The sequence below is a fragment of the Crinia signifera genome, chromosome 6 (genome assembly GCF_055691185.1).
Source record: "Crinia signifera chromosome 6, ASM5569118v1, whole genome shotgun sequence".
NCBI lineage: Eukaryota > Metazoa > Chordata > Amphibia > Anura > Myobatrachidae > Crinia > Crinia signifera.
The window spans coordinates 275969066-276103286 of NC_139222.1; the positions used below are offsets into that span (position 1 = coordinate 275969066).

A 134221-nucleotide genomic window follows, 5' to 3' on the forward strand; every position below is an offset into this window, starting at 1 on the left:
CAGTAATAGCATAGCAGTCCCACCAAGTTACAAGTCTAGGAGGGAAGCTAGATAATACATAAGTGCCTCAGTGGGTTATGCGTGTGGTACTTAAATATGATAGGCTGCCTGAAGAGGTGAGTTTTCAGGGAACACTTGAAAGTTTGGAGGCTAGTGGAGAGTCTTATTGTGCGTGGAAGGGCATTCCATAGGATGGGAGCAGCCCGATGAAAGTCCTGTAATAGTGAATGGGAGCTGGTGATCCGTGCAGAAGAGAGAAACAGATCTTGTGCAGAGCGGAGTGGTCGAGATGGGAGATATTTTGTGATAAGTGCAGAGATATATGCTGGTGCAGTATGGTTAATAGCTTTATATGCGAGTAGAAGTGTTTTATATTGAATACGGTAAGATACAGGCAACCAATGAAGGGACTGGCAGAGCGGATCAGCAGACGATGAGCATTTTGCAAGGAAGATCAGCCTAGCAGCAGCATTTAGAATGGATTGCAGTGGCGAGAGTCTGTTCTTGGGAAGACCAGTTAGGAGACTATTGCAATAATCAATGCGGGATATAATGAGTGCATGGATAAGAGATTTAGTTGTGTCTTGTGTGAGATACGGCCGTATTTTGGATATGTTTTTTAGATGCATATGACATGATTTGGAGACAGATTGAATGTGGGGAAGAAAGGACAGTTCAGAGTCGAGGATGACCCCTAAGCAATGAGCTGGGGTAGTGTGGATTGTCGAGTTGTCAACAGTTATGGAGATATCAGGATGGTAACTGTTCTTAGTTGGCAGAAATATAAGTAATTCTGTTTTGGAAATATTGAGTTTGAGTTGGCGAGTAGACATCCAAGATGAGATGGCAGAGAGACATTCAGAGACTCGGCCCAAAACCACTGGTGACAACTCTGGGGTTGATAGATAGATTTGAGTATCATCCGCATACAAGTGATACTGAAATCCGAAAGAACTGATTAGTTTGCCAAGAGAGGAGGTATAGATTGAGAAAAGCAGAGGACCTAAGACTGAGCCTTGCGGAACTCCGACTGACAGAGGTAATGAAGAGGAAGTAGAGTCAGAGAAGCGAACAGTGAAAGAGCGATCAGATAGGTAAGATGTGAACCAGGAAAGGGCTGTATCATTATCCACAGTGTCAAACGCAGCAGAAAGATCTAGAAGAATAAGTATGGAAAACACCCAGCCCACCACCTGCTGTGCAGTGGCCACTCACAGACATTCTGTTAGCACAAGGGCTGTTTAGCATCTCATTTCCTCCTCACAAAGACTGCTAAATTCGTTCCTCCAGAAATGTACAAAGTGCATTTTAAGTTTAGAAGTCCCAGCTCATTGCTAAACATATATTTCATAAATACACATACTTTGTGCCTTGTGCCCAGCAGCAGGCCTTAACTCACAGCAGCACTGCAGAAGGGGTCCTGGCCCAGCTCAGTGCTGCTCATACAGTTTAAAACATGTCAAGTGCCCTTGTCCAGAATGACGGCGCAGCGCAGAGGGTTAACCCCTTCAGTGCTGTGGCCGCCATAGGTGCCGATTTATCGTTTTGCTGATGGGTGCTCAAGCCAAAACTATAGGGGAGTGGCTTCATGGGGAAGGGGCGTGGCCACAAAATAATACCAATTTATATTACGCAGCACATTTGTAGAAGGAAACAAAAACGTGGAGAGCTAGATATTGGATCAATATGGTTTGATGTAAAAACAATGTATCATTTTATTTGCTTAATGCGTATTGTCTATTGGATTTATGACAGGGGTTTGACGCCCCCTAGTAGGAGCTGCTTGACAAACCACCCTATTAGGCGCCTGTCTACTTTTAGCCATAAGGCTACCAGTTCCCCCTTTGCACATACACAGCACAGTTGTCTCCAATATTCAAATTACGGCAGCAGAGTTCCCCTTTTTACACATTGCAGCAGCAAAGTATTACCCAGTATTAGTGATTCTACCACCAAGCAGTGTGCTTCTTGCCAATACTTTCAACAGGGACTCTCCTGTTCTTGTAGATATAGGGTGAGGGGGTAGCAGAGGGATTAGTCATAGTCTTTTTCCTAACTCTCTCTCTCTCCTACTTCCTTTGTATAGGTTATCAGTGGGAAGGGAATGGGTTAATCACGGCCCTCATGTGGTCACTTTCATTTTCCCTTTAGGGATTCGCTAAAGTCCCACTGCATAGCCCATAAGTCTGCAGGTTTGTAGGAAAGGGTGGGCCACAAAGCCAACTTGGGTTATGTACTGTGTCTTCTTTACTGTGGGGTGGCTAAAAAGATAGAGCACCTCTCGGCCGGCGCCAGCATGATCCCCTCTCCGCCAAAGAGAGGGGATCATGCTGCCGCTGGCGGTGTGTGAGAAGAGCTGACTAGGCTTGCAGGGGACGCCGTTGGGCTATGCTATTAGCGTAGCTTCAAACGTAGCATAAGCTGCCGCCATGAAACTACACAAGTACCATTCTTTCTTTCTAAGTTGTGTATAGGGTCGGGTACAATGTTCCCTCTAATTTTACAAAGGCTGTGTGCGGCAAAAGATTTTGGCTGCGCAACTTTGGAAGGAATTTAAAATTTTTGTGCGTCACTTATATATATAAACGGAAAATGACGTTCAGCATTTGTGTTAACTTTACTTTAAAATGATATTAAACATTTAAACATTCGGTACTTGTGTACTAGCACGGCGCCCATCGCATTGCAGACCATAAGGTATACCATGGTAGGCGATGCGACGCGATTGGCACCCAATGGTATACAATTTAAAATTGTATACCATTGTATATGCCATACAATGCCATAAAATTTGATGCGATGCGAATTTAAATTGTATAAGCACCCTAATGGGGGCTTACAATGTTAAATGCACCCCCACGCCACCCCCACTATGAATGTGAACCCGAAGCTTGGCGAGCACAGCGAGCCCGCGAGGGGCGGCGGCACGCGTCCTCCGACCTTTTCCTACCCCCACTATCCACGTCGGCGTGGAGTTGATTTTATATAGTGTGGCGAGCGCAGCGAGCCATCGAGCCCGAAGCGTGGCAAGCGCAATGAGCCCCGCGAGGGGACGCGTAATACATGTAAAGTAATATGCGTCCCCTCGCGGGGCTCGCTGCGCTCACCACGCTTCGGGCTTGGTGGCTCGCTGCGCTCGCCATGCTTTGGGCTTGGTGGCTCGCTGCGCTCGCCACACTATATAAAATCAACTCCACACCAACGTGGATAGTGGGGGTATGAAAAGGTCGGAGGACGCGTACCACCGCCCCTCGCGGGCTCGCTGCGCTTGCCATGCTTCAGGTTCACGTTCATAGTGGGGGTGCATTTAACATTGTAAGCCCCCATTAGGGTACTTATACAATTTAACATCGTATAGGGGGCTTATACAATTTTAAATTTCATCACATGCATCGGGTGTATGGCATGCGATGCGATTATTTGTTGTGTGACCAAATATCGTGGGCGCCGTGCTAGTACACAAGTACCAAACATTCAACACAGCACACAATGTAGTTAATGGGTGAAACACACATTAATTGAGTCCACAACTGCAAAAAGGGACCATTGCTGCTTTGTGCGCTCTGTTGTAATGTCTGTGCGCATGCTCGTGGAGTTGTGTGCGCGCGCATGCGCACAGCTTAGAGGGAACACTGGTCGGGTATCCCCGTTAATACATAAACCAGCTGCAGTCTATAGACGCAGTGTCCATTTCTCATTTGTTTTATTTGTTGTACTAGCAAATAATTAATGATAACAGCGGTGCCAGAAGAGAACGATATAGCGCATACACACTGACCTATATTTTTATGATTTCTGTCAACAAGGTCACCTGCGCCCCCCTGCTCTATATATACAGTCACTGACAATATTGTCAGATTGATCTGCATGTACAGATAACAGGGAGAGTCATTAATGATCCGTGGCCACATGCATCGTTACATATGGACCATATGCACAATATCGTTAAAGATATTAATATTGTTCATATCATTAATCATATATCGCCCAGTGTGTACCCAGCTTTAGAATGACCTATATACACAATTTGCAAATTTCCTAGGGATGCCGTGAAAAAGTTTCTGATACTTTAGGGTGCCGTGATTCAAAAAACTTTGGGAACCACTGCCCTAACCCAATCCACCAAACAAACTTTAATAACCTAACCTAATGCTAAATGATCAGGCTATGGAACTTATTATATTCCGTGTTTGCACTTTTCACCTGAGGGGCTCTGTATTTTGGAAGGGGGGGTTTTGGACTGACAATCTGCCTAGTTGCAGAGAAACCGTGCACGGGCCCTGATGGCTTTCAGTAACTATTACCTGCCCAAGTCCCTAACTGCCCAGCTGATCAGTACCTACCACCGTCACTATGACTCAGCTTCTCTAACACATGAGTAGCTTCCTCAGCTCATTGCTGCATATCTGACATAGCAGACTACAGAGAGAACTAGCCAAACAGAAACTGCAACTCCCATGACACAATACAGCCTTTACTGCCTATCATTACATGTCTGAACTAGCATACTGCAGGGAGAAGTGGCACAGACCAGAGGAGACCAAGTCATTTCTTCACTGACCAGCCGGAGCAGCCTGCCTTCAAAGAGCATAGATGTCCACAGCTTTCTGCCGCTAACCTGGCACAGCTCCCCTGATATAAGAGCAGCTTCCACAGGTGAGACACAGCAGTGAACGGAGAGAGTGTCCTGGGATTACTGCTTTAGAGATGTAAGTATAGTGGGCATCTGTATTCCTGTAGCCAGTGCCTGCTGACAATAATACTAGATAAAGCTGGCCATACATCAGAAAGATCGATCTTAAGATCAATTGCGCTCATGATTGTGTACAATTTCCCTTGAAATTCCAGACAGTCCTTGGTGGTTTTTGGACACACAATCTACTCACAATCCATCATACAATCAGTCATACAATCCATCTACTGTATGATTGTGTACACAAGATGTGCACACAATCTGCATACAATCCATATGCTGATTGATTGTATGATTGTGTACACAAGATGTGCACACAATCTGCATACAATCCATCTTACAATCATTTGAGATTGTATGATTGGGTACAATATCTTTTTGATGTATGGCCACCTTTAGTCTCTAAATTGACTGTATAATCTATGTGCAAGGAGTAGAAATGTCATCTACATAATTTTCACTATACTGTAAAGGTCTCTGTTGGACCCAATAAAAAAGCAGCTTGGCCATCTGTTCTGTGCCCCCTGCCCCTTGGCCATCTCCTCTGCGGCCACTGGCCGTCTTCTCTCTGTAAACCCTGTCCACCGCCACTTGGCTGTATGGTGTCCGCCCTGGTCTCTGCCAGATTGGGACAAATAATTAGGTGAGAATTGCCCAAATCGTATGTGCCTAACCTCCGATTTACAGTCCCGATATGTCCTTGGCAATAGGTTTATTTGTGTTGCCCAGGGAGTCTAATACAGACAGCCACCAGGCACACTGAGATAGACATGCGGCAGTGAAAAGCCGCGAACACGCTCTCTGTGTCCCGGATCCGCTCATCAAGGTCCTCCCACTCCTGACTGGCCGGCGGAGGATGGCTCCGTTTCACTAGCGGTACCTGTTTGAGGAGCTCTCCTGGAGTCAGCAGCTGTGAGAACTAGTGTCCGCACCAGGGACTATCTTCTCCCCATCCTCTGCCTGGAACCTTACAGGCAGCTCTGTACCCCAGGCTCCTGCAGTGATCTGCAGTGATTAAATAATGCCAGCACAATGGGGGTTATTCTAGTTCACTCTTTCTGACAAAATCCTTCTTAGATGGATAAAACCATATGCACTGCAGGTGGGGAAGATGTACCTTGTGCAGAGATAATTAGATTTGGGTGGGGTTTTACTTGAAACTGATATCTATATTGCAGTGTAAACATAAAGCAGCCAGTATTTACCCTGCACAGAAACAAAATAACTCACCCAAATCTAATTATCTCTGCACATTTTACATCTGCCCCCCTGCAGTGCACATGGTTTTGTCCATCTAAGAAGAATGAACTAGAATAAAACCCTATGGGTCCTGAGCTCCCATTATAATCCTCTGCACCAGGGTAATAGTAACTATCCCTGCAGTATGTATTATATTAACCTTAATAGTCACTAAGACCCTATTATATCCCCCTGTGGCATGTGTAGTCACTATCACCAAAGTGCATTTTTTTGCCTCCCCCCCCCACATAATAGTACCCCTAAATATCCATTCATAAGGTGCCCATCCACTACTCTGAGGTATCGCATGCAGTACCTTGCATACGATACCCCGCCAACTCACCTGGCAGTTCCCGGGCAGCTGGACCGCATACAATGCATTGTATGCAGTCATTTTGCATACGATGTATTGTAGGTGATCCCAGTCCTGGCTGCAGGACCCGATGGATTCTTGGTGCAGCAGGTCTGATATCCGGTTCCAATTTGATGCACATGGGACCGCTCATCTGATCGGAATTGGAGACAAGACACATCCAATTTGACACTTTTCATCCAATTTCTCGGCCTGATCCCTTGAAAGCAGATGAAAAGGGCCTAAATCGGGCAAGTGAATAATTTGGGGGGGGGGGGGGGTCTTCCAGGGACAACCTGTCCGGCTTTATAAGTAAAACATATTGATAAACTAAAAATGTTAGTTGTCAGTGCTCAATCACCTGTATTGTAATTGCTGAGATGTGGCACAGAAACCTATCATATAAGCCTTGTAGCTAAATGCTTAGTTATTTCCATGTTCTGTAGTTTAATTATATATATGTACTCTTTCAAACCCAGGCTTCTCTCATCCTGACGTTTTGTTCCATGCTGACTGTCTACACATCTATCTCACCCCTGTCTGCACCTTCTCTTAGAATGTAAGCTCTCATGAGCAGGTCCCTCTTCCCTCATATGCTTTTCCTTCTCTTACTTAGGCTATCATCTACTCCATATTCCATGTAACGGTACCTAACCCTCTGTTTTGGCCACCCAGGTGCTTGTTTCACGGTAATGATCGTTGATGCAGCAATGTTTATATACCATGTACAGTACTTTCCTGCATTGTCTTGTACTCTGTGGCTCCACCCACATTATCCACAGCCCTGCCTCCAGGGGGCCCCTTCCTATTTTGTGTGTCCCGGGCCCCACAATTTCTGATGGCAGCCCTGCATATGTACGAGTGGTCTGGACCACCCTTACATGTGTGTGCGCCTTTGCCATCATTCGAATGCAAATGGATGTTCATGTAAAACATTCATTCACGAGCCTTGCGAATGCATACCGCGTGTGAATGGGTGGCGCCAGCTAACCATTTGCAAGGCGGGTTAGAGTGACTCACAAGGGTGCAAATTCGCGCCCGATCGAGTCAATCTGAATAAGGGCCAATATTCGTACAAGAAAACAGGTGATATTTGCCTATGTAATTCACCGGTAAGTATGAATGGATTTTTCCCCGTTTCTTCTCTTTAGAATCGTTCTTTTTGGTCAGGTATTCCACAATTGGTTAGGGTAAAGGTTAGCAAAGTTTAATAAATGACAACAATATGTAGCAATATGACAATATCTGAATTTTACACTTCAACAGCTGCTTTTACACCACCACTCTGACAACACCAAACAACACACTGGGCGAGATTTATTGTGTTGACCGTTTTTCCTAAAATGCGATTTAAACTCAAATCGCCATATAATCGCCATTTTTTTAATTCGCATTTTTTTCAAGAAATCGCGTATTGAATGGCTGGCTCAAAGCCGCCTGAAAAGTGCGATAGATGGCGAAAGACGGCGATAAGGTACGAATTGAGTCGATGTAATACGCCATAAAAGTGTGATTTCCGGGTTAGGTCATGTGCGTATTAGCGGCCAACCGGAATGCGATTTACACCAATACACCTGAACAGCCCATACAACATGCTAACCTATTGGCCCACCTTAGTCCCTTGCAATACGCATCACACCCCCTATATAAAGGGGCGCAGACGCCATTTTACCCTTTGAAAGGGAGTAAGGCGTTTGAGATGGAGAGGAGAGGAGGTTTTGTAAGGTGCAGAGGAGGCAGAGGGACAGCCAGCTTGGGCCCAAATACCCCAACCACTGGGAGAGGTAGGGGAGTGAGAGGCAGCACTGCCAGAGGCAGGACAGGGAGAGCCAGCATGCTTCCAGCAAGAGCTGCGCCAGGGAGAGGCCACATGGTGGAAGCTGAGCAGGTGGCTATGGAGGATGAGGAGGAAGCAGGCACCCGCCAGGTGTCCTCACAGGAGGAGCAGAGTGCCAGGCACACAGAGGAGGAGCTGCAAGTGGGGGATTTCTCAGAGGTGCACTGGCCTGTGCAGGAGGCAGATGAAGCTGACTTGGAGGTGCTGGGGGAAGAACCAGGACAGGAGGAGGAGGAGGAGGAAGAGGGTGAGGCTGAAAATGTGGAGGAGGATGATGCAGCTCGTACAGCTAGTGGGAGGAAAGTCAGGTTCTCTTATGAGGAGAATATGGCCCTGGTGCGTGCACTCTTGCCCCTGTATGACCGCCTACTTGGTCCTCACCATCACCGCACAAGTGTGGCAAGGAAGAAGGGGATGTGGGACAGTATCACCTCCGCGGTAAATGTAGTTAGCACACACAAGAGGAGTGTGCGCAACGTAAAAAAGCGATACAATGACATCAAGCGCCTCCTCAAAGCCAAGCTTGCCCTGGAGAAGAAGGAGGCCTGTCGCACAGGAGGTGGCCCAAGGCAGGAGGTCCGCTTTAAGGCCTATGAGAGGCTGCTATGCCGAATCATCCCACCGGAGGTGCTTCCCGGCATCCACATTGCCAACACAGACAGGCCCCCCACTCCACCGCCAACTGGTAAGTGTCCACACATGTCAATGTAACATTTTGCTATGTCATGTGCGCATGCTATTATGGTGCTATGCTTTATGTGTCCAAAAGATTGCTGTGTGTGGAACTACATATCCCAGCAAAATCACATTTTGCTACGTTGCATTGCTAAATAATGGACTGTGCATTTTGCTGGGTTATGTAGTTCCACAGATCCTATGAATGTGGGCTGTCCTAATCACTGTAGGCCTGCAGTGTACTTGATTGTTAATCCATATCATTCCTCTGGGTAGTTGGAAAAGCACTTTACAGTCACTGTTACATGTGTAATCTGCTGGTCTTTCCTGTTATTTGCAAGTGGATTCAAAATATCATTCTCAGTCATAATACTGAAATAACCACTTCAGTTCAAACTCTTCACATTCCTTATGTAATCATATCAGAGTAAAAAAGTTTGATTTAGATAAAGTTTTTATCTGCATGTTTGAAAAAGTGACAGTTAGGTGCAAATGATCATAATGGAAAATGTCTTCTTCTTTCAAACAGCTCCAGCTCTGGAGTCCCAGCCTGCTGTTGACCAACATCAGCCACATCCGATTGGTGACACTGTCCAGTCTGCAGGTGAGAAATCATAGTGTTACACAAACACATTGCACATTTCACACATGCCTGTCCCCACCACAGTAGCCTGTGCCAATGCATAATGCATGAGCAACACCTAACCATTCCAACTAAGGTAACATGACCCGCCATACACCAATCTGCATAGAATACTTACCACTCTTTTCTCATGTGTAGGTCCTTCACAACCGATGCCTGAACCTACGGATCCCATGCAAAATATGGACGACATGAGTGAAATCATCCTGGAGACGGTGCCATCGTTGGAACCTGCACAAAACCAAGCACACACAGTCAATGAGGCCCCCTATACGCAGTCACATAGGCAGCAGCCCCCAATCATTGCAGCCACCAACTCCCCCACTAGTGCGGAGGAGTTGGCGCAATCCATCCATCTTTTTAAGGGCAAACAACTAGCTTTTGTGGAGGTGCAGACCACCCAACTAGAAACCGTGAAGGGGTATGTGCGTAACATAGCTCTGCAAATGAGACGAATTTCTCAAAGTGTGCGGGCTAATGTAGGGACACACATTCGTCTTGTCTCCACATTAGACACACGCTTAGCAGAAATTGGCCAAGCCATTCTGGGTCAAACTACTAATTTTAGAGGTCTAAATGCCAATATGGTTGAACAGACCCAAGCTATTAATGCCCAAACAACTGCATTGATGTCCCTACAAACGCAAATCAGCCTCAGTGCAACTACTTTGTTAGGTCAGCACCAAACCACATCTACCCAAAGCAGTAGTGTATCCTCCACACCCATGAGTGGGTCCCCCACTACTCCCCCACGGCGTAGTGTCCGTACTAGGGGTGGTGGTGCCACTAGTGGTAAGGGTGCTAATACCCGGGCTGTATTTAAACATGAATAATGTTCTTTGCATTTACATGTGTATGATGTTCGTTCTTTTTTACCTTCACTCATGCAGTGATTGTTCCTGGAAATTTTTTATATGTTATGGCCTATGGCTAAATTTATTTGCATCCAGCAAACTTGTTGTCATTCTTTACAAATGATTACCCACACTGTTCTATTATGTATTGTCAACTAGTCACATTTTAGCAGACACGGGACTTTGGGTTGTGTGTGCTTATTTGTTATGGAATTTTAAGGAAATAGTCACATTTGAAGGGGATAAGCATTGGGAATTGCATACTGTATGTAGGCGCCACTTGTTTTGCAACATTTCAACCACCTGAGAGCAATGATCCATGTCACCTCCATCCATTAAGCCTATATTAATTTGTCTTTGCCAACATTTGTACACACAGAAAACTACAGTACTTACTTGACATTGGTATAGGTGGTATCATGTTGCCAGGCATAAAGTATGCTGTGGTGGGGTAGCTTGCAGGTGTTGCCCATTATTGTTGGTCTGCTTCTGGGCAATTAACATGGACAGGGAAAAATGTAATGTTACCAATGTATGTGTGTTACAGGTTCCCCTTTACTATTCATTGTACACACACAAATTACCTGTGAAATGCTGCAGGATCATCTGTGTACGAACCACATCCCCCCTCCGTGTACTTCGCACTACAACATCAGTAGTTTGAGCTTCCTGCACGACTGCTGCAGGGGCCACATCTACATAATTTGGTTGACCCAAAGCTATGTTATGCAGCAAGCCTGGACAACCAAAACCACTTTGGCAGGGTGGTATAGCAGTGTACCTGCTGACCTGTCCAAACACCGAAATCGGCTTTTCAGCACCCCAAAGGTGCGTTCCACTACATTGCGGGTAGCAATATGTGCAGCATTGTAGCGGTGCTGTGCAGGGCTTTGTGGGTTCCGCAGAGGTGTCATGAGCCACGAATGACACCCATATCCTGAGCCACCTAACGTGTAAAGGGATTTGTGTGGTCACATATCATGTGGGTAATTGGTACATAATAGTAGCAGCCTATACTATATTGTTTGGGCTGGTATAAAGAATTACAACAGAAATGACTCTTGATTAGAAGGTTACACACATGGATGTTAAAGGTAAAGACATAGGTAAGCAAACAGCATGTAAACAGTGGTAAGTGACTTACCAAGTAGCCAGCCCTCTGGCATGGTGTGGTTGTGGAAACGGTCCCAGAGAGCTGAGTGCCGCAGGATATAGGCATCATGGCAGTTCCCGGGGTAGCCTGCAACCACACTGAGAATTCTGAGGTTGGCATCGCAGACCACCTGCACATTGAGGGAATGTCTGCCCCTGCGATTCACATAGACATGCTCCCTCACGTGCGGGGCCCGAATCCCAATGTGGGTGCAGTCTATGGCTCCCAGCACATTTGGAAATGCTGAGAGCCGTTAGAATGCCACCTTCAGGTCCTGCCACTCGGACTCACAACGTGGGAATGTGATATATGTGCGCCACAGCTTCTTTAATGCATTTAACACTTGAGAAAAATGTTTAGAGAAAGTGGCTTGTGACACCCCCAAGGCCCATGAGCTCACAGGCTGAGTGGAGCCTGTGGCAAACTAGTGGAGGGCGCACATTAATTTCTGCAGCCCAGACACTGCATAGTTGGCCCCCCCACAAGGGTCCAAATCATCTCTCACCTGCTCATATAAGTTCAACAGGTTCTGTCGGTTCAACCTAAACATGTCCACCACCTGTTGATCAGAGAGGGAGTCCAGGTACACCCTAGCACGGTACCGACGAGAAGCACGGAGTGGTCGGGGTACCTGGATCTGGTGGGCAGCAGCAGCATCCCTCCTGCGTAGCACCTCCAAACGCCCCAGCTCACACACTAGCACCTCCAGTCCACTCTGCAAAATGTCCATCTCAAACAGCCTCACAGGTGTCCATAATCATGTGGGAGTATATGTGTAGGGGAGTTAGTAAGTGCTATGTGGGTCACCTGTGAGAGATTTAACCGTTTCTACGCTCAAACGGTGGCGATTTTTTGCAAATCGCCACCCTGTACTTGGTCTATTTTTGGGGGGGGCAAAAATCGCATTTTGCTGCCGATTTCCAAATGCGGCAGACATTAAATTAGCGATTTGTATCTTTTTCAATGGGAAAACATCTGGATGCAATGTTGTAAATCGCCACTTCAGAAAGGGCGAATTAGCGGCAAAAAGTGCGATTTATGCCGCAAATCGGCACCCATTAAGTAGTCGATTTGTGGAAAAAAAAAACGGCTGTTTTTGCGATATAAATCGCCAAAAACCCAACATCGATCTCTAATAAATGTCACCCAGTATTTCAATGCAGTAAACCAGTTTGTTGTGGGAGCGTCCTCACTTTTGTCTACAGCAAGTTGGTCGACATGCTGCTAGGTCAACATGGGTCTAGGTCGACATGGGTCTAGGGCAACAGGACAATATGTCGACACAAGCATTAGGTCGACACAGGCAATGTCCACAGTCAAAAGGTCGACATGGGGTTTTTCACAGTTTTTTTACCCGAATGTCAACATGGACACAGTTTCAAGTGCACCGATTCACTCGCGATGCTTCGGGCTCGGCACACTATTTTATTCTCCCACCATCATACCTCCCAACTTTTCATCTGAAGAAATAGGGACCCGCGCGAGCTCCCGAAAAGGGTCTCCCAACTGCCACCCCCCGCAGCGGGACAATGCCTGCCGCGGGTGGGACAGCGGGACAGGACCCGAAAATCGGGACTGTCCCTCTAAAATCGTGACAGTTGGGAGGTATGCACCATGCCCTAGTGGATGGTAGAGCATGAAATACCGCCTGTCGGTACATGTCAGCTCAAAAAAAAAACCATGTCGAGCTTTTGACTGTCAACCTTGCCCATGTGGACCTAATTCTTGTATGGACCTAATGACCTGTTGACCTAAACCCATGTCGACCTTGCAGCATGTTGACCTAATGGTGTTGCCCCAATGCTTGTCGAACAACTTGCTGTAGACAAAACGACCGTATCCCCCTCACTTTGGCTGCAAACAAGTGGTTAATTAATCATACAAAGCATATACATTTGCACAAAACACAACTTATCAATTATTCAAATTACTAAAATATCAGTACCACTATAACATTAAAGTTCAAGTTCTTTTCTAAATTGCGCAATTTAGCTTATAAAGGGAAGTTGCTATTATGTACACATTGAGTCTTTGCTTATGTCTTTACATTTGTAAATCCTGTATCTGTTTTAAATACTTTCAGCACTGTCACCTTCTATTTAATAATATTTCCTAAGCACTGTTGTACTGAGTAACTTGCAAAAGTGTATAACTGAAATTAAGAATCCTTCCAACTGTATCAAGCAAAGACACTTTGTAACATTTCCTCCCTGTCATTTGCAGAAGTAAAGCTGGCTGACTTCTCCAGTTGAATGTTTTCTCTGACAGGTAAGCTGTTCTCAATGCAGGATAATAAATCGAAACAGTGGTGGCTCCTACCTTCTTGGGGTAGGGGGGCTACCTCTGGCCGCAGCTGCAGCATGGGTACTATGATGCAGGCACCCCCTCCCACTGTCGCCACCACAGCTGCAGCCGCCGCCTCTTCTCCCGGTCCCCGGCGCTTGTGCTATGATGACAGCTTGAATGGGCTGCTTTGGCGACAGCCCATAGAAGGAATCTTGGTCCCGGTACCTGTACAATACAAATGACATGCACCGGGTCCAGCATGTGTGCAGTACCGATATACTGTAGGTACATTCGCCAATTTTGCATGGCAACCCGCAGAAATGCGTACCGGAGGGAGGGAACACCTCCCAATGGGACTGCCTTGGTGACTGGCAGGTCAGATTTCCAATAGGAATCACTACTAGTCACAGTGAAGCCAGTGCAGTCTCACAGACTGCATCTGGCTTCACTACAGTGGCAGATATTACCTGGGGGGCTGCAGCCCATATGTAAAACCTGCCACTGAATCTAAAGTACAATGTTTTCTTTTGTCCAAGATGCCACCCTGATTTACTGTATGCTCTGGGGCAGGGGTGGCCAACCGGTCAGAGGTAAAGAGGCGAAAAATATCTGTAGTCAAGCTAAAAGAGCCGACATCATGCGCGCGCCGAAGGCGCATACGCCAAAAAAAGGGGTGTAGTCTATTTTGACCCCTTGGGTGGGTGTGATACAAATATGCCTCCAATAGTGCAGTGCCATATATACATATGTCCCCAATAGTGCCAGATACACATATGCCCCCCACGGTGCCCGGTATGCCCCCCCCCCCACAGTGCCAAAAAGCTGGTATGCCCCCCCACAGTGCCAAAAAGCTGCTATGCCCCCCCCCACAGTGCCAAAAAGCTGCTATGCCCCCCCCCCCCACAGTGCCAAAAAGCTGCTATGCCCCCCTACAGTGCCAAAAAGCTGCTATGCCCCCCACAGTGCCACAAACTGCTATGCCCCCCACAGTGCCACAAACTGCTATGCCCCCCACAGTGCAAATTTCCCAGCAGCAGCACTTACCGTTGTTGCTGCTGCTGCCGGGCGGGGAGAGGACAGTCTGGTGTCCTCCTGCAGTCCTCCTGTCATGTCACTGATGGGAGGAGAGCACAGCACACCGCGCGTCTCCTTCCCCCTCACTACCCTGTGACTGGGCCGTCCACCAATCAAAGCTCGCTGACCGGCTCCTGATTGGCTGCTGGCCCGCGAGCTCTGATTGGCGGACGGCCCAGTCACATGAAGCACAGTAAGGGGTAGAAGAGATGTGCGATGCGCGCTCTCCTTCCCTCAGAAGGAGAAGGTATTCAGGGAACCGGCAGCAGGGGGGACTGGGACGGGCGGCGGGCAGCAGTGCGAGCAGGAGCCGCACTTTACAAGGAGTAGAGCCGCATGAGGCTCAAGAGCCACGGGTTGGCCACCACTGCTCTGGGGCATATTCTCAGGTCCTTCACTAATGCTTTGTAAGATATGTCAGCAGCCGTCTGAGGCAGGAGGGGCCTACAGTATGTGATGTTTTACATCCTTGCTGGCAGGTCGCCAGAACGTACGCGCTGGCGACCCGCCAGCAGCCTCGCCAGCGAGGAGACTGAGACGCGCGTGCGTCTCACGCGCACGCGCGTCTCAGTCTCCGTCGCTAGCGCGACGGAAACCCTGTCCGTCTCCGCCTCAGGGAGACGGACAGGGTTAGGGGGGTTAGGGGGGGTGCGGGCAGGCAGCGGGGACCCCGGGTTACCGCCGGCAAGCCGGCGGGGACCCGGGGGAACGGATGGAAGCGCCGTCGGAAGGGGACGCGCGCGCCGCTCGTGCGCGCGCGTCCCCTTCTCACCATCGCCATGGCGCTGGCGGGGGATGGCGGCTGGCGACGCCAGCGCCATCCCCTGCAAAGATGGGACCTGACCCATCTGTATGTCACAGCCGCTATCTGTCTTTATAATGACAGGCCGCTCCTCCTTTGCTGCCCGCTGACAGCCTCCGTAAGTTGGGCTGAGCCTCTTTCACCACCAGCCTCTGCTGATTAGACTGTGCCTCCGAAACTTCCCCACAGTCCTTTCTACTTAGCTACAGATGGCAGCGCCGAAATTTAGGTAGAGTTACTGTGCTCAGCTATGTAGCTCCATCCTCACACACTGACCTCTCAGCGACGACTCAATTCACTAGCTCCCCAACTGTCATTGTTTAAAACGTATTTTCAACTGCTCTCATCCTGGGCTTGCAGGCTCCTGTTCTGCTTAATTAACTGTCACTAACACTTTCCCCTTCTTCTAGAGAAAATTGGTACAATCCACAGCCTGAGAGCTACAAAGTTCAATGTTCAAGTCTCTTTGAGATGAGTCCACTTCCCTTTAATGAAGGGTCAAAACATACATACAAATATTTCCCTCCATGAGGGAGTTTCATTAAATAACATCTCTTTTAACACTATATTTTACATACAATCAATTTAGCTAATATATTTTATGTTACAGTAGCAGTGCCACTTACACACATAAAGCCTGCAATAGCAGTGCCACTTACACTCATACTTCCCACAGTAGCAGTGCCACTAACATACATAATGCCCATAGTAGCAGTGCCACTAACACTCATAATGCCCATAGTAGCAGTGCCACTAACACTCATACTTCCCACAGTAGCAGTGCCACTAACATACATAATGCCCATTGTAGCAGTGCCACTTACACTCATTAATTAAAGAAGAGGAGGAAAGACTGTTATATGCGTGGCGCATCAATAGATCAAGAATAATTCATAAAATTTAACCTTTATTAGTTTTGTTTAAGAATGCAACATATCAATACAATTGCCATAGAGGCAAAGAAAGAAACAGAATGTTTTTAAAAGAGGGGATATATATCCTCTCAAGATAGACCCCAATGTCCCATTCCCTATATTGGTGTTAGATTAGGTGCGTGTTACTGTGTATCTTACAGTGTGTATCCACTCAGTGTGAACAGATCTGTTACAGTTTTCACTTTACTTTGTTACTTTTAATTGGTCAGTATTCATTTGTAACATAGATCGTTCAAACCGATAACCTTAGGCAGTAGAACTCATATGTAAGATTAGGTCCTTTTATATATAGAATGCTGTCTGATATCTGCACCAATGTTGTGCAGTGTGTAGCACAGTTTCACATCTGACAGATAACGGGATTGGTTAATTGCGCTTCAAACATGCGCTCCTCCCAAGATCTGCGTCTCTCATCCGCACTCTTTACTCGCTCCCATTCCCGACTGCAGGACTTTTTTTCGGGCTGCACCCACTCTGTGGAATGCCCTCCCAAACACAATAAGACTCTCCTCCAGTCTCCAAACCTATAAGCGTTCCCTAAAAACTCATCTCTTCAGGCAAGCTTATCAAATTCCAGAACCAGTCATAGAACCTTGCGTTCTGGTGGAATCGATGCAATAAAGAATACAGTATCTATCCTTATGTATCAATGCCTATTTCCCTTTAGATTGTAAGCTTGCGAGCAGGGCCCTCCTACATTTTGACTGTCTGTAAATACCCTGTTTTGTTGTATCACTGTCCCCTTTGTAAAGCGCAACGGAATATGCTGCGCTATATAAGAAACTGTTAATAAATAATATATCCCACATTGGGGTGTATCTGTCAAATCTGTTTGTAGGAACACAAATCGGCTGTCAGTGATATCGCCGTTTGAGGGGTTCCTATCTGCAGGGAACGTGGCTTGTACGTGTGCTGCCATTCCCGGCTGTGCTGGCAGCGCATCGGTGCCTGTGGGGAGATCACAGACAGTAGCAAGACTGTGATTCTCACTCTCGCAGACCCGTATCGCGCTCCGTTACACACACTGCGCTTACAGAGAGGGACGCACTGGCCGGGTGCTGTCTGTGCACTAGCGTGCTGTGATCACATCTGAGTCTTGGGAGAACTTGGTCAGGGTCTGACCCCATGACTCCTATCAGATGCGCCCTCTGTGAGTGGATACTGTAACGCCCTATACATTAATCAAAATACATTTCAGGGGGGAAGGGGACATGGGGATATTTCACACACTAAGTGTGTCTGGTCAACGCGCGTGTCGACACCAGCTTCATCAGGACCACTGACGCACTGCCAGCACAGCCGGGAACAGAGGCACACGTACAAGCCACGTTCCCTGCAGATAGGAACCCCTCAAACGGTGATATCACTGACAGCCGATTTGTGTTCCTACAAACAGATTTGACAGATACACCCCAATGTGGGATATAGCACATGTTTGAAGCACAATTAACCAATCCCGTTATCTGTCAGATGTGAAACTGCTACACACTGCGCAACATTGGTGTAGATATCAGACAGCATTCTATATATAAAAGGACCTAATCTTACATTCTCAACGCTGCTGCTAGGCTCATCTTCCTCTCCCGCCGCTCTACCTCCGCCTCCCCCCTCTGTCTATCTCTTCACTGGCTCCCCATTCCATTCCGAGTTCTCTTTAAACTCCTCACCACCACCTACAAGGCTCTCTCCTCCTCCACCGCTCCTTACCTCTCTTCACTGATCTCTATCCACACTCTATCCCGTCCTCTTCGCTCCATCACTGACCGCCGACTGACCTCTCACCTAATCACCTCCTCCCACTCCCGTGTCCAAGACTTCTCTCGTGCTGCCCCCCTGCACTGGAACAACCTCCCGCCACCCATCAGGCTTTCTGATTCCCTTACCTCCTTCAAGCGCTCCCTCAAAACCCACTTTTTTCGACTAGCCTATCCCTCCTCCTAACCTCTTTTGATCCTCTTATCCTGCCACCGTTCCCCTCCGTTCCTACTTATCCTATTGTTTTTCGTTCGTCCACCCACCTATTTTTAGTATGTTAACTCTTATGAGTAGGGCCCTCCTTCCTCACGTACTCACCCTACCTCTTTACCTCACCTGTGCTCCTGTCCTGTTCTTCCCTTCCTCTACTTCATCTTCAGTCTCCTCGACAATTTTGACACCTACTTCTGAACTGATGCTGATTTTAGTTCTACCAGCTATACCCCTATTTATACTGTATTTTTCAACACACCCTGTACGTTACCTCGTAATTTTTTTTTTGCTATGTACGGCGCTGCGGACACTTTGCGGCGCCTTATAAATAAACGTACTACTACTACTACATACGAATTCTACTGCCTAAGGTTATCTGCCCATCGGCTTGAACGATCTATGTTACAAATGAATACTGACCAAATAAAAGTAACAAAGTAAAGTGAAAACTGTAACAGATCTGTTCACACTGAGTGGATACACACTGTAAGATACACAGTAACACGCACCTAATCTATCACCAATATAGGGAACGGGACATTGGGGTCTACAGTATCTTGAGAGGATATATATCCCCTCTTTTAAAAACATTATGTTTCTTTCTTTGCCTCTATGGCAATTGTTTTTATATGTCACATTCTTAAACAAAACTAATAAAGGTTACATTTTATGAATTATTCTTGATATATTGGTGCGCAACGCATATAACAGTCTTTCCTCTTCTTCTTTAATTACTGTTCAAATTACTGTTGAAGTGGCAGCACACCCCAACACCATCAAGTGATTAAATTGAATCAAATAAGGGGTTAACTTGTAATATTACCAGTGCGATTGGTCACCCCCCTCTCTTTTGCTCCACTTACACTCATACTTCCCACAGTAGCTGTCCCACATTGCAGACTGTTTAATAAACTTGAAAGCTTGGGATTGGATTCTAATTAGTGTAGTTGAATGGATAAGAGCGTGGTTGCAGGACAGAAAACAGAGAGTTGTAGTAAATGTACAGTCAAAGGAGGGAAAGGTTACAAGTGGGGTAACCCAGAGATCTGTACTTGGACCAGTGCTTTTTAATATCTTTATTGGTGATATTGCAAATGGAATTGAGGGTAAAATGTGCCTTTTTGCAGATGACACAAAGGTATACAACAGGGTAGACACACCAGGAGGGGTAAAACAAATGATTGATGATCTAGGTAGATTAGAGGAATGGTCAAGAGCATGGCAACTACAGTTTAATGCCAAAAAATCTAAAATCATGCACTTGGGTTGCAAAAATCCAAAGACTAAATATAGTATAAATGGCACTATAATGGAAACTACCAAGGAAGAGAGGGATCTAGGTGTCACTATTTCAGGGGACTCAAAGGCAGGTAGGCAATGTAACAAAGCAATGAAGAAGGCGACTCAAAGGCAGGTAGGCAATGTAACAAAGCAATGAAGAAGGCAAGTCAGATGCTTGGTTGCATAGGGAGAGGTATCAGCAGTAGAAAGAAAGAAGTAATAATGCCACTGTATAGGTCATTGATACAACCTCATCTAGAGTACTGTGTTCAGTTCTGGAGGCCATATCTCCAGAAGGATATAAATACATTAGAGACTGAACAAAGAAGGGCAATGGTGCATGGCCTACATCACAAAACAGACCAGGAAAGACTAAAATATCTTAATATGTATACTTTAGAGCAAAGAAGGGAAATGGGGACATGATAGAAACTTTCAAATATATCAAGGGTTTTAACAAGGTACAGGTGGGAGACATTCTTCACAGGAAGAGGAGCAGCAGAACACGAGGACATGCACTGACACTAGAGGGAGGAAGATTCAGGGGAAATTTGAGGAAGAATTACTTCACAGAAAGAGTAGTAGCTAAGTGGAATAGCCTCCCATCAGAGGTGGTAGAGGCAAATACAGTAGTATGCTTGGGATAAGCATATTGATATCCTTACAAAAAAAATAAGGATCAAATATGGTTTGAGGTACCATGTTTGAAAAAGGGGCAGACTAGATGGGTCAAGTGGTTCTTATCTGCCGTCAAATTCTATGTTTCTATGTAGCAGTGCCACTAACATACATATTGCCCATTGTAGAAGTGCCACTTACACTCATACTTATCACAGTAGCAGTGCCACGAACACACATAATGCCTGCAATAGTAGTGCCACTTACACTCATACTTCCCACAGTAGAAGTGCCACTAACATACATAATGCCCAGAGTAGCAGTGGCATTTACACTCATACTTCCCACAGTAGCAGTGCCACTAACATACATAATGCCCATAGCAGCAGTGCCACTTACACTCATACTTCCCACTGTTGCAGTTCCGCTAACACAAATAATGCCTGCAGTTTTTTTAGAGGTTGCCCTCAAAGACCGGCGCTAATTAAATTGTTTAATTAATAATTAATGTTTATATTTAAAATCAATTTGTTTTGATTTTATTTTACCTCTAGCAGCAGACTTATGGTGTGACTGTGCACTCACACCTAATTAGTGGCAGGTCCAATCACGTGGGTCTCCACCTTCAAACTGAATTTTTTTTTTAATACCAAAGCTGCGCTTATTTATTCAGGTGCATGAAGGTCTGAATTAATACAGGAAGCAATTATAATAATAAACAGTTTTTAATAATAAAAAAAATATTTTATATTTGTCTCACAATAAGTATAAGAATACTATACAGTACATTCAATATTTAATGGCCACTGTATTAAAAATAGATAATTATGCATATACCATATACCGGTACATTAAACATAAAAAATTATAAAAAAAGAAGAAAAAGGGACTAGACCATGAATCAATTGATTTGCCTTATTTAAGATAATTTCTAGGTCTTGATTTGTAAATATTTTTATGACCCAAAGATTAGATAAATATCTTCCACTCTGTGTTTTAAGAGTGTCCTGAACAAGATAGACAGGTAGCCCAAAGTTCCGTTAATAGTTGTAACAAATGGTAAATTGGTTATCTCCACTGATAAAGTCGGTACTTGTGAGTTATCCGGACGCCCGATTTCAAAATCGGGTCGGATCGGGCACATCGCATCGCATCGCATGCGACCATCGGATGCGATGCGATGCGATGCGATGACCCGATTTTTCCATAGGAATCAATGTTAAAATGGACTGAGTCCATTTTAACATGGAATTCAATGGGAAAAAGGGGTCCTTTTCATACCCCTACTATCCAAGTGGGCATGGAGTTGGATATAAACCTGTGGCGAGCGTAGCGAGCCACCGAGCCCGAAGCGTGGCGAGCGTAGCGAGCCCCGCGAGGGGACACGGAATACCGTCCCCTCGCGGGGCTCGCTTCGCTCGCCACGCTTCGGGCTCGGTGGCTCGCTACGCTCGCCACAGGTTTATATCCAACTCCATGCCCACTTGGATAGTAGGGGTATGAAAAGGACCCCTTTTTCCATAGGAATCATTTTAACATTGATTCCTATGGAAAAATCGGGTCATCGCATCCGATGGTCGCATGCGATGCGATGCGATGCGATATCGCATCGCATCGTATCTGATTGTATGCCTTAACTTAAGGCATACAATCAAAAAATCGGGCGTCCAGATAACTCACAAGTACCATAAAGTCTGTTACTTACATGTTCCAATATTCGATACAAGTTGATACAAGTTGATGCAGTGATAATTGAGCAGGGAGGTGGGAGGGCTAGCGTTGTGACATATTGCTTTTTTGTCCAGTGCCCTCCTTTCTACAACCCGCTTGTGGACGCCAGATTGTGAGAACTGACCTGATGCTGGCAGTTGTAGTCAGTCCAGGCTGCCGCGTCTCTCATCTGCGGCTTATGGTCGTCAGACGGGACCTCCGTGCTGCAGAGCTGTGTCTCTCACGCGCTCTGACGTCAGCAGCACCTGAGGTCTAGAGATAGGCAAAACGGATCCTTAAGCTGAGCCGGGAACCGACGGATCGTTCAGTGAAAAGATACGTATCTTTTAGACAGGCCCTCGGCTCACTTTAAAAAAAAAAGGGGAATATACATGACCGAGTGAAAACACTGATCGATGGCTGGGTGCAGAATCACCATCGATGGCAAACATTGATGGCGTCTGTACCGATGGCCATCCCTGGCAGCAGCAGCTAATCTTTCTATCACTTGTAGTCACAGCACTGTACTCAGTCTACAGAGGTAGTACATCTCAGCTGCCACAGGTGGCAGCACTGAGATCAGGAAAATGCATTGTAAACTGAAACGGATCACCTTTTTGGGATCGGCGGCTCATTCGTTCTTGAATGGGAGCCGCTCAAAAGATCCGGTTTGTTCGCGAATGACCCATCTCTACTGAGGTCTCGTTTTCAGGATAAGTGAGTGTTCTTTTGCGTCTCCTGCTGAAGTGGTGTCACAGGGCGCTTGAGTGGATTTCCTATGGGGCTGGTACCGTGTTTCCTTAGGTTCAGAGGTACTGGAATCTCTCGCCCGGGTTGGAGATTTTCCAAGGAGTTTCCATATGGTGGGCTGACTGCCCTGATATACCCGGTACTTAATTATAATTGCATTCCTATTAGGTCACTTCAAATACCTCAGCTGTCTTTAATTACGTCATTTATGACTCACCATTACATTCACACTTCTAAGAATAATGAAGACATATTTTGCTTTACATAAACCAAGAAGAAAGCATCTTCTCCAAAAAAAAAAAACATATCAAGATTTATATTATATTTGTTTAGTCATAATGCATTTATTTAAATGATAAAAAAGGAGAAAAACAACAAATTCAAAAATAAATATAAATGTAAATGGTCCTAGACCCTAGACCAGTGATAGCCAACCTGTGGCTCTTGAACCTCATGCGGCTTTCCCCCTTGTAAAGTGCGGCTCCTGCTCCCACTGCTGCCCGCCGCCCACCGTCTGTCCTAGTCACACCTGCTGCCGGTTCCCTGAATCCCTTCTCCTTCTGAGGGGAGGAGAGCGCGCATTGGGCATCTCTCCTACCCCTTACTGTGCATTCTTGTGACTGGGCCGTCCGCCAATCAGAGCTCGTGGGCCAGCAGCCAATCAGGAGCAGGCCAGTGAGCTTTGATTGGTGGGTGGCCCAGTCACAGGGATGTGAGGGGGAAGGAGATGCGCGGTGTGCTGTGCTCTCCTCCCATCTGTGACATGACAGGACTGCAGGAGGACACCAGACTGTCCTCTCCCCACCTGGCAGCAGCAACAGTGAGTGCTGCTGATGGGAAATTTGCACTGTGGGGGCATAGCAGTTTGTGGCACTGTGGGGGCATAGCAGTTTGTGGCACTGTGGGGGCATAGCAGTTTGTGGCACTGTGGGGGCATAGCAATTTGTGGCACTGTGGGGGTATACCAGCTTTTTGGCACTGTGGGGGCATACCCAGCACCGTGTGGTGCATACCTGGCACCGTGGGGGGCATATGTGTATCTGGCACTATTGGGGGCATATGTATATATGGCACTGCACTATTGGAGGCATATTTTTTTGGCGCATGCGCCTTTGGCGCACGCATGATGTTGGCTCTTTAGCTTGACTACCGATATTTTTCGGCTCTTTACCTCTGACCGGTTGGCCACCCCTGCCCTAGACCATTTATATTTATTTATGAATTTGTTGTCTTTCTCCTTTTTTATCAATTTATAAATGCATTATGACTAAACAAATATAATATAAATCTTGATATGTTTTTTTGTGATTACCGGCCCTGATTACTGGCTGCACAAGCCAGGAACAGGGCGCCATGTTTTGGGTTGCAGTAGCTGCGTGTCACATACCACAGTCATTCTGGACATACAGATGGGGCAGGTCCCATCTTTGCAGGGGATGGCGATGGCGATGCCAGCCGCTATCCCCCGCCAGCGCCATATCTATAATGAGAAGGGGACGCGTGCGCACGAGAGGCGTGCGCGCGCCCCCTTCCGACGGCGCTTCCAGCCGCTCCCCCTGGATGTTTATCTCTCCTTATCACCCTTGCATTTATCTCTTGTTAAAGCTTAATACATCTGCTCCATTATGTCTTATTTTTTTTTTAATGCATTGTTTAGATCGTTTGTCATGAGAACAGTCTGAGTTTTCTGACATGGCACGCCGGTACACGTGGTCTGGGAAAAGGGATATACAGCATGGTAAGTGCACTGTTTCTGTTTATTCATCCCGATGAAGATGGATGAAACTATTGAAATGTTGATTCTTTAAGCTTAGACTGTTTGGGTTATTCTGGTTGATTCGCAAGGCTGCGAATTTGCAGCCTTGCGAGTCCACCAAACCCCGCCCGGCGAACGACGCCCCCCCCCCCCCTGAAGTGCGGGTTCGCCCGCACAGGCTGCGAATGGATGTTTTGCATAAACATCCATTCGTATGCCTCAGATAACCCCCCATATCTTTCGATGGTCGCTGACCATCGAATGATGTGGTGCGTGCACGCATATAAAAGTGACTTTTAAGTCACTTACATATGCGTGCACGCTGGCACGGATATGGGCGGGCAGCTGACATCCGGTGATGTCAGCTGCCCACCCCCCGCACCAGCTTCACTGTCTCATTACCATGGGAACGCCCAGGGAACACTGGGCGTTCACATATGGTAATATGGCTGCCCGCTGTCCCCGCCCAGCTGTATGTGTGATGTGTGTGTATATATATATATATATATATATATATATATATATATATATATATACACAGTGCTATTTTTCAGCAGGCTCCAGCAGGAACTGAGGCCCTTATTCTAGTTCACTAGGGGGGCAGATGTAAAATGTGCAGAGAGAGTTACATTTGGGTGAGTTATTTTGTTTCTGTGCAGGGTAAATACTGGCTGCTTTATTTTTACACTGCAATATAGATCTCACTTTGAAGTAAAACCCCACCCAAATCTAATTCTCTCTACACAAGTTACATCTGCCCCACCTGCAGTGCACATGGTTTTGTCCATCTAAGAAGGATTTTGTCAGAAAGAGGGAACTAGAATAAGGGCCTCAGTTCCTGCTGGAGCCTGCTGAAAAATAGCACTGTATATATGTGTATATATATATATATATATATATATATATATATATATATATATATGACTATATCTGTACTGTCACACACAGGTATACCTGGCCAATAAAGCCGATTCTGATTCTGACACACATATAAACTGTATACATTATAAAGGCACAGTCATGCTCTTATAAGGCTGAATAGATGAATAGAATAAATGGAATTCTCCCATAGAAAATTCCTGAGATGGGGGCATGGTGTTTGAGGGGATACATCGCAAAAGTGACTGGACATGCAAAATGCAGACCTCCTTGCCCCCCGAGAGAGACATCGGCCTTTTAAGCGTTACATGGCCGCCACCTCCCCTGGCATGATGTCCGTCTTCACCTTGTGGTGGAGGCTTTTCAGTTCATTTGCAAGCCACCGCCCATCCGAGGCTTCCCGGCGTCTTCCCCCGGAGGGCGGCAGCCTTTCAGCTCTTTTACATGTTTGACGCACTACCGGGACTTCCTCAGTGGCTTCTATCTCTGAGAACAACTGCTTGCACCTTCTCCAATGTCAGACTGGTGGCCCGTCCTCGTTCTGGCTAATATTAGCCAATGCAAAGGTGCAGATTGATGGCGCAGCGATTGATTGGGTTGATTGGTTCGCTGCAGCAATCTTAGATATTTTAAAATGCCATTCATTATGTCTGGTTTTTTTTTTAATGCATTGTTTAGGTGAGCTGCCAAGGGAACAGTCTGAGTCACCTGACCTCGATGATGGGAAACCAGAAAACATTTCATGGCCAAGCCGGAGCACGTCATTTGGGAAAAGGGAAATACGGTATGGTAAGTGCACTGTTTCTGTTTATTGATCCTGTTCTTCTAAAATGTGTCAGTGAATAATGAGTGCACCTGTGCACCTGCCACGTGATCTTCAAAATATTGATGCTTTAACCTGAGACTCTGTGTCACGTTCATTACCCGAGAGAAAACCACCCCTCCCCTTTAACCAGTTATCTCATTTAACCGGCTATATCTTCAGAACCAACTGACCCATTTATATGAGACAAGTATCGTATTGAAGAACTTTTGAGTGGGCTTTGAATGATTTTGTTCTGCCCTCAAAGAACATGAACAGCTATGAAATTACATTTAAAAAAAAAAAAATACCTCTGGAACCGATTGACCGATATCGACCAGCCTGATAGGCCCAGGAATTAAATGAGATCAACCACAAGCTTCTGTGATGCCAGGGAGGGAACTGGCAGCCGTCGGAATCGGGTGGGGGTCAAAATTAACGGGTCCCATATTATCCTATGGGGAAAAAAAGTTACAGCTTTGCCAGGCGATATCTCCGGTTCCCGGGGGGGGCTAGAGACACGGGGCTTGGCTCGTTGGAAAGCCCTGGTCCTCGGCTACAAAAAGAAGATGGCAGGGGGGCACGTGCCTGAGTGCCCCCCCCCCCCCCCCTGAATCCACCACTGAGCGCTACTACTCTCCACAACTGGTGTGGACATTAAGTATAAACAGCTTTAGGACTGTCGGCAACTGGTGTGGACGTTAGGTATAAGAAGCACTACTATTGTTGGCAGCTGATCTTAGCATTACATATAGGCAACACTACTGTCGGCAACTGATGTGGGCATTGCACTACTACTCTCGGCAACTGGTACTAAGGGACACTACTGTTGGCATTATCTGTAATAGGCACTACTGGGGGTATTTTGTAAGAGGCACTGTGTAAGGGGTACTATTGGTGGCATTATGTGTATAAGAGAACTTGGAACATTACACATAGCATGATGTATGGCATAATGTCATATGGGCATTAAAGTGTGCAGCATATTGTGTAGCTTGAATTATGGTGTGTGACATAATGTATAATGGGCATTGCGGTGTGTTGCATATTGTGTAAGGCGCATCACGATGTGTGGCATAATGTGTAATAGGCATTACTGTGAGGCATAATATGAACTGGTCATTACCGCATGTGTAATGGGCATTACAGTTTTATTGGTACTATTATGTGGCCACACCCCTTCCCAATGAAGCAACTTTTTTGCGCGGTGGTGGGGCAGTCACCAATTCCAGTTCTGGGACAGGGGCACCAAAATGGGTAGTGATGGCACAAGTGCTACTGTGTGGTGTAATTTGGAGTGGGAGTACTATTTTGTGTCCATGCCCATTCCACACGTCTTTTTTCTGTTTGCGCTGTACCTTTGTAAAGTATTAGAGGGCATTTTAAGTTTTTCAGGAGGGCCCCGGACACCCTAGCACCGGCCCTGGGTCCACTTCTTCAGTAGAATCCAAGGTGGTACCTGTGAAAGGAAATCATACTCACCAGCTCCTCTGGCATAGATCGGTCAGCTTCGTTCCCTGTAGGCATCCACTGGTTTATATAAACAAACAGACCGAGGAGCCGCAAGTTTGTTTAAACTTGCCGCTCCTCCTTATATCTTTATTTCTGCGGGCAAGCTGCCCTTTACCCTAAGTTCTTATTATTATTGTCCAGGTCCAGCTCTCCATGTTTCGGAGAGGACCACGACTGTGGGTTCACGCCTGTTTTGGGGTACCGGTATTATTAGTGTACCATTTTGTGTTGATGTGTTGTTTATTTGGTGGCACCCTGTTATTTCTGGTTCTTGTGTCTGTGACTCGGTCACACTCCCCGTCCTTGGCCCGGTGCCGTTAGCCAGGGTGTCCTGTCCAGATAGGCCCTGTTAGTTAGATTGTCCTCTTTGTCTTGTCCCTGATGGTCACCATAGGTTTGTCCCATCCTAAAAACCTGGTTGCATCGGGGTCGGAGCGGGCTTAACTCGCTCCTTTGGACGCGGTGACTAAAGGAGAAGCCTAGCACCTAGCAGCCTACAGTCACCAGCCCGGGACGGCCAATAGAGTGAGAGTAGGAAAGGAATTTACAGGATAAATCACTGCGCTTGGGAGCAGGCTTAAAACTATCCGTGAATGTGTCACCCAACACACAGCAAATGTAAAAATGTAGAAAAGAATACCGACAAAATTTTCAAGCGCTCCCTCTATTCATACATCCAGACGCAATTCCGTCTTAAATGCCTCTGATGATGGCTCATATGACATGAAAAAGGAAAGAAACCACATATAGTGCGATAACTTCAAATGCAGTTTCTACCACTCATAGATTTTATATGGTGAAAACCGTACCCTGTGCTGTGGTCCACTAAATGAATGGTGGACTATTCACACTTTGGTTTGAGGGAGTGACTCCAAAGGATACTCCAATCCTCTCCAAGTTATTCCACATAGAAGAAGCAGAGAGATAGGTGTCCAAAATGGTGAAATATGTTTTTAATGTGTTAAAAAAGCAATACAATAGAAAATTGGGTGTAAACAATGGACTCTCACCAGATGAAATGGTCTACTATGCAAAAGCAGAAAAACAGAGCATGAGATGGCAAAACCACAGGCGTCCCTGGTTACTTTCTGTAGGTGTTCCAGTCCTGGTGTATTGTCCAGTGTTCACAGGTCCCCCCTGCCAACGCAATTCAGACTATGTGTCCTTTATCAAGCATAGAGACTTATCCCAAGACCTGGGTATTTATACCCACATGTACAATTAAAAAACCAGACCTATTGCCAGACATGGATTTCTAACTTCTAAGACATTTCCCTTTCCTGCTAGATCCTATATCCATCTTTTACAATGAGCACTCCCTCTCAGGTGTGCGCTATGATAATATGCGCGCTTCTGCCCTTCTTCTTTGTCCGGCGCCATCCGCCGGAACTTCCTTGCGTTCCATTGACGTTGGCGCCGGAAGTCCTCTGTGTTCCACTGCAGTATATGCTCCTCAGCGGGCTCTCTCTTTGACACAGGTTCCGCCTTGCGCCGCCGCTGGAACTTCCTTGCATTCCACTGACGTCAGCGCCGGAAACCCTCTGCATTCCACTGCGGACTCTCTTTCACATAGAGTCCGCCTTGCGCAGCATCATTATGCGTTCCATGGCTTTCTAAGTGGGATGTTCATGGGGTTCACTGATATTTTATCTAAAGGTCCCGATATATATAGGAAACCTTTGAGGGAAGTGCTTTAGTGAATATTGCAGTACCCCGGAAATTAAAACAAAGAAAAAATAGACATATTATTATTCATTCGCAAATAAACATTTAAAACTCATTAAAGGAAGTAATTTAAAATACATTGGACATGGATAAAAGATGGATAAAAAACCCTATAAGAACCACTTCAATTAAAAGTCCTTATTAAGGCCACCAGGTATCAATGTTTTATATTGATAAATCATATTCATTTCACTCCTGGCTAATTTTGTTGCCAAATTTCCACCTATATCTCCGACACTGATTTTTTTAATGGCTGCAAAGTTTTTTATATATTTAGGATCACATTAGTGCTCTTCTTTAAAGTGCAATGATAGTGCATGTAGCTCCAACCCCTTTTTTATATTTCGGAGGTGTTCTCCTATTCTGATCTTGAGGGACCTACTGGTCCGCCCAATATAAAACTGTCCACATGTACATTCTATAACGTATATAATGTTTACAGAATGACATGTTAGAAAATCTTTAATATTGCACTTTTGCCTGTTAATTAATATTTCAGTGAGTTTGGCACCGAAAGGATTAGTCACACATTTGCACCCCAGACACGATCCACACCTAAAAAAACCTTTGGTGAGTATTATGTCCTTTTTCGGTGAACTGGGGCACAAACTTTTAGTGAGTTTGGACTTTAAATTTGGTGCCCTTCTAAAGATACACTTTGGTACTGTATATCCGGTAATAGATGACCAATCACTGGGTCTCTCTTTACAATCGACCAGTGTTTCTTAAAGATGGTTTTAACCTTATTATGTTGAGTGGTAAAGTCTGATATGAATGACCATTTAAACATATCTGTTTATGATATGCCTGATGGTTGTTTTTTCTTTAATAGGTCTTTCCTGTCAATATTTTGTACAACTGACATGGATTTCTCCAAGTCCTGTTGTTCATATCCACTCGATAAAAAAATATTTTTCATCTCCTCAGCCTGTACTGTGTACACATCAAGTTCAGAGCAATTTCTCTTTAATCTCTTGAATTGCCCAAATGGGTATAGAGTTGAGCCAGGTTTCTTTATGACAACTGTCTCTATTAATGTATGATCTGGAATCTGTCTCTTTGATGAAGTTTTTGATTTTCACCTTCCCCTCCTCGACATAAATTTCCAGATCTAAAAAGCTCACACTCTGTGCGCTAATTTCGTAAGTCAGTGCAATATTGCGGTTATTGATATTAAGATAACTACAAAATTCTTTTAAAACTTTCTCATCCCCCCTCCAGATAAATAAAATATCATCGATGTACCGATGCCATGACACCAGGCCCACCCCAAACGGATTATTATTGTACACAAATTCTTCTTCCCATGCTCCCATGAAAAGATTTGCGTAACTTGGGGCGAACCTGGTGCCCATGGCCGTACCTCGTTTCTGCATAAAAAACTCCCCCTTAAAAACAAAATAATTATTGTTTAAAATGAATGAGATACCCTCAGTTAAAAACTCTTGTAAATGGATGTCTAAGCCTGAAGTTGAATGTCCTTTTTTTGTGGCCTCTATACCATGACTGTGTTTAATGATGGTATAGAGTGAACTGACATCTGCTGTCACTAAATACAAGTCATCACTCCAACTGAATTCCTTCAGAAATTGTAACACCTCTGTGGTGTCTTTTAAATGCGAAAGATTTTTAGTGACCAAAGGTTGGAGGAAGGAATCTATGAATAACGACAAATTGGCTGTTAAGGATTCAACCCCCGAAATGATCAGTCTCCCTGGTGGTTTCGTGGTATTCTGGTGCACCTTAGGTAAAATATAAATGGTGGGGATAATGGGATCCTCTACATTTAAAAACTTATATTCAGGATCCGATAAGGTGCCTTTTTTATGGAATTTTTCCAAGATGTTTTTCATTGCCAGGGACATTTTTTTTGTTAGGTCTCCTCTCAGTTTTTATAAGTATTTTGTTCAGCCAATTGTTTGTAGATTTCAGCCTCATAGTCAATTTTGTTAAAAATCACTACTCCCCCCCCCCCCCCCCCCCTGTCTGCTGGATTTATTATTAAATTGTCCTTCTCAGTCAGTTTTTTAATCGCTAATCTTTCTTTATGGGACAAATTAAATTTTTTCTTTTCCGGTTTTTCTCCTAATTTCTGGAGGTCTTCTACTACCAAACTGCCAAAAGTGTCTATAAAACACCCTTTCAGGTGGGCAGGATAAAATGTAGATTTTGGTCTGAACGGTGTTTGCACTTCTTCCAATGCGTTAGCGTCATCCTTTTTTTGTTCAAATTTTTTTTTTAAAGTTAGCTTTCTCAGGCATTTTTGTACATCCACATATATGTTAAATTGATTAATTCCTGTAGCTGGGCCAAAATTAAGACCTTTCATTAAAAGTGTTCTTTCCTCCTCGAGTAAGATATGATCACTCAAGTTGAAGATTTTTACCTTTTCAGTTGTTCTATCTTCTATCATATTTAAATCTTGAGTGACCCGCTTTCTACTCTGGCGTTTTTCTTTCCTTTTTTGCATAATTTTTTCTTTCTGTTTGATTAGACCTCCCCTTTTCCCCCTTCGATTTTTCGGAGTTGGTGGTCAAAGTTCCCCCTTCTTTTTGCTAAAAAATCTATTTCTTGTTGGTACTGGCGAGTTGTTGTACTCGATAGGGATAGGTCTCCTTCTTACCGAAGTACGGGGTTTATATTCTCGTGGGGTTAGGTACTCCCTCCTATAATGCCCTCTATAATTTCTAGATCTTTGGACTGGGGTTCTATTTAGATTATTACCCTGAATGTGTTCCAGGGAGTGCTCTCTTCTATCCCCTCTCCACTCCTGCCTGTCTCTTCTTCTATTATTATAATTATCATAATTTCTTAGTGTTTCTTTTCTGTGATTTTTGTCTTTCTCTTTGAGGGTCTCCTTTTGAACTCTTTTTTTGTATTTGATCATTAATTGTCCCTTCTGAACTTAAGGTGGTCTGGCTTTCTCTAGTATCCCTTTGATTTTTTTTTACTTTCCTATTTATTAGGATTTTTCTGCTTTATTGATCCTATTGCTTATGATCTCTTCCTGTTCTTTATAATATTTCTGGTCGGAGAACGGTTGGACCATATTTCTATATTCTTTTATTTCTCAGTCTAAGCTGTTGAGGTTTTCCTTTCTCTCTATAATTATAAGTTGCATTAATTCAATTGAGCAATTCTGAAGGATGCTATCCCATTTCTTTTAAAAGAGATCTGTGGGGGTGGTATGACTGATTTTCTTCTCAATTTTGAGACACCTAGGTATCAAATTAGCTGAGATATATTTCTCTAGGGTGGCCACCTCCCACCAGATTCTGCTCTCCTTCAGAAGAGCTTTTTCCAATTTTGCTAGTACATCATCTAGATTCTCATCTAGAGCCTCTAAATCTCCGCTGGAGGAATCAAATACTGTTTTGTAAGCATTGATTCTTTCTTCCCGGAGATTGAAAATAGCTGCAGATTATCTATTTACAGGATAAATCACTGCGCTTGGGAGCAGGCTTAAAACTATCCTGTGAATATGTCACCCAACACACAGCAAATGTAGAAAAGAATACCGACAGTATTTTAAAGTGCTCCCTCTATTCATACATCCAGACGCAATTCCGTCTTAAATGCCTCTGATGATGGCTCATATGTTATGAAAAAGGAAAGAAACCACATATGGTGCGATAACTTCAAATGCAGTTTCTACCACTCATAGATTTTATATGGTGAAAATCGTACCCTGTGCTGTGGTCCACTAAATGAATGGTGGACTATTCACACTTTGGTTTGAGGGAGTGACTCCAAAGGATACTCCAATCCTCTCCAAGTTATTCCACATAGAAGAAGCAGAGAGATAGGTGTCCAAAATGGTGAAATACGTTTTTAATGTGTTAAAAAATCAATACAATTCTATTGTATTGCTTTTTTAACACATTAAAAACGTATTTCACCATTTTGGACACCTATCTCTCTGGTTCTTCTATGTGGAATAATTTGGAGAGGATTGGAGTATCCTTTGGAGTCACTCCCTCAAACCAAAGTGTATAACCAAAGATAATATCGATAACTGTTTAACAAACAAACATTCACTAATTAGCTATACCAGTATCTGACTAATTAATCTTATAAAATCGCAGGGATCTTGGAGATTCTTTCTACACAGCAATAACTATTTTATAGGTTTTTGTAAAGTTTCATGTTTAAGAATTAATTTGTGCACAGAAGAAAAAATCCATAAAAAATACAAATAATGAGAAAATGAATAAATAAATATATCGTAATAGAATCAGAATCAGAATAAGAATCAACTTTATTGGCCATGTGTGCTTGCGCACACTAGGAATTTTTTGTGGATTACAGTGCAGCATCAAGCAGGGATGAAATGGGGTGGGGAGACATTACATACATCCCATTGAGACAATTATACACGTTACATTGAGAGCATTTAGACATTACTTGCGGGGATTCACATGCCCGCCGAGCTGCACAGCCACTAGGCAGCCATCAGCGGGGCCACTGGTCATTGCAGCAGCCAGGTAGGTAACAATATAAGCAGGGACAGTACAGTTATCGCACAGGGAACACATACCCCCCGAGCTGCACAGCGACTAGGCAGCCATCAGCGGCGCCACTGGTCATTGCAGCAGCCAGGTAGGTAACAATATAAGCAGGGACAGTACAGTATCACACAGGGAACACATACCCGCCGAGCTGCACAGCACCTAGGCAGACATCAGCGGCCCCACTGGTCATTGCAGCAGCCAGGTAGGTAACAATATAAGCAGGGACAGTACAGTATCACACAGGGAACACATACCCCCCGAGCTGCACAGCGACTAGGCAGCCATCAGCGGCACCACTGGTCATTGCAGCAGCCAGGTAGGTAACAATATAAGCAGGGACAGTACAGTTATCGCACAGGGAACACATACCCGCCGAGCTGCACAGCGCCTAGGCAGCCATCAGCGGCGTCACTGGTCATTGCAGCAGCCGGGTAGGTAATAATAGAAGCAGAGACAGTACAATTATCACACAGGGATCACATACCTGCCGAGCTGCACAGCGCTTAGGCAGCCATCAGCGGCGCCACTGGTCATTGCAGCAGCCGGGTAGGTAATAATAGAAGCAGAGACAGTACAGTTATCACACAGGGAACACACACCCGCCAATCTGCACAGCGCCTAGGCAGCCATTCGCGGTGCCACTGGTCATTGCGGCAGCCGGGCAGGTGACCGTATGAGCAGAGACAGTACAGTTGTAGCAGGGACAGTACAGTTATCATACATGAGACACGGGATACATATTGCTGAGCACAGATCCTAGGCAGCCATTTGCGGCGCCATCTTGAAGGCCTCACCAGGCCATCCTCCTGTAGGGAGAGTCAGTGCAGGCAGCTGCCGGGGGAGGGGGAGAGAGAGAGAGTCCATGAGGCTGGGGGGGCTGGGGCTGGGGGGAAGAGTCAGTGAGGCCAGGAGCCTGGGGCCTAGGATAGACAGTGAGGCCTGTGGCCAAGGCTAGGCCCTCTCTCTGGCGCCATACCTTCTCCCAGGCAGCCAAGTTCATCCAGAGATCCATGGGGCTGGATGGGCTTCCCAGTGCATCCCAGGGGTCGCAGCCAGGGTCTGCCTGGAGTCTCAGCCGCAGTGCCGGGATCATCCACTGCAGGCTAGGGTCCTCTTCTGTAGGCCCGGATCCTCCACTGGGGCCGGGACTCCATCTCTGCTGCGGCGGCTGGGGGTCCCGCTGGCACGAGGGACCGGCAGCAGGGCCTCATGCCGGTGGCATAGCATAGTCATCTGGGCACCGTGACTGTGGGCGCCATCCGTCTCCCCCTCCTTGCTCTCCAGCCGGGGAACGCCGCGACCAGCGCCGGGGGATCACATCGCCGAGGGAACTCAGCGATCAGTACTCTCTCCGTCTCCCCCGACCCCCGCCGTGACGCACCTTCTCCATGGGCCAGGGATGGGAGCTCATAATAACTTCATTTAGGGGACCTAGAGTGCACCCTACCCGAGTTTCTTCTCTTCTCCCCCTTTTTTTGGAGAAGGGATTGTGTGCAGCAAAGCTCGTTCTCACTGACAATTGCCAGCATCGTGTTACAAACGGTATCTCTTCGGTTATGGGTGATGGGGTTGACCACTAAAGGTCGTCATGCCTTAGGTCAACCCATGAAATTGGTCAACATGGCTTAGGTCAACAGGGTTGGAAGGGTGACACAGGCATTAGGTCAACAATGACAAGGTTGACGTTCAAAGGATCGACATGATGTCTTCACGTTTATTTATTTTTTTGTCCTGAATGTCGACATGGACACCATAAGTGTAACGCGCCCCCCCCCCCCCCCCCCCCCTCACATGGCTCTCTGCACTCGGCACAATATTATATTTTCCCTCCATGCCCCAGTGCTATGATGGCTAACCTTGACACTCCAGCTGTTGTTGAACTACACATCCCAGCATGCTCTGCTACAGTTTTGCTATTTGGCCATGCTAATAATGATGCAGGGCATGCTGGGATGTGTAGTTTAACAACATCTGGCGTGTCAAGGTTAGCCATCACTGCCCTAGTGCCCTAGTGGATGGTAGAGCATGAAATACTACCTGTCGGCTCACTTATGACCTTTTGACTATCGACTTTGCGTTTGCCGACCTAATGCTTGTGTTGACCTTCCCACCCTGTCAAATTTAGCCAAGTTGATCTATTTCATGTCTTGACCTGAGCCATGTCAACCTTCAGTGGTCAGCCCAATGCATGTCGACCTAATATGGGTGGACTTAGTGACCTTGTCACGTCTCTCCTCTGGCTCTCTGTCAGCCAGTCTGTGGGTGAGTTACTCAGTCACTGTGCACGGATACATACACTAGTGATCCACACACTGCTGTAGGGGAGTCAGAGTCCTGCTGGGACTAATCCCTGGTGCCGGGAACTTCCTCAGGCGTCATATATGGTCTGTTGGGCCATCAGGGGTTACTGTGGTTTCCCCACTGGATTATTTTCAAGTTTAATTATTTATTTTACACTAATGGCTTCTTACTGTCTGATTGTAGCTATTAATAGTTTTGGTCACCCCACTGGCGTAAGTTCATCCAATTTGCCCACAGGCAAGATAAGTATTGATGCCCCCCCAAATAGCTCAATCAATAAGGTGTCTGTCTCCAGTATGGTCATGGGATCTAATACAGGGTGTGATTCTTGCAAAAATTATGTTAGAAGGGGGAGTCAGCCACATTAGCAATATCAACTGCTTTCAATTAACTGATTCAAACCTGAAGGGGAAGAGAGGTGCCCCCTTTTGAGCAGGAGCCCAGCGGCAGATTACTCCATTGCCTCCCAGAGTTCTGCCTATGGGTAACCCCTATTAGATGGGAAGGGTGCGATTTGCCGCATCGTTTTAGCGCTGGCAATGGCACCGATCTCACACACAGATTTGGTTGGAGCCCTATGGGGCAGCAAGTCCTTCCTGACAGATCATAGCGGCCAATAGGAGCGACCCCTTTATGTTGTCTCTGATTTCTCCATGTGTAAATCACGTTTCACCTTTTACCTTTTTTTTATATCTATTTCTCTTTCAATGGTCCTGGTGACACAGCTTCACATTGGGATGTAGGAGGGTCCGCAGGAGCCAGGCACCTATACCAAACTTTTAGAGAGGTAGGCTCCTCCCACTGCATCCCAGAATCCTCAGTTCATTTTAGGTGCTCCCCGGAGTGGGTGCTATACTGAAGAGGCTGCTGCGCAGCTGAAGATTAGAGATAGATAGGTGTTTTTTATTTTCTTAATTTTACACTTATTAGGTAGGACGCAGTGCTGAGGATTCTCACAGAATCCTCACACTGCCAGCTCAGAAGGAGCTGACAAAAGCGCGTCCTGTCAGCTCCCTGCGCACAGAGGAGACACTGGGCCAAATGTAATAGGGTGAGAGTTTCAGAAAGTGAGAGATTTTGGGAGAGTTTTCCCCTTTTTTTAAAGCAGCAATCAATTACACTGCAAAACCAGGTTGATTTTGCCATGTAATTGATTGCTGCTTTAAAAAAACATGGGAAAACTCTCCCAAAATCTCCCACTTTCTGAATCTCTCACCCTATTACATTTGGCCCACTGTCTGGACTCTCTGTGTGGTGCTGACAGCTTCTATTAAGAAGCTGCCTGGGCTCCGGAGCATCCCTGAACCGGCTTCACGCAGGTGAGGGTCATGGGGGATGGGCGCTCCGTTATCGCTGCGGACATTTTATGCGGAGCTTGCAAGCTGAGCTCCTTATTGAAAAGGACAGTAGCTTGTCACAGGACGATTTCAAGTGGAGGGGAGACCCTAGGAAGGAGGAAATCCAACAATGGGAGTGGCTACTGGGGGTAGTTGGCGCCAAAACTCCACAGACGCCGCAGCAGCACAGTTGGTCTCTTCCCTCACTCTGCTTGGCGCCGCTTTGGGAAACGCTGACTGCGGAGCTGAAGTGCTGTTTTCTGGCTGAGTGGTGGATTTCCTGGGCATCGCTACCCCCTTCATCTGGAGGAGAATTCCGGAGCTTCAGACAGATAAGTGGCTGTGATATACATTGACTCTGTATATAACGCCTGTTAGTTTGCACTGTGTGAATTTTGCTTTATCATGTCAGCAACAGTCTGTAGCTTTGGGGGAGGGAGCCCCATTTACATTGAGCGCTTGCAGTGTTTGTGCACTTCATATTTCCCCTGAACAGATGACCAAAGGGGGATTGTGCCCTGCTTGCGTAGTTGTGAGACCCATGGGAAGTGAACCCCAGAGGGTAGAGCAAACAGAGCCTGCGTGGGCCAGTGCCCTGGGCAGGTCAGTGAATGCCTTAGTGCAGTTGTTGGACAAACAGAGAGATGTTGTGGTATCTTCCCCTAAACCTATGTCATCTTCAACAGTCCTCAGGCTCCTTGCCTCTCACTCAAGCACAGATCCTGGTCTATTGCAGGTTATGCAGGACACTGCTAAGGGTATCTGCTTGATAGATTTGACAATGATTCCGAGGGGACTCCTAGACAGTCTTATTCGGTCCCTCTGCTGGCACTTGATTCAGGGGAGGAAGGAGAGTGCATCCGATATTCCCTGGGAGCAGGGTGATGATTCTGAGGATACTTCGACCCCTGGGGTGGAGGATTTGATTGCTGCTGTTAAGCAGGCCTTGAATTTGTCTGAAGAAGACGTAGAGAAGCTGTTACCTTCCCGGCAGATGAAGGTTTACAGGATCTTTTAGAAGGGGCTTGAAAAACGCCCGATAAGAGGCTCCAGATGCCTAAACGGTTTTTGAGTCTTTACCCTATGCCTAAGGTGCATACAGACCTCTGGGAGAAAGTGCCTGTGGTGGATGCTTCAGAAGCCAGGCTTTCAAAAGCTACTGTGCTCCCGGTCCAAGGGGGTGCTGCTTTTAAGGACCCCATGGACAAGAAGCTGGAAGGAAACCTCAAGACTATATTAGAGGGGATGGGGTTTATGCTCAGGCCCCTCATAGCGTCAGCTTGGGTTCCAAAAGCCATGATTGTATGCAGTGGCGGGCTGGGCCGGGGGGCAGGGTGCCACATGCCCCCCGGGCCGGTATGTCATTCACTGTCCTGGGCCTGGCTTTGTGTACTTAGCGGCCGGGAGACAAAGGATACTACCCGGCCGCGCTAAATCTTCTTCTGCTGCGAGTGCTAACAGAAGTGATCCCCGTACAAAGCTGCTGCAGCAGCTAGTCTGGGGATGCAGATTACCGATTTTTATTTTGTTTATTTTAAATGCAGCCTGTGTTGGGCTGCGTGCGCGTGGCTCGCTTCCCGCAGCTGTCTTCTGCTGAGACTGAGAGCTAGGCTGCCTGTGCATGCTGCTGCTGTTCTGGGCCTGGCTGACAGCAGGGGGAGCTAGCTACAGAGGCAGCGTACAGCTAGCTCCTCCCATGCTGTGTGCTCCATGTGCCGGGTGATGCAGGCAGGGATGTTCAGAAGCCGAGGAGGTAGGTGTTATATGCCTCAGGCTTTAGTTATTATTTGGCAGGGTGAGGCACTTGTTCAGTAGTGATGTTTTCTATGCTATGTGTATGGGGAAGGTATGTTTATGCTAAGTGTGTAAATGATGTGTGTATGTATGTATGTATACATGCTATATGCTACAGTATGTATGTGTGTGTGTGTGTATGCTATTTGTGTCAGTGTTGTTGTCAGTATGTTGTGCCAGTCTATGAATGCCATGTGTGTGCAGTATATGCTAGGTGTGTTTTTATGTACTGTATGCTATGTGTGTGTGTGTGTGTGTTTTGGATGTACAGTATATGCTGCTTTCTGTTTTGCATGCTAGTGTGTGTGTGTGTTTGTTTGTGTGTGTGTTTGTGTGTACAGTATGTATGCTCTGTGTATAAAGTTTGTGTTTGTGTCTGCAATGTGTATGTATATGTTTTTACAAATACACCATGTATATACAATGTGTATGGACCTACGTCTATGGTGTCATATTATTAAATAGAGCATTCACCTGGGTGCCCTTGCCAAGTTCATACAGCATATGGGTTTCTTGATGCCCCGTGGGGCCTAGAAGACTCCAGGATTTAGTAATAGCAAATTTTTTTTAGGACATTTCGAGACTAAGCACTTCCCACCTTATAGAAAAATAGGGACAAACAAGGTAGGATTTTCTACATCATTGGTTTGCCACTACATTTTCTGAACACAGAACATGCGGAGTCCCAAAACATCCATAAAGATTTGCTGTTACTAAATCCTGGAATGCTGCGCCGTATCCTCTAGTCCCCATAGGGCAACAAGACGCCCATTTACTAAATATATATACTTACTATAGAGATCAGTATCCTACAATATATATTATATTGGGGATGGGGTGTTAGAATGGTGGTGGTGGTGGGCCGTTTGCTTGCGTTGCCCCCCGGGCTGGAAGTTGCCAGCCAGCCCCTGATTGTATGGGCTAGCAGTTTGTGCACTATGGTGCACACAGACCCGGGTGTTTTGCTGCTTGCTGAAAAATTAAAGGCAGCGGCTGAGTATAACCTAGAGGCGGAGGAAGAAGCTCTCAAGATGGCTTCAAGTGTCCACCGTCTCGGTTAATGCCCGGAGAGTCCTGTGGCTTAAAGCCTGGGAAGCGGATAATGAGTCCAAAAAGGCCTTAGAGGCGTTGGCTTTTAAGGGAAAGCTGCTGTTGGGTTCCGAGCTGGAGGAAATGATAAAACAGGCCACAGGGGGTAAAAGTACCTTTTTCCCTGCTTTTTTCTGCCTTTTGGTTGTCTTTTTGGCCCTCCCCTAGAGGAGGTGCGTCCTTTCGAGGACAGTCTTTCAAGGGAAAATTCCAGTCCAGTAAAGGACAAGCTCCAAAATCTCGATTTGGCTCTTTCCATAAGAAACCGGGCACCAAAGGTGATGAAAAGCCCTCGGCATGACTGCCTGGGGAAGCCCCCTTCTGTTTTCAGAGTGGGGGGTCGTCTGTTAAGGTTTCGGGAAACTTGGGCCTTGTTGGATCAGGATCCCTGGGTGTTAGACATTGTCTCACAGGGATACAAAATCCCTTTCAGGGGTCTTCCTCCGAGAAGATTCTTACCCACACCACTCCCAAAGGAGTCATGACTCTGAACTGCTCTTTTGGGGGCGGCTCAGTCACTTCTAGAAAAAGGAGTGGTGATTCTGGTGCCACGGGAGGAATGGAAAAAAGGCTTTTATTCCATTCTGTTTTTAGTGCCCAAACCAGATGGTACCTTCAGACCAATCCTAAATCTGAAATCATTAAATCTCCACCTGTGGGTGGACCACTTCAAGATGGAGTCTCTGCGGTCTGTGCTTCTCAGCCTAGACCAGGGAGAATTTTTGGCGTCCATGGACATCCAGGACGCATATTTACATGTCCCAATTCACCCGGAGCATCAGTCTCTTCTGAGGTTTGCAATCGGGGACCGGCATTTCCAATTCCAGGCGCTGTCCTTTTAACTGGCTACGGCGCCAAGAGTATTCACAAAGATCATGTCGGTAATGGCGGCTGATCTCCGGTTGAGGGTACCTTATTTGGAAGATCTGCTGTTCAAAGCAGATTCAGCAGAGACTTTACAGAAACATCTGGCAGAAGCTATTCAGTTTTTGCAAGTTCACGGGTGGCTGTTTAAATTTACAGAAGTCACAACTGGTCCCTGCTCAGAGGATCCAATTCCTGGGAGCAGGGCCGGCGCCACCACTAGGCAGCTCTAGGCATTTGGAGGGCGGCAGTTCGCCCCTCGCCCCCAGCATGGAGGGTTAGCGTAGGTGCTGGAGCAGGCAGGGGTGTCCGTGCCACGGGGGTACCTCCGGCGCTGTGTATAAAACTGGCAGCATCAGCGTCCCTGCAGTGATTAAGGTGCTGGAGTGGGCAAGGGTGTCCATGCCGCGGGGTACCTGTGTACAAAGCTGGCGGCGGCGGTGGCATGGTCCCTGCAGTGAATAGAAAATAACTAGCGCTATGCGGTGGCACGGGAAGCGCTGCTGGGTTTGAAAACACTTGCCGCACGCTGATTGGCTGAGATTCAGCCAATCAACGTGTGGCCAGTGTTTTCAAAATCAGAAACGCTTCCCACGCCGCCGCATAGCATTGGTTATTTTCTATTCACTGCAGGGACCCCGCCGCCGCCAGCTTTATACACATCGCTGCAGGTACCCCGTGGCACGGACACCCATGCCCGCTCCAGTACCTTAATCACTGCAGGGATGCCGACGCGACAGCTTTATACACAGTGCTGCAGGTACCCCCTGCGTGCTCCTGCCCGTTCCCCAGACGGCGCAGTAGGTACCCCCCCTGAGCACCGGGGCGCCCCCACCCGACTCGTCTGGGGCACTCAGGTGCCTTGCACCGGCCCTGCCTGGCAGTCATTCTGCATAATCACTTACATCGAGTATTCATGCCAGAGGCGAAAGCCAAGGACATTTCACTCCTGGTAAGGTTGGTCCTGGAATCGCCGGACCCGTCGGTTTGGATATGTCTCAAGTTGCTGGGCAAAATGGTGGCGACTTTCGAGACGCTGCAGTACGCGAGATTCCATTCTCGGGCTTTTCAATGGAACATCCTATCATCTTCGTCCATGAAGTCAGAAAGGGTGACACTGACTTTGGAAACCAGGTCCTCCCTAAAATGGTGAACGGATGTGAATTCCCTTCAGTGGGGTCGGTGTCTTCAGTCTTGGGACTGGCTGGTAGTCACTACCAACGCCAGTCTCAGGGGCTGGGGGGCAGTGGTCCTGGATCTGAGGCTTCAGGGCCTGTGGACTGCAGTGGAGTCAGGGTGGGACACGCAGCAAGCTGGCTATGCGGGAGGTGTCGCGGATTCTCTTGTGGGCGAAGCAGAATGTTCCAGCCTTATTGGCAATATTCATACCAGGTGTGAAGAATGTGGAGGCCGATTTCTTGAGCAGGGAAGAGCTGCTAGAAGGGGAATGGATGTTGAATCCACAGATCTTCCAACAGATTGCATCTCAGTGGGGGCTCCCGGAGGTGGATTTAATGGCGTCCAGGTTCAACCATCAGGTTCCGAAATTCTTCTCCAGGACAAGGGATCCTGGGGCATCAGCTGTGGATGCAATGACCGTACCCTGGACGGGGAATCTGGCATAAATTTTTCCACCGTTCCCGATGATTGCCAGGGTTCTGAAGAGGATCAGATCCCAAGGGATTCCAATAATACTGATAGCTCCAGATTGGCCAAGGAGGTCTTGGTATGCGAGTGTTCGGAGACTATCAGTAGAGTCGTGGTGTCTACCTCTAAGGCCAGACCAGTCAAGGGCCATTTCTTCATCAGGATTTAGCTCGGCTAACTTTGATGGCTTGGCTATTGAAACCGCCATTTTAAAGAACAAAGGATTCTCTGAAGCCATTGTGAATACCATGATCAAGGCTAGAAAATCTGTGTCTTCGGCTAACTGCTATAGGGTCTGGAGCACATATATTAGGTGGTGTGAGCGCCAGAAGTCTTATATGTCCAGATTTTGGCTAAATTGCTTGAATTCCTTCAGGATGGATTGCTTGAATTCCTTCAGGATGGATTTTCTTCGGGACTGAGTCTCCAGTCTCCTAAAGTTCAGATATCGGCTCTGTCAATTTTCTTTCAGAAAAGGGTGGCTGTGCTTACGGAGGTGCAAACCTTCCTTCAGGGAGTTTCTAGATTAAAACCACCATACAAACAACTGGTGGCACCCTGGGATTTTTCTCTGGTATTGGAAATTCTTCAAAAGCCTCCTTTTGAAACATTAAGGTCGGCTGACCTTAAGTTTCTCACTTGGAAGTTAGTGTTTTTGTTGGCTGTTTCCTCTGCAAAGAGGGTTTCGGAGTTGGGAGCATTGTCTTGTAAGCCTCTCTTCTTAATCTTTCATGAGGATAGGGCTGTTCTGAGAATAGTACCCCAGTTTTTGCCGAAAGTGGTTTCTGTTTTCCATTTAAATAAGGATATTGTTCTTCCTGTGTTTCAACCCCCAGAGGGTTCTAAGAAAAGGGACAAATTGAATAATTTGGATGTGGTGTGCGCCTTGCGCATTTATGTGGACAGAGTTAAAGTTTTTCAGAAGATGGATACTTTACTGGTCTTGTATGATGTACACAAGATAGGCTGTCCCGCTTCAAAACAGACCATTGCTAGGTGGTTGAGATCAGTGATTGCTTTTGCATATACTAAGGTTGGTAGGTCTGAATAAACGCACATACCACCAGGTCTGTTGCCACCTCTTGGGCAGTGCTCCATGGGGCTATGGCTGAGCAAGTATGCAGGGCTGCCACTTGGTCATCTGTTCACACTTTTGCCAAATTCTACAGGTTTCATGATTTCACGTTGGAGGACGCATCATTCGGGCAAGCAGTGATGAGAGCTGCAGACCTGAGCGTACCCTCCCAAATGACCGGCTCTTGAACGTCCCAATGTGAAGCTATGTCACCAGGACCATTGAAAGAGAAAAAGGAATTTTTGTAAGAACTTACCATTCGAATCCCCTTCTCTGATATGATCCTGGTGACACAGTGATCCCTCCCTTACGCTCAGTAAGTATTGGCAGTGTTCATGATATATCATGTTATGATGGTAAAATTGAAGTTTGTGCATGTTCAGGAGTTTGTACTGAGTTAATGTATTCCAGTGGCTTTGAAAGTTGAACTGAGGATTCTGGGATGCGATGGGAGGAGCCTACCTCTCTAAAAGCTTTGGTATAGGTGCCTGGCTCCTACGGACCCTCCTACATCCCAATGTGAAGCTGTGTCACCAGGAACACATCAGAGAAAGGGATTCGAACGGTAAGTTCTTACAAAAATACCTTTTTTAGAATTATTGAAATATGTGCATCTGAGCCTTGCCCTTGTGCTGATAGCCATTACATTAACTGTAATGATCACTATTATTATTATTATTATTATTATTATTATTATTATTATTTTATGTATAAGGTGCCACAATAATAATAATTTGCAGCGCTGTACAAAGGAACTAAAAAAAAATACAGTACAAATAAAGAGCGCCACAGATCAATACACATTACAGCTTAAATGTAAGTAGTGAGGACTCAATCAACATACAACTTGGGGACAATGGTGGAGATGGGTATGCACACGAAGATGGTCACTGAGTGTTTGAGTATAGGAGAGCTGTGAGTGAAATGTGAAGAGAAGTGGGCTTTGACAACAGGAGGGAAGAGGGCCCTGCTCAGAGGAGCTTACAATCTAGTACAGTGGTTCCCAACCCTGGTCCTCAAGTACCCCCAACAGTGCACGTTTTCCAGGTCTCCACACAGAATCATGTTAGAAAGCATGTCTCCATGTCCCTGGTAGTGAGCAGCCTACAGACTGCTTTGTCCCAATGCAGCCACTGTAGCTAGACGTCACCCTGAGTGACAGCTTGCATAGCAAATTGCAGGGCAGAATCCCCTGACCCTGCTGTTAGAGTTTCCTCTCCTTGTCAGGAAGTGATATAGTGCTATAGCGTATGTGTCCCGACCTCCATGCCTGTTTCAGCTCCACGTGCACCGGAGTGTGTAATAGCAAGTCCTGCTGTATTCCCCGCTGCCAGCGCGTCTCTTACACCGAGAGATACATAAATCACCACTAAAGCGTTACAGGGAGATATTCCGGCTGAGACCATTACAAGCGTAAACCAGTCATTGCCATTTACCCTGCATAAGCTGAACGGATCAGATAAGTAACAACCTGTGACTGTGATTCCTGCATCAGTTATATTGCCTCTGAAGTTAAACTCTGAAGTACCGTTGTACACTGTGTGCTTATCGCTTAAATAAACCTTAAGCTGGTTACATCTTCCAAGTGTGTCGTCTAAAAACCACACAGCACAATCATATAAGATACTCTGCCAATAGGTTATGGGCCCAGGGCGCCACGTGCTGCGAAGATTAACCCCCTAAAGACCAAGTGGTAGCACATTACATAAAAGAACACAAAGGAATTATTTCTGAATTGACATTTGTGAAAGAGTTAACGAAAATGCACAGCACAGGGCATAGCATGAACTTTCCTAAACTCAAAGGCTCAGAGAATTACACTACATGGAAGTTCGCTATGGAAATGCAGCTTAAAAGGGAGAAACTATGGAAGGTCACAATAGCCCCAGGAGATAGTCCAAACCCAGAAGAGGTAGACAGGGCCATCGGCATGATAGGCCTGGCTGTGGAGCAGCATGTTTATTCTACAATCTGTGGGAAAGAGTCCGCTAAGGACATGTGGACAACCCTGCAAGGTGCTTATGAGAATAAAGGCCTGATGAGAAGGATAAGCCTGAGACGCACATTATATGGAACAAAGTTGAATGCATGCAAGGACATGAACGATTACATCGATAAAATACTATCGATAGCTCAGCAATTGGCATGTGTAGGAACAAAAGTGGATGAGGAAGAAGTGGCGATGGTAATGCTGCAGAACTTAACAGAAGAATTTGACTTCCTAGTTGTCGCACTAGAGTCGAATAAAACCAAGCTTACAACAGAAGTTGTGAGGGCTAAGCTACTTCAGTTCCAAGAAAGAATCCACAAGGACGCCATAGCTGAGGGTTCTGCCTTAGTAGCAAAGGGTGCAAAACCCAAGGAATGCACATTCAAATGTTATGTGTGCCATAAAGTAGGGCACAAGGCTTCAGAATGTAGGATGAAGAACACTAGTGGTACGCACAAGCGATATGACAAGAAGAACGAGTCAGCACTGAATGTAGCAGACAAGCCAAGAAGGGATTGCTGGTACATGGACTCGGGAGCCTCTAGACACTTCAGCTGCAACAAGAAGTGGTTCAATTTTTAACCGGAGTTGCTGGAACTGACAGCCTGTCAGTTCCAGCAACTCCGGTAATTTCAGCAGTATACCCACATTGGGATATATCCACTTGCAGTGATTGAATTATTTCTTTTTGTGTTACACGAGAGTGTGCCATACTTGGAGATCCAAGTGAACTCATGCTTTTTGTACATTTGGATGTTTTTATATCTTGATGTGTTTTAATGTTTTTTGATGCATTTATGAATTGTATATCATATTAAATTGTACTTCACTATGAATGTGCTTATATTCTCTTCCTCCACATAAATCCTTACATTGGAGAGGAATAGAGAGAACTTGAACCCATATGCGCCTGGAAGGATATGTACCAACTTTCTTTATTATCTTGTGCACTTTGGTGAAGGGTTAAGGAGAGCCTTTCGTAGGTACATAACTTATACAGGCAGCAGGGGCGCGCAGAATTGTGATCAACACCTCTAGTATTTGCAGATATACTCACCAGTTGCAAGGTATAACACTCTTAGAGGAGTAATTGCAGTCGCCACCCTACACAACTTACTGCTTGAAATGAACCTCTGACCACTGCCTCTACCACAAAGACTGGGGAGCAGATGAAGATGACCAATGTTCCCATACCGGCTATCTATTCACATTAGCTGGAGCAGCAGTTAGCTGGGCAAGTAGAAAGCAACCAACTGTTGCCCTTTCAACAACTGAGGCCGAATACATGGCTCTTACAGAGACATCTAAGGAAGCACTCTGGATCAAAGAGACTTTGTGTGAATTAGGCCTACTCTATGAAGAAGAGACTATCAGCATCGCATGTGATAACAGGGGAGCAATAGATCTTTCCTGTAGTACCAAGCACCATGGACGGTCAAAACACATCGCGATCAGACACCACTTCATCAGAGAACTAGTGGAGAACAAATCCATCAATGTCGACTACATTGCAAGCGAAGAAAATGTCGCAGCCATGCTTACAAAAGGACTGTCGACAAACTTGCTTACTAAGTTCCTGAAGGACTGTGGACTTGTTTAAATCCAAAATGTTGATTTGAAGTTTTTTATGTTTTGTGTGTCTTTCTCTCTAACCATATTTTTCGGTTACAGATATAACCAAGGACAAAGTATTGTATTATGTTCTTTTATGTAGCCGAAGACAGCCTTGAGCGAGGGGGAGTGTTAGAAAGCAGCGCTCCGCGTCTGTCTCCATGTCCCTGGTAGTGAGCAGCCTACAGAATGCTTTGTCCCCCTGCAGCCACTGTAGCTAGACGTCACCCTGAGTGACAGCTTGCATAGGGAATTGCAGGGCAGAATCCCCTGACCCTGCTGTTAGAGTTTCCTCTCCTTGTCAGGAAGTGATATAGTGCTATAGCGTGTGTGTCCCGACCTCCATGCCTGTTTCAGCTCCACGTGCACCGGAGTGTGTAATAGCAAGTCCTGCTGTATTCCCCGCTGCCAGCTCGTCTCTTACACCGAGAGATACATAAATCACCACTGAAGCGTTACAGGGAGAGATTCCGGCTGAGACCATTACAAGCGTAAACCAGTCATTGCCATTAACCCTGCATAAGCTGAACGGATCAGATAAGTAACAACCTGTGACTGGATTCCTGCATCAGTTATATTGCCTCTGAAGTTAAACTCTGAAGTACCGTTGCACACTGTGTGCTTATCGCTTAAATAAACCTTAAGCTGGTTACATCTTCCAAGTGTGTTGTCTAACAACCACACAGCACAATCATATAAGATACTCTGCCAATAAATCAAAAGTGACATAATTAGCTCCACCTGTGGATCTTTTAAAATGTGTCTGAATAATGAATGCACCTGCAGGGTGACTTGGAAAACGTGCACTGTTGGGGGTACTTGAGGACCAGGGTTGGGAACCACTGATCTAGTAGGAAGGGGAGACAGACAGATTACAAGAGGTGCAAGCAAGTGGGTGGTGGCTAGATAGCTATGAAAGCTCCACCGTCAGACTGGTGGCCCTTCCTCGTTCTGGCTAATATTAGCCAATGCAAAGATGCAGGTTGATGGCGCAGCGAGCCGCAATTGGTTCGCTGCAGCAATCTTAGATATTTTAAAATGCCATTCATTATGTCTGTTTTATTTTTAATGCATTGTTTAGGTGAGCTGCCATGGGAACAGTCTAAGTCACCTGACCTCGATGATGAGAAACGCAAACTCATTCCAGGGACAAGCCGGAGCTTGTCATTTGGGAAAAGGGAAATACGGTTTGGTAAGTGCACTGTTTCTGTTTATTGATCCTGTTCTTCTAAAATGTGTCAGTGAATAATGAGTGCACCTGTGCACCTGCCACGTGATCTTTGCGGTCCTTGAGGACTGAGGTTGAGAACCACTGGATTAAACTTTCGAAATGTTGATGCTTTAACCTGAGACTGTGCGTCACGTTCATTACCCATGTGCCTTCAAGTGTGGAATAGATTTGGACTCCTTGCTGCATGTACTGTACCTACAGAAGTAAATTCTGCCTAAGGGACACACACACACATATATACTGTGTATACTATAAGGGCATAGTCTTGCTCTTATAATAAGGCATGACCATCAAAAGATGTGGGAGGGTTCGAGAGGAACACTTCCATTAACCCTTTGAGGTTGGGATGTATTAATATACATCCCCGCCCTTCGCTGCCCGCCCGCCGCGATGCCAGTGCATATGTACTAACATATGCGGCAGGCATCATGGAGCGGTAACGGAGACCCCCCCAAGATACCTGTACTGTGGTGTGCAGGGGGGTCTCCGTCTCCTCCCTGCCACCTGAACTGCCTTCACGCCGGGGACAGCTAAGCAGGCTGTCCCCGGCGACTCCCCCCCCCCCCTGCAGCCGGAAGGACGTCCGGCTGTGTTGCTAGGGGGAGGAAGGGTAATCCCAAGGGAGGGGGAGAGGGGGGGGGTTAAGCGAGGCGGCAAAGTTGCGGTGGGCGGCGAGTGGCGAAAAGAAGCCCATAGGCTTCTATAGGGTATCGTCATCCAAAGTTTGCGTTACCCTGCCCGGCGAAATCCGTGCGGCAGGGTAATAGTACATAGGAAAATGCGGTAAAACTTTATATAACAAATGTGAGCGACGCTGGCATATTTAGCAGACATTTTGCACATCTCTCACAGTTGTTGGCATTCAAATGGTTACTGATCAGATTTTCATTGCTTTTTTTATTATTTGAATGGTAGAAACTCAGTACTTTTGTAAAATTTCAGATCATGGGGGAAATTTTCTAAGCTAATTACTCTGCCGAAAATATGACTGGAGAATATGTCAAATTTACTAATCTGCCATAGTCTCTGGATTCGTATCTTTCGATGGCGTTGTGACTCGTTTTCGGCAATTACCAGCCACGGGGCACGGGCTCATTGAGATGGTTCTGGCTTCAGAAATACAAGGGAAAAAAAAGGGATCCCCCTGTATTTCTATAACCAGCACCAGGGAATAAAAGACGTAGGAGAACCACAAGTCTCAGCATGCAGGGCATTAATGGGCCTGCTGGACCTTGTAGTTCTACAACAGAACCAATAGACCCATAAGTCAGACTGACACCTAGAAAAATAAAAGTTTAATTCACGCATTGCCACATACTTACCTATTTGGCCACGTAGGTTCGGTCCACTCAGGGTGGCGCTAGCCGCTCAGTAGATGATGCAGTGCAGGAAGACCCTGGGCAGGAGAGGCGCTCTCCCTGCCCTGCATACTCGCTGCTGTTCTCTGTGGCTGCAGTATGAAGCTTCCAATCTCCATTTGACTACATCAGTGGCAGCAGGAACTGAAAAGGAGGCATAGATACACTGAAGGGAGGGGCGGGATTACACAGGAGTAAGGCTGATTGAAGGAAGGAAGGAAGATGAGCTGCCAGATTTTAAGGTAAATAAAGCGAGAGAGAAAATAATACTGTCAGCAACTGCTGTGGGTGTTATGTATAGGCAGCACTTCTACTGTCGGCAACTGGTGTGAGCATATGTATAGGCAGCGCTACTACTGTCGGCAACTGGTGTGAGCATATGTATAGGCAGCGCTACTACTGTCGGCAACTGGTGTGGGCATATGTATAGGCAGTGCTACTACTGTCGGCAACTGGTGTGGGCATATGTATAGGCAGCGCTACTACTGTCAGTAACTGGTGTGGGCATTATGTATAGGCAGCACTACTACTGTCAGCAACTGGTGTGGGCATATGTACAGGCAGCACTACTAGTCAGCAACTGGTGTAGGCATATGTATAGGCAGCACTACTACTGTCAGCAACTGGTGTGGGCATATGTATAGGCAGCACCAGGGCCTGCAACAGAATTTATGGGGCCCCATACACTGATATATCTGGGGGCCCCCCACCCCCTCAAACGCTATTAACCCATCTTTTGTTGGAATATAAACTGGACGCACTGCAGCCTGCGTTCTTTCCTACTGACGCCCTCCCTCACCCCACAACTTGCGCTCTATCACATTGGCGCACTCCCTTACCCCACGGCCTGCGCTCTATACTGTAACACCAATGCGCTCCCTTACCCTGCACTCTTTCACACCAATGCAATCCCTTACCCTGTGCCCTGCGTTTTATCACACTGACATGCTCCCTCAGCCCACAGACTGCTTTCTATCACACTGATACGCTCCCTCACCCTGCAACATGCATTCTTTCACACTGATGCCCTCCCTCACCCTGCGACATGCATTTTTTCACACTGATGTGCTCCCTCAGCCCACAGACTGCGTTCTATCACACTGACGCACTCCCTTACCCTGCGGCCTGTTTTCTATCACACTGACGCACTCCCTCACCCTGCAGCCTGTGTTCTATCACACTGATGCACTCCTTCACCCTGCGGCCTGTGTTCTATCACACTGGCGCACTCCCTCACCCTGTGCCCTGCGTTGTATCACATTGATGCACTCGCTTACCCTGCGGCCTGCGTTCTATCACACTGACGCTCTCCCTCCCCCTGCGGCATGCGTTCTATAACACAGTGACGCACTCTCTCACCCTGCAGCCTGCGTTCTATAACACTGACGCACTCCCTCACCCTGCGGCATGCGCTCTATCACACTGACGCACTCCCTCACCCAGGGGCCTGCATTCTATCACACTGACACACTCGCTCACCCTGCAGCCTGCGTTCTATCACACTGACGCATTCCCTCACCCTGTGACATGCGTTCTATCACACTGGTGCAATCCCTCACCCTGCAATCTATCACACTGATGCACTCCCTTAGCATATGGCCTGCACTCTATCACACTGGCATGATCCGTAACCCTCCCTACCCCTGCAGCCTAATCCTTACCCTTGTATCCTGCACCCTAACCCACCCTACATATACACACACTGAGCACTTACTAATATTCTTCCTCTGAACCAGGCTCAGGCAGCACAGCAGGATTCTGTCACACTGTCACATGTAGTCCCGTCCCCTCCCGGGACCGGTGTAGCTCCGCCCCCTTTTCACAGAGATTTTTTGGGGGGAGGGGAGAGAAGAGAGTGGCTGAGCAATTGAGCGGCAGGAGGCTCCGAGGCTGGCTGCAGCACACAGGTCATATGAGCAAGGGAAGGCAGGGGGGACAACATCAGTGTGATTGAGCGGGGCAGGAGAAAGAAAGAGGAAAGGGTTTGCACTGTGAATGCACACCACGGAGATATGGGTTTCAGAATTTTTCATAAAAATTAACCTTTATTAATTTATTCAGGATAAAAATGTAGAGAGGACAACACTTACTGTGTTCCTTTCTGTTGTGTGGAATCACAGGTGAAGGTCCACTCCGCTATTGTGAAATTGTTATACAGTAGGTTAAAAACTACAGACATACATTTACACAAACATATAAAATGAAGTGCTTATGCCTGTAAGTTAGAAAGTGTGTTTATAGATTCCACTTCCATTAATAGTAGGTGTCCCCCAACATTTTATTCTTGGTCCTCTTCTCTATCTCTACTTCCACTATCACATCTATGCTGGTAATACTGAAATCTACCGCTCCTCTCCTGATCTGTCTCCCTCTATCCTCACTCATATCTCCAACTGCCTCTCTACTCCTGGATGACCCAGCGCTTTTTTAGATTTAAAATATCATAGACTAAGCTGACCTCTTCCCACCCTCCTGCATAAAACCTGACCATCTCTCATCCTAACCTGTTTATGCCCACTTCTTTCCCTTCTGTGTCACCCCTGTCTGTCTAACCCTCCCCTTTAGAATGTAAGCTCTCACGAGCAGGGCCCTCTCTCCTCATGTGCCTTTCTTAGAATATATAAACCACTGCCACCCTGATGATTGCTTTAGTGTCCTGTCCCCTGATGCATCTATCTGTATTAACCATGTACTTGTCCTAAACTGTCTTGTGATGTAATTCGTTATGTGTTTTGCTCTGTAAAGCGCTACAGAATTTGTGTGCGCTATATAAGTACCTGTTAATAAATAAATAAATAAATAAAAAGTGTTCATCAGATTTTGGTACCACTTTGTTATCTAAACTGAAATGTTTCAGGCAAGAGATATTTTATCTTTTTCCTCTTGTCACTTATTCCCCTGTTTTTGCTTTATATTCGCCAGCCAATCACCCTAGTATTGGGTGTTCAGGGTTATTAGGTTGTTCTATAGAGGGTCTTTATGGCATTTATCTTTTATTTTTTAGATTGGTGTAATTTGAATTTTTACTATCATTACACTGCCATTTTGTGGAATTTTTACTATCGTTACACTGCCATCTAGTGGTAGCTACACACAGTACAAGAGTCTTCCTGTGTATTCCCAGTTATTTTTACTTAATGCAGTGGTTTCCAAACTTTTTTGAATCACGGCACCCTAGAGTATCAGAATATTTTTCAGGGCACCCCTAGGCCAAAAGTTTGCTACCAAAAAAAAAAATTCAAGTTGTGCTTAAATATCATCCTTAGGTCCAGTTATATGGTAAAGAAAATTATTCACTAGTTTTTATCCACATATTTTATATTTGAAAGCCACAAGCACTGATTTTGCCTATTACATTGTACATAACTAATTTGAATTGGTTCTGGATCAACAATCTAAGGCACCCCTGCAAGTGCTCCAAGGCACCCCAGGGAGCCAAGGCCTAAGTTTGGGAACCACTTGTCACATTTCGTGAACTTGGTAAAGCACCAGCCGGAGTGTAACGGAGGCTGGGTGCTTTAATGTAGGGCTGTTGCATGAACGACAGACTTGAGTGAAGCAATTGAATAAAATTAAACCTTTTTTAATGAAGATACTGCGGTACAAAGATATGAATGATGGCACAATGAAATACTGTAGATATTGGTAGAATGAAAGAAGACAATAATAAATAATACTTATTGAAGAGTCTTGAAGATGATTGAGAGATTGGATGATTGGATGATTGAATGAAGAATTGGATGGTTGGATAATTATAAAGAAGGAATGGGAATAAGATGAAGTCCAGTTGGAATCTTGTGCAGAATGAGGTTGTAGCTGCCAGAACCAGGGATGCTGGCCACGGATATTAACCGTCCTTGTCCTAATTGGCGGCAGAGGATGTCCATGGACGGATATGGTGAAGCAGTGGATGACCAGCAGGAAGATAAGGATAGACTTTCATCCAGAATACGAGGAGTCAGCCTGCAGCAGATACTGCAGGAATAGTCAGGGATGTACAATGATGCTAACGGGTGGACAACATTGTACTGACTGCTGGTTTGGCCCTGCTAGTCAGTATTTAAGGGTTGAGCTGAGAGGTGATTGGCTGCTCAAGTGACCAAGAAGATGGCTGCTGCCTGTTATGGCGACAGAAACCAGCCGGCGGAGGATACTACGCGGAGGCGCTGCAGCCGGCGCTTTCCAGCCTGAGGCCTAGAATGACACAGACACCATCATGGCGGATCGTGCCTCACGCTACCTGGAGCCAACACGCCAGGACACTATACACCACAGCCGACACCCGGCAGATGGACATGAAGCCTGGGTGACAGAGTGACAGAATGTACACAGTCGGTGTGGGCATCAGCAGCGGAGGTGAGCGCCAGGGCAGAGGGTATGGGCGTCAGAGGTCTTTGGGACTGGAACAGCACAGGGAGCCAGGGTAGCTGCAATGGTGGTCGTGACAGCACCCCCTCCTTTACGAGTGGCCCCAGGACACTCTTTGGGTTTAGCTGGAAATTTTTTATGGAAGTCCCGAATCATTCTGGGGGTGTGTACTTCAGACGCATTGGTCCAAGATCTCTCTTCAGGCCCATAGCCTTTCCAATCAACTAGATATTGTAGATGCTTGTACCTAATGCGATAGTCCAGAATTCGGGCCACTTCATATTCAATGCCCCTATGCGTAAAAACTTTGGGAGACTTAGGAAGTGCAGTATGGAATTTGTTCAGCACTAAAGGTTTAAGTAAGGAGATGTTAAATGAGTTTGGAATTCTTAAGTAATGCCGTAATTTTAATTCATAGGCAACTGGATTGATGATCTGTATTATTGGAGAGGGACCGATAAAACGGGGTGCAAACTTCATCGATGGTACACGAAGACGAATATTGCGATTGGACAGCCATACCTTATCACCCACTCTCAATGTGGGAATAGATCTTCTTCTATCGGCAAATTTTTATATTTCTGAGAAGCTTTCAGTAATGAACTCCTGACTTTCTTCCAATGCTGACGAAGCTGGTGAAGAGTCAAAGCTACCGCTGGAACACATGTAGAAGGTAGATGTTGGAGGTCAGGAACCCTAGGATGGAAGCCATAATTAATAAAGAATGGTGTAGAAGAAGAAGATGAGTGGTATTGATTGTTGGGACCAAACTCGGCCCATGGTAACACCTCGACCCAATCATCCTGAGAGGATGAGACATGTAAATGTAAGAAAGTCTCTACATCTTCATTGACTCTCTCCGTTTGGCCGTTAGATTGTGGATGGTAGGCTGTGCTGAAGTTGAGTTGGATCTTGAGAACTTTACATAGGGCTTGCCAAAATTTTGCGACGAATTGTACCCCACGATTTGAAACTATTTCTTTAGGAAGTCCGTGGGTTCTGAAGATCTCTTTGATGAAGAGATGTGCTAATTTTGGAGCTGATGGTTACCCACGGAGCGGTATGAAATGAGCCATTTTAGAGAATCGATCTATGACCACCCATATGGTGGTATAACCATCTGATGATGGGAGGTCGGTGATGAAGTCCATCGATATATGAGTCCAAGGACCCTGAGGGATGGAGAGCGGCATCAATGGACCAACTGGAGCTAAATGGGAGGACTTGTGTTGAGCACAATGAGGACAGGAAGCTATATACTCTTTTACATCTTTTTTCAAGGCAGGCCACCAGTACCTTCGAGACAGAAATTCGTAGGTCTTCTGAATTCCCGGATGACCGTAGAATTTGGAATCATGAGCCCAACGTAGTATTTCTTTCCTTGAACTTGGTTTGACAAAGGTTTTACCTGGGGGAATTGATGCCTGTGTAGTTGTTGTGGCAAAAGCGAGAGGATCAACAATAGGACTTCCCTCATACGACTTGGATTCCTCTTCAGTCTCCCATGATCGCGACACAGCATCTGCCTTGCGATTCTTTACTCCAGGACAGAAAGACAATTTAAAATTGAATCTAGAAAAGAATAACGCCCATCTGGCTTTTCAAGGATTTAGACACTGAGCATTCTTTAAATATAGCAAGTTCTTGTGATCAGTGATGATGTTAATAATATGGGCTGCCCCCTCGAGTAGATATCGCCACTCTTCTAAAGCCATCTTAATAGCTAGCAGCTCTTGATCCCCAATAGCATAGTTTTGTTCAGCAGGGGAAAACTTTTTGGAAAAGAAGCCGCATGGATGTAACTGTCCGTCAGAGTTTGTCTGGGATAGCACAGCCTCTACGCCAATAGCAGAGGCGTTGACTTCCAGAGTGAAGGGTAAACTGACGTCTGGTTGGGCCAGAGCTGGTGCTGAGATGAACTTTTCTTTGAGCAGAGAAAAAGCTTTGGAGGCATCTGGAGCCCCGTTGGAAGGCTTGGCACCCTTACGAGTGAGAGCAGTTATTGGAGCTACAATGGTAGAAAAGCCTTTGATGAACTTTCTATAATAGTTTGCGAATCCAAGGAATCTTTGAACCCCTCGGAGGGTGTGAGGACGAGGCCATTTCTGTATTGCTTCAACTTTAGCTGGATCCATCTCCAGACACTTTCTTGTGTATCTCCAGACCGGAGCCTGATACGATATACCCCAAGAAGGGTATGGATGAGACCTCAAAAATACATTTTTCTAGTTTACAGAACAGAAGATTCTTCCTGAGGCGAGAAAGTACTTCTTTGACAATCTCTCAATGTTTCTGAAGACTATTGTCAAAAGTCACGATATCGTCGAGGTATACTACGACATGCTTGTAAAGAAGATCACAAAAGAGTTCATTCATATAGGATTGAAAAACCGCTGGCGCATTACTCAGGCCGAATGGCATGACGAGATATTCGTAATGTCCATCTCTGGTATTAAAAGCGGCCTTCCACTCGTCTCCTTCACGAATACGAATGAGGTTGTAAGCTCCTCGGAGATCTAATTTTGTAAAGATGGTAGCCCTTTTGATCCTGTCAAATAGTTCTGTGATGAGCGGCAATGGGTAACGATTTTTGATGGTGATTTCATTTAACCCTCGATAGTCGATGCAAGGCCGTAACCCTCTATCCTTTTTCTTGACGAAAAAGAAGCCGGCTCCAGCAGGCGAGGAAGAGGTGCGGATAAACCCTTTGGCTAGATTTTCTTGTATATATTCAGACATAGTCTGTGTTTCAGGCAAAGACAAAGGGTAGCTGCGACCTCGAGGAGGACTTTTCCCAGGCATTAGGTCGATTGAGCAGTCCCAAGGACGATGAAGAGGTAACTTGTCAGTAGTATTTTTGCAGAAAACATCAGAGAAATCTTGATATGGAGTAGGTAACCCTTTAGGGACTTAAAGAGAGACTTGACGAGTAGGTACCACGGACTTAAGCCATGACTTAGTGCAAGTGGCAACCCAGGCTTGGACCTGGGATGTTACCCAATTGATACTGGGATTATGGGCACATAACCAGGGGAGTGTCATGAACCTGACTTGGTTCACAGTTATTTTCTGAAGTTTCCATGCCTGTTTGTTTCCTAGCTGCTGCTGTTGCAGCGGCTCTGCATTCTCAGTGATTAAAACTCCAGTGAGGCTCCCTGAGTTCATCACCAGTCACATGATCCCAGGTAACTCAAGGCATACTTCCTGGTTCTGTCTGCTGCTGCAAGCTGCAGACAATCAAGCAATCACCTGGAGGAATATAAGCCAGCTTCCCAGAGTCCTCCTTGCCTTGAACAATTGCTTTACCTGCTCCAGAGTTCTCCTGTGTTCAGTGGAAGTTCCCAAGGCTCCGGGATATCCAGGTTCACCTGTGTCTCGATCTCCAGTGTTGCCTGGCTCTAACCATCTCCAGAAGACTCCTGCAATACCATCCCTGCAGTCGAGTAACAGGTGTCTCGCTGAGCACCTCTCTGGCTCTTAAGCCAGCTATCACCATCAGAGACTTATACCACCTTGTCCTGATCCTGTCGACAGTCCCCGTCAACACCTGGGTTGACTACCGGCTATTGTGCTCCATAGAGACTATTCCACCATTGTCCTATCCAGCCATTACACCTGTCTACATTCCTGTCGACATCCCAAGTCGTCACTCCCGCAATCCCCAGACTGTCCCCAGTCACCCTGGTCTACCAAGGCCGTTCCAGGGTCCAGCCTCTCGAGTCCCAGCCTGCATCCAGAGGACCAGGGCAGGGGGCCGTGACCTGCCTGTCAGACGCAGCTAAGTCCAAAGTTCCTTGCGGGACTCCCTGGTGAACACCGCTGGCAAGTTAGACTCCGCGCTCCTGTTCCTGGTCTCCGCCAACACTCTGGTTCGCTGTGCTCCTGTCCCCTCGTGTATGTCATACATCAAACCCCCGGCATTCCGTTACACAGCGCCCTCCACTGGTCCACCACGGTCACAGCCGGGAACACAACAAACCCCTGAGCTGACAGTTTGTTCAAGGCCCATGGACTCGGCTTAAGACCCAAGTGTGGGACCAGAGGTTCTCCAAAATGTTACCGCCCGAATTGAGACCCAAGAAACCATTCAACAACAGGTGATAAAATATCTTCAAGAGGTATCCAGTCGATTGGATACAATGAAACAGTCATTGTCAACTCATGTGTCGACTGTCCAAAATTTTTTATCACCCGCTTCTCATTCCAGTCTCCAATTGCCGGCACCAAGCAAATACGACGGTGATTCCAAGACCTGCAGGGGATTCATTAATCAGTGTCAAATTCAATTTGAACTGTTACCTCACAACTTCCCCACAGCTAGAATCAAGATTGCATATATTGTCTCATTGCTTTCCGGATCTGCCCTTGAGTGGGTATCACCGCTGTGAGAGAAGTCGGATCCTCTCCTTGCAGACTATGACAAGTTTATCCAGACTTTTCGCCGTATATTTGATAGACCAGGTCGCTCAGCCTCTGCTTCCACAGATATCCTTCGGGTAAAACAGGGATCTCGGCCCAAGGGGCAATATGTGGTCCACTTTCAGACTTTGCCATCCGAGTTACTGTGGAACAATGAAGCCTTAACAGCTGCGTTCTGGTTAGGAGTATCAGATCGCATCAAGGATGACCTGGCAAGCCGGGATCTTCCAGATCGGTTGGAAGATCTTATCTCCCAATGTGTCAAGATTGATTTACGCCTCCGTGAGAGGGGTCTTGAAAAACAAAAGAAGTTAATTCCCAGAGTTATTCCTGAATCACGTTCTGTGTCTCCTGACGGTGAAGAACCCATGCAAATTGGTAGAACACGCCTGACTCCTGACGAAAGTACCCGCAGGCAGCGCAATAAATTGTGTATATATTGTGCTGCTTCCAATCATTTCATTGATGCCTGTCCTGAGCGTTCGGGAAGACGCCAAAACCTGACCTGCAATGGAGAAGTTAGGTTAGGTCAACTTGTGAAATCTCCTCACGATAATGACTTTGTCCTTTCAGTGTCCCTCGAGACTCCAGCCGGACCCATAACCAGTTCTGCCCTAGCAGATTCCGGGTCAGCTGGAAACTTCATCTCTTATGACCTTGTCTCCAAGCTGAAAATTCCTCTGGTACCCATATCTCCGCATATCTCTTTTACAGCGATGGATGGCAGCAAGATTTCTGGCAGTGAGGTTCATTTCCGTACTGAACCTGTCCTTTTAAAAGTTGGTACTTTGCATCAAGAGTTAATAAAATTCCTTGTGATTCCCAAAGCATCCTATGACATCGTGCTGGGGCTTCCATGGCTCTGACTCCATAACCCCAGTATCAACTGGTCCACGTTACAGTTGGAACATTGGAGTCCATATTGTCATCAGCATTGTACTGTTCCGGCGCTGCCAACCTGTTCCACGAATGTCGCACCATTTCCTGGTCGGCCTGACAACTACAGAGACCTTATAGATGTGCAGGCTGTCGATACCCTGCCACCACATCGGGAGTGGGATTATTCCAATCAATTTGCTCCCAGGGAGGACTCCTCCTAAAGGCCGTACCTACCCGGTATCGGTCCCTAAGAATCAGGCCATGCCATCTTGTACTAGAAAGAATCTTCAAAAGAGATTCGTCCGACCTTCTAATTCTCCTGCTGGTATAGGTGTTTGCCCTGCGAAGAAAAAAGGTGGTCTCCGACCTTGTATTGATTCCAGAGGCGTAGAATCCCATCGCTCTCCAGTAAAAGAGGTTCCGCGTCAGCTCAGACAAAACAAGCCCTATGATAACATTATGTACTGTCCTGGTACTCAGAGTGTAAAGACTGATGCCCTATCTGGCTCCATGGAGGACGATTAACCCATTCCTGATCCCATCGCATTTGCTCCTACGCAAGTATCTCCTACACCTCCTTCTGGTAAGACATTTGTGCCCCCTGAGCTCCGCCAAAGACTGTTGTCAGGGGCTCATAAATCTTTGTTCTCCGGGCATCCCGGTGCCCAAAATACACTCAAGATTCTGCAACGCTCCGATGGGTGGCCACAGATCAGAGAAGACATCAAAGAATGTGTGGCATCCTGTCCAGAGTGTATACAGCATAAAATTCCTTTCCAGGGAGGTCCTATCCTCCACGACCATGTTTTTCTCCAGGAAGATATTCCAATAAATTCAGTTTCCGTCGATGATGGATGGTCCACCTGTTCCGAAGATGGAGACTGAGAAGATCTGTGAAAAACTCAGTTTGGGAGTTCTTTAGCTCTCCTACCAAGTTCATTGGGGTGTTCGGAGTCCACCCCTAAAGGGGGGGTACTGTCATGAGCCTGACTTGGTTCACAGTTATTTTCTGAGGTTTCCATGCCTGTTTGTTTCCTAGCTGCTGCTGTTGCAGCGGCTCTGCATTCTCAGTGATTAAAACTCATCATGTTCAGCACCAGTCACATGATCCCAGGTAACTCAAGGCATACTTCCTGGTTCTGTCTGCTGCTGCAAGCTGCAGACAATCAAGCAATCACCTGGAGGAATATAAGCCAGCTTCCCAGAGTCCTCCTTGCCTTGAACAATTGCTTTACCTGCTCCAGAGTTCTCCTGTGTTCAGTGGAAGTTCCCAAGGCTCCGGAATATCCAGGTTCTCCTGTGTCTCGATCTCCAGTGTTGCTCTCAGCTGCTTTATTTACCTGGCTCTTACCATCTCCAGAAGACTCCTGCAATACCATCCCTGCAGTCGAGTAACAGGTGTCTCGCTGAGCACCTCTCTGGCTCTTAAGCCAGCTATCACCATCAGAGACTTATACCACCTTGTCCTGATCCTGTTGACAGTCCCCGTCAACACCTGGGTTGACTACCGGCTATTGTGCTCCATAGAGACTATTCCACCATTGTCCTATCCAGCCAATACACCTGTCTACATTCCTGTCGACATCCCAAGTCGTCACTCCCGCAATCCCCAGACTGCCCCCAGTCACCCTGGTCTCCCAAGGCCGTTCCAGGGTCCAGCCTCTCGAGTCCCAGCTTGCATCCAGAAGACCAGGACAGGGGGCTGCGACCTGCCTGTCAGATGCAGCTAAGTCCAAAGTTCCTTGCGGGACTCCCTGGTGAACACCGCTGGCAGGTTAGACTCCACACCCCTGTTCCTGGTCTCCGCCAACCCTCTGGTTTGCTGTGCTCCTGTCCCCTCATGTATGTCATACATCAAACCCCCGGCATTCCGCTACACAGCGCCCTCCACTGGTCCACCACAGTCACAGCCGGGAACACAACAAACCCCTGAGCTGACAGGGAGACCCAATATAATTGGGTAGGAGGACTTAGGAATAACGAAGAACTGAATTTTTTCAGAATGTAAGAATCCGATTTGCAAAGTCAGTGGTTGTGTTTGAAGAGTGACAGTCTCACCTAGAATACAGCTACCGTCTACAGCAGTGAGGTAAACCGGGTGATGGAGAGGTATGGTAGGTAGATGCCAACGCTTGACAACATCGGTGGTGATGAAACTTTCTGCCGCTCCCGAATCTAGGAGAGCCGGCAATTGTCTGAACTGATGTTTGACTTGCAAAGACACTTGAAGAATACAGTCTTTATTGTTTGGAGAGGTAACAACAACGCCTAACCTGACCTCTCTCTTACAGGTTAGGTTCTGGCGTTTCCCGGTTTCTTGGGACAAGAATCAACAGCGTGGTAAGGATCGGCACAGTAGAGACAGAGACGTTCAGTGCGACGACGCTTATGTTCATCAGGAGTCAACTTGAAATGGTTAACCTGCATTGGTTCCTCCGCTGGTGGTGGTGGAGGTTTAGGAGTATTGACAGACGAACTAGTATTAGCTCGGTTTTTTTCTTGAGCCCTTTCTCTGAGCCTTAAATTAATTTTTTTGCAAAAGGATATCAAATCTTCGAGTCTAGAAGGTAAATCTCTTGCTGCAAGCTCATCCTTGATTTTGTCAGAGAGCCCATTCATGAAGGCCACAAGAAAGGCTTCCTCATTCCAGGCCAATTCGACTGCCAGAGTCTTGAATTGTATTAGATACTGACCTACTGTTCGAGGACCTTCACGTAGGCGAAGGATCTCGTTTGCAGCTGAGCTAAGTCGGCCTGGCTCATCGAAGATAATTTTGAAGGTGGAAATAAAATGAGGATAGTCCGCTAGGAGTGGATCCGCTTTTTCACATAATGGAGATTCCCAATTTAGAGCAGAACCTGACAGGAGGGATATTACGTATGCCACTTTGGTACGATCCGTAGGAAAGTATGAAGATTGAAGTTCGAAGTGAATTTCACATTGATTAATGAAGCCTCTTTTGGATTGCCATACAATTTAGTTGGAGTAGGAAATTGGAGATGAGCTGTGTTAGCTGTCGTTGGAGATATGGGTCTAGGCGGTTACGCTGGTGTGGCTGCTGACCCTTGGCCCTTTTGAAGTGTTACTTGAATCGTATCCAGTCTTTTTGACAGTTCTTGGAGGGCATGAATGACTTGCTCCTGTGCGACCTCCTGTTGATCCAGGCGGGCTGCTAGTTGTTGAACTGGAGCAGCTCCTGGCTCCTGTCCTGATGCTGGATCCATGGAGTCAGTACAAACGGTCACATTTTGTGAACTTGGTAAAGCACCAGCCGGAGTGTAACGGAGGCTGGGTGCTTTAATGTAGGGCTGTTGCATGAACGACAGACTTGAGTGAAGCAATTGAATAAAATTAAACCTTTTTTAATGAAGATACTGCGGTACAAAGATATGAATGATGGCACAATGAAATACTGTAGATATTGGTAGAATGAAAGAAAACAATAATAAATAATACTTATTGAAGAAGCTTGAAGATGATTGAGAGATTGGATGATTGGATGATTGAATGAAGAATTGGATGGTTGGATGATGATAAAGAAGGAATGGGAATAAGATGAAGTCCAGTTGGAATCTTGTGCTGAATGAGGTCGTAGCTGCCAGAACCAGGGATGCTGGCCACGGATATTAACCATCAGGAAGCTAGGAGGAAGATGACACCCTTTGGGGGGTTAACCTTGTCCTTGTTCTATATGGTGGCAGAGGATGTCCGTGGACGGATATGGTGAAGCAGTGGACGACCAGCTGGAAGATCAGGATAGACTTTCACCCAGAATACGAGGAGTCAGCCTGCAGCAGATACTGCAGGAATAGTCAGGGATGCACAATGATGCTAACGGGTGGACAACATTGTACTGACTGCCGGTCTGGCCCGGCTAGTCAGTATTTAAGGGTTGAGCTGCAGGATGATTGGCTGCGTGAGTGACATCACGATTGCCGGGTAGCATAGGCTGTAGAAACCAGGAAGATGGCTGCCGCCTGTTATGGCGACAGAAACCAGCTGGCGGAGGATACTACGCGGAGGTGCTGCAGCTGGCGCTTCCCAGCCTGAGGCCTAGAATGACGCGGACACCATCATGGCGGATCGTGCCTCACGCTACCCGGAGCCAACACGCCAGGACACTGTACACCACAGCCGACACCCGGCAGATGGACATGAAGCCTGGGTGACAGAGTGACATAATGTACACAGTCGGCGTGGGCATCAGCAGCGGAGGTGAGCGCCAGGGCAGAGGGTATAGCGTCAGAGGTCTGTGGGACTGGAACAGCACAGGGAGCCAGGGTAGCTGCAATGGTGGTCGTGACACCACTAACTTAATGGTATTTTTTATATATATATATATATATATATATATATATATATTTATATATATATATATATATATATATATATATATATATTCCAGTCTATCTGATTACATTCAGTCAGGTATTTGCCTGGTCTGGGTGGTCTATCTCACTTCTGGCTACTTGGTATCCACTTATACTTCCTCTACAGCATTGCTACCTTTCAAATTTTACATATGCAACATTTCAGTTAATTGTTAGTACAATGACATTTTGAAACATAGTATCAATCTGGTCTGGTTTACACATGTTTCACAACTCGCTTCATCAGAACCGCCATCCGATTGCCTTATGGGACTCATATTTATTCACTATAGTCGGCCAATCGTTTTCCGGCATTCTGTCATCTGGTTTTATTGACCAATCAGTTTGGGCTCTGATCACCCTCACTAGTGAGGACGCTTCCGCCCTTCTGTCTGGCGTGCGACCCATGTGACCGGCGTGTCCGCGTCGTCGCCCGGTCACGTGACTTTGTTAGCCAATCACGGCTTGCTTCTGCCGCATCACGGAAGTGTGGGATTAATTCCCACAGCCCCAGAATCTGTATCATTAAATACATCCGTTTTTCTTTGACATTTTTAGATTATTTTGGTACTTTTAAAACATTAGTTTTTACAAGGTATTTAGAAATCGCATTTTGGTTATTGAGACCTATTGTCATGTTCATAGTATCTTCTTTGGTTCATGCTCAACTGATTAGGGATTGCTATAATGATCCATATTCCATCCTACTGCCCCTGCCCCTGCATGAGTTAATAATACTGCAATTATATTCTTTAATAGTGTATTACATTTTATAAGTGTTGCCTCAAAAAATGTCTCAATTCAATTTAGCCAAGGATCTGGAAAATAGAAAAGATAAGCTGAAGAGTGATATCGATTCAGTATTCACAGATAACTTTGACAAAATGGATCTTACATCTACAATCTGGTCAGATGACCTATTCTCACTAAAGAGAGCTCTGATGAAACAGAGTAAAACTCTGTAGAAAAGAACAACTTTTGAGAATTATCTAAAACACAACCTAATTCCAAGGGGCTTAAGGCCAAGATTATTCCCAGCCTATGAGTTAGCCAACGATGACCTAAAAAAAAACTGGGAGGCAATTCTGCTACAATGTTCAAGGGAACTAATCAAAGTGCTGATCAAACACGACAAAATAATCTTCACAGAAATCTCACAAGAGATCTCTAAACTAGGAGACAAACTTTAGAGTGTCGAAACCCTAGGTGAATTCCAGACGAGGTATGATAAATATAAAAAAGAGATTGAAGAGGTAGAAAAAGAAATAATCAAGAGGAAAAGGAGGAAATTTCAGCGCAATATAACAGATTTTGCCTCAAACAAGGTATTTAGTTGGAATATCAAACCACAAGACAAACAACTCAAAATAATGACAACATCTCCAACTTTTCCACCTCAGAGGTAGAATCATCCGAGGGTGAAATGCCAAATGAACTATATCAAATAAAACATTTTTTAGGGTATGGCCGGCAAAACACCAGAGATCAAGGAGAATAGTTAGGAGGGGGCAAGAAAAGGAAGGAAGAAAAGAGAATCCCCAGATTGGAGGGAAGACCCAAAACAGTGGAGAAGATTCATAGAGTGATACCAACTAATACTACATTAGACTCCTTGAATATAATAAACCTGACACACAGAGTTTTGAACAATGAACAAGAGTCACTATTAAAAAGAGGACTATCATTCTCCCCGACTCAATCTTTTCAAAGATTTGAAACTGAAAAAGACCTAAACCTGTTTACCAGAAAAATCTTGCTAAAAAAATTCTTTGCCATACAATCACAACAAAGAGAAGCGGAAAAAGTCCTTCAATTAGCAGCAGGCTTAGGAAATGAAAATATCACCACCACGGGCCCTCCCCCCATAACCCCCATAACATACTCTGGGACATTAGAAGAAGATGAGGAAACAGCATTACAAATATTGGAAGAACTGAATACTGAAGATCACGACAACACGACAAGATCCCCCCGAACCATACGATCGATCTAAAATCAAAAATAAATCAACCTTCTTCCCAGACTCCAAAACCTGTCCGCAAGTACAAATCATCCAGAATCTAGCGTCACAAGACCTAGACAAATTACTAAACTTCAAAAACAAAAAAGAAGGGAACATAAACAGAAAAGAGAGAGAGGCACTGAAAGAGATGTCTGAATGGGAAGACACAATTATTAAACCTTCCGACAAAGGAGGAAATGTTGTCTTGTGGCCCCTAGACCTATACCTACAGGAGCTCAAACGTCAACTAACGGATGTAGAATATTATAAAAAAAACTAACATTTAATCCAAGTTCTTAATACACAGCGGAATATTCAGACATGATAAAGACAGCATTTTCAAAAAGGTCATAAGCAAAAACGATGACCACTACCTAAAAACAGAAAAACCTAAAACTCCAAAACTGTATCTATTACCAAAGGTACACACAAAATGATCTTAAACCACCAGGCAGGCCAATCCTGTCAGGCATGGGCAGCCTGACAGAAAAACTAAGCATTTTTGTAGACCAGTTCCTATGCCAACATGTTACAGCCTTGCCCTCACATCTCAGAGACACGATGGATGTCCTGAAAAAACTGGTAAATTCAACAGTCCCAGAAGGCACTTGGCTAGTAATGTGTGATATAGAGAGCCTCTACACAAGTATCAACCATGAGAAGGGCATTGCAGCCACCAAATATTTCCTGAATATGAACCAAAATCAATGAATTTCTGCTCGAGTCTCTGAAGTTCATTTTAACAAAAAATTTTTTACGTGTGATGGCTCCCACTACCTCCAGGTAAGAGGTACAGCAATGGGGACCTCCTGTGCCCCCACATATACTAACCTCTCCCTGGGGTGGTGGGAAAGGGAAATTATCTTCCAAGAACAACATGAGAACTATACAGATAACATTATAATATACTTACATTATATTGATGATATTCTGATTCTCTGGGAAGGATCCATACAAGACCTGGACAATTTAATTATCAAATTGAACTGCAATAACCTAAATCTGAGATTGACATGAGAAGCCAGTCGCAAGAAAATAAACTTTCTGCACCTAACCATCGAAATAGATGAGGAAGGAAACATCATAACAGATATATACCGAAAAGAAACATCAACCAATAGTATATTACATGCAACGAGTTCACACTTGCTGAGCACCATTAAAGCGATCCCAAAAGGGGAATTTATACGCATAAAAAGGAATTGTTCTGATCCTGAAACCTTCCAAAAGAGACAGAAAGAACTCAAAAATAGGTTTACAGAAAGAGGCTACAGTAACAGATTAGTCAAAAAATCGATAAACGCAGTCAACAACATCCCACGGGAATCATTACTCTCTCCCAAAAAACTGGGAGAAACGGAAGAACCCATCAGATACATTGGAATGTACAATGAGAATTGGTCAGAAATCGGAAACATCTTGCAGAGACACTGGTCAGTACTTCAGACCGACAAAGATCTTAAAGAAATTCTTCCAAACCAAGTACAGATGAGTTGGCGGAGATCCAAAAGCATCCAGGATTATTTGGTACATAGCCACCTCACAATCAAAACTAATAGACAAGGCAGTAAATGTAAGGCCTGACATTACATGAAAACCACTAAAGGCTATACAGACAAATTCAGAAAAAAATGGACCATATCTGAGCACATAACGTGCACAAGCATAGGAGTGGTTTATCACCTTCGCTGTCTATGTGGAAAATCCTATGTGGGGAAAACCAGTAGAGCATTAAAAGTCCATGTCCTGGAGCACATAGGCTCCATAAGAAATGCCATCAATGACCAAAAGAAATTTAAAACACTGACACCAGTGGCCAAACATTTCCTCAGATTTCACAACAGTAGCTCGAAAGACCTGGGAGTATTTGGAATGATACATGTGAAACTGGGGATCAGAGGAGGAGATCTAAACCAAGAACTTAAAACTGAAACAAAAATGATCTCTTTAATGGATTGTCTAACCCCAAAAGGACTAAACGAGAACAACATCTACATACCCTATCTATAGATCCAACAATTCACCTATCTGAAGAGGCAGCGACTCCTCCTGTTCCAAATGAGGAAATGAATACCCCATATCAACTCCACTCCCAGATCTAAGATCTCAGTCACCTCCAAGTAGAAAATACTCTAAAAACTATAAAGGAAAGATTAAAAAAAACAGGAATATTGAAGAATAACAACCCAAACTTACCTGTATACAAGATCAACTACACAATATAGAGACATAATGGGAGGGAGCAAGAACTCAGGACCCAGAAAGATGATGACCCAGAAGAGATGTCACAAATAGCGGATACCTAGAAAAAGAAAAGAGAAAAAGACACAAACATCATCAATAATATATATCCACAAAACGGACAAACCAAAATATGAGGTTTACATATAAACCAAGGGGATTGCCAACAATAAAGGACAGTATAATCTAGTGCTATAATCAATAACTATCAATAAGAGCAACCATAGTCCACAATAACATTCTGATGATACTAAAATTGTCACCAAACCTGAGACCACACCAGTCATCTCTCAACATCAAGAGTAAACCAGCCCCCCCCCCCCCCCCTAAAAAGCCCCCCGTAAGGTTAATAAACCACCAAATGAACAAACAGATACCCCAAGCCAAGAATGAGCTCACAGCGCAAACCTAGATCTATAAGGACCACAACTAGGGTCCCACCCTCACACCATTGAAAATCACATTCCCTCCAGGTTAATAAAGTCACCAGATATATAATAAATTCCCAAATAGATACCCCAACAAAACACCCTAACCCATCAAAAACACAGACACACAGGGAAAATAACATGAGTCCTACATCCACATCACATATAACCATTGGGGACCTAATCCCCATCCTCGACAGTTGTCACTATCACAATATTTTAAATAATCACACATCACCTATCTCCATCATATATACCTAGCACAGTCATTTTATTCCTCTCAGTTATTACCCCCTTTCAAAACCATCAAGCACCATCACTTTTGTATATGTTAAAATCTAAAATCATCATGGTAAATACACTAAAATACACATTAAATACACTAAAATCATCACAGATAATTCATCAATCACTGTATAGCACATACCCAATCAAAAGTCAGAAAATAACACCTTATCAATAATAAAGAATTAAAAAACACTAGCCACAATAATAGGGTAGGATAAGGAAAATCAATACAACCCCTGAATGTAATATAACCATGATAATAATAATATCACCTCCAGAGGGAATAGAATCCCAACATTATTAGGAGAATATATGCATAGAACAGACATCCAATAATCAAATAAACCAATATAACACTAAGGTGTGGAGGTGATTATAATTAGTGTGCCAAGTGAAGCAAGGCACTGAGCCCGAAGCATGGTGAGCGAAGCGGTACACTTTTTGTGTCGTCATTTGGTCCAACAAAGTGGAAAACCTTATGTCGACCTTTTGACTGTTGACCTTGCCCAAGTTCACCTAATGCTTGTGTCGGCCAAATGACCCTGTTGACCTAACCCCATGTTGACCTTCAGTAATATCGAGCTAATGAGTGTCGAACTAGTTGGTGTCTATCCAATGATCCATAATGACCAAATGATCTGCAGGTGAGACGCGGCGGGCACAAACCATCTGTACAGTATACACGTCACTGCTCAAAACCGTCAGCGCCCAGGGCATTTTGTCACTTTAGCGGACTTGTTAATGAATGACACATAAAGGTATATACTGAATAGGCCGCTTTGTCCTACTCCATAATCTGCCAGATCGATAGAACAGATCACATGACATTCCTGTATAATGAGCTGTGAGCACCTGATGCAGCAGGAAGGATCTGTCCTTGTTGCATTTGCTTAAATGTCATTTTTCTTTCTTTGCAGATCTTTCAGAATCCAAAACAGGGAAACAGGTCATAAACTCTCCGCCAGGTAATAATGAAAAATCTAATTATATAGTAGCCATATATACAATAGTAGAATAATATAATGCATACTATATAAGTTTGCAAATTCTTGTTTGTTATTTTCTCAAGCTCACATACAATTAATATCGATTTAACCTGTTTCATGATTTCCTTTGTGCCTTGTTCTTGAACGATTCTTTTATCATCTTGACAGCTGCATTATTCTAATTACTGACAGCTCCATGATTCTAATTACTGACAGCTCCGTGATTCTAATTACTGACAGCTCCATGATTCTAATTACTGACAGCTCCGTGATTCTAATTACTGACAGCTCTGTGATTCTAATTACTGACAGCTCCGTGATTCTAATTGCTGAGAGATCCGTGATACTAATTACTGACAGATCTGTGATTCTAATTACTGACAGCTCCGTGATTCTTATTACTGACAGCTACATGATTCTAATTACTGACAGCTCCGTGATTCTAATTACTGACAGCTCCGTGATTCTAATTACTGACAGCTCCATGATACTAATTACGGTCAGCTCCGTGATTCTAATTACTGACAGCTACATAATTTTAATTACTGACAGCTCCATGATACTAATTACTGACAGCTCCATGATACTAATTACTGACAGCTTTGCAATTCTAATTACTGACAGCTCCATGATTCTAATTACTGACAGCTCTGTGATTCTATTTACTGACAGCTACATTATTCTAATTACTGAGAGCTATATGATACTAATTACTGACAGCTGCATGATTCTAATTACTGACAGCTCCGTGATTCTAATTACTGAAAGCTCCATGATACTAATTACTGACAGCTACATTATTCTAATTACTGAGAGCTATATGATACTAATTACTGACAGCTTTGTGATTCTAATTACTGACAGCTCCATGATACTAATTACTGGCAGCTACATTATTCTACTTACAGACAGCTCTGTGATTCTAATTACTGACAGCTACATGATTCTAATTACTGACAGCTACATGATACTAATTACTGAGAGCAACATGATTCTAATTACTGACAGCTACATGATACTAATTACTGAGAGCTCTGTGATACTAATTACTGACAGCTCCATGATTCTAATTACTGACAGCTACATGATACTAATTACTGACAGCACCGTGATTCTATTACTGACAGATCCATGATTCTAATTACTGGCAGCTCTGGGATTCTAATTACTGACATCTCCATGATGCTAATTACTGACAGCTACATTATTCTAATTAGACAGTTCTGTTATTGTAATTGCTGACAGCTACATGATTCTAATAACTGACAGCTACATGATTCTAATAACTGACATCTCCATGATACTAATTACTGACAGCTCCCTGATTCTAATTGCTGAGAGATCCGTGATACTAATTACTGACAGATCTGTGATTCTAATTACTGACAGCTCCATGATTCTAATTACTGACAGCTCCATGATGCTAATTACTGACAGCTACATTATTCTAATTACAGACAGCTCCATGATTCTAATTACTGAGAGCAACATGATTCAAACTTCTGTGGGATCCGTGATTCTAATTACTGACTGCTCCATGATTCTAATTACTGACCGCTCCATGATTCTAATTACTGACCGCTCCGTGATTCTAATTACTGAGAGCGACATGATTCTAATTACTTACAGCTCCACTATACTTATTACTGACAGCTCCGTGATTCTAATTACTGACAGCTCATTGATTGTAATTACTGACAGCTCTGTGATTCTAATTACTGACAGCTCCATGATTCTAATTACTGAGAGCTCCATGATTCTAATTACTTACAGCTCCATGATACTAATTACTGACAGCTCCGTGATTCTAATTACTGACAGCACCATGATTCTAATTACTGACAGCTCCATGATTCTAATTACTGAGAGCTCCATGATTCTAATTACTTACAGCTCCATGATACTTATTACTGACAGCTCCGTGATTCTAATTAATGACAGCTCCATGATTCTAATTACTGAGAGCTCCATGATTCTAATTACTTACAGCTCCATGATACTAATTACTGACAGCTCCGTGATTCTAATTACTGACAGCACCATGATTCTAATTACTGACAGCTCCATGATTCTAATTACTGAGAGCTCCATGATTCTAATTACTTACAGCTCCATGATTCTAATTACTGACAGCTCCGTGATTCTAATTACTGACAGCTCCATGATTCTAATTACTTAGAATTCCATGATTCTAATTACTGACATCTCCATGATACTAATTACTGACAGCTTTATGATTCTAATTACTGACATCTCCATGATACTAATTACTGACAGCTTTATGATTCTAATTACTGACAGCTCCCTGATACTAATTACTGATAGCAACATGGTTCGAACTCCTGTGGGATCCGTGATTCTAATTACTGAACGCTTCATGATTCTAATTACTGACAGCTCTGTGATTCTAATTACTGACAGCTCCATGATTCTAATTACTTACAGCTCCATGATACTAATTACTGACAGCTCCGTGATTCTAATTGCTGATAGATCCGTGATTCTAATTACTGACAGCTCCATGATTCGTATTGTGCTGGTGGCCATTCCATAAATTATACTGATCGCTATGATAGCTCCACCGTCAGACTGGTGGCCCGTCCTTGTTCAGGCTAATATTAGCCAATGCAAAGGAGCAGGTTGATGGCGCAGCGAGCCGCATTTGGTTTGCTGCAGCAATCTTAGATATTTAAAAATGCCATTCATTATTTCTGTTTTTTTTTTAATGCATTGTTTAGGTGAGCTGCCATGTGAACTGACTGAGTTATGTGACCTCGATGATGGGAACTGCAAACTCATTCCAGGGACAAGCCGGAGCATGTCGTTTGGGAAAAGAGATATACGGTATGGTAAGTGCACTGTTTCTGTTTATTAATCCTGTTCTTCTAAAATGTGTCAGTGAATAATGAGTGCACCTGTGCACCTGCCACGTGATCTTTGCGGTCCTTGAGGACTAAGGTTGAGAACCACTGGATTAAACTTTCGAAATGTTGATGCTTTAACCTGAGATTGTGGGGGAAATTTAGTAAAAAAAATTTGTGGAAAAAAATCGTATTTTCGTACGAAAATACAATTTTTTTTGGTGTATACATATTTTTGGCATTTACTATGCCAAAAAAACGTATTTTCGTATTCTTAATGATGGGACATTCGTATTTGTATTTACAAATACGAATGTCTACACCATCGAAAGAATACGGCAGAAATCATCATTCAAAAGAATGGTGGTTCCTGATTTACTAAGCAGCCGTATTGATAATACGGCCGCTAATTAGTGTAAAACTGCCACGAATATACGGCAGAAAAATACACTTTATTTTCCTGTCGTATTTGGCAGAAGCCTGCACGGATCAGTCAGAAGTAAAAAAATAGAGAAGAAAAATAAATTAAAAAAAATGGCGTGGGGTCCCCCCCCCACAGCTGTAACCAGCACCAGGCTGAAAGAGCCGGGGCCGGTAATAAAAAAAATCAGGAAACCCAACATATAGGGTTTCCCCGATTTTATAAAATCAGCCCCAGGCTCCAGGTCCGAGCTGGTTTTCAAAATACAGGGGACAAAATGACTAGGGGTCCCCCGTATTTTACGAACCAGCCCCAGGCCAAACCAGCCAGCAGGGTAATGCCACAGCCGGGGGGAGACTTTTTATACAAGTCCCCCCAGCCAAAGCATTAACCCCCTGACCGGTCAGCCTGACAAGGGGCCCTGGGGGAGTGGGGACCCCCCCAATAAAGGAGTCCCCCCCCCCCCCTCCAGGACTTACCTGACCAGGCTGAAGCCTGGTGCTGTTCCTGGTTGCCCTGTGCGGTGGCCACCGGGCTGATTCAGTTTAAAAAAATAGATGTAATAACTATTGTTTTAAATTGTGGAACTATGAGTCCCAGCAAGCCTCCCCCGCAAGCTGGGACTTGGAGAACCACAAGTCCCAGCCTGCGGGGCATTAAAGGGCCCGCTGGCACTTGTAGTTCCTCAGTAAAAAAATAGTGAAATAAATACACACTGACACACAATAAAACTTTAATACATCCAAAGCCCATACATACTGATACTTACCTATCTTGAGCCAGTAGGTAGGTCCCTGGGTCTTGATCCGATGCCTTGTCCTGCTCCATGTCGGGGGTCGGCTCCATCTGTGTCGGCGGCGTCTGTGTCGGCGGCGTCCATCCAGGTCCGAAGAAATCCATGGGGGACCTGTGGAAGGAAATCCTACTCACCGAGGTCCTCCATGGAAGGTCTGAAGTCTTGATCCGCCGTAGTCCTGGACTTCTGTCACCTTCTGTGACACGCCGGCGGCTCCATCGGCTTCCTGCATCGGACTGTCATAGGCGCAGAGATCCTTTGTCCTCCGCGCCTCTCATCAGAATGATTCTATTGGCTGTATAATTCTATACAATATCTTTATTAAATCAATTTCATTTTATTCTATTGTTTCACTCCCTTCTGTTGTGGATGCAACATCCTTACATTAAAGCACCCAGCCTCCGTTACACTACAGCTAGTGCTTCTAAGAACGTGACAGTTTGTACTGACTCCGTGGATCCATCATCAGGTCAGGAGAGAGGCACTGTTCCTGTACAACAACTTGCGTCTCCCCTGGATCAACAGGAGGCTGCTCAGGAGCAAGTTATTCATGCCCTCCAGGGCCTGACAAAAAGACTGGACACTCTTCAAACCACGTTGCAAAAAGGTCAAGGGCCTGTAGTTACATCAGCACCTTCGCCTAGACCAGTGGTCTCCAACCATTTTTGGGGCGGGAGCTACTCGCGACAAAATAAACCGCCCGAAGAGCTACTAAATAGATTTGTTTTTAAAAATCTGCATAATATCCCAAAAAAATGCCCTTTACACATTATGCCACACACCGTAATGCCCCTGACACCTTATGCCACACACATGTCCAATATGTCACAAACATACCTCCCAACACGAGGGAGAGGAGAGAAGACATCTGCGCGTTCCGAAGGCACGCGCCCAAAATTAGAGGGTTCACCTACTACCGTGGAACTCCTGCGAGGCTACATCCCCCATTTTTTCCAATACGAGGGCATGGTCAGCTCTCTAAGAGCTGTAGCCACATATGGTGCGGCCATGGAAAATGGAGATGTGATACACATATGTCCCCAATAGTACAGTGCCAGATACACATGACCCCAATAGTGCAGTCCGTGATGCCCATTATACCTATGCCGCATACTGTGATGCCCATTATAAATATGCCCCGCACCGTGATGCTCCATTATACATATGCCCCACACCTTGATGCTCATTATACATATGCCACACACATGATGCCCATTATACATATGCCCATTATACAGTACATATGCTCTATTATGCAAACGTCCCACAGCGTGACGCTCCATTAAACATATGCCACACACATGATGCCCATTGTACATATGCCCCACAACGTGATGCTCCATTAAACATATGCCCCACACCGTGATGCTCCATTAATCATATGCCCCACACAGCATGATACTCCATTATAGAAATGCCCCACACCGTGATGCTCCATTATACATATGCCACACACTGTGATGCACCATTATACATATGCCACACACCATAATGCTCCATTATACATATGCCCCACACCGTGATGCTCCATTATACATATGCCACACCGTGATGCTCCATTATACATATTCCACACACCGTGATGCTCCATTATACATATGCCACACACCATAATGCTCCATTATACATATGCCCCACACCGTGATGCTCCATTATACATATTCCACACACTGTGATGCCGATTATGCCAATGACCCACAACGTGAAGCTGCTTTATACATATGCCCCACACCTTGATGCTCATTAAACATATGCCACACAAATGATGCCCATTAAACATATGCCCCACACCTTGATGCTCATTAATTAATAATCATCAAGGTGTGTGGGGCATATGCCACACACATGATGCCACACACATGACGCCCATTATACCTCAAGTAGTGAAAACGGAATGCAGGCTAGAGTCACCTAATGTATGTACTTTGCGCACACACAGTTTTCATTTTTTTTTTTACCTAATGTAAGAGTTGAGCAGAGGCTGTGGCGCAGGACCTGAGCAGAGGCTGCAACAACAATCACGCTGAGCAGAGGCTGTGGCGTCGATAAGAAAGTGCGCTGGGGACGTCAGGAGGTCACGCGGCATGAAGTCACTTTCAGACCTCCTGCCGCCAAGTGAGGATGGAAACGTTACGCGGCAGGAGGTCACTGCCGCCAGGTCAGGATCACAAAAGCGGCATTAAATCACTTTCTGACCTCCTGCCGTCAAGCAAGGAACCGCTATGCGGCAGGAGGTCACTGAAACAGCCCCGAGCTACTGGAAAAGTCCCGGCGAGCTACCCGTCGCGAACCCTGGCCTAGACCTATGTCTACAGCGACAGGAGATACTGCTCATCTTCAACTTCCTACTCCAGCTAAATTTGATGGGAACCCCAAAAACTGTAGGGGTTTCATCAATCAATGTGAAATTCATTTTGAGCTTCAGTCATCATATTTTCCTACCAAAAGGTCTAAAGTGGCCTATGTGATATCACTCCTTACAGGTTCAGCCCTCAACTGGGCATCTCCACTGTGGGAAAAATCAGATCCTTTACTAGCAGACTATGCCCGGTTTATCGCCACTTTTAAAATAGTTTTTGACGAACCAAGACGTCTCAGCTCCGCTGCTACAGAAATCCTACGGCTGCGCCAAGGATCCAGGACAGTGGGTCAATACCTGATCCAATTCAAAATCCTAGCAGCTGAGTTGGCATGGAATGAGGAGGCAGTTTTAGCAGCATTTATGAATGGACTCTCAGACAAACTCAAATATGAGCTTGCTGCTAGAGACCTGCCTCCCAAGCTAGAAGATCTAATCTTATTATGCACCAAAATGTATCTGAGGCTCAGGGAGAGGAATCAAGAGAGAAATCGATCTGACCCTAAACCTATTTTTCTTGCTTCCAAACCCTCTTCATTACCAACGGAAGAACCTATGCAGGTCAACCGTTACAAACTGACACCAGCTGAGCGTAAACGTCGCCAAGATGAACGCCTTTGTCTTTATTGTGCTGATCCCCAGCACTCCGTCGATTCCAGTCCTAAGAAGCCGGGAAATGCCAGAACCTAACCTGTAAAAGAGAGGACAGGTTAGGGGTTGTTATTAACTCTCTAAACAACGAAGATTGTATTCTTCAAGTTTCTCTGCAGGTTAAACATCAGCTCAGACAGTTGCCAGCTCTTCTTGATTCAGGAGCAGCAGAAAGCTTCATCACCACTGATGTTGTCAATCGTTAGCACCTACCCACTTCTCCGCTTCACTGTCCTGTATACCTCACTGCAGTGGATGGGAGTCGTATACTGGGAGAGACTGTCACACTGAAAACCCAACCATTAACTCTGCAAATTGGTCTACACACAGAAAAAATACAGTTCTTTGTCATCCCCAAATCCTCCTACCCAATCGTCCTGGGTCTTCCCTGGTTACGTACCCATAATCCCAATATCAATTGGGTAACGTCCCAGGTCCAAACCTGGAGTACTAATTGTACAAAATCATGTTTTAACTCTTTGGCACCTACTCGTCAAGTTTCTCTTCAGGTACCAGAAGGGTTACCCACTCAATATCAAGACTTCTCTGATGTGTTTTCAAAACAAGCCACTGATAAATTGCCTCCTCATCGTTCATGGGACTCTTCTATTGAATTAGTACCAGGGAAAAAACTCCTACTTACCCTTTGTCATTACCTGAAACACAAGCCATGTGGAAAACTTGGCCAAAGGTTTCATACGTCCTTCATCATCTCCTGCAGGTGCGGGCTTCTTTTTTGTAAAGAAAAATGATGGAGGACTACGTCCCTGTATTGACTATCGAGGGTTAAATGAAATGACTATAAAAAATCGATATCCACTACCACTCATCACAGAACTCTTTGACAGAATTAAAGGAGCTACAATCTTTACTAAACTAGATCTTCGCGGAGCCTGTAATCTCATCCGCATTCGTGAAGGGGATGAGTGGAAAACCGCGTTTAACACAAGAGATGGACATTATGAATATCTTGTCATGCCTTTTGGTTTAAGTAATGCTCCAGCAGTTTTCCAGTCTTATATGAATGAACTGTTTCGTGATCTTCTGTACAAACATGTGGTGGTCTATCTCGACGATATTTTAATATTGCCAACAGTGTTCAAAAACATCGAGAGATTGTCAGGGTGGTGCTCTCTCGCCTCAGAAAAAACTTTCTCTTTTGTAAATTGGAAAAATGTACTTTTGAGGTTTCACCCATACCTTTTTTAGGTTACATTGTATCGGGGTCCGGTCAGGAGATGGATCCAGCGAAAGTGGAAGCCATTCAGTCATGGCCTCGTCCTCATACTCTTCGACGGGTCCAAAGATTCCTCAGATTTGCAAATTATTACAGGAAATTCATTAAAGACTTTTCTACCATTGTTGCTCCAATAACTGCCCTCACTCGCAAAAATGCCAAGCCTTCCAAATGGGATACCAAAGCTGCTGATGCCTTTGTGTTACTCAAAAAGAAATTAATCTCTGCACCAGTGTTGACTCAACCAGATGTCAGCATGCCTTTCACCCTAGAGCAGGGCTGGGCAACACCGGCCCTCCAGATGTTGATGAACTACACATCCCAGCATGCCTTGCATCAGTTTCAGCATGGCCAGGTTGCAAAACTAATGCAAAGCATCCTGGGATGTGTAGTTCATTAACATCTGGAGGGCCGGTGTTGCCCAGCCCTGCCCTAGAGGTTGATGACTCTGCCATCGGCATAGGGGCAGTCCTTTCCCAGGTGAAAGCTGACGGACAATTACACCCATGTTGCTTTTTCTCCAAAAAATTCTCCCCAGCAGAACAGAATTATGCTATAGGGGATCAAGAACTATTAGCTATTAAGATGGCCTTGGAGGAGTGGCGGTATCTTTTAGAAGGGGCAGTTCATGTTATTAACATCATTACTGATCATAAGAATTTGCTGTATTTAAAAAACGCTCAATGTCTTAATTCCCGTCAAGCCAGATGGGCATTGTTCTTTTCAAGATTTAATTTTAAATTGTCTTTTTCTCCTGGAGCAAAAAATCGGAAGGCGGATGCCTTGTCTAGGTCTTGGGAGACTGAGGAGGAAGCGTGATCCTACAAAGGAAGTCCAATCGTCGATCCACTTGCTTTTGCCGTAACAACTGTTCGAGTTCAGATACCACCAGGTAAAACTTTTGTCAAGTCTAGCTCAAGAAAACAGATTTTTCATTGGGCTCATGACTCTAAGTTCTCTGGTCATCTAGGGGTTCAGAAAACCTATGAATTCCTGTCACGTCAGTATTGGTGGCCGGCTCTGAAAAAGGATGTTCAGGACTATGTTGCTTCCTGTCCTCACTGTGCCCAACATAAATCCTCCAATCTTGCTCCAGTAGGTCCATTAAGACCATTATCTATTCCCAGGAGACCGTGGTCTCATCTATCGATGGACTTTATCACTGATCTTCCACCATCAGATGGTCATACCACCATTTGGGTCGTCATAGACAGATTCTCTAAGATGGCTCATTTCATACTTCTACGAGGTCTACCTTCAGCTCCCAAATTAGCAGAACTGTTCATTAAAGAAATTTTCAGAATCCATGGGTTACCTGAGGAAATTGTGTCTGATCGAGGTGTACAAATTGTTGCAAAGTTTTGGTGAGCTTTGTGTAAAGTTCTCAAAATTCAGCTTGATTTCAGTACAGCATACCATCCGCAATCCAATGTCCAGATGGAGAGAGTCAATCAGGATGTAGAAACTTTTCTTCGTTTACATGTCTCCTCCTCTCAAGATGACTGGGTGGAGGTGTTGCCATGGGCCGAATTTGGGCATAATAACCAATATCATTCATCTTCTTCTTCTACTCCTTTCTTTGTTAACTGTGGCTTCCATCCTAGGGTTCCTGATTTCCAGCAAGTACCTATGACATCAGTACCAGCGGTGACTTTGTCCCTCCAGCAGCTCCGACAGCATTGGAGGAAAGTCAGGAAATCGCTAACGAAAGCCTCACAAAGGTATAAAAGGTTTGCGGACCGAAAAAGAAGAGCTGCTCCTACTTTGAAAGTAGGCGACAAGGTATGGCTGTCCACCCGAAATCTTCGTCTTCGTGTTCCTTCGATGAAGTTTACACCTCGTTTAATCGGGCCATTCCCGATAGTACAAATCATCAACCCAGTTGCCTGCAAATTAAAATTACCAAATTATTTAAGGATTCCCAATTCCTTTCATGTTTGATTGCTAAAACCTCTAATACTGAACAAGTTTCATCTTGCTCTGCCTAAATCTCCTAAAGTTTTTACCCATAGGGGCATCGAGTATGAAGTGGCTCATATCCTGGTACAAGAGATTACAGTATCTTATCGACTGGAAAGGCTATGGGCCGGAGGAGAGGTCTTGGACTAATGCCTCTGAGGTACATGCTCCCAGAATGGTAAATAACTTCCACAGAAAATTCCCAAACAAGCCTAAAGAGTGTCCTGGGGCCTCTTGTAAAAGGGGGGGTACTGTCACATCCACCATGGCTCTCACCCAAATCCCCTGTGCTGTGCCCAGCCCTAGGCTCTCTAACCGCATAGGTAACACTATGGCGCTCACCTCCGCTTATGTCCCTGGTCCTGTCGGGGTACATGTGTCCGCGCTGTCACCGCGTGGTGATGGTGGTGCTGTGTGCCATGCAGGGTATGAGCGGTATGAGACCTGAACCACCATGTGTGTTTGTGCCTGGTTAGGCCTGTGCCTGAATGCCGGCATTTGTGCAGCTGCGCACACTCACTGCCGGCTGTAACCTGTCGCCCCCTCTGGCGGCCGCCATCTTTTTGGTTCCCTCTGCCTGTCCTGTGTGGCTCCGCCTCTCCTGTCAATAGGCTGACCAATAGCCGCACAGCTCACCTGTTAAGTACTAACTGGCCGGGTTAGACCGGCAGTCAGTACAATGATGTCTACCCCTGCGCATCATTGCTCCGGTCTGGCTCTGTAGTTCCCACTACAACTCCTCTCGTGTCTCCAAAGGAAGTTCTCTCCTGCTGATCGTCTACTGCTCATTTCAAGGTACCACGGACTCCACTGCCGCCAATGCGGATCAAGTAAGGTTAGCCCCCCAAAGGAGTATTATCTTACTCATCATTCCCGACGGTTAATATCCACGGTCACCACTGTTTGCAGCCACGATCCAATCCAGCAAGGACAGTCTTCTTCATTTATATTCTTTGTTCTTCAATCTTCAAACAATCATCCAATCCTCAAACCAATCATCCAATCTTCCAACCAATCATCCAATCTTCCAACCAATCATCCAATCTTCCAACCAATCATCCAATCTTCCAACCAATCATCCAATCTTCCAGTCAACCATCCAATCTTCCAGTTATTCTTCAGTCTTCATTCAAACATCCAATCCTTCAACCAATTCTTCAATTACCTAAACAAATCTCTTCTTCTTCATTCTTCAATTCTTCAAGCAACATTATAATATTCTTCCAAGTACCAAGCATCATCATAATCTACAATAACGTATTGGACTATTGACTTTTATATTTGCATATCTACAGTATATCATTTATGCCATCAGTATCACTTGTCTTACAATATCTTTATTAAATCAATTTCATTTTATTCTATTGTTTCACTCCCTTCAGTTGTGGATGCAACATCCTTACATTAAAGCACCCAGCCTCCGTTACACTACAGCTAGTGCTTCTAAGAACGTGACACCATGATTATAATTACTGAGAGCAACATGATTCGAACTACTGTGGGATCCATGATTCTAATTACTGACCACTCCATGATTCTAATTACTGACAGCTCCATGATTCTAATTACTGACAGCTCCGTGATTCTAATTACTGACAGCTCCATGATTCTAATTACTGATACCTCCACGATACTAATTACTGACAGTGACTTTATTATTAATTACACCCACAGGCTGGGCTTTCCTTGGGTTTACAGGGCGCAGTGTAAGCGGGGTCTAAGCCAGGTCTGACCTGGCAAAATCCTGGGTATAATATCCTGGGTCAGAGCTGGGATTTTGGTGGAGAAGGGATCAGGGTGCTGCTAAGCTCGTTCTCACTGACACGTGGCAGCATCTTGTGTTACAAACTTTGGTACTTGTGTAGTATCACGGCTCCCACGATGGGCATCGTATAGGAAAAAATCGCATCGCATCGCATGCCATCGCATGCGATCCGATGCGATGCGATGCCATTTTTCACAGAAATCATTGACATGTGTTAAAATCATGTTAAATGCACCCCAAAGGGCATTTGTTACTGTATCACTCCTACTATGAACGCCAACCCGAAGCGTGGCGAGCGCAGCGAGCCCACGAGGGGCGGTGGAACGCCTCCTACAACCTTTTCATACCCCCACTATCCACGTCGGCGTGGAGTTGAGAATAGAAAGTGTTGCGAGCGCAGCGAGCCACCGAGCCCGAAGCGTGGCGAGCGCTGCGAGCCCCGTGAGGGGACGCGGATACCTGTAAAGCCCGCGAGGGGACGCGGGCGCTCGCCACGCTTCGGGCTCGGTGGCTCGCTTCGGGCTCGGTGGCTCGCCACACTTTCTATTCTCAACTCCACGCCGACGTGGATAGTGGGGGTATGAAAAGGTCGTAGGACGCGGGCTCGCTGCGCTCGCCACGCTTCGGGTTGGCGTTCATAATGGGGGGGGGTACAGTGTGAAAAAAGACATTTGGGGTGCATTTAACATGATTTTAATACATGTCAATGATTTCTGTGAAAAATGGCATCGGATCGCATGCGATGGGAGCCGTGATAGTATACAAGTACCCAAACTGTATCTCTATGGGTATGGGTGATGGGGTTGACCACTAAAGGTCGGCATGGCTTAGGTCAACCCATGAAATTGGTCAACATGGCTTAGATCAACAGGGTTGTAAGGGTGACACAGGCATTAGGTCAACAATCACAATCACAAGGTCGACAGTCAAAGGATTGACATGAGGTCTTCACGTTTTTTTTGTCCTGAATGTGGACATGGACACCATCAGTGTAACGCGCCCCCCCCCCCCCCCCCCCCCTCACATGGCTCTCTGCACCCGGCACAATATTATATTCTCCCTCAATGCCCCAGTGCTATGATGGCTAACTTTGACACTCCAGCTGTTGTTGAACTACACATCCCAGCATGCTCTGCTACAGTTTTGCTATTTGGCCATGCTAAAAATGATGTAGGGCATGCTGGGATGTGTAGTTCAACAACAGCGGGTGTGTCAAGGTTAGCCATCACTGCCCTAGTGCCCTAGTGGATGGTAGAGCATGAAAAACCACCTGCCGGCTCAAAAAAAATTTGAAAAACTCCACTTATGACCCTTTGACTATCGACTTTGCATTTGCCGACCTAATGCTTGTGTTGACCTTCCCACCCTGCCAACCTTAGCCAAGTTGATCTATTTCATGTCTTGACCTGAGCCATGTCAACCTTCAGTGGTCGACCATTGCATGTCGACCTAATATGGGTGGACTTAGTGACCATGTCACGTCTCTCCTCTGGCTCTCTGTCAGCCAGTCTGCGGGTGAGTTACTCAGTCACTGTGCACGGATACATACACTAGTGATCCACACACTGCTGTAGGGGAGTCAGAGTCCTGCTGGGACTAATCCCTGGTGCCGGGAACTTCCTCAGGCGTCAGATATGGTCTGTTGGGCCATCAGGGGTCAGTGGCATAACTACTGTAAGGCAGCCCCAGCAGCCGCTTGGGGGAACAAGTTGCAGTGGGGTCTGTGTGGGCGCAGGCACCCACTCGATGCAGACATGCTGCTGCCTGCCGCTGCCCCAGGGCCGGCTCTACCATTAGGCAGCTTTAGGCATCTGCCTAGGCCGCTGGGATCTGGGGGGGCGCCACCAAGTCTGCCTATCAAATATCAATGATGTCTATGAGAATCCTTGTTGTACTTAATGCAGATGGCTGCTGTGGAACTTCTAAGACCTCAGCTCCATACTTTCCCTTAAGGCATACTTCCCTACTTTGCAGGCCCCTCTTCCTTGCACTCTGTAGCAGGTGGCAAAGGGAGGCCTCCATGGAAAAGCAGGGGACTTGCCCACCTTCCAAGGGTGTGGCTAGAAGGACCATTCGGTTTTTTGGGAGCCTCCGTGCCATTCTGGAATGTTGGGCAAGTATGTCTTAAGGGTTGGAAAGTGGGTAAAGTCTTACACCGGCTCTGCGCTGCCGACTGACTGAGCACTGGATGCTCGGGTGCGGCCATGGCAGAGATGACAAATCCCCCCCACTGATTCAATTGACTGTACACAGAGCCAGCTATTGGCTACTGTGTACAGGATGGGTGGACGGATGGGCGTGCTAGGGCGGCCTTTGATGCGTGGAAGCCAAGGGAAGCAGCAGTGTATGCTGGTCTCTCTTCCTCTCTCCTGCTTCAGCTTCTGCGTTATTTGTGTGATGTCATCACAGCACAAGCTGGGGAAACACGCTGGAGAGGAGCTGGGGGGGGGGGGCACACGCCACAAACTTTTTGGCAGGGGGGAGCAAAATTTATAGTTACGCCACTGTCAGGAGTTACTGGTTTCCCCACTGGATTATTTTCAAGTTTAATCATGTATTTTATAGAGATGTGCGGGCTCGGATTCCACAGATCCGAGCCCGCACGGACGTCATCAATCTGGGCCCGGATACGAGCAGCGCTCGGTGCTTCCCGCCTTACTCGAATCCGGGCGCACGGGCAAAACGTCATCGCCCGGCGTCGGATTCTCGCGAGATCACGGAACCCTTAAATTCCGCAACCTCGCGCAGCCATCTTCACTCCAATCTCGGAGAAGGGTAGGGAAGGGTGTGCTGCTGCTGTGTGTGGTCTCTGCTGGGGCCCGTGCTGCTGTGTACTGTGTCTCTGCTCAGTGATCAAGACATCACCATTGCAAGGATGACTGGTGCTGTTTTCTGTCTCTCCTTTGTGCTGGGGCCTGCCTCTGCTGAGTCTGTTCCTGTATAGTCAGTCACAGTGTGATAGTCCACTGGTGCTGCTAGTGCCACTGCCTGCCCTGCACTGCCTAGTGTCTGCTACAGTCTGCTCTCTGCTGTTGCCACTGGCTAGTGCCTACCAGTACCTATTGCAGTATATAATTCCAGTGTGCTGTTGCCCCTGGCTACCAGTACCTATCACAGTATATAATTCCAGTTTGCTGTTGCCACTGGCAGTGGCTACCAGTATTTTATTTATTGCAGTATATAATTCTAGTCTGCTGTTGCCACTGGCTACCAGTATTTATCGCAGTATATAATTCCAGTCTGCTGTTGCCGCTGGCTACCAGTATTATTTATCACAGTATATAAATCCAGTCTGCTGTTTCCACTGTCTACCAGTATTTATCGCAGTATATAATTCCAGTCTGCTGTTGCCGCTGGCTACCAGTATTATTTATCACAGTATATAAAAATCCAGTCTGCTGTTTCCACTGGCTACCAGTATTTATCGCAGTATATAATTCCAGTCTGTTGCCACTGGCTACCAGTATTTATTGCAGTATATAATTCCAATCTGCTGTTTCCACTGGCTACCAGTACTATCAGTCCAGGGGTGCCCACATGTGTGCTGTATTCATCCAGGGGTGCCCACATGTGTGCTGTATTTGTCCATGGGTGCCCCCATGTGTCCTGTATCAGTCCTGGGGTGCCCGCATGTGTGCCGTATAATTCCAGGGGTGCCCCATATGTCCCATATCAGACCAGGGGAGCTGCCCTTTTTTTTAATGAAAATAAAATTAAGGTGTTTTTTTTTTTTTTACTGCAAGGGCTGTTAAATGCGCTGTAGTCCAGGGGTGAGCCAAGAGTGCTGTATAATTCATGGGGTGTTGCTAAGTAAGGTGTGCTGCTCTTTTTTATAATTAAAAGAATACACATTTTTATTTTTACTGCAGGAATTTGTCTGCCGTATAATTCCATGCCTGCCGCCATGTGTGCCGTAACAGTCCAGGGGTGCCGCCATCTGTGCCGTATAATTCCATGTGTGCTATATCAGGTCAGGGGTGCCACCATCTGTGCCGTATAATTCCTGGGGTAAGCCAAGTCTGCCGTATAATTCATGGGGTGCTGCCAAGTGTGCTGTATTAGTCCAGGGGTGATGCTAAGCGTGCCATATCAGTCCAGGGGTGATGCTAGGTGTGCCGTATCAGACTAGGGGGGATGCTAAGTGTGCCATATCAGTCCAGGGGTGATGCTAAATGTGCCGTATCAGTCCAGGGGTGATGCTACCTGTGCCATATCAGTCCAGGGGTGATGCTACCTGTGCCATATCAGTCCAGGGGTAATTCTAGGTGTGCAGTATCAGCCTAGAGGGTATGCTAAGTGTGCCACATCAGTCTAGTGTTTGTGCCGCACACTTGTGTGGCTTATCATAGTTATCCAGCTACCTCGGTGCAACCTTTTGCCCTAAAAACAATATTGTAAGGTGTGAGCTGTTCAGAATAGACTGTAAATGAGTGGAAATGAATGTTATTGAGGTTAATATAGCGTAGGAGCAAAAAAAAATAATAATTCTGCGATTTTAGCAGTTTTTATGCTTTTTTAACAAAAAAATCAGAACCCAAAACCCAAGAAATCCAAACACAAAACACTTAGGAGGTGTTTTGGCAAAACCCATTAGAACCCAAAACCTCAAGGTAATCAGAACCCAAAACCCGAAAAGTGGCCGGTGCACATCTCTAGTATTTTACACTAACAGCTTCTTACTGTCTGATTGTAGCTATTAATAGTTTGGGTCACCCCTATTAGATGGGAACGGTGCGATGTGCCACGTTGTTTCGGTGCTGGCAATGGCACCGATCTCACACACAGATTTGGTTGGAGCCCTATGGGGCAGCAAGTGCTTCCTGCCAGATCATAGCAGCCAATAGGAGCGACCCCTTTATGTTGTCTCTCTGATTCCTTGATGTGTAAATCACATTTTACCTTTTACCTTTTTTTTTTATATCCAATTCATTTTAGAATCAGTGAAATGTGGGCATCTGAGCCGTGCTATTGTGCTAGTGGCCATTCCATTAATTATACTGATCACTATGATAGCTCCACCGTCAGACTGGTGGCCCTTCCTCGTTCTGACTAATATTAGCCAATGCAAAGGAGCAGGTTGATGGCGCAGCGAGCCGCAATTGGTTCGCTGCAGCAATCTTAGATATTTAAAAATGCCATTCATTATTTCTGGTTTTTTTTAATGCATTGTTTAGGTGAGCTGCCAAGGGAACAGTCTGAGTCACCTGACTTCGATGATGGGAAACGCGAAAACATTTCATGGCCAAGCCGGAGCACGTCATTTGGGAAAAGGGAAATACGGTTTGGTAAGTGCACTGTTTCTGTTTATTGATCCTGTTTTTCTAAAATGTGTCAGTGAATAATGAGTGCACCTGTGCACCTGCCACGTGATCTTTGCGGTCCTTGAGGACTGAGGTTGAGAACCACTGGATTAAACTATCGAAATGTTGATGCTTTAACCTGAGACTCTGTGTCACGTTCATTACCCGTGTGCCTTCAAGTGTGGAATAGATTTGGACTCCTTGCTGCATGTACCTACAGAAGTAAATTCTGCCTTAGGGACACACACACACACATATATACTGTGTATACTATAAGGGCATAGTTGTGCTCTTATAATAAGGCATGACCATCAAAAGATGTGGGAGGGTTCTGGCTCATTGAGATGGTCCTGGCTTCAGAAATACAAGGGGAAAAAATGCAGGGATCCCTCTGTATTTCTATAACCAGCACCAGGCTCTTGGCCCAGTCCTGGTTCCCAAAATACAGGGAATAAAAGACGTAGGAGAACCACAAGTCTCAGCATGCGGGCATTAATGGGCCTTCTGGATCTTGTAGTTCTACAACAGAACCAATAGCCCCATAAGTCAGTCTGACACCTAGAAAAATAAAAGTTTAATTCACGCATTGCCACATACTTACCTATTTGGCCACGTAGGTTCGGTCCACTCAGGGTGGCGCTAGCCGCTCAGTAGATGATGCAGTGCAGGAAGACCCTGGGCAGGAGAGGCGCTCTCCCTGCCCTGCATACTCGCTGCTGTTCTCTGTGGCTGCAGTATGACAGGCAGCGGAGCCAGCAGCATGAAGCTTCCAATCTCCATTTGACTACATCAGTGGCAGCAGGAACTGAAAAGGAGGCATAGCTACACTGAAGGGAGGGGCGGGGTTACACAGGAGTAAGGCCGATGGAAGGAAGAGAAGATGAGCTGCCAGACAGATTTTAAGGTAAATAAAGCGAGAAAGAGAATAATACTGTCAGCAAGTGCTGTGGGTGTTATGTATAGGCAGCACTTCTACTGTCGGCAACTGGTGTGGGCATATGTATAGGCAGCACTACTACTGTCGGAAACTGGTGTGGGCATATGTACAGGAAGCACTACTATCAGGCTTGCCTATCCTCCTGGAATTGCCGGGAGGCTCCTGAAAATTGGGTCCCCCTCCCGGCCCCCCGGGAAGGTGGGCAATACTCCCGCATTGGCTAAGACAGCCCCCATACTCCCCTTACCTGCATCTCAAAATTAACATTTTCACGGGTCCGCGACGAGGGGCGGGGCTAAAATGACGCGAATTGCTTCATTTCGCGTCATTTTCGCCCCTCCCCCAATTCGTGAATTAAGTTGTTTGACTGTCATGGGCAAGGGGCTTGATGACGTCTGCCCTTCCCGCCCCCCTGACATGCTGCTGTTGGGTCTCCTCTGCGGGGTTCTTCCGGAAAGGAGACAAAAAAAGTCGTCAAGTATGACTACTACTGTCAGTAACTGGTGTGAGCATATGTATAGGCAGCGCTACTACTGTTGGCAACTGGTGTGGGCATATGTATAGGCAGTGCTACTACTCTCTGCAACTGGTGTGGGCATTATGAATAGGCAGCACTACTACTGTCAGCAACTGGTGTGGGCATATGTATAGGCAGCGCTACTACTCTCCGCAACTGGTGTAAGCATATGTACAGGAAGGACAAAGTTTTAGTGTGTACCCAGCGCTGGACTGAATTGCTGCTGGTCTATTGTAACGGGTTAACGCCCTAACCCAAATACATATACAGAACAAAAGGTTTAACAATAGACTAGCGCTGTGTTAGACAACAAATCAAAGTTATCTTGGATATAGGATGTAATGATCCCTGCAACAGAAATCTTCCTGGTGCCGTATAGAATTGAACTTACAATTAAATTCAATCAGGTGTTCCCGTAATGGTTTCTTTGTATCAACTTCAAAATAGCAGGGAGATACCAGCATGAAATCAACTTACATGTAAATTCTGTCTCGCGTACACATCAAAGGTTTCTTTACCAATGGATAACCATGGACGTCAGGAGGCAGGTAAGAAGAAATTTATTCACAGTAATCCACAAGGATCCACACGATAAAAAAGTTTTAAAATTGTCCAAATGAAGCAGACACAAAGTGGGCAGACGTCCGGCGGCTTTCCCCTTGATGATCGCCGTGCTGCAGATAACGCCGGCAGAGGAGATCCGTGTAGCGCCGCTGTGATCCGTCCCACTGATGCTGCTGGATGCGGCCTGATCAACGCGTTTCGGATATTTGAATATATCCTTTTTCAAGATGTGCCGCTGTGGAGACCGGGAGGTGCTTTTAAGGAGGGCCTGTTCGGTCACATGATGTCAGGTCAACCTCTCATATTTGACCTAGCCCGGCTTCAAACTCTCAGCTACATACTATCTATTTAAAGTGCATAGTAGTGCTAAGTGCATACAGAATACTATAAAAATTACAATAAAATTTATATTATAAAAAGTAATAAATTGTACAATAAAATTTGCATATTTATACAATATAAAAAAAGAATTAATTGCACATTAATCAAACAAGATACCATAATAAATTAATTTTAGCAGCATCTATATAATTATCTGACTGACAATATAACTCATATGAAGCCGGACATTTGTGAGGAGAGAAAACACAGAAAGAGGGGAACATGGTTAGTATTGTACATAATGCACCATATCCCACCTCCCACCTCATTATCCTTTATATAAGCCATTTATACTCATAATCTGCATTCAGTCCTTTGGGGACCATAGTATTTAATGTAAAAATGCACTTCATTTCCGTCTTGGCTACACGTTCTTCAATGTCATTTTTTCTCCAGTCAGACTTACAAAGTTTAATTCCACAAAAGGATTTGAGTCCCCTTATGTCACAACTATGCTTCTCCTTAAAATGTAATGAAGCGCTGTGCAATTCATAGCCTTTCTTGACATTGCGGGCATGTTCTGCTAGGCGGTCTTTAAGATGTCTGCTGGTCCACCCAACATACTGCTCACCGCAATGACATTCTAATAGGTACACAACGTTCTTGGAGTTGCAAGTAATAAACTCATTTATGGTAAAGCTTTCATTATTTGTGTTTGACATGTACTCCGTGATCTTAGGTGGAGTTTTACATACCTTACACATAGAGCAAATACCGCAGCGGTAGAAACCCTTAGACAATACCCTGGTAGTTCTTTTAGGAACAGTTTGAGCGCTCCTAACCAGAATATTGCTAAGATTATCTGCCCTGCGGTATACAAACTTAGGGCGATGTCCTATATATTCTTTAAGAACAGGATCCTTAGTAAGGACTCCCCAATGTTTGGTTATGAGTTTTTCAAGCTGTGTATGTTGAGAGGTATACTTGGTGATAAACCGTAATTCTTTACTTTCTGGTTTGACAGTTTTGTTAGTGGGGACAGCATCATGGTTTTTATTATATGCTTCATTTATCCAAGTCGGATTGTACCCTTTCTGACAAAAATTCTCTTTCATTATATCAGCTTGAATCTCATAATCCCTGATGTTGGTACAATTCCTCCTAAGTCTGTAAAACTGACTGGAGGGGATACTCTTTATCCAATTGGCATGGTGATTGCTCATATATATGAACAGCAGTCAGTTGGCTTAGTATAATTTTTTGTGCAAATTTTTAAATTTTCGACAAAAATAGTTAGGTCAAGGAAGTTTACAGTAGAGGGACTAATGGTGTATGTCAGCTCGATATTCTGATCGTTGTTATTTAAATATACACAGAAGTCATTAAGAGTATCTAGACCTCCCCTCCAGACGAACAGGAGGTCATCGATGTACCTGACCCATAGCACCAGGCTGGCACTCCAGGGGTGATCGGACCAAACTTGTTGGTCCTCCCACCTTGCCATAAATAAATTAGCATAACTGGGTGCCAGCCTGGTGCCCATCGCCGTCCCTGCCGTCTGGAGGTAGAAGTCGCCCTCATACCAGAAAAAATTATTATTTAAAATCATGGCAATGCCCTCTAAGATGAAATCTTTTTCTTTGTAATTTCTTCTTACCTGCCTCCTGACGTCCATGGTTATCCATTGGTAAAGAAACCTTTGATGTGTACGCGCGACAGAATTTACATGTAAGTTGATTTCATGCTGGTATCTCCCTGCTATTTTGAAGTTGATACAAAGAAACCATTACGGGAACACCTGATTGAATTTAATTGTAAGTTCAATTCTATACGGCACCAGGAAAATTTCTGTTGCAGGGATCATTACATCCTATATGTACAGGAAGCACTACTACTGTCAGTAACTGATGTGAGCATATGTATAGGCAGAACTACTACTGTCAGTAACTGGTGTGGGTATATGTATAGGCAGCGCTACTACTGTTGGCAACTGGTGTGGGCATATGTATAGGCAGTGCTACTACCATCAGCAACTGGTGCGGGCATATGTAGTGTTCCCGCTAGGCTCCTTTCACAGGGCGCTTTAGCCCTGCCCCTTTACAAGCCAGCGAATTCCGCCCTGCCCGTTTTCGTCCACACTGCACAGATAATAGCCGCGTTGAGAATTTACTTTTTCCTACCCGGCCGTGGCTGCAGGAAAAGTCTCCGCCCGCTGACATTGCGTGTGTGCGGCGGCAGCATGGTGACACTCCCCCCATGTCTCCGTAGCCTGTGCTGCATAGCCAGCACTGAGGGCAGCAGCGTGTGGACACTCCCCCTGCACTCTCCATAGCCTGCGCTGTATAGCCAGCGCTGTGCGGCGGCAGCGTGTGGACACTCCCCTCCGCAGTCTCCTTAGCCAGTGTGTGGACACTACCCCTGTAGTCTCTATAGCCAGCGCTCCATAGCTATGGATAAAAGCATGCCTCCTCCCCCCTGCCATGCTGCTCTGCTCCTCTTATGTGAGCGGCTGTCAGCTCTTCCAGAATGCACCCCTCTTCCCCCCCTGCTGCGCTGACATGCTGGTCACCAGGCTCTCTGAGGTGCCTGCACACCTTGCCTCCTCTCCCAGCCCATACAGTATATCTGTGCCCATATGGAAGTCTCAGAACACATGTCTCCCAGCCCAGACAGTCTGTCTAAGTCCGCTCTGTGTAAATGCAGTTTGGGGGAAAATAATCTGGTGAGGTAGGAGGGCTGTAAGTAATTGGGGGGGGGGGGGGCATATTTTTTTGCTTGTTTGATATTACAGTGATTGGATTTTTTTTTCGGGGGGGGGGGGGGGGGAAGAGACCAACCCTATTACAGTGCATGTAATTTGTTATTTGGTGGGGAGGGTCCAGCCCTATTACAATGCTTGAAATAGTATATTTTGGGGTGGGTGGGTGGGACCAGCCCTATTGCAATGCTGGTAATTTTTTAGCTAATTTATGACATAATTTTGCTGATGTTAGAAGCTCCGGTGTCACAAGATGGTTGCATGTAGTACACAATGTAATGGGTTTGTGATGTACAGTATAATAGGCATTGCAATGTAATTTTTTGGTGCGCGCCTTCGTCGCGCACTGTCCCTGTTGCCCTTATTTTTTTTACAAATTGTTGAGCCCTGGCATAACGTGTAATTGGAATGATGCCATGTGGTATAATATGAGTGTCTGACGCGTGATAGGCATTATGGTGTAATTTTTTATCTATCTATATATCACGCATCATTTTGCCCTTTAAATTAAAATGTCCCCTCACGATTGAAAAATGTGCCCTCCCCATGGTCAGCACCCTGCCCTGAAAAAATTCTAGAGTGAACACTAATATGTATAGGCAGCACTACTGCTGTCAGCAAATGGTGTGGGCATATGTATAGGCAGCGCTACTACTCTCCGCAACTGGTGTGGGCATATGTATAGGCAGCACTACTACTGTCAGCAACTGGTGTGGGTGTTTTGTATCGGCAGCGCTACTTCTGTCGGCAGCTGGTGTGGGCATATGTATAGGCAGCACTACTGCTGTCAGCAACTGGTGTGGGCATATGTATAGGCAGCGCTACTACTCTCCACAACTGGTGTGGGCATATGTATAGGCAGGACTACTATTCTCCACAACTGGTGTAGGAATATGTATAGGCAGCGCTACTACTTTCCACAACTGGTGTGGACATGAAGTATTAGCAGCGTTAGTACTGTCGGCAACTGGTGTGGATGTTAGGAATAAGAAGCGCCACTACTTTCGGTAGCTGATGTGAGCATTACATATAGGCAACACTACTACTGTTGGCAACTGATGTGGGCATTGCACTACTACTCTCCTCAACTGGTACTAAGGGACACTACTGTTGGCATTACCTGTAATAGGCACTACTGGGGCATTTTGTAAGGGGCACTACTGGGGCATTGTGTAAGGGGTACTATTGGTGGCATTATGTGTATATGCAGGAGTACTTGGAGCATTACACAAAGCATAATGTATGGCATAAGGTCATATGAGCATTAAAGTGGGCAGCATATTGTGTAGCTTGAATTACGGTGTGTCACATGATGTATAATGGGCATTGCGGTGTGTTGCATATTGTGTAAGGCGCATCATAATGTGTGGCATATTGTGTAATAGGCATTACTGCGAGGCTTAATATGAAATGGGCATTACCGCGTGTGTAATGGGCATTACAGTTTTATTGGTACTGTTATGTGGCCACACCACTTCCCAATGAAGAAACTCTTTTTTGCGCGGTGGTGGGGAAGTCACCAATTCCAGTTCTGGGACAGGGGCACCATAATGGGTAGTGATGTCACCAGTGCTACTGTGTGGTGTAATCTGGAGTGGGAGTACTATTTTGTGTCCATGCCCATTCCTTGTGAGACCACATGTTTTTCTTTTGGTGTGCGCTGTACCTTTGTAAAGTATTAGAGGGCATTTTAAGTTTTTCAGGAGGGCGCCGGACACCCTAGCACCGAAGGGCGCCAGACACCCTAGCAGTAGAATCCAAGGTGGTACCTGTGAAAGGAAATCATACTCACAAGCTCCCCTGGTATAGATCGGTCAGCTTCGTTCCCTGTAGGCATCCACAAGTTTATATAAACAAGCAGACCAAGGAGCCGCAAGTTTGTTTACACTTGCAGCTCCTCCCCGAGACTGAGGGATTCCCCAGTGATGGCATTCACTGGGTCCTCCCTCATCTAATTGGCTGATTGGTTGTGCGCATCACCATTGATGCCCATGCTAAAACTTTAACAAGGTGTCTATGGTTGGTACCCACCATACATTTTTAACATGGGCATCAATGGAGCCGTGCACAGCCAATCAGCCGCAGAGGTCCCCCAGCAACAAAAGCATTAACGTTCATCCTTGCTGCACTGGCCTGCAGCCACAGTCTGCCATGCTTCCCAGTAAGGCTTTTCAGTAAGCACTACACATACTCAGGCCTACATGCTGGCTGCTATTCAGCATCAGTGCCCAGAGCAGTGGGCAGATGAGAGTTATAAACTCTTCCTGTGCTCTGCTGATGACTTTTCCTGCTGACTCTGGGCCACCTGTAAAAGCCAGAGATCCAGATCACCATTGTTGCTGCAGAGAGCGCTAGGAATGGTCATTGACGTTATTGCCATCGATGGTTGCCCTCAATGGCAATAGTGCAAGTGACCATCGATGTGATGTATGACCATCAATGGTTTGAAATATTGATGGCCATCCCTTTTATTTGACTGACTCAGCCTATCAGATCCTGTGGGTGGAGATTTATGGGTGTTGGGGGCGGAGCTATACTCCATGTCCCAGCCCCTTGGACAAGAAAAAAACTACTATTCAGTTATGCTTTGCCATCGATGGATGGAAACCATCTTGTTCTTCCCCATCAATGGCAAAACTATTCTACATCTGTCAAAATCATCGATGGTCGATGGCCATCCCTATGAAGCACAGGTTTTCCTTTCTTCTCGCTTTGAGGGAGTTAATTCCACATGAATGTGAGTAATTCAGGTAAGAGGCCACCTCTCTTACCACAATATTTATATACGCATGTCCTTTATAAAGATAAGATCCTAATCATGGACCTTATTTCATAGTAAGATCAACATCTTTGGACATACTCTTTCCACCTTCTATAAACTGATAATAGAGCAGAGATTCTCATCCCAACCTAAATTTGTGGCAGATTGGGAATTGGATCTTAAAGGCCTAATAGGGGAGGATGATTGGGAGGAGATTTTCAGGAATACTTTCTCTTCTCCTGGTAATGTTTTGACATAGGAAACACACTACAAAGTACTCACACGATGGTATCAATGCCCTAGCATGTTAGCTAAGATTTACCCGGGAGTCCGCCAACACATGTTGGAGATGTGAGAGAGTGGTTAGTACTCCTCTTCACATCTGGTGAGAATGTCCTCTCCTTCAGCCATACTGGCGTAAGATTGTGGAGGTGTCCAATATTATTCTCAATGAAGACCTGCCCCTCCGCCCCAGCTTTTAGCTCTTAAATCTAGTACACAGGTCCAGCTCTCTTTTTTTTTTTTTAAATTGCTCCGACACATCCTAAGTGCCTCTAAGGCAATTATCCCTGTTCATTGGAAATCTAGTGAGACCCCTAGCTTGAGGGAGTGGTCTGCCCGACTTGACCATTATATGTCAATGGATGACCTTCTTTCATCCCTGGAGGGAAAAAATCAATCTTTCACGGCCACCTGGTATCCATGGTTGGCGTATAAGGAATCGGACCACTATAAATCCAATTTTTAAGAGTCGCCCCCATATGTGTAATCCCAATTTGACCCTCTTTTATGGTTAACAAGTTTTGGTCAACATTTGGTCACCCTTTCTCCCCCCTGGCCTTTCTTTCTAATATTCACTATTTCTTTCTTCTTTTCTACTTTCGGTACTTAAGTAATATCTGGGTCAGGGCCGTCTTAACATTAGGAAGGGCCCCTGGGCAACCTAGTTCACTGGACCCCCCCCCCCAAATTAGTTTGCCCAGGAGCCCACAGTCACCTCCCCAACCCTCACCTCTCTGGCTCCGTGCGGCAGCCAGTCAGCTTCCGGCGGCCGGGGATCCGATCATCTTCGCTGGGGGATCCGGGCAGCGGGATCAGGGCAGCGGCGGTAGCTAGGAGCCTGCCCTGAAGTGGCAAAGCGCTATTAACTGGCGGGCGGGAAGCGCTGTTGCATTTGAAAAGACTGGCCAGACGCTGATTGGCTGAATTCAGCCAATCAGCGTTCGGCCAGTCTTTTCAAATGCAGCAGCGCTTCCCGCCCCACCGGCAAATAGCGCTAATGGGAAAGATGGTGGCCGGGTGGCGGGGATCCGACCATCCTCGCTGGGGAAGGGGATCAGGGCGGCGGTGGCGGTAGCTAGGAGCCCGAAGCGGCGAAGCACTATTTGTCGGCGGGGGCGGGGGCGGGAAGCGCTGTTGAATTTGAAAAGACTGGCCGGATGCTGATTGGCTGAATTCAGCCAATCAGCATTCAGCCAGTCATTTTAAATGCAGCAGCGCTTCTCGCCCCCCCTGCCGGCAAATAGCGCTTCGCCGCTTCGGGCTCCTAGCTACCGCCACCGATGCCCTGATCCCCCTGCCGGATCACCCAGTGAGGGTGATCAGAACCCCGGCACACGGACCCCCGAAATTAAATTCACTGCTAGCTAGGAGGTGAAGCGCTATTTGCCGGCGGGGTGGGAAGCGCTGTTGCCTTTTCAAAGACTGGCCGGATGCTGATTTTCTGAATTCAGCCAATCAGCGTCCGGCCAGTCTATTCAAATGCAACAGCGCTTCCCGCCCCGCCGGCAAATAGAGCTTCGCCGAATCAGGCTTCTAGCAACCGCCACCGCCCTGATCCCCCTGCCCGGATCCCCCAGCGAGGGTGAGCGGATTCCCGGACCCCGGCCACCATCTTTCCCATTGGGCTGGGCCGGGGGCCCCTAGGTCCTAGGGCCCCCGGGCAACTGCCCATCGTGCCCAATGGGAAAGACGGCACTGATCTGGGTGCCCGATTTTTTTATTGTATGATTTAACTTAAGGCATACAATCAGATGCGATGGACCCGATTTTTTGGGGAAAATCGGGTCGATCGCATCGCATGCAACCAAATCCATTGGATTCATTTTTAAATGGTCCCTGTTCATACCCCCACTATCCAAGTGGGCATGGAGTTGATTTTATATAGCGTGGCAAGCGCAGCGAGCCACCGAGCCCGAAGCGTGGTGAGCGCAGCGCGCCCCGCGAAGGGACGCAGATTACTTTACATGTATTCCGCGTTCCCCTCGCCAAATATGATTTGGATCTCACTCAGTACACTTCACCCATTTAAGGCTAAAGTCTGGTCTGTGTTGTGACTCATATTTAATAACCCAGATAAAGAGGATCTTATATACTGGTGCCGACTTTTTTTCAAATTCTGCCCCCCACGCGATTCTAGCCCCCACGCGATTTGTGAACCCCCGCCCCCTGCCGCGATTTACGGGGATAAAAACCCCGTAGCGCCCCCTCCCACAATTTGCGGACCCCCTCGGCACCTCCCGCGTCCCCCCGCCGCGATTCGCTGACTCCCCCACAATTCACACACCCCCTCCCACGCCCCCACCCGCAATTTGCAGACCCCCTGCCGCGATTCGCGGACCCCCCATGCAATTCACGGCACCCCTGCACCCCCCCCATCAGGTGATTAACGGCCCTCCACGACCCCCCCTCCCGCGATTCACGGACCCCCACAACCCCCCCTCCCGCAGTTCACGGACCCCGACAACCCCCGTCCCGCAATTTGCGGACCCCCCCTTCCCGCGATTCAAGCACCCCCCGCGCCCCCTCCCACGATTTGCGGACCCCCGCCCCTCCTGCTAATCGTGGATCCCCGAACACCCCCCCCCCTCGCCCAATTTGCAGAAAAATCCGGCCCTGGCTGCCCCGCTGCAGGTTCTCCCACTGCCAGAAGTGTCCCCACGGTCCTCTGCACCAGCTCCACAACTTTTATCAATGTCTTGCCCACATACCACTATTATACAGCCTCCTGCTCTCATGCACACTCTCTCCCTCCCAGTGGGAGGAGACGCTCACCCACTGCCGGGAGCTACATACTGTCCCCCACCCTCCTCCAGTTCTAGGGATGCCCATCGACCATCCATGATTTCAAATAATCGATGGTTTATGGCCGATGTTGAATACTTTTGCCATCGATGTGGGAGGATCAGATGGTTTCCCTACATCGATTGCAAAGGAGAACCGATCAAGTTTCAATTTTTTTTAAGGTGCCGGGACATGGAGAATAGCTCTGCCCCCACAACCGGAAGTCCCGCCACCAAGTTCTGATTGACCCACAGCCTATTCAGTCAGATATAATGGATGACCATCAATAGCTACAACAATCGATGGTTATCCAAGTAATATGTTACTACTATCGATGGCAGGGTGCAAAATCGCCCTCAATGCCAACCATTGATGGCGTCTGCACCAATGCCTATACCTACTCAGAAACAGCCAAAAACCTTTACTACCCCTCATGCCCACACACCTCTATCACTGCCCTGCCTCCTGTTCTCCTGCCCCCGCTCACCCTGTATTGCCCACATTCCCCTATCATGCTTTACCACCCAGCCTCCTGCTCTCATGCACCCTAACTCCCACCCAGTAGGAGGAGACACTGACTCAGGGGCACCATCCTGTACTCCTGTGCTGCCAATCTGGACCCTCACCCACTGGTAGAAGCTGCACAGTGTCCCCCACCCTCCTCTTTAGTCCCCCGTATGCCCGCACACCCCTATCACTACCCAGTTTCCTGCTCTCCTGAACCGTAACTTCCACCACTGGGGAGTCGCTGATGCTGTGTTGCCCACATACCCCTATCACGCCTCATAGCCCAGCCTCCTGCTCTCATGCACCCTAACTACAACCCAGTAAGAGGAGATGCTGACTCAGGGCCACCGTCCTGTGCTGCCACGCTGGACCCTCACCCACTGGTAGAAGCTGCACAGTGTCCCCCACCCTCCTCTTTAGTCCCCTGTATGCCCACACACCCCTATCACTACCCAGCTTCCTGCTCTCCTGAACCGTAACTTCCACCACTGGGGAGTTGCTGACGCTGTGTTGCCCACATACCCCTATCATGCCTTATAGCCCAGCCTCCTGCTCTCATGCACCCTAACTCCCACTCAGTAGGAGGAGATGCTGACTCAGGGCCACCGTCCTGTGCTGCCACGCTGGACCCTCACCCACTGGCAGAAGCTGCACAGTGTCCCCCACCCTCCTCTTTAGTCCCCCTTATGTCCACACACCCCTATCACTACCCAGCCTCCTGTTTTCCTGTGTCGTGACCTCCGCCAGTGGGGAGCCGCTGACTCAGAAACACCCTACTATACTATTGCACACACACACCTAAACAACATGCACACACAGCCCCCCCACACCCACAAATGTCACTGTACCATCCACACTATCAATGTACATCTTACTCTGTAACCGCTTTTTAATTAAACAAAACAATACACCCCCCTTCCAAATCATATGCTCTCTATTTAACACATTTCACCTATAACTCAAGTTGCATTACAGGCATCTTTCATACAATTCTAACTAGTGTGGCCAATCCCGGGATCGGGATCGGCGGGATCCCGGGATTTGGCCTAAAAAAGTCCGGGATTTCAATCCCGGGATTGGAGAATCCAATCCCGGGATTTCGGGATTAGACTGCGCATGCGCAGTCTAATGCCGGGCAGCGTCTGAGCACTATCTCAGACGCTGCCCGGCTGTTCCCGTAGCCTGACCCGGCGTGCGGCCTGCGTAGCGTGACAGTAGAGGTCACGCTGCGCAGGCCACACGTCACCAGTGACCGCCGGCCTGCCTCCGCCTGCCCGCCTCCCGACAGCACGCCGGCCTGACTCCGCCCGCCTCCGCCTGCCAGCCTCGTCTCCGCCGCCCGCCTGCCGTCTTCTATGGAGGTGCACTTGCCGGGAGGCACTGTGCACCTCCAAACCCACTCCCGGCCGCCCGCCCGCACCCTAATGTAAGTAGATGTGCGGGTCGGCCGGGGTGGGTACTATGCTAAAAATGGGGTTTTTTTTGCTGGGGATGCCAATCCCGGGATCCCGGGAATCCCGGGATTGAGCGTTTTTCAATCCCGGATCCCGGGATTGAAAAAATGCCCCGGGATTGGCATCCCTAATTCTAACCATATTTCTCACAATACAAACGTTCACAGATTAAGGTCCCCTTATGCCGGTGTGACATGGACACCATCAGTGTAACGCGCCCCCCCACCCCCCACCCCCCCCCTCGCATGGCTCTCTGCACTCGGCACAATATTGTATTCTCCCTCAATGCCCCAGTGCTATGATGGCTAACCTTGACACTCCAGCTGTTGTTGAACTACACATCCCAGCAGGCTCTGCTACAGTTTTGCTATTTGGCCATGCTAAAAATTATGTAGGGCATGCTGGGATGTGTAGTTCAACAACAGCGGGTGTGTCAAGGTTAGCCATCACTGCCCTAGTGCCCTAGTGGATGGTAGAGCATGAAAAACCACCTGCCGGCTCAAAAAAAATTTGAAAAACTCCACTTATGACCTTTTGACTATCGACTTTGCATTTGCCGACCTAATGCTTGTGTTGACCTTCCCACCCTGCCAACCTTAGCCAAGTTGATCTATTTCATGTCTTGACCTGAGCCATGTCAACCTTCAGTGGTCGGCCCGATGCATGTCGACCTAATATGGGTGGACTTAGTGACCATGTCACGTCTCTCCTCTGGCTCTCTGTCAGCCAGTCTGCGGGTGAGTTCCTCAGTCACTGTGCACGGATACATACACTAGTGATCCACACACTGCTGTAGGGGAGTCAGAGTCCTGCTGGGACTAATCCCTGGTGCCGGGAACTTCCTCAGGCATCAGATATGGTCTGTTGGGCCATCAGGGGTTACTGTGGGTTCCCCACTGGATTATTTTCAAGTTTAATTATTTATTTTACACTAACGGCTTCTTACTGTCTGATTGTAGCTCTTAATAGTTTGGGTCACCCCTATTAGATGGGAAGGCGATGTGCCACGTTGTTTTAGCGCTGACAATGGCACCCGATCTCACACACCGATTTGGTTGGAGCCCAATGGGGCTGCAACTGCTTCCTGCCAGATCATAGCAGCCAATAGGAGCGACCCCTTTATGTTCTCTCTGATTTCTCCATGTGTAAATCATGTTTCACCTTTTACCTTTTTTTATATCCGATCCATTTTAGAATCATTGAAATGTGGGCATCCGATCCTCACTATTGTGCTGGTGGCCATTCCATTAATTGTACTGCTCGCTGTGATAGCTGTTACCAGGAGAGGTAAGCACCAACCTCTTAAGAATCTGTCCTCCGGCACATAGCCCGCACCCCCTGCCATGCTCCCCGTTTTTTTACAGGGGCCCGGCGGTGCTTTCAGCGGTCCTGCTTACCAGTGGTGCCCAGAGGTCACTCATATACCTGTATTCTTTCTTGGGTTCCAGGTCACCGTCCTGGAGACAATGAGGTGACACCCACACCAGATACTGCTTTATGTAAGTTAAATGTACACATGGTTGGATTTTACTCTCTTTTCTTGTGCGTCACTTAATAATATGTATCTGTAATCCTGCACACTAAGGTGACAGGACTTACCGGGCTACTTCTACGTCATCGTTATTCAGAAGGTGTAACTCTGGGAGGCAGTGGAGTCATCTGTCAGTCATCAATATCACTTCTGTGGCTGACTCCCCCTCCTAACATCATTTTTTGCAAGTGTCACACCCAGGGCCGGCGCCACCACTAGGCAGCTTTAGGCATTTGCCAAGGGTGCCGGCCACTGGAGGGTGGTAGTTGGGAGCAGGGACCCCCCTGGATGGAGGTGAGTGGCTGTCACTCCTCTCCTCTCCCCCGACATCGCCTCCCCCCCCCTCGTGGAGTGATGTAGCGGCATCACCCCCGCCCGCCATCCCAGCCCCCCCCCAGTGGAATGACCGGTGCGGACGCATCGCATCACACACACCCCTGTGCGATGACCGCATTGCAAAGCCGTGCCCCACCCCCTGCGAGGCGGGTGAGCGCTGGGGCGTCCCCCCACTCTGGTCACACTCATGATCTGTCTTACTGGAGACAGCCACCTTACTGATGGAGCTATTTTGGGGGGCACCAATATTTATCTTTATCTTATCAACTGGGATGAACTTATGCCACTGTAGTTATTCCTTTCCCCTTAGACACCCCTATTCTTTCTTGTTCCTGGGACTTTGACCTAAAGTCAGGGATGCATACTTTCCAACATTTTGCAGCCAAAGGCGCGTCCGTTCCAAAAACGGGATGGAGCTACCAGGTGGGTGGCATGGCCTCTGGCAGAGGGGCATTGCCTAGCAACACAACCCTTGTTTTCATGATTCTATGGGGTGTTTCCGGCACTCCCTTGCTCTCTCCCTGTACTTGCGCACAGCATCTCTTCAACGATCACCGGCTGCAGGAGGGACAGTGGCACCCCAAATAGCGGGACTGTCCCGCTGTAATTGGGACAGTTGGCAGGTATGGGGATGGCAACCCCTTTAGGCAAGTATTCACAGCAGGCAGGGCTGGTGTATGGCTTCTCGGCTCCTTAGGTCAAACCTCAACCTACTGTCCCCACCACACACACACACACAAAACCCCACACTGCCACCACCAATGCCCACTTTCCAGCACAGCTGCCACCTGCATTAAGAACATCAAGGATATCTACCTTATAGACACTTGATTTTATAATAGGCAGACTGTAGCGCCCCCCAGATCCCGGCGCCCCAGGCAACTGCCAGATGGTAGAGCTGGCTCCGACAGCAGACAGAATGCTTCAGTAGTCAGTCTCCAGGCAAATGGTGGGGACAAGCAGAATTCAGGATGGTAGCAGGATCATGGAACTCAAGACAGACAACGTGCTCCGATGTGCCCCCCAACTGAACGCACCCCCACGCGCGTGAATCCCTGCATTTGCATGGAGAGGATGTGTATTCCCGGCCACACGGGTGAAAACTCAATCAATGGTTCACAGATAAGTCAGCCTAGACTGACTTTTATCTCGACCAGAGATGGCCAAATTCTTGGCGGGAGCTGATGTCATGTGACATCAGCCGTCCGCTCGTGCAGGCATTGACACGCCTGTGTCCAGGGCCGGATCCAGGATAAAATGACAGGGGGGGCACCATGATAAAAGAGGGTTTAGGTGGGGGAGGGGCAGTGTTAGTGGTGCCAGTGTACATGCTAAGAGAGCGGCAGAGAGAGGGTGGGAATGGGATTAAAAATAGGCCCTGGCATTTAAAGTACGCAGGCCCACCATGGCAACAAAAGTGATGGATGTAGTTGTGCGCGTGCCGAAGGCGCGCTCTGGAAAAGGGTGTGTGGCCACTCAACAGGGGGCATGTCTTTGAGTGTAGTGTACAACACCATATACAACTTCTACACATTATGCAACAAAATACTAGACCCCATTATACTTGCCCCTTACACATGATGCCAAATGGAATGAGCCAAAATTCACATAATGCCACACGGATTGTGTCAAAATTCACATAATGCCACACGGATTGAGCCCAAATTTACATAATAACACACGGATTGAGCCCAAATTCACATAATGCCAAATGGATTGAGCCAAAATTCACATAATGCCACACGGATTGTGTCAAAATTCACATAATGCCACGCGGATTGAGCCAAAATTTACATAATAACACACGGATTGAGCCAAAATTCACATAATGCCACACGGATTGAGCCAGAATTCACATAATGCCACACAGATTAAGACAAAATTCACAATACGCTTCATAAACAGGGACATTGTCCACCAAAGGCGCGCATTAAACATTTACGCCAGAATGTCCATTGCACGTTAAGTTACACGGCATGATGTCCATTATGTATTATGCCAAACACCATAATGCCTAATAAAAATTATGCTACATACAGTAAGTGCTACTTATCTACATGCTCATTGCCAAGGGTTCCATGCTCATTGCCAGAGGTTCCATGCTCGTTGCCATGTGGGATTACATGCTCATTGCCAACGGGGAATACATGCTCGTGGTAAATCGGGGACAGCCGCTGCCAGGCAGAAGTGATAGCCACTGACAGTGGCAGAGCCTGGCTGTATTCCGAGCACTGCAGGTCCCAGCTATTTGAAATAATACCCATTTTACACCAGAAAATGCATTCCCAGGTTGGCCCCTTTTACACCAGCCTAGTCCCTGTATTTTCTGGTGTGAGGGGGAGAGAAAACCACCCCTCCCCCCTTTAACCAGTTATCTCATTTAACCGGCTATATCTTCGGAACTAATTGACCCATTTACATGAGACAAGTATCATATTGAAGAACTTTTGAGTGGGCTTTGAATGATTTTGGTCCAGTAAAACTGGAACTTTTGGTTCCAGAGTAATCTGCCCTCAAAGAACATGAACAGCCATGACATTACATTTCAAAAATAAAAAAATCGATTTACAGCTATATCTCTGGAACCGATTGACCAATATGGACCATCCTGGTATCATATTGAAGGCCCAGCGATTTGGAATTGAATAACATCAATCACAAGCTCCTGTGATGCCAGGGGGGGACTGGCAGCTGTCGGAACCGGGTGGGGGTCGGAATTGACGGGTCCCATATTATCCTATGGGGGAAAAAAATGTTACAGCTTTGCCAGGCGATATCTCCGGATCTCAGGGGGCTAGAGACATGGGGCTGGGCTCGTTGGAAAGCTCTGGTCCTCATCTACAAAATGAATGACAGGGGGGGCACGTGCCTGGGTGCCCCCCCCTGAATACGCCACTGCCTGTGTCTGCAGGGGTACGTTCAGCGTTTTTATGGGCTCGTCCCTGGGTGTTCCCCTGCCCACCCCCTCCGCTCACATTGCGGACACCTCAGTGAATTTGATACTTGCCAGAGGCGTTTGCACAGGGGGGTTGCACATGTGTATATTTGTGCATGCGCAGACTCCCAACATCAAAAACGGGTACATGCGAACAGGTCTGAATCAGGCCATCAGTCACACAGACGTCACATGTTGGTTTATTACACATTATAGAGAACACATTGGTAGAATGTTTTTCTGTGATCCTTTAATGTACAGACAGAGCCGGCCTCATGATTGTGGGGGCTGGCCATAAAATTACCAGCCCCCGCCAGTCGCCAGGCCCTGCCATCCGTCGGAAGGGGGGGTGTGTGCACGAGACGCTCATGCGCCCTGGTCCCCGCCGCCTCGCCGCCGGTCCCCGTCGGTCACCGCCGCACCCCCACTAACCCTGCGTGTCTCCCTAAAGCAGATACAGGCAGGGTCCCGCCGCCAAGCCGCTGAATGACTGGGATGCGCATGCGTGTGAGACGCTTGCGCATCCCAGTCCAATGGAGTCCCTCTCCACCAGTACTCGCCAGCGGGGACAATCTGGCCAGCGCTGGCATTGAATGAGACGGGCTCCATCTGTAACTTTGCAAACAGACAATAAAATGCATTTTCCCAACTATTATTTGGTTACAGCTCAGTTACCAGACTCCCCCATACAGAAGTCTGCGCCATGTGGGGATGACTGGATCTGGCACCGGGGCAAATGTTACTATTTCTCTGACACGCGTCATAACTGGACTTCTGCCCAGAGCTTCTGCGAGTCCCATAATGCATCCCTGGTGACTATAGATACTGCAGAGGAGCTGGTGAGTGTGGCGCGTGTCTGCTGTGAGCATTCGCTTAGCTGTGACTGGGAATTAGAGTTCTAGCGATGGTTACATTTATATGGCAGAATCTAGCCAGGTTCTCTAGGCTGCTCATGTTTGCAGCCTAGAGAACAGGTAAACACCACCCAGCCAAATGACCCCCCCACCGCGCCAATCCTCGCATTTGCATGCAAGGGGATGTGTACACTTTCCCTTCCTTTGCATTCCCTTACACAGGCGAAAAATCATTCAAACTATTTTATTCCCATTCACAGATATGTCAGTCTAGACTGATTTTATCTTGGCCGAAGATGGCTGAATTCGGGTTGGGCGCTGATGTCATGTGACATTGTCATGACAACCCCGACCCCACCAAATTCGGCCAGCTATTAGTGAGTTTGAATCAGACCCAATGTGCAATGTGTAGATTCCCTTCAGGAAATTCTAGGCCAGTCCAGCAGATGTTCTCTATCCTATTGTCCGAGCTGTCTGAGGCAGAAACTATTCTCTCTTTAAAGGGGCTTCCTTGTATCAGCTCCATCTTGGTTCCTATGGTTAGTGTTCCCCACAGATTACAGTCCGTCCAGATTGGTAATCCCATGGGCAGTTTATGATATATCTATTTAGAAAATCTGCGCTCTACCCCTATTAAATGTAGCTGGATGAGTGTAGTTGAGCACAGCTGTGTGAGGTGAATAAATGACAGAAAAGGGTTACGTTTGTACTCAACTTTATTGATCAAATGTGCTATTGACTGGTCTTTTAACAGGTGGGCTCAATGTTCTAAGCTCCTGCGATGGGGGTAGGGTTGTTGTCAATGGACAATTGTCCAGTCTCTACCTCAGTCTCTGTATTCCCTGGTGACAGCTCACCAGTGCTCTCCAACCCCCCAGTACGGTATCTAGTGTAGCGTGGTTAGGGGTTGGTCTGCGTCTCCCTGCGGGGGGGAATGTCCAGGGCATGGATGGTCTGGTGGGAGAGTGTTTCTGCGTCTGGCTGAGAGACGTGGGCCAGAGGGGAGCAGATACAGTCTGATGATGATAGTCCCGGGGGGGGGGGGGGGGGGATGGAGGGGGATCGTGTGGAGAAGGGGGGATTGTGTGTGGATGGTGGCACCTGAGGATGGCGTCCCTTACCTCGGGTGGTGCACCCGCACATTGGGTTTGAAAGTCATCTAATTTAGTACAATTGCGTCTTACACGTATAAATTGTCCTTTCGGTATTGCCCTCAACCAATTTGGATGATGCCAACTAGTGGAATGGATAAAACTGTTGATGTCTACTGTTTTTCTATAGGTCTTTGTATGTAGCTGTTTGTTGTCTATGAATATTTGTAGGTCAAGGAATTCTACCTGGATTTTGCTGTATTTGTTGGTGAATTGAAAGTTAATGTTATTGTTGTTCATGTTAGTGAGGAAAGTTTGGAGTGTAGATTCTGTCCCTCGCCATATGAAAAAGATATCGTCTATATACTGTAGCATGACCAGAGCATGAGATTCCCCCCAAGGTGGTCACCGCGCCATATATGGTTGTCCTCCCACCAACTCATAAATAGGTTGGCGTAACATTGCTGTGCCTGTTGTTTGGATATAGAATTGGTCCTCAAACCACACATAGTTGTGTCTTAGAATGAATGTTATACTGTCTGTTATAAAATTGCGCTGCTCGGTTGTCATGTTGGGGTCTTTTTTCAGATGGTAGTCTATCCTGGTGGTGCCATGTTGATGGTCTATTATTGTGTACAATGAGGTGAAATCTGCTGTGGCAAGCCACATGCCATCTTCCCACTTGATGTCTCTCAACCTATTGAGAATTTGTGTACTGTCTTTTAAGTATGACTGTTGTGTTTGTACGTAAGGTTGTAGTAGGGTGTCTAAGTATTCGGAGAGGTTTGTGGTTAGTGAGTTGATACCCGAAATTATTGGTCTGCCAGGTGGGTGAGTGGGGTCTTTATGTATTTTTGGCAGATAGTAAAATACTGGGATAACTGGATGTTTGTTCTGTATGAATTTATGTTCTTGTTGGTTAAGTATGTGGATAATCCTGTTTGTAGGTGTTTTCCAACTCTGCGCAGTATCATAAACACCCTTAATCACGAGTTTATCATATATGATCCTCACATAATAGAACCCTCAGTTTGCACATTTTCCCCTGCAATGTAATGTGGTTTTGCCAGTGTGCAAAGCTACAACCTCGAGCTTCACTTACTACATGTTATACATCTGTGAGCGGCTGATATTCAGCTAATGTATTATGTCTTCTATTCCTGACAGAGATTTCTGTACAGATTTAAGGGCATAGACAATCAGTGGATTGGTGTAAGGTGGAGCAGTGATAGGAATGGCTGGATCTGGACAAACGGAACATTATACAATGAGCAGCTGTAAGTATTCTCTGATTGTAATATTTAACAGTGTTAAGCTAGCCATGAATCTACAGATAGATTGTCAGATGGACCAAAAACATGCCCCTTAGTGTGTATGCACTAAGCGGCTTTTCCCCCCATTGCTGTCCATACACGCTGGACCTTTAGATTCTTTCCCTTACTTGAATGTGCTCTGGAGAACCTTAAAATCAGGGTTGCCTACCCTCCCAGAATGGTCGGAGGGTCCCAAAAATCGAGTCCCCCTCCCGCCGCCCCCCCTGGAAAGGTATGCAACCCTCCCCCGCCCAGCCATCCCCCCCCACCCCCACCCCACCCCCGGATCACGGCTTCTTCCCCCCTGACCACCCCGTTTAAATAGCCTGATCTGCCGATCTTCGATGAGTGGGCAGGGCTTAGATGTCATAGCTGCAGCATTTTAGCCCCACCACGGAGATCGGGAAAGTCGGGTAATATCCCATCATGGGGGCGGAACTCCTGCTGAAAGTCTCCTCTCCGGGAGAGTGTATCAAGTATTCAAATGGTATTTATATATCAATTCCAGATCAGGAAAGCTAGAGAGCTGATCCTCTAGAGCAGGGGTAGCCAACTCCAGTATTTGAGAGCTACCAACAGTTAATGTCCTCACAGAATCACAAGTAAAGTATTTAGCTCCACCTGTGGATCTTTTTAAAATGTGTCAGTCAGTAATGAGTGCATCTGTGCAGGCTTGCAGCAGCTAGATTGTCTGAAAAATGTGAACTGTTGGTAGCTCTCGAGGACTGGAGTTGGCTACCACTGCTCTAGAGCAAGCATTCCCAACCATGGTCCTCAAGGCATACTAACAGTGCAGGTTTAAGGGATATCCAGGCTTGAGCACAGATGACTTAATTAGCATCTGAGTATTTCTGATGAAACCATCTGTGCTGAAGCCTGGATATTGCTAAAACTTGCACTGTTGGTGTGCCCTGAGGACCGTGATTGGGAATGCCTGCTCTAAGGGTTATACATCAGATCAAGATTATTCAGAAGCTGAGCAATCAAATAGAATTCTAAAGATTTTTTAGAACATATTCAAGGGACCAATCCATCATCGGAATCCAGAGGAGGAATATCAGGAGGGGGGAGAAGAAATACATGCAACCAAGGCAGATGTAAACCCAAGGGAAAATCCCAAATATCAGAAAAGGGGTTACTCTAAGCACACAAGATGGGGGAGATGATCTGAGAGTAATCAATTTAACTACAAGAACCTTGGATGAATCCCATTTACGAGTCAGGATTTAACCTTTTTCTCCTGAAATACACCTGGTTCGCTTCAAATGGGAAAAAGATCTCCATTTATTTGTCAGAAAGCTTCTTCTCACTAAACTTTATGCAACACACTCAGAACCAACAGTAACAAATATTCCTGTTCAAGGGGAACAAGAGGCAACAATACAGGATTTCCTGACAGAAGAAGAAATACAAGCTATAAACTTGCAACAATTAGCAAATTAAAGCAATGAAGAGCAATATACAAGAAGGCCCATCTGTAAGAAAAAGAGTCAATTTGTCCTCATAGTATCACCTGTCAAGCAGGTCAAAGTTACATAAGTCTAGTTTCTAAAGATCTTGATAAAATATTCCAAAAATGTTTAATTCAAATCCTCAAAACCATCTAATCTGAGCAAAGAAGAACATATAACTTTGAAAGATATACAATCATGGGAAGATTTGATGGTGAAAGCATCAGATAAAGGTGGAAACATAGGGGGTGATTCTGATTTAATCCCCCCCCCCCCGCACATTCGCACAGTGGACCGATTTTTGGCGACTGCGTATGCGGATAGTTAGTTATGCGCATGTGCATCTGCTGTGTGCGAGCGGCCACAGTGCTCACACACAGAAGTCCAGGTGTGGGGCGGCAGGATTCACTCATGGGAACACCCAATGTTTCATGGGCGTTCCCTTGGAAATTCCCAATGATGCCGGTGCGAGGGGCACAGCTGATGCCAGTGGATGTTAGCTGCCTGCCCACTTCCCGCACAGGGTGTCCGAAGATCTGAGACACCAGAGAGGTGTCTTAGGTTTGCGAGCACTGGAGAAATCATTCAATGGTCTCTCAAGGCTCAACCAGAATACCAGAAGAAGGTCCATAGTTCTTTGGGAGAGAGAGGCCTATTGTGAAGAGGCCATGAGATAAATTGAATGACTTGTCCTGCTATATAAAGTTATTGTTCAATCCGACTGAAAATTTCAAACAACAATACAATGATATCATTCAGAGGACTTACCAAAAGGAATCATCACAAAGACAGAATACTAATTCTTGGAGGTCACAGAACCAGTAGTAGCAACATTTTACATGCTCCCTAAAATTCACAAGCATGAGACAAGCCCCCCAGGATGACCAATCGTTTCTGGGATACAAAATCTCACAGAACAAGCCAGTGTCTTCCTTGACACCAACCTCAGAAAATTAGTTACTTCACTGCCATCCTATATACAAGATACTAGGGATGTGCTGTGTAAGTTAGATTAAATATATGTAGATGAGGGAGTCCTACTGGTCACATGTGATGTAGAGTCACTTTATATTAAGCATGAAAATGGCATAAAAGCGATCTCTCACTTTCTTCAAAAAGAACAAAACTCACAGTTCAACCAACTTTTGGTGGAACTTCTAACGTTTGTTCTTACAATTTTTTTTGCCAGTGAGGGGTACAACTATGGAGGTGGCTTGTGCCCCCACTTATACAAATATGTATCTTGGGTGGTGGGAGGAGACAATGGACTTTGATGAACACAACAGTGGATACACCCAACACATCCCCGTTTGAATGAGTTACACACTGTAGATGATCTGCTCATTCTATGGGATGGTCCACAACAAAAAATTTTCACATTCATCTACACCAGGGGTGGCCAACCGGTCAGAGGTAAAGAGCCGAAAAATATCAGTCGTCAAGCCAAAGAGCCAACATCATGCGCGAAGGCGCGCGCGCCAAAAAGGGGCGTGATCGGGGGAGTGGTCAGGGGCGTGGTCATATGACACAAGGAGAATGGCCACATGACAAAACTTTATGCCCCCAGTGCCAGATATGCCCACCACAGTGCCAAACATCATATGCCCACCACAGTGCCAAACATCATATGCCCCCCACAGTGCCAAACATCACATGCCCCCCACAGTGCCAAACATCACATGCCCCTCAAAGTGCCAAACATATGCCCACCACAGTGCCAAACATCATATGCCCCCCACAGTGCCAAACATCATATGCCCCCCACAGTGCCAAACATCATATGCACCCCACAGTGCCAAACATCATATGCACCCCACAGTGCCAAACATCATATGCCCCCCACAGTGCCAAACATCATATGCCCCCCACAGTGCCAAACATCATATGCCCCCCACAGTGCCAAACATCATATGCCCCCCACAGTGCCAAACATCATATGCCCCCCACAGTGCCAAACATCATATGCCCCCCACAGTGCCAAACATCACATGCCCCTCAAAGTGCCAAACATATGCCCCCCACAGTGCCAAACATCATATGCCCCCACAGTTAGGAAGCTGGGCCCTCCAGCACAGGTGTTGCCCACAGTGCAACACCTATGCTGGAGGGCCCAGCTTCCTAACTAAAGGGCCCACCTAGAGGGCCAGGAGGGCCCAACAAACAAATGAGCCATGGGCCAAGAGGGCCCGACTAATGCGCACACAGGCCAGAAGGGCCTGAATTTGCCCACGGGCCTAGTGCCCGACACCCGGTGGTCTAGGGTGGATGGAGGGTAGGAGGCCAAAGGCCCCTACCTGGTGTTGGGAGAGGCCGCTGGGGGGAGCTTCGTCAGCTATTTTGCTTTCCACCCCTGCTGGCCTCTCCGGGAGCCATCTTCTTTTTTCTTGCAGAAGGCGCCGGAGATCTTCTGTCTTGATCCCGGCGTCTTCTGGCCTCTTCAGCGGCGCCGGAACTCTTCTCCCCGCCGCCGTCTTCTGCGCCATCCTCCGGCGGCTTCTCGTGTCTTCAGGAGCGCTCCTGCGCTCCGCCGGCGTGGAGAAGACTTTTCGCCCTCCCGCTGGCGTCTGATGTCAGACGCCGGGGGTAGGGCGGAAACGGCGCGGCGAGCGCTGATTTGCTCGCCGCGGCCGTTTCCTATTGGCCGCCGATGCGGCTTTTGAATTTGGCAGCCGAATTGGCGCCAAATTCAAAACCCCGCTTTGCAGACGGGATGGGAGGCTGGAGCCGCACTTTACAGCCGCGGGTTGGCCACCGCTGATCTACACTCTCAAAGAAGATGATCTAAAAGGTGACCTTCTTGAATCTAAAAATTAATAGATAAACTGATGGCAGAATTACCACAGACCTGCACAGAAAACACACAGCAACAAACAGTGTGTTACACAAGACCAGTGCGCATTGTCCACCAGTTATAAGAGGGATTCCCAAAGGGAAAGTCCAACGTTTGAGAAGTACTGATCTTCAACAATTTGAAATAAGATCTCAGATCGAAATAACAGATTGAGGTTATAGTAAAAGATCGATTAAGAAGGCCAAAGAATAAGGACAGAAAAGGAAACCTCAGGATACTGATCCACAACCAATCAGGTTTATTGGAGATTTCTGTTCAGAGTGGCACAGAATGTTTTATAAAAACGTTTAATAATCTTAAAAACTGACCAGTGGCAGTTTTTACCTATGGGCTGCAGGTAAAACCCCCCCCAGGTAAAATACTCCACTTTCTCTGCCTAAGTGATGGCTTCACTGTGACTGGCATTGACTTCTTATTGGAAGTCCGACCTGCCAGTCACTCAAGGAAGTCCCATTGGGAGGTGTTACCCCCCTCCGGAATGCATCTCTGTGCGCAAATGCGTGGCAGCCACCAAAACAGGTTCTGTGCATGCGCAGTAATGCGGACGGTACTGCGCATGCGCCGGACCTGGGAACCAGATTAAGCCTCCAGGGGCTGCTGCAAAGGCAGCCCATGGAGGCTTGGGCCAGCGTATGCGCAGTATGTATGAAGTTACTACGCATGCGCTGGCCCCGTGCAGGGGACCAGCAGTCGGGACCAGAAGGTGCGGGGAACATGGCTCCAGCGGAGGGGGGCCACATTGCGGCAGCCCCCCTGCTCCAAAAGGGTAAGAGCGGCCACTGAAACTAACCCTGATTTAGAGCAAGCTTTGGGATCAAGAACCACTGTAAATTGGAGGAGAGCAGCCAGTCTGAAAGACAGATTGGTCAGAAGCCGCTACATCAAACACAAGAAGAAAAGTCAGGTAATAAAAGGCTCCTACACATGTGGCAATCGTAAAGCCTGCAATCACACTGAAAAAAAAACCAATGAATTTCAAGACAAGTATGGAAATAAACATACCATACATGATTACATTAATTGTAAACCAAAAGGAATAGTATATTATCTTACATGTGATTGCAAGAAGAACTATGTAGGAATGACCTTTTTAAGCAAAAAATATTACAGCATCTAGGCTCAATCAGAAATAGCAAAGATGATCTAACTAAATTTTAATACCTGACATCGGTGGCGAGACATTTTTATGAAAAACACGAAGCCAATCCAAAAAGCCTTTGAGCATGTAGACTGGAACAGGCACACTTGGGTATTTGATGGGGTAATATAACCCAAGAACTCTTAAAAAGTTACTGTACTGTACCTTACAGCTGGACGGACTTCAACCAAAGGGCCTCAACAAATACATTTATTACAATGTATTCTTAGCTTGAAGAATTTAAACTGTTCAATAATAGTGGTTTGGGGGATTATGTGCAAATACATTCATCAGAACTAAAATGTGACACTTGTCTTTAGGTCCCATAGATCTAGCACAATTTTCCCCATAGAAATGTGTAGCTTATGTTTAATAACCAATAACCAATAAGCACTCGATCTAAATAGTAGGTTGCCCTTATCTTAGTTAGATATAAATCTGACTCCTATGTTAAGGGGGATTCAGTATGAAATCCCGGCGGTCGGGATCCCGGCGTTCAAAATCCCGATGCCGGAATCCCGACCGCCGAAATCCCGACAAGGGGGGGACGTGGATCGCCCCCCCTTGCGGGGGCCCGGTGCCTCGCTAATTTATTTTCCCTCCAGGGGAGTCGTGGACACCCACGAAGGGAGAAAGTGTCGGGATTTCAGCGGTCGGGATTCCGGCGTCGGGATTCTGAACGCTGGGATCCCGACCGCCGGGATTTTAACTGCATCCCGTTAAGGGGGTGATACATATTAGGAGATAGTGGGTGAGATGTAATAGGATTCAGAAAGTGAGACATTTGGTAAAAAATCTCCAGGTTTTTTAAAGCGGCAATCATTTACACTGCAACACCAGTTTAATTTTGCAGTGTAAATGATTGCCGCTTTTAAAAAAAACTGGAGATTTCTTCCCAAATCTCTCACTTTCTGCATCTCTCATCCTATTCAATCTCACCCATTGTGTTTTATACAATAAATAATAATTTGCAAATATGATTAACTAGGTGATTCATCGCGCCCTACGGGCGCTCTTCACACTGTCGTAAGGGGCTGCGCCCCCTTAATTTGTGAACGTTTGTATATGAGAAAGATGGTTAGAATTGTATGAAAGATGGCCTGTATTGCAACTTGAGTTAAAGGTGAAATGTGTTAAATAGAGAGCATATGATTTGGAAGGGGGTGTGTATTGTTTTGTTTAATTAAAAAAGTGGTTACAGAGTAAGATGTACATTGATAGTGTGGATGGTACAGTGACATTTGTGGGTGTGTGTGGGGGAGGTGCGTGTTGTTGAGGTGTGTGTGTGCAATAGTATAGTAGGGTGTTTTTGAGTCAGCGGCTCCCCACTGGCGGAGGTCACGACACAGGAAAACAGGAGGCTGGGTAGTGATAGGGGTGTGTGGGCATAAGGGGGACTAAAGAGGAGGGTCGGGGACACTGTGCAGCTTCTGCCAGTGGGTGAGGGTCCAGCATGGCAGCACAGGAGTACAAGACGGTGGGCCTTAGTCAGTGTCTCCTCCTACTGGGTGGGAGTTAAGGTGCATGAGAGCAGGAGTCTGGGCTATGAGGCATGATAGGGGTATGTGGGCAACACAGCGTCAGCGACTCCCCAGTGGTGGAAGTTACGGTTCAGGAGAGCAGGAAGCTGGGTAGTGATAGGGGTGTGTGGGCATACGGGGGACTAAAGAGGGGCGCAGGGGTGATGTAAATTGCGGGAGGGGCGCGGGGGTGCCGTGAAACAAGGGAGGGAGGGGGGCAGAATTGTGGGAGGGGGGGCGCAGGTGTCCGCGGATCGCGGGAGGGGGCGGGGGTCCGCAAAGTGCGGGAGGGGGCTGTGAATCGCGCAAGGGGGGGTTGCGAATTGCGGGAGGGGGGTGCGGGGGGTGCCATGAATCGTGGGGGGGCGTGAATCGCGGGAGTTGGTTATATATTCTTGTAGCAGAATGGTAGGATGTTGCTGTCATTCAGAATGCATTTACATAAACAGTAATAGTGGCAGTAAAAGATCTGACTTAAAACACCTACAGTAAAACAGAACAGGTGTTGTATATCACACAACGTCTTGGTTGAGGATGTCTAGGTTGACGTGCACAAAGTTGCCACTGGAAAAAAATTGCCACAAGAAAAAATCAACACAGAAAGGTCAACACATGTAAATGTTGACATAAGTGTGGCACTTCATTGGTGTCCATGTAGACACATGAGAATGAATATGAAAACATTCTTAAAATGAAAAATAAATCTTCAAAAACTCATGTCAACCTTTTTCATTGTCGACCATAGCCATTTCAGTGTTTTGCACGTGCCATTTAATCTTGGGGTTGCCGTGAAGCGGGGGAGCGGGGGACGCGGGGGACGGGTGCTGCGAATCGTCGGAGTGGGAGGGTGACAGCGAATCGCGGGAGGGGGGGTCGCGGGGGGTTGCCGTGAATTGCGGGAGGGGGAGTCACGGGGGCGGGGGTCACGGGGGGGTGGCGGTGTTTTGCCGCGAATTGGGGGAGGGGGTCGCGGGGGGTGCCGCGAATTGCGGGGGGGCTCGGGGGGGTTTGCCGCGAATCGAGGGAGGGGGGGTCGCGGGGGGGTGGGGTGCCGCGAATCGTGGGAGGGGGGGTCTCCGGGTTGTGTGTGTGTGCCGCGAATCGCGGGAGGGGGGGTCGTGGGGGGGGGGGGCGCGAATCGTGATAGGGGGGCTGGGGGGTGGGGCGCTCACCTGGTGACTGTGGAGTATCAGTGTCCGGGCAGCATGGGAAGGCAGAGGGTGTCTGGCACTGTGGGCTCATTGGGCTGGTTCTCTGTCATGTGAGTCAGTCATGTGAGTCAGAGGCTCCACCCAGCATTACACACACACTCACACACTTTGAGTGACAGATGTAGCCAAATATATAAGAGATAACACTACCAATAAAATAAGATTAAGACAAATAGTATTAGATATATTATTCTACCATATTAATCATTCAGAAAAGCACTTATTCATTTATTATTTTTCACATCTCTCTGTATTGTTTGTATTGTATTTTTTCACTTTAACACATGATTTAAAACTGATTAATAAGCAGTAATACATTTTCTTTTGTAAATCATTATCATTATTATATTTCACATTCTATATTTTCAATCAAAGTTTAAAACACATTGGCCCTTATTCAGATTGACACGCTCGCATGCGAATTCACAGTGAGCTGCAGAATTGGCCCATTGTGCATGTGTACCATACACAATGCGCATGTGCGAAGTAGTGTGTACATATTCGCAAGCGCCCTACCGAGCACATTTTTGCCTTGCGAACGAGTACACTATTGGCTGTGCTTGCGAAAAAAATGATGTGTGTGCGAACTGTTTAGTGTGCAAGCTACTGCTCAGCTGTCCAATGATATGTGAGACTGCTGCCTGCGGCACCCTGATTGGCTGGTGCACAGGCTGCCCAGAGGAAGGAGGCAGGAAGGATCCCACTATCTAAACTGCCTCCAGGCACCTCGTATGAACTTACGCCACTATGAAACCATATTATTGGTTGGACTCTCTTTAATACATAAATAATAAGTACAAGATACATAATAAATAAATATTAATCATATAACATGATATTAATGATTTAATTTATCACAATATCACACTAGATTGGTATACTTTAATAATTAAAAAAAACACAGAAATTTGAAAGTCAGTATTATGATGGAAACACACAATAGGAAGGAATATAACCTAAGAGAAAGGTCAGTACTTCTTTACTTTCACGGCGCCAGCATGGCGCCGCGCGTACTTCCGGGTTACGCTCGCCACTAACTAAGTAAAAAAAATGAAGTTAACGCCATGCCAACATGGATAGTTCATACCTCCACTATCCATGTTAGCATGGAGTTGATTTTAATTAGCGTGGCGAGCGTAGCGAGCCACCGAGCCCGCAGCGTGGGCGAGCGAAGCAAGCCCCGCAAGGGGACTCTGACACGCGGCGCCATGCTGGCGCCGTGAAAGTACAGAAGTACCGCAAGGTCAAATTATATTTATCCCAGGGACAAATATAGGGATAGGTTAGAAGAGCTGTCCATCAATAAAAATGTGAGGGCTGGGCCTTCCTCTGTTATAAACACTCCGTAACCAAGCAGTCGGGTTTGCCCAGATGAAGCTTACTGCGAAATGCGCATAGGCAATCAGTAGCTCAGTGTATTTAGGAGCTACGTTTTTTTCAACATGTGCACTGTGTTTTTGAATGTTTAATCAATTATTTGTAATATAATTAAATTGATCCTCTGTCCTTAAGGCACCAGCCAAGCACATGGGACTGCTATTTGACCACTCCGTTAACTACTACAATTGTGAAGGGGCCCTAGAGTATGTGTAATTAACAATAGGGAAAGGCCATTAATGAAGTATACTGAGTACACTGAGTAAGAACGGGAACTAATGAAGGTCCACGAGGATATTTACATATGTGGCTGCGCTAATCCATATGTCGTCAGCAGCATAATCATATTGCCGTCAGATTTATAACACAGATACAGTAGGTGAGAAATGTAAGCACTCTGTGCCTGTAGATATGTTGGTGTTGATTTGTTGATTTATTTACGTCCAAATTTCAAAGCAATCGTTGAACTTTTGGAGGTTTAAGATTTTGAACAAATGAACATTTACATTTTTATTTATATAGATTACTTAGCCTAGATACTGTAAAGCTACAATGATCCTATTCTGATGGAATCTTGTCATATTGGCTCCGCCCCTTCCCACTGATCCACAAATCGCTGCAAATTGTAATATCATGCTTGCTTGCTTTCTTCTCTCAGGCGGTCCTGGGTACTCAGAAACCCCCCCCCCCCCCCCCCCTGTGTGTGCTACTACTCTGTTCTATATTGTAACAATATGATGCATTCCCTCACAACTCACTGCAACCATTTTGTCTCTCCAGATTTTCTATCCAGAGCATGTCCGCACATGCTGATAAATCCGAAGGTGTTTTCCTCAATCAGAATAAGGTCAGGAGTGAGAGCGGAAATTATCACAAAAAATGGATTTGTTCCAGGGCTAGTTCTTGTTATTGTTATTAGCACAGCAATGATCATGTCACTCATGTTAGTGGATAGAACTGATCAGATTGGAAAGACTGTGACGCAGTTGGTCACCTTGGCATATAAGATATTCCCTTGTGTGGATTCTTTGTGTGTGTGTGATTGTCATTGTCTGAAAAATACTAAGCTACACAATGAGGCTTATTCAGGAGCTGTCGCAGAGCAGTTATTGTACACACGATGTGTTCTTACTGAGTACAGGTGCACAGGTACTGAGAGAGTATCACATTCGCAGTCGCACCGATGGAATAGTCGCAATGTGAGTGATAGTAAGACAGCGTTTGTTGGGGGGATGGGGAGCAGTTGGATAAACGCCAGAATATATCATGGCCGTTCAGATGCTGTCTCCTGGGAGCATGCATAATTAGTAGTTGCGATCTTACTTACAGTACTACTGGAGAGCTCTCTGTGTCCTAGCTCAGCCTGTGGGTATTTACAGAGGATCCCAGAATCTCCGACATGACCTGATTTGTGACAACAGTGCCAATGTAAAACATAGCAACAACAAAAACAACTACATCCGAATGAGCCTCATTGTTCCCCCCTTGGACCGCAGTGCCCGTGTGTGTGTGTGTGTGTGTGTGTGTGTGTGTGTAGCCAGTGTAGTGGATGAAGGAGAATTAATGTAGTATGTAATAAATAATGTGTCCTTGTAGTATTTTACTATTTTTTATGATGTATTATTAATTATTACAAATGCTGGGACTTGTGGCTCTCCAGGTCCATGCATGCCGTGCAGGCTTGCTGGGACTTGTAGTTCCACAACATTACACAATAGTTTGCTATAATATTACATTAAATACATCCGCCTGGTTCCCACCACCCTGGAGCACCGGGGACAGCCCCGAGCTTCAGCCCGGGCTGGGGTAATTCTGGAGGGGAGTACCACTTCCCCAGTGTCCCAGCATGGGATGAACAGTCAGGGGGTTAATCCTTTGGCTGGGGGAACTAGTATAAATAGGATTTCCCAGCTGTGGCATTACCCTGCTGGCTGTTTAGGCCCCGGTGCTGGTTCTCAAAATATAGGGGGACCCCGAGTACATTTTTCCCTCGTATTTTGGGAACCAGGACCAGCCCTTGGGCCTGATGCTGGTTTAAGAAATTGTGGGGATCCCCTAACTGGTCTGAATTTCTAAAACCAGGACCAGCTATTTGAGCCCGTGGCTGGTTATAGCCGAGGTGGAGGACCCCACAGCATTTATTTTTTATTATATATTTATTTATCTTTTTTTTTCACACAAAAGAAGCCTGCACGGAACTGACTGATCCGTGCAGGTTTCAGCTAAATATGCCTGGAATATGAGTATTTTCAGCTCAAATACCCGCTGTATTTTACAAATTAGTATTATGGTATATTTTAATCGCCACTAGAGCAGCCATTGCTCAGAATTGGAAAAAACTTTTTCCCCTTCTCTTAATAAAATTATAAGGAAGATCCTCGTGCTTTTCTGATGGAAACTTCGAGTTTCTTCAAAGCCAACTCCCCATTGGTTAAATGGTTTAGCTGGCATGAATATATGTCGTTAAGAAGTGGAGAAAATCTTTGACTTGACCCAGACTTGAGAACAGAGAATAGATGATATTTGGAATCCTCCTAGGTTCATGTTCCATTTCTACCTATTTCAAGTTTGTATATACTTTTGTATTAAAGCATATAAGTTACTTCTACTATGTCATATTTTTGCTACCATTTGTATATTTGTGTTTCTTGTATTTCATATGTGGACCTTCTTGTTTTGTTTTATCGTGTTTTTTTGTTTTCTTCTTCCCCCTTTCTTTATTTTATACCCTCTCCCCTTCTGTGGTCCACAGAACAAAACATTTAAATAAATAAAACTATTGATGAAAAACTAAAATTTGAGTGGGCTTTCTTTACTCAGTATGGCTCCCACTATAGACAACTTGAAAAAAGTATAAAAAAATATTGGAGGGTGTTAGATGAGATACCAAAAAATCACTTACCACCCAAACCAATTTTTGTCTATAGACAAGCCATATCATTAAAAGAAAAATTGGCAAAAAGCAGCCTAGATATTGTAAAACCTACTAGAACTAGAGTTTTATATCGTTGTGACTCTTGCCTGATGTAAAGCTCTACATACCATCATAACCCACCAAAGAAAAGAACAACAAGAAAAGTCAACAACAAGAAAAGTCAACAAGAAAAGTCAACAATAATTATTGTGTCCCAAGGCACAACCAGAATCCTGGGGAGGACTACCGACAATCCAACACAAGGGTAAATAACAGAAGAAGACAGTGGATTCAGTTTTTAAGCTAGGCGTTTCACAGAGCTTGCCCAAACAGGATGATTTTGGGGCAGTGTTCCAATATATGAAAAAAAAAAATATATATAATGTAAGGAAAACAAAGCCCCAGACAAGTACCAAGCAGCAGTACCAGCCTGCTGCTTGGTACTTGTTTAATTTCCATTCATCATGTGGCGGCCCTTCAGATGTTTAAAGATACCTTGACAGACATGTGATCGCCCTTCCCTGTGTGAGTAGGGAACGCCTTTCTACGTAAAGTTGATTCCTTATCCCCATTATTCCTAACCGGGGATTTGTTTTCCTTACATTATATTTTGTTATTTTTCATATATTGGAACACTGCACCACAATCATCCTGTTTTGGCAAGACCTGTGAAACACCCAAAGAAAGCCTGAAATTTGATTCCAGGGCCATTCTCCAATGTCTTCTTCTGTTATTTTACAACAATTATTTATTTACAGGTTCTTATATAGCGCAGCAGATTCTGTTGAGCTTTACAATTGGAAACAACAGTGATAAAACAAACTGGGTAGTAAAAAACAGACACAGAGTGGGATATGGTCATATTGTCGACAGCACTTAGGTCGACAGTCATTAGGTTGACACCATTGGGTCGACAGGTGGCAAGATTGTCAGGTGTCGACCTTGCCACCTGTCCACCCACCTCCTTTTAGTATGTTAACTCTTATGAGTAGGGCCCTCCTTCCTCACGTACTCACCCTACCTCTTTACCTCACCTGTGCTCCTGCCCTGTCCTTCCCTTCCTCTACTTCATCTTCAGTCTCCTTGACAATTTTGACACCTACTTCAGAACTGATGCTGATTTTAGTTCTACCAGCTATACCCCTAATTATACTGTATTTTATCAACACACCCTGTACGTTACCTTGTAATTAGTTTTTTTGTTTGCTATGTTCTGCGCTGCGGACACTTTGCAGCGCCTTATAAATAAACAAACTACTACTACTAGGGTGAAGGTCGACAGGTGTCAAGTTCGACATGGGACAAGGTCAACATGGGTTTTGGTCGAGACAGCATTAGGTTGACATGTTTATTTTACTGTTTTTTCGGCCAACATGTGCCGACAGGCAGTATTACATGTCCTACCATCCACTAGGGCGTGGTGGGTGAATAAAATAGTGTGCCGAGCACAGCGAGGCACCTTGCCTGAAGCGTAGAGAGCGATGTGAGGGGCTGCAGTTGACTTCCAACTGTGTCCATGTCGGCTGTGTTGACATTTGGATAAAAAAAACCATGTTGACCTTCCGACCTGTCGAACTAACCCATGTCGACCTAACCCACGTCTATCTAACGTTATGTCGACACAAATGCATGTCAACATTGTCCCATGTCGTCCTTGACACCTGTCGACCTAATGACTGTTGACCTAAGTGGTGTCGACAGTAGGATCCACACCCCACAGAGGTAGGAGGGCCCTGCTTGCAATTTAATTATATATAGAGAGAGAGAGAGAAAGAGAGAGAGAGAGAGAGAGAGAGAGAGTGGGAAACAAATCCCAATAAGGGCACTCACCAAAGTTCACGTAATGACAATTCTTTATCGGTAATCCATTACCAGTTAGGTTTCATGTAGGTCTACGTTTCGGCCACCAGGGGGCCTTTCTCAAGACACAACAGCATTTGACGTCCACACAGCTCAAGAGTCAGGGTAGTATCCTGACTCTTGAGCTGTGTGGACGTCAAATGCTGTTGTGTCTTGAGAAAGGCCCCCTGGTGGCCGAAACATAGACCTACATGAAACCTAACTGGTAATGGATTACCAATAAAGAATTGTCATTACGTGAACTTTGGTGAGTGCCCTTATTGGGATTTGTTTCCCACTCTATATATATTATTGGGACACACTGTGTTACTCTAAAGGAGCACCCCTAAAATTTCAAAAGCTGGTCGTGAGTGTGGAATCCACAAAGATTCTATATATACACACACACTTTTGGCCAAAATTGCAGACATTTTTGGAAATTTTAATGTTTTTCAACTTTGAATGCTTATAAAAAATAAAAAAAACAGAGGTCAAATATTTGCATTTGTAAAAATAACCCTTAGGGTGAAAATCCCTGTGTACTTATGATGTCACTGTCATATCAGTCTTTCATTGGGTATCTTTTATTTTTCAAGACAGCAGCACAGCGACGTGGCATTGAGCCAACCAATGGCCCTTATTCTGATCGGTGCGGATATTCCCGCATTCTTACGGAGCGGTCCGCACGCCACGGTGTTTTGCCGCATGCGGCCATCGTCCGTAGAAACGCCCACGTGTCCTCCGCATTCGGACGGACTCACTCTTTAAGAACAGGGCGTGTTTACGGACGACATACAAACCATGCGTGTGCGGGAGAAACACTCCGATTCTGCACGGTATTACAGAGTATTACAGAGTATGCTCGGAAATACCGCATCCGAACGGGAGCCAAGCGGTGCTACCGCCCGTAAGCGGAGTATTTACGCCAAACAACCCACTATGAAGTATCTTCTGCAATACATCACATGACCCACTTATTCAATTACCTATCCTCATAAAAAACAGCTTATTTGGAATTGGAATCAATGTGTGTGGTTTCATGAGTACATGTCTAATACACATGTGTATTGATAGTATTAAGATTCAGTCATGTCCATTGTTAGCAGTTTTTAAGTGTGGGACAAGTACAGCATATGTGGGGGATTACTAAGGTTTCCTTGAAGCAGCAATGGTTTCAATTAAAGCACTGACAAGCGGCCTATTAGTGAGTAATGAGTAAAGGAGTAGATTCTATTGGGTTCAGGTGTTAATGGTTGTAGTCATTAGGCGTACGTTCGCCTACCGCATGAACGAGTGGTGTCCGCAAAGCAATAGTACACTTGTGGACACCGCACATTTCTGCCCTTTTTGCTCGCGTGCATTCGGAGTGGTTTCCGAATGTACGCCCCCCAACATAAGTGTACTCCCCCGTGTCCGCCCATGTTTCCGCCCCGTTTTGCCCACTTTGAAACTACGCCCATGTGTCATTCCGCATGACGCCCATAATACGCCCCTATTTCCCGACTGATAGCGGTGAACAGTTTTGGACGGGATTTGGCCGAACTGGTACCGAGTCAAGGCGTGGCACATGCGCGTAGCGTTCTCCACGCATGCGCAGACGCCGTAAAGACGCGATCCGTAAGTACGCGGTAAAGTCCGCGTCAATCAGAATAAGGGCCAATGTCTGGAGCTCTTCCTTCTTTATTATGTGGTGCCATGAGACAATTATAGCCTCAATTAATTCTCTTTTATTGAATGGACACCTCAGACATAGGCGAATCTAGAAATAGGGTAATGGGTCCCAAATTAGACCACCAACACAGAATGGATCTGCGCGCCAAAAGAGGGTGTGGCCTTGTTTAAGGGGGTGTGGCTTAATCAGGCAAGTCACTCCCCCTCTGAGGTTTCGGATGGAGCACCTCTCCATGCTTAGGGGAATGAATGGGTAAGTAGTGGTGGGTAAGGGGCAAATGGGTGGCCCAGGGAGTCGCGGTGTGTACCTTAGGAAACTTCGGGTGCAGGTTCAGCCTGTCACTACTCCCGTCCAGGTCTCCTGTGTGCTGCTGCAGCGGGGCTCCTGACCTCTGCTGCTCTACTCCCCGGGTGTGGGGTGAGCCTCCGGGTCGCCAGTTGCTGCACCGCTGCCACCGGCTTTTGGGGCTGCTCCCACGCGGTAGATGGGTGCTGGAGCCGCTGCTCCCTCGCCAGTGTCTTAGTCTTCGCGGCTCTCCTCCCCGGCACTCCTCTTCCCCTCACGTGCCCGCAGACGTCAGCCTCCTTCTGCGCTGCTCCTTGTCGCATGTTCGGGTGAAGGACGCCGCTGGGTCCTGTCTCCCCTCTGTTTGCTGCTCCAAGCTGGTTGCATGGCAACCAGGTTGCCGGCGGGGTAAGTCGGGGTTGGGGTGCCACACAGTCAGACGGAGGAAGCCGGCGTCCGTCGCGTTTACAAAGGACCATGGGAAGAGGAGCTGCGTGCACTTTCACATGTGTGCACTCCTCCCATGGCCATCTTTATGATTGGAATTAGGGGTTAAACGGGGTGGCAGCAGCAGCGTTCATACAGTATGTATTTAAAGGTAAAGAGGGGGAGTGTCTTGATCGCACAGGAAATTATTTTATGTAGAAGAAAAATACCTTTTAATCACCATATAGTTTTAATGACTTTTTAGGTGTAAGGTGTGCTACCGCTCAGCACTGGAATGGATACAAAGGGAAAAACAACAGAGTGCTTTTTTTGCGGTGCACCACAAGAAGAATTGTTTTATAAAAAGTAACTTTTATTGATATATTTTAAAAGATGTTGCGAATATAAAAATAAACATATAACACAGGACAGATGTGAATAAAAAGGAATCAGACTTCCTAACGTGGCGGGGGTTTTTGGAGGGATGTGAGGTTATCTAATTTCTTATGTCAGTATAACCTAGTCGTTCACCCACCAATGAATATGGAGACAGTGGATATTCCTATATTAATCCACTGAATTGGGAACCGTGTCCCTATTTCCTCCGTTTAGTGGTGAGTATGTCCTTAATTGGATACGGTCAGCGTCCCGTCCGTATATACCAATTCTTCAGAGATACTAAATGACAGCATACGTTGTATGCCACACTGGTACTTCTGCCAGTTGAACCCTGTATCTATAAATCTCGACAAATATCTTGATGGTGTATACGGATTCGATTATATATCAGGCACCACACTTTCAGTACATTTCGGTCGACACAATTGATAGAGTGGATTCTGAATGTATATGTCAGAAAAAGTTAAATGTACTGAACAGTGTCACTGTGATCACAATGAGATATGTGGTAGCTTATGCTCAGACGACATCAAGCCCTGCGTTTGATTTGGTGCTCAGATAGGTTTCCGCTGTGTAAACGGGTCTGTTACCCGTGCGGTTTTAATGTGCTGATACGCACTGTCGAGATTTCAAATAGAATTTGAATTAGCGGTAATTACAATGTAACCATTAAGCTACTGGTGTCATTGGTGGTGTTATTGCCAGCAGGGGCCTGCAGCCAATGTTGATATATTACGACAGATACCCTGATGGTGTATACTCTCACACTCAGGTCGACATTTATAAAATGTGCTTCAGTTTGGTGCTGTTTATAAGCATTATCACAGTGTTGCCACCAGTGGTGTAATTTGTCAGGATTCGATTGAAGCATATATCGGGAGGTGGTAATCAGTAGTGTTAATGGCGATTGACAGTCAAATGCACTAAGTATATATGCTTTATTGTTCTGTGTCCACACTTTATGTGTCGGTGTAGCCACTAGTTTTGGCTAACCCCAAATCAATATAATCAAAAAACAGTGTCACTGTCCGCAGAGCCCTGCCGTGAGTAGTGACAGAATATTTTAATTCACCGTATGCAAGGGTCTGTCAGGCTGTGCAGTATGAGCACGCTGATGCACCCTGTCGGAAATGAGTGTTGCAAAATATACAAAGTGTCAATCGGGTGTCCTGATTCATGTATGTTACACTGAATAAACACCAAACAGTGTCACAGTCTGCAGAGCCCTGCAGCGAGTGATCACAAAAATAAATAATAATTCAACTACACTAGTGTACAAGTATCGAGCTGTACAGCTTAAGTGTGCTGATGCACCTTGCCAGGGTTGAGCGTTGCGATAAACACTGTATCAATGGGGTGTTAAATCGTGTGTATCACACTATACAAATCACCAAACAGTGTAACTATCTGCAGACCTTGCAACAGTGGTTACAAATGTTCACAATTGCACTGGGTGCAATCGTCTGTTAAGCCGTGTGGCTTCAGCGTTCTGTGCGCCAGATTCTGACAGGTACTGTGGCTTACATGTACCGCTAGGTTTCTATGTAACTGACAAAGTTATAACATTACAACATTATAGTTATCCCTCATTCCCCCCGCTCACGGGAAACGCCTGACGCGCGTTTCGCAAATGAGCTTTTTCAAAGGCCAACCGGGTGGGCGCCCGGAAGCCGCTTTTAAACCATGGCTTCATCAATATTCATAGGTTCAGGGGTGTGTCCCTGCTTCCTATTGGTGGGGGTACCAATATCCTTACCCCGTTGATTCAGAGCTGTGATCCACGATATCGTTCATGTGTACGCTGCGTACACTAGTCTATACATTCTATGGTGTATTCCGTTGGATATGTGATGTCTCTGGTATGTACTCTATTATATAGGTATGCACATTCTAAGATAATCCTAGATGGGATCTGTGATATCTCTGGTGTGTACTCGTTACACTGATATATGCATTCTGAGGTTACATCTATGTATCAGACATATGTGGGCTATTTATTTCTGATATCGGGGAATGGCTCTTTTTGCATATCTGAGCTCCGTTCCCATATGTCTTATTCTTTGCTGGTTATTACTAAGATGCTCAAAAACACCCATATTATTCTATCAATCTCAATAGGTTATGGGGCATCTATTGGTGTTTTGATGGCTGTGCCTCGCATTAGCCAGAGGGGCACATAAGGGATAATATGCAGGGGAGCACTCCACTTGTGCGTAAACAATATGTGATCCAGAATGGGGTGAAATGCAATGTGTCAAATAGGATGTTGACAGTTCCAGTGACACACGGTGAGTTGAGGTGTAAAAATAAAATTATAAAATGATAAAATCGTGACAAACCAAATCGAAACTGTGCTCATAGTCTTAATTTAATATTGATAGTAGTTGCTTTTGTTGCTGGAGGTGAATTTTATGTGTTCATAGGGAATGTGTTTAGAAGGTGTTTGAGTGAGTTGTTCTCTCGTGATTGCACATAATTGTGCACGCGGTTGGTCCCTACATATGATACCATCATGGGCATCGTGTGTAGATTAGAAAAGTGTTGACGTGTCTGTGTATAAAGGTACTCGAGTGCCAGGTCTCCGAAGAGGTTTAAATATCAATGGATTGGTGCTGTTCCCTTGTTTGTTCATATGGGGCATGGGGGTAGTATCACATCATATGTATCTGATGTTGTTCATCAGGGGTATTGTTCCCCTCAAAGGTAATGCTTGATTTTTTGTAAATATTGAAATATTAGCAGATTCTTACAGGAAAGTGGTATAGTTATTCTCCTCATTGAGACCTTGGGGTGACATAGTTCCCATCAGGAAGATGAGTCTCGTCTCCTGCTTCAAGAGTTCTCTGTCCCAGTCCCCTCTTCTGATGCCCATCTCTATTTTTGACATGCCAAAGGCTTTTAGACCTTTTGTGTTTCCCTGATGGAATTTTAGAAAGTGTCGGGCGACTGGTGTGAGGGTTTTGAAATTTTCTTTGTCTCTTCTTGCATTCTTTATGCTCAGGAGGTGTTCGGAAAGTCTCTTTTTCAGGGGTCTCTTGGTCTTCCCTATGTAATGTTTTCCACATGGGCACTCTAGGTTGTATATTACCCCTTCAGTATTACAAGAGATGTATTGTCCAGTCTTCCAATTTTTATTGAATTTATCAGTATATGTGTTTTGTTGGACCATGAAGGGGCATAGCCTGCATGTACCACATTTATAAGAGCCTTTTCATGTGATCTTTGGTTTGGTGTTCTTCTCGAGGTGACTGTGGACAAGGATATCTCTCAGGTTATGACTCCTTCTCCAACTTATATCCACTGTGTTGCCCAGGATTCCACATAGGTCTCGGTCCGTTTTTAGGATGTCCAGATGTTTGTTGAGCACACCTTGGATCTCTCTCCACTCATGACAGAAGGTTCCCACAAACCTTATTTTTTCCTGTGTTTCTGTTTTCTTAGGTTTGGGGACCAGGAGTAATTCCCTGTCCAGTTTTGATGTTTCCTTCTTTGCTCTTTGTATGGCTCGATTGCTATACCCTCTGTTTTTTAGTCTTTGACTTAGTTCACCTGCTCGCAAGTCATAGGTGGTCTGATCTGAGCAATTTCTTTTGGTGCATAGGATTTCTCCTTTTGGGAGACCTTTCTTGACAGGTGGGAAGTGTGCACTTTGTTGATGCAATAAAGAGTTAGTTGCCGTTTTTTTACGGAACAGGTCTGTGGTAATAGAACCATCTGCCTCGATGTTGATCCGCAGATCCAGGTATTCTACTCCGCTTTGACTCATGCTGTGAGTGAGTTAAAGGTTCAGATCGTTGGTGTTCAGTATATTCAGAAATTGTGTGAATAACTCCTTCTCCCCTTCCCAAATAATCAATAAATCATCTATGTAGCGGAGCCACATTAGGACGTGGTCCGTATAGATTTCATTGATTTCGGTGAAAACTCGTTCCCGCTCCCACCACCCCAGGTACAGGTTTGCGTACGTTGGGGCACATGTACTCCCCATCGCAGTCCCCCGCACCTGGAGGTAGTAGCGGTCCTCACACACAAAATAATTTTTTGTCAGTACGAATCGTAGCAGTCTGATGATAAATTCATTGAGGGGTACCTCTTTGTCCATACTTAGAAAGTATTTTGTCGCCTCAATGCCATGTTTGTGGATGATACTTGTATATAAATTCTCCACGTCACAAGTAATTAACCATGTGTTCCTGTTAAGGTTAATGCCTTGTAGTTTATTCAGTACGTCCATTGTATCGCGTACATACGATGGTAGTGTTGTGACGTGTTTTCTTAGTTGTGAATCCACAAATTGGCTGGCCCTTTCTGTGAGGCCCCCCATGCCAGAGACAATGGGTCTCCCTGGGGGGTTCTCCTCACATTTATGGACCTTGGGCAGCAGGTATAAGGTAGGTATCTTTACATTTTTTACTTCTAAGAATTGGTATTGTGTCTTAGTGATTGTACCCTCTCTGACTGCTACATCCAGTATATTCTGATATATCGTCATGTAGTCACCGGTGGGGTTGAAAGTGAGCCTTTTGTAGCATGTGCTGTCATCAAGTCAAGTCTCCTCAGTTCTTTAGTATATTTCTCCAGGGACCATAAAACAAAGTTCCCCCCTTTGTCCGAGGGCTTGATGATGGTGTCATCCCAGTGTTTCATCTCGTCAAGTGCTGCTTTTTCTTGGGGACTGAGATTGTCATTGTGGATATGTTTTCGTTTTTTGGTCTCAATTTTGTCAAGGTCTACACTGACCATTTCCAAGAATACCTTGACTTGGGGACAGATCGAGATATCAGGAAGAAAAACAGACTTCTTTTTTAAGGGTTTTGTGAATTCGCTTCCATTGGCGTTCTCATTGTCCTCTGAGAGTTCTTCCAACATTTGGATCATTTCAAGATCTTGTATGTCTGGGAATGGAGCTGGATGTGATGGTGTCACAAAACCACTCCCTCGGTCCAAGTTTCCAGAAGTGGACTCGGTCTCTTGTGTACGTTTGGCATAAAACTTCTTAAGGAGTAGTTTCCTAATGTATACAGTAGGTTGAGGTCTTTTTCATATTCAAACCTATCAAAGGATTTTGTGGGGGAAAAGGAAAGGCCTCTGTTTAGAACCGAGGTCTGGGGTTCAGTGAGAATATGGTCGGTTAGGTTGATTATCCTTAGGGAGTCCTCTGGGGTTATCTCCTGTATCTCCTCGTCTCCTTGTGGTCTTCCCTCCATTCTCTTTGATTTCTCTTTCTTCTTCTTTCCCCTCCTAATCCTCCAAGATCTCTCCCCAGGGTATCTCTGATAACCCTGGGGCTGACCCCTAAAAAATCACGCCTATTCTTTGTTGAGTGGCCGGCGTCTGATGATAGATCACCGTCAGAGGAGTCTATCTCGGATGTCACATAACCTGTATTGTCATTAGGTGTTCTCCTTCTATAATTGCCCGTCCAGGAGGATCCTTCACGTTTCTGAGCCGTTTTCCCTGCAGTCTGAACAGCTCAGAAACGGTATTTGCTACAAATGATAACCACACTTGATCCCCACCCACAAGCAGGAAAAAAAATCATTTAAAAAGACATTGTATGGCTTTCTATGGGTGAAACGGGTTGAATCTGAAAGGTACAAAACAGTATTTAAACTGCAATATACCTTTACATCATGCAATATGAAAGGGGTTTAACTGGCTTTTGACCAGTTTTAAGACACGTTTAGAAAATCGGGTTGAAAGCAGGTTTTTGCTATGCGAAAGCAGTATGAGAGACCAGTGCTGCTATATGGGGACATACGCTGCTATTGTTACAGTACCCAGTATAAGACAAATATCATCTATTAAGCTTGTAACATGATCATTTGGTGAAGCATCTATTGTACTTACACTACAGTATAATACAATCCGTACAGGCAGCCGCTATAGAACTGTCATACACTGAACATGCGCTGCTACAGAACTGATTGATACCCTGTGGTCTCTTTCATCCCGTGTTTATAACACATTGCTTATACTGCTTTCACATTGCAAAAACCTGCTTTCAACCCGATTTTCTAAATGTGTCTTAAAACTGGTCAAAAGCCAGTTAAACCCCTTTCATATTGCATGATGTAAAGGTATATTGCAGTTTAAATACCGTTTTGTACCTTTCAGATTCAACCCGTTTCACCCATAGAAAGCCATACAATTTCATTTTAAATGTTTTTTTCCTGCTTGTGGGCGGAGATCAAGCGTGGTTATCATTTGTAGCAAATACCATTTCTGAGCTGTTCAGACTGCAGGGAAAACGGCTCAGAAACGTGTAGGATCCTGCTTTTAATACGTGTCAAAATACCGGTTTTCTGTAACCGGTAAATTGACAATGTAGCTTTCACATTGCAGCTGGAACCGTTTTAAAACACTAAAAAAACGGCAATATACCGTATTACAGCTGCAATGTGAAAGGGGTATTACATAGTGCTCGATGGAGCTGGTACCAAAACTGCTACTTAATTAATGACACATAACATTGTATCAATTCAGCAGAATAAAAGATACAATGCACTTGCTAAAGCTGATATAAACGCTGAGTTTTTAAAGACAGTAATAAATAGGCAGTTTGACACCAACATAAAGAATATTTCCTCCCTTTATTATATGTATCTGTGACCCGGCTGGGAAGCGCAGAATTATCATGGTTGATACATATATATGAGACGCTAATAATTGAAATATCCAATACAATAAAAATCAGTGCTTTGAAACACCCACACTAGCATTTTATTAATTTATGTATTGTATTTGTTTCATGAATGTACGTGTGAGGTTTTTTTATATTTCGCATTTTATATTAACTGATTAAAGTTACATATTAGGAGGACTTCTCTTCTGAAACTAGAGAACCGGCGTAGAAAAGATCAGATCTACAACTTCCTTGGCAATGTTTATGTATTATGTGGCTTTTTGTGCGGCGCTGCAAAACACTTGTGGCACCTTATAAATAAAATTATTATAATAATAATAATAATAATAATAATAATTATGTGGCTTTTTTGAAAATGACTGTATATATTCTATTCTGATGTCTCTAAAGACTTAAATATTTATTTATTTCAATTGGAATGTTTACTCGTCTTGTTTATTTAATTAATTACTTATCTAATGTAGCTTTCACATCACATAAAACATTTTGAAACGTTTTGAAAAACTGTAATTTTAAATGGTATTTTAAACGGGTCTAGTGTTCATATTGCAGCAGATTACCATTTAAAAATACTGTTTAAGTACAATTCACATCACCAGTCAAGCCGTTTAACCTCTGAACACGTTTCTACCCACAGCTTATTTCCTGGTTCAGGGAAGGGACACAAGACAAGGGACAGCCTATAACAGTGCTCTAACCTTTATTTTTTACTAAATACCATTTCAGTGCCATTCAGACAGCACAAAAAACGGCTCTGAATTGGCTTTAAAACGGGTAGGACTCTGCTTTTTAAACGTGTTGAAATACCAGTTAACTTTAAATGGTATTTCAACTATGACACTTTCACACTGCAGCCTTAAACGTTTTAAAAGGCAAAAAAACGGCAATATACCATTTTATGCCCCTTTCCCACTGCAGGCTTTACATGGTAAAATGCCGTTTTTTAGCCTTTTTAAACGGCTAGAGCTGCAGTGGGAAAGCTCCAGGTTGCTTTACACGGGTAACAAATACCGGTTTTTGTTACCCGTGTAAAAAGCAGTGTTTTTAACGTGTAAGAGCCGTTTTTTCGGCAGTGGGAAAGGGGTAGCCCTTTACCCGTTAAAAAAAAAACGGCATGGGGTCCCCCCCCACTGCCGTAACCAGCACCAGGCTGAAGGAGCCGGGGCTGGTATTAAAAAAATCAGGAAACCCGACAAATAGGGGTTCCCTGATTTTTTACAACCGGCCCCAGGCTCCAGGTCCGGGGCTGGTTCCCAAAATACGGGGGACAAAATGACTAGGGGTCCCCCGTATTTTAAGAACCAGCCCCAGGCACAACCAGCCAGCAGGGTAATGCCACAGCCGGGGGACACTTATTATATAAGTTCCCGCGGCCAAAGCATTAACCCTACCGACCAGTCAGCCTGGCCAGGGGCCCTGGGGGAGTGGGGACCCCCCCAATAAAGGGGTCCCCCCCCTCCAGGACTTACCTGACCAGGCTGAAGCCTGGTGCTGTCCTCGATGCCCCTGGGCGGTGGGCATCGAGCTGATGGTATGGTGTAAAAAATAGAATAAAAACCATTGTCTTTTACTGGTGAACTATGAGTCCCAGCAAGCCTCCCCCGCAAGCTGGGACTTGGAGAACCACAAGTCCCAGCCTGCGGGGCATTAAAGGGCCCGCTGGGTCTTGTAGTTCCACAGTAAAAGAAAGAGTTAAATAAATACACACTGACACACGTGAAAAATAAAAGTTTAATACATACATAACACATACATACTGATACTTACCTATCTTGAGCCCGTAGGTAGCCCTGGTCCTGATGTCCTGGTCCGTGTCGGCGTCTGTATCCATGTCGGCATCCCTGTCGGCGACGGCGTCGGCGGTCCGG

At 46.0% G+C, this 134221-nt stretch overlaps 1 protein-coding gene and 1 long non-coding RNA gene across 8 annotated transcripts; one reads left to right on the plus strand and one right to left on the minus strand.

Annotated features, from left to right (window-relative positions):
* The first annotated feature begins 4487 nt into the window (after positions 1 to 4487).
* Positions 4488 to 120780, plus strand: LOC146009370 (uncharacterized). Of its 7 annotated transcripts, none has more exons than XM_083149674.1 (13): positions 4488 to 4656; positions 13670 to 13714; positions 24528 to 24608; positions 26184 to 26294; positions 48845 to 48955; positions 70265 to 70312; positions 73072 to 73182; positions 87557 to 87667; positions 101759 to 101851; positions 101929 to 102063; positions 106033 to 106205; positions 108479 to 108588; positions 118953 to 120780. In XM_083149674.1, exons 3-13 carry the CDS (start codon positions 24563 to 24565, stop codon positions 119089 to 119091), a joined length of 1188 nt encoding a protein of 395 aa, XP_083005800.1. In that variant the 5' UTR covers positions 4488 to 4656; positions 13670 to 13714; positions 24528 to 24562; the 3' UTR covers positions 119092 to 120780. The 7 variants fall into 7 exon arrangements, with proteins under 7 accessions (XP_083005800.1, XP_083005802.1, XP_083005804.1 ...); XM_083149676.1 differs by having other exon boundaries at positions 26184 to 26289; XM_083149678.1 differs by having other exon boundaries at positions 4489 to 4656; positions 102013 to 102063.
* LOC146007291 (uncharacterized) lies at positions 9233 to 11228 on the minus strand. The gene is made up of 4 exons (XR_014444318.1): positions 10878 to 11228; positions 10690 to 10782; positions 9558 to 9670; positions 9233 to 9394 (listed from the first exon to the last, which is right to left on the minus strand). It is a non-coding gene; the product is annotated as an uncharacterized LOC146007291 (long non-coding RNA).
* Positions 120781 to 134221: the final 13441 nt, after the last annotated feature.

What these genes read in the sequence shown, in the direction of transcription:
- LOC146009370 (XM_083149674.1), top strand. Translation starts at nt 24,563, where the DNA reads ATGGCACGCCGGTACACGTGGTCTGGGAAAAGGGATATACAGCATG. An exon ending in GAAAAGGGAAATACGGTTTG is followed by an intron (nt 87,668 to 101,758) that starts GTAAGTGCACTG and finishes GATCCATTTTAG; the next exon opens with AATCATTGAAATGTGGGCAT. An exon ending in CACACCAGATACTGCTTTAT is followed by an intron (nt 102,064 to 106,032) that starts GTAAGTTAAATG and finishes ATTTGGTTACAG; the next exon opens with CTCAGTTACCAGACTCCCCC.